General features: G+C 46.1%; 12 protein-coding genes, 1 long non-coding RNA gene, 1 other non-coding gene and 2 pseudogenes across 21 annotated transcripts; 7 read left to right on the plus strand and 9 right to left on the minus strand.

Moving 5' to 3' along the window:
• Positions 1-20125: 20125 nt before the first annotated feature.
• LOC133925321 (peroxidase 66-like) lies at positions 20126-21730 on the minus strand. The gene is made up of 3 exons (XM_062371249.1): positions 21417-21730; positions 21088-21267; positions 20126-20983 (listed from the first exon to the last, which is right to left on the minus strand). The coding sequence occupies exons 1-3, from the start codon at positions 21693-21695 to the stop codon at positions 20384-20386; spliced, it is 1059 nt and encodes a 352-aa protein (XP_062227233.1). The 5' UTR covers positions 21696-21730; the 3' UTR covers positions 20126-20383.
• Positions 21731-30728: 8998 nt separating this feature from the next.
• LOC133925322 (cationic peroxidase SPC4-like) lies at positions 30729-32322 on the minus strand. Its single transcript, XM_062371250.1, has 3 exons — positions 31970-32322; positions 31688-31864; positions 30729-31588 (listed from the first exon to the last, which is right to left on the minus strand). The coding sequence occupies exons 1-3, from the start codon at positions 32198-32200 to the stop codon at positions 31013-31015; spliced, it is 984 nt and encodes a 327-aa protein (XP_062227234.1). The 5' UTR covers positions 32201-32322; the 3' UTR covers positions 30729-31012.
• A 1554-nt stretch (positions 32323-33876) lies between these two features.
• On the minus strand, positions 33877-36019 carry LOC133923722 (PI-PLC X domain-containing protein At5g67130-like). The gene is made up of 6 exons (XM_062369001.1): positions 35703-36019; positions 35480-35617; positions 35273-35371; positions 34857-35157; positions 34535-34758; positions 33877-34453 (listed from the first exon to the last, which is right to left on the minus strand). Exons 1-6 carry the CDS (start codon positions 35913-35915, stop codon positions 33944-33946), a joined length of 1485 nt encoding a protein of 494 aa, XP_062224985.1. The 5' UTR covers positions 35916-36019; the 3' UTR covers positions 33877-33943.
• A 709-nt stretch (positions 36020-36728) lies between these two features.
• On the plus strand, positions 36729-45616 carry LOC133925324 (probable receptor-like protein kinase At1g49730). The gene is made up of 9 exons (XM_062371253.1): positions 36729-37102; positions 37513-38064; positions 38144-38422; positions 38792-39053; positions 39133-39185; positions 39269-39336; positions 43725-43814; positions 43896-43980; positions 44783-45616. Exons 1-9 carry the CDS (start codon positions 36991-36993, stop codon positions 45310-45312), a joined length of 2031 nt encoding a protein of 676 aa, XP_062227237.1. The 5' UTR covers positions 36729-36990; the 3' UTR covers positions 45313-45616.
• Positions 45617-46144: 528 nt separating this feature from the next.
• LOC133925323 (uncharacterized) lies at positions 46145-47836 on the plus strand. The gene is made up of 3 exons (XM_062371251.1): positions 46145-46914; positions 47014-47199; positions 47315-47836. The coding sequence occupies exons 1-3, from the start codon at positions 46435-46437 to the stop codon at positions 47618-47620; spliced, it is 972 nt and encodes a 323-aa protein (XP_062227235.1). The 5' UTR covers positions 46145-46434; the 3' UTR covers positions 47621-47836.
• Positions 47837-59861: 12025 nt separating this feature from the next.
• On the plus strand, positions 59862-63077 carry LOC133925326 (ASI1-immunoprecipitated protein 1-like). Of its 3 annotated transcripts, XM_062371257.1 has the most exons (4): positions 59879-60018; positions 60117-60252; positions 60450-60918; positions 62631-63077. In XM_062371257.1, the coding sequence occupies exons 3-4, from the start codon at positions 60463-60465 to the stop codon at positions 62778-62780; spliced, it is 606 nt and encodes a 201-aa protein (XP_062227241.1). In that variant the 5' UTR covers positions 59879-60018; positions 60117-60252; positions 60450-60462; the 3' UTR covers positions 62781-63077. The 3 variants fall into 3 exon arrangements, with proteins under 3 accessions (XP_062227239.1, XP_062227240.1, XP_062227241.1); XM_062371255.1 differs by lacking the exon at positions 60117-60252 and having other exon boundaries at positions 59862-60018; XM_062371256.1 differs by lacking the exon at positions 60117-60252 and having other exon boundaries at positions 59877-60018; positions 60453-60918.
• Positions 63078-63218: 141 nt separating this feature from the next.
• On the plus strand, positions 63219-65939 carry LOC133925325 (pathogenesis-related thaumatin-like protein 3.5). Its single transcript, XM_062371254.1, has 4 exons — positions 63219-63917; positions 64761-65430; positions 65549-65674; positions 65886-65939. The coding sequence occupies exons 1-4, from the start codon at positions 63794-63796 to the stop codon at positions 65890-65892; spliced, it is 927 nt and encodes a 308-aa protein (XP_062227238.1). The 5' UTR covers positions 63219-63793; the 3' UTR covers positions 65893-65939.
• Positions 65940-67811: 1872 nt separating this feature from the next.
• Positions 67812-70734, plus strand: LOC133925327 (uncharacterized). The gene is made up of 2 exons (XM_062371258.1): positions 67812-68869; positions 69377-70734. Exons 1-2 carry the CDS (start codon positions 68140-68142, stop codon positions 69970-69972), a joined length of 1326 nt encoding a protein of 441 aa, XP_062227242.1. The 5' UTR covers positions 67812-68139; the 3' UTR covers positions 69973-70734.
• A 9389-nt stretch (positions 70735-80123) lies between these two features.
• On the plus strand, positions 80124-81799 carry LOC133923724 (uncharacterized). The gene is made up of 2 exons (XM_062369002.1): positions 80124-80883; positions 81042-81799. Exons 1-2 carry the CDS (start codon positions 80580-80582, stop codon positions 81404-81406), a joined length of 669 nt encoding a protein of 222 aa, XP_062224986.1. The 5' UTR covers positions 80124-80579; the 3' UTR covers positions 81407-81799.
• Positions 81800-83971: 2172 nt separating this feature from the next.
• On the minus strand, positions 83972-87306 carry LOC133925328 (auxin response factor 13-like). The gene is made up of 3 exons (XM_062371259.1): positions 86235-87306; positions 84696-85250; positions 83972-84265 (listed from the first exon to the last, which is right to left on the minus strand). The coding sequence occupies exons 1-2, from the start codon at positions 87204-87206 to the stop codon at positions 84717-84719; spliced, it is 1506 nt and encodes a 501-aa protein (XP_062227243.1). The 5' UTR covers positions 87207-87306; the 3' UTR covers positions 83972-84265; positions 84696-84716.
• An 874-nt stretch (positions 87307-88180) lies between these two features.
• TRNAQ-UUG (transfer RNA glutamine (anticodon UUG)) lies at positions 88181-88252 on the minus strand. The gene has a single exon. It is a non-coding gene; the product is annotated as a tRNA-Gln (tRNA).
• Positions 88253-89284: 1032 nt separating this feature from the next.
• Positions 89285-90878, minus strand: LOC133925659 (uncharacterized; annotated as a pseudogene).
• A 1938-nt stretch (positions 90879-92816) lies between these two features.
• On the plus strand, positions 92817-96087 carry LOC133925332 (serine/threonine-protein kinase SAPK5-like; annotated as a pseudogene).
• Positions 93216-94875, minus strand: LOC133925333 (uncharacterized). Of its 2 annotated transcripts, none has more exons than XR_009910934.1 (2): positions 94470-94875; positions 93216-94127 (listed from the first exon to the last, which is right to left on the minus strand). It is a non-coding gene; the product is annotated as an uncharacterized LOC133925333 (long non-coding RNA). The 2 variants fall into 2 exon arrangements; XR_009910933.1 differs by having other exon boundaries at positions 94459-94875.
• Positions 96088-96457: 370 nt separating the features above from the next.
• On the minus strand, positions 96458-105682 carry LOC133925329 (DDB1- and CUL4-associated factor homolog 1-like). Of its 4 annotated transcripts, none has more exons than XM_062371263.1 (14): positions 105335-105682; positions 104690-104780; positions 104474-104590; positions 104181-104356; positions 103194-104067; positions 102994-103091; positions 102483-102906; positions 101786-102385; positions 101525-101701; positions 100870-101412; positions 100490-100600; positions 100262-100380; positions 98642-100172; positions 96458-97412 (listed from the first exon to the last, which is right to left on the minus strand). In XM_062371263.1, the coding sequence occupies exons 1-14, from the start codon at positions 105493-105495 to the stop codon at positions 96729-96731; spliced, it is 5706 nt and encodes a 1901-aa protein (XP_062227247.1). In that variant the 5' UTR covers positions 105496-105682; the 3' UTR covers positions 96458-96728. The 4 variants fall into 4 exon arrangements, with proteins under 4 accessions (XP_062227247.1, XP_062227245.1, XP_062227246.1 ...); XM_062371261.1 differs by having other exon boundaries at positions 101525-101707; XM_062371262.1 differs by having other exon boundaries at positions 102483-102912.
• Positions 105683-109750: 4068 nt separating this feature from the next.
• Positions 109751-112793, minus strand: LOC133925331 (NAC domain-containing protein 30-like). 2 transcript variants are annotated; one of them, XM_062371264.1, is made up of 4 exons: positions 112629-112793; positions 111253-111472; positions 110875-111152; positions 109751-110593 (listed from the first exon to the last, which is right to left on the minus strand). In XM_062371264.1, the coding sequence occupies exons 2-4, from the start codon at positions 111413-111415 to the stop codon at positions 110162-110164; spliced, it is 873 nt and encodes a 290-aa protein (XP_062227248.1). In that variant the 5' UTR covers positions 111416-111472; positions 112629-112793; the 3' UTR covers positions 109751-110161. The 2 variants fall into 2 exon arrangements, with proteins under 2 accessions (XP_062227248.1, XP_062227250.1); XM_062371266.1 differs by lacking the exon at positions 112629-112793 and adding an exon at positions 111584-111998.
• Positions 112794-117618: the final 4825 nt, after the last annotated feature.

A 117618-nucleotide genomic window follows, 5' to 3' on the forward strand; every position in this document is an offset into this window, starting at 1 on the left:
AGTACCAGTGCACGGATCCTCAAATGGCAGCGTACGTGGCTGCGGTCAGGAAGCTGGAGAGGCGTTTCGATGGCCTGGAGTTACGGCACATCCCTCGCCGCGACAACACTCTGGCCGACGAGCTCTCCCGCCTGGCCTCCTCCCGTGCGCGCGTCCCTGCCGGAGTCTTTGAAGAAAGACTCGCACGGCCTTCCGTCCTGCCTGCCGAACAGGATGAAGGGGAAACCTCGAACTCAATTCAGGGAACCCCGGCGGTGCCCTCAGTGGGAAGCCCCGTCAGGGCGCCACCGCCCGGTGAGTGCGCTGCACTCGCCGAATGTTCTCAAGATGCCTCGTGGATGTCTGACATCCGAGGGTACTTGAAGGAAAAGTTCCTTCCCGGGGATGAGGCGTCTGCCGAAAGAGTTGCTCGGTAGTCCAGACGCTATGCTATAGTAGATGGGGATCTCTACCGGCGTAGCGCAGGAGGTGTCCTCCTGAAATGCATCTCCCGGGCAGAAGGCGGCGATCTTCTCGCTGAGGTCCCTGAGGGCGAGTGCGGTGTCCATTCATCGTTCCGCACGCTGGTCGGGAAGGCCTTCCGGCAAGGTTTCTACTGGCCTACAGCTCTCCAGGATGCTTCCGAGCTGGTTCGGCGCTGCAGGGCGTGCCAGTTCCACGCAAAGCAGATTCACCAGCCAGCTCAGGCTCTTCATACCATCCCCCTGTCATGGCCTTTCTCGGTCTGGGGGTTGGACATTCTGGGTCCATTCCCCCGAGCAATCGGGGGCTATGTATACCTATATGTCGCCATCGACAAATTCACCAAGTGGACGGAGGCGGTCCCAGTCATCAGGGTGACCAAAAACACGGCGCTCCAGTTTATCAGCGGCATCACCAGTCGCTTTGGCGTCCCGAACCGGATCATCACCGACAACGGCACCCAGTTCACGAGTGCCCTGTTCGGGGACTATTGCGAAGATCTCGGCATCAAGCTCTGCTTCGCCTCCGTCGCTCATCCTCGGAGTAACGGGCAAGTCGAGCGCGCCAACGCGGAGATACTGAAGGGCCTCAAAACCCGGACCTATAACGTGCTCGCCAAGCACGGGAAGGGATGGGTGGACGAGCTGCCCGCCGTGCTATGGGCTAATCGGACTACGCCAAGTCGCGCCACCGGGGAGACTCCATTCTTCCTCGTCTACGGCGTCGAGGCGGTCCTCCCCTCCGAGCTCACTCTGGGCTCCCCTCGGGTGCATGCATATTCTGAGGGTGAGCAAGAGCAGCAAAGGCGCGATGACGTTGACTACCTGGAAGAGCGCCGGCGGCGTGCCGCCGTCCGGGCGGCTTGGTACCAGCAGAGTCTACGGCGATATCATCTGCGCCATGTCCGGGCCCGATCTCTCGAGGTGGGGGACCTAGTTCTCCGACGCGTCTAGTCGCGCGAAGGAATAAATAAGCTGTCCCCTATGTGGGAAGGTCCCTTCACCGTGATCGGGGTCCCGTGAGAAGGTTCTTTCAGGTTGGCGACAGAGGATGGACAACCACTCCCAAACCCGTGGAATATCGAGCACCTCCGCAGGTTCTACCCGTAGATGGCCGTGCTCGCGGCTCAGGTCAACCAGGCCGGGGGCTTCCCCCCGCCCAAGCTGACCGAGGGCTCCACCCATTGGGTAAGTCACCATCGCCCAACCTTGTAAACATTGTAAATTCAATATCTCAATAGGCAATCGCTATGTCAAATTCATTTTTCTGGATTCCGTATGTTTAATCTGTTTGGTGAGGTGCTCGGTTGTGCGAGAAAAAGTTCGCTCTCTCATTTTCCCCGCTGATAAAAGAATCCCAATCGGTATGCATGCGGGCAGTTGCCGCTGACTTACGTCCGGCATGGTAGGCTGTGGTGTTCGGTGTCGTGGAAGGCTCCCGGGCACTACCGAGTTCCGGGGCGCTCTGGGTAATCCTATCGCTCGAGCTGCTCGAGTAGTCCGGAGCTCAGGCCCCCTGAGCGGGTTATCGGTGCTCGGTCTGGTCTGTCATACCCGGGCGCCACCGAACCATAGGACCTCTGGGTTATGCCTCTGTCCGCTCTCGTCCGCCGGTTTGGGTATTCAAGATGTCTCGGGTCGAAAACGAGAGCAGTCTATAACAAGTACCGCACTAACAGAGCGCACCAGGCAAAGAAGTTCCCTATTCTCTCTTAAGTCACAGGCCGATAATCAAGAGCAGCTTGACCGCGAGGGCTTCAATGCCCCGGTCTCTGGTCGGCCCCAAGGGTCCTCGGGTGGTCCTACCACTTAGGCATGAGTGGTCGAGATCACCCGACCCCGGGATCCTCATGTGCCTCTGGGCGCTCGAGCACTCGGCTGAAGGAACCAAGTCCCCGGGCACCTCGAGCTCGGAAGCACACCCCTCCTGGATCGGTTGGCCGGAAGGCCGACAGCTGTCCGGTGAGTGGTTACATTCAGACAAGTCTGCGTTCAATAATTTTATGTTCCCGAGTCATCCTCGGGGGCTCTCTCATTTTAATCTGCTCGGCGAGATGATCTCCTCGCGCACAAAACCCTACCGTGTGTCTACTTTTTCCTGGAACGACAGAGCGGTTCGTAGAAAGGAGCACCGCGCGTACGGTAATGTCTGACCGAAGCCCTTCGTGGTGGTCGTGGTGTTCGGTCTGCTTTTAAGGACCCCGAGCACTACCGAGTCCTTGGGTGCCCTGGGTAATCCTATCGCTCGAGCTGCTCGAGTAGTCCGGAGCTCAAGCCTCAGGGGCGGGCTGTCAGTGCTCGGTCCAGTCCGTCTTAAGCCCGGGCACCACCGGACCACGGGGACTCTTGGTCACATTTCCGCCTGCACGCGTCTCCCGTCTACTAACTGAGTGGTCGCGAGGTGAAAAAGTGTTCATCGGTCACGGCGTGTTCCGTGCTGGATCGATCTATCTCCCGAGCAAGGAAGTTCGTGTCTTTGTCTTTCAACTTAGACGATGCGGACTCGCGAGAGCTCAAGGACTGAATGCACCAACCAACAGCAATCGGGACAACTTCGTTCTCGGGGATGGGAAGGTCGGGAACGGTCCGACTGAGTACTCCCCGGGGCTTCAAGGCAAAGTATCAGAAGGAACATCAAGCACTCAAGAAAACTGGAGTTACGAGCCCAAAGAAAAGCTGCCATTATATTCACAAGGCACATACAAGCGTTTCTGAGGGATCACTCCCATATTTACATCCATCAAGACAACAACAAAAGAGAGAAAAACAACTACAAAAAGTCTAGTCGGCAGCGGAGGCGGCAGCTGAGTCTTCTGAGTCGTCCCCAGGGGCTGGCGGCGGCGGCACTTCCCGCCTAAAGCCGACCGCCACTTCGGCAGCGGTGCTCCGAACCGCTTCCCGGGCAGCCTCTCCCTCAGCTTCAACCACTCCTTCCCGCACCGGCTCCAGCGGGAAGTTCGGGTCTCTGCTTCGGTAGCAGGCCAGAACGTGCTCGGCCACTGCGTGGTCCAAGCCGCGTCCCTCCCGGGCGGCGAGTTCTTGGACAGCCCAGGGCAAGGCCTCGAGGCGCTGGCAGACCTGCTGAAGCCCTAACACTTGTCGTGCAGGGCTGTCGCTCTTCTGGTCTTTAACGAGCCGTCCGAGACCGCCCTTCTCCACGGCCCGCCGCATCCACCGGAGTATATCCTCCAACATATGCTGCAGATTGTCCCGCGAGATGAATGCGGTCTCGAGCTTCTCCTTTGCAGCCCGCAGCTGCGCCTCAAGTCCCTGGTCCCCGGCCGGGCCAGAAGAACCGCCAACGGCTGCGGAGCTGGCAGCCTGCTTCGTCTTCGCCACCAGCTCGGACAAGGCGCGCTCACGGGCGGTTAATTCTGCCGCGTGCTTCGCGTTCTCCTCCGCCCTGGTAGCAGCAGCCGCTGCCGCCGCGGTAGCCTCGCCTTCTCGACGACTCAGCTCGCCCTCTCGACGACTCAGCTCGCCCTCCCGCCGGGCCAGCGCGTCCTCCTGTTGGGTCACCGAATCCTCCCAGGCACCAAGGTCCGCCGCTGAGATCTCATAATCCACCTCCCGAAGGGAGATGTCCTCCTCCCAGTGGCGGATGTCTTCTTCAATCTTCCGGAGGTTGTCTTCCCAACGCTGGAGGTCAGCGCACGTCTGATCGGCCTCCCCCTCCTGGCGGGTCAGCTCGGCCCGGAGCTCCTCCACCTCCTTCTCGCGGACTGCGACCGCCGCCTCCTTCTCCTGCGCCTGCCCCATCCTGGCAAGGGCCTCGGCAGCCTGCTGCCTCGACGCCTCAGCCAGGTGGGCGGCGTCTTCTCGCTCTCGCGCGGCTTCCACCCGCGCGGCCTTCAAAATTTCTTGTTCCCGCGCGACCTCCGCGCGGGTATCCTCCAGGAGCTTCTGTTCCCGCGCGGCCGCCGCGCGGGCCTCCTCCTGGGCGCTCGCGAGCTGCGCCCTCTCCGAAGCCAGGCGGGCGCGCTCAGCTTCGAGCTGCTCCTCCTTTGCGCCCAGCCGCCCGACCGCCACCTGGACGCCTTCGATCGCTGCCAGGAAGGGGTCGGCGGGCTGGCCAGGTGCCGGTGGGGCATCGGCCTCCCCGCAGATCGCCTCCGGGGGGTCCGAGGTCTCCACGGGACACCACACCACCATCCCCGGGGGGGCTCGGACTGCGGCCGCATCCCCGCATCAGCCGCCACGTCTGCCGGTCCCGGCAAGGCCTCTGCCTCCACCGTCATCCACCCCGGGCTCTGCACGCCCGGGGTAGGTTCTGCCGGCGCCGAGGACTCGGACGGCTGCTCTGTCCTCCTCTCGGCCGCTGCCTCCGCCGCTCTCCCAGTGGCCGCCACGACTATTGGCGCCTCCGCCGTCCCTGCGTCCGCCTGCGTCGACACGGCCGGCGGACTCGACTCTGGCCTCGGCGCCCGCACCCCTTCAGTCGCGGTGGCGCCCGCGGCCGGCCTGCGAGAGATAGGTGAAGATCAAAATCAAGGCTCAGTTCGGGCAAGGAACGCCCAAGAAAGAGCAAAGAAAGAAACTTACCGGTACTGCCATTTAGCTGCTGGAAGCCTGAAGTCCGGGTCCGGCGGTGCCGGCCCGGAGTCCTCCAGCCGCCTCTTCCGCTGGGGGCTCGGCGGGGCCGCTGTGCGACTCTAAGGCGGCGGCGCAGGCCCCATCCGCACAAGCCGCGGCTCCAGCACCGGGAATGCTGCCGCTGCCGGCGGCGACGGCGGAGAATCCGGCACCAAGATGAGGGCTCGGGGACGCTTTCCCCGGTCCCCCGGCGCCACCACCATGGCGGTATCAGAGACACCCTCCTCTCTGGCGCGGCGGCTGTTGCCTGCAGCGGCCCCGTCGCCAGCCCACGCCGAGCTGTTTGTGGCCTCCTCGCCGAGCAGCTCGTCCAATCCAGGGAGCTCGGAGGCCTCGGGGCTCCGGCTCCTCGGCCGGTCCACGGGCCCCTGGGCGTCAAACTTCGGCAGCCGCGCCATGATTGCCACCCGGTCGGGATTGGCGCAGAGCGCCATCTTCAGCCACGGGATTTCCGCCCGGCCCATGTCTTCTACTCCGGTGATCACCCGCGTCATGCCCCTCAACTCCGCCGGGCCCAGATCTCAGCCTGCACCGATCTGGGTCCGGGTGATGTCCTCCGACCCGGTGTAGAACCAACTCGGCTGGGCCTGCTCCCGCAGAGGCGCCAGGTGACAGCGCAGGAAATCCACCACCACCATGACGGAAGTCAGCCCGGAGTCGCGCAGGAGCCGGATGCGCTCCAACATCGGCTCCAGCCTCGCATCTTCTGGTGGCGGCGCCTCCCACATCGATCTCCGAGGTTCCGCCGCCGCTTCTGGTAGTTCGAGGCGCTCGTGGGGGTCGACGTCGACGAAGAACCAGTCCCGTCGCCACTCCTCCCACTTACTGCGCAGTACCTGGGGGATGTAGTGCTCCCCCAGGCTGTCCCGAAGCCGAAGGTTGCAGCACCCCGCGACATCCACTGTGGAGTGCTCCCTCTTCTTCCCCACCGGCCGAAGGACGAAGAAGTGTCGAAGCAGCGTCGCCGAAGGCGCCACCCCCACGAACATCTCGCAGAGGTGCGCAAATATCGCCAACACCACGACGGAGTTGGGACTCAGGTGCACCAGTTGGATGCCGTAGGTCTCGAGCACTTGAAGGAAGAAAGTGGAGAACGGCGGCACCAACCCCGCCGCCACGAAAGACGTGAAGAGAACGATCCGCCCGGGAACGGTCGTCGCCGACGTCAGGCTCGCCGGCGTCACCACCACAGCTCCCCCCTGCCCCTCGGGCACCAGCAACTTCCTGATCTTGTCCGTCGCCTCTTCGTTCCTCAGACGAGACTCCGGCAGAGTGCTGTCCGGAGCCTTGTCCCGACGTCCTCCTCCGACCCTCGTCATCTCGGCAAGAGTGGAGGTGTTTTGGTGATGGAGAAAGAGAAGGAAAAGTGCTCCGGTCGCCTGAAAATTTCCTAAGGGCTTCGGAGCGCAAAGAAGGCAAGAGTAGGAGTGCAAGAAGGCGTAAAGAGGGGGACGGACCGATCCCCTCCCCCTTTTATATCTCAAAGTTCAAATATTGCCGCCCAACGGTTCGCTCGGCGAAGCGCCGCCTCGATCGACGCAACCGCCAGGCGAATCTCCCGCCGATCGTACGGCGTCAGCGGCTGCCAGGCGTATTTTCCTCGATCTGCGCGGCGGCCGCGCTTGCCGCCCGTACGGTCGTCATACCCTTCGGGAGTTGTGTGGACACGCGTCCACTCGTTTCCCCGCTGGGTCGTACCCGAGGCCCGGGTCCGCAAGGGCCACCTCTCGAAAGCCTGCCGTATGGCGTCCACGCCAGCCTCGGCCTCGGCCGCGACGAAGGGCCCATCCGCAATCTCCGTGCCATCGCCTACCAATGGGCCCGAGGGCTACTGTCGGTGTATCGGGAACCAGGGGTCCCTGAGTCCCGAGACCGGGCCGACCGTCCGCCACGTGTCACCATCCCGCGAGGGGCCAAACAGCCAAGTGCTCGGGAGAGAGTGCTTAGGGTTGCACGTGGCAGCCCCCGAGGACTCGGTTCCCCGAAGGATCTGCTCAAGTGCTCGGGAGAGAGTGCTCGGGGCTGCACGTGGCAGCCCCCGAGGACTCGGTTCCCCGAAGGGTCCTACAGAAGTTCTCGGGAGAGAGTGCTCGGGGCTGCACGTGGCAGCCCCCGAGCACTTGGTTCCCCGAAGGTTCGCGCAAGATCGCCCGACGACCCGAAGGGTCCCGTCGGTGGGGTGTCAGCCAGTCAAAGGTCTAATGCCGCATTTAATAGGCACGCGCGGCCTGAAATCCTGATATCCTGACATTCTCAACTGCCCATGCCATGGTGTCAGTCCCTGCCATGCTTTGGCAGGGGGGGCGTGGGTCCATTAATTGCACGGGTCCCATCCCGTATCATCCGGGGTACCTCGGGATAACGTTGCCAGGATCATAGCGTTCCGCTTGCCACCCTGCCCTGACAGAAGAACAAGACAGGGTGGGCGCACCAGGCGCCTCTGTGGCCGCCCGGTGGGCCCTCTCAACGGCGCCAGAGGACGTCCACAGTGGCGGATGGTCAGATGCGCGCTGCATTTTTCCCACCGCCCCTGTCACTTCGCCCAGGTGGAATGATGACGCCTTTCTCCGTGGGGCCTTGGCACTCGCGCCCCCTCTTTCCCATTCGGGATAAGTCGAGGTTGGCGTGTGTATAAAAGGAAAGGATGGAGAACACATGAAGGTAGCCTAAAAAAAGAAAAGCAGTGTAACGTCCCGAGCCCAGAAATGGCTTAGACCCACTCACACGTTGGGTGGATCACACCTACGTATTAATCACTTTGTGCTTTCGTCCTCGCTTCGCGCAAAAAGGGTTGCAACCCGGATTAATATGCTTCTGAAGATCTGGTATTTAAGTCGGTTCAAACCCCGTTAGACTTCCGATACGGGATAATTCCCGTGAAGCTACAGTGTTTCGCGCCTCACTGCAGCTACAGTAACCGGACTTCTATTTTTCCGAGCTCTCACTTTCATTTGGGCCACACAGCACACACCGACTGCTGCTAGCAGCCCAGCCGGCTCTAGCAGCCCGGTTGCACTTGGGCCCAGCACCCCCACACAAGGCCCAGCCGGCTGCTCCCAGCAAGCCCAGCTGCCACCCTCGACATCGCGCAGCTACAGTAGCCTCCGTGCTACAGTAACTCGCGACATTTTCCATCCTCTTAATTTTTTTTTGGATCTCACAATCTCCCCCCTTAGAACTCAACGTCCCCGTCGAGTGGTTTGAACCGAACTACCCTTGCGGGACAATTATACAGGATCTCCCCTCTTAGCCACGTCCATGTGCCCAGTGCCGGCGCACGTGCACCCTCCGCGAGGCCTACACGCGCATGGACCCCATGCCCGGACCCCTGATCCACACGCGCCCGTGAAACCGCGAGGGTCGGCTCTGATACCAATTGTAACGTCCCGAGCCCAGAAATGGCTTAGACCCACTCACACGTTGGGTGGATCACACCTACGTATTAATCACTTTGTGCTTTCGTCCTCGCTTCGCGCAAAAAGGGTTGCAACCCGGATTAATATGCTTCTGAAGACCTGGTATTTAAGTCGGTTCAAACCCCGTTAGACTTCCGATACGGGATAATTCCCGTGAAGCTACAGTGTTTCGCGCCTCACTGCAGCTACAGTAACAGGACTTCTATTTTTCCGAGCTCTCACTTTCATTTGAGCCACACAGCACACACCGACTGCTGCTAGCAGCCCGGCTGCTCCCAGCAGCCCAGCCGGCTCTAGCAGCCCGGTTGCACTTGGGCCCAGCACCCCCACACAAGGCCCAGCGACCACACAAAGGCCCAGCCGGCTGCTCCTAGCAAGCCCAGCTGCCACCCTCGACATCGCGCAGCTACAGTAGCCTCCGTGCTACAGTAACTCGCGACATTTTCCATCCTCTTAATTTTTTTTTTGGATCTCACAAGCAGCCAAGCCAAACTGAACTAGACCAAACCTAAAAGGGATCATCAAAAACCAAGACACAAGGCTAGAAGAGACCAAGCCCAGATCAAGAGACGAAGAACATCACAAGAAAGCTCGAGCAGAGCTAGAGTACGGGAGCCTCAAGCTCTCTGTTAGGCAATACATCCTTGTAACCAAGCACATCCTTGAAGAATTCCCTTCAAGGAAGGATATTGCACTCACACAAGAGTAGGGTGTTACGCCCCCGTGCGGCCCGAACCTGTCTAAACCCCGGTGCATCTATCTCTTTTTTTGCACTAGGTCGATCATCCCCCACCACCAGCCGTTGCATTTATTTCTGTTTCCATTTATTTCCCCGACGAGCTCATTCAGGATCATCCCCCCGGCCGAATCTTTAAAAAGGGGTCTCTCGGAATCCCTGCGACAGGAGTTTATCCTCCGACACTCCCCAAATCATATGTCCTAACCGTTCGGCGAATGGATGCTTCCCAACTCGACTAAAAGTCTGGTCCAGTCAGCGAGGCAGAATCCGTAGACATGGATGTTGCACTACTCGATGCGAACTGACTTAGATGACTCCGTACTAAGCCTATCTCGAAGGTCGAGATATTCCTGATAATGATGTGTCTGTAGAGAAAATTGCTCATAAGTTGTCATGTCCCAAATTCTTAATCACGCAATTAAGCATAATCATGCTTTTAAGCATTATGTTTAAATTTGCGTAATTATAATTCGGATTACTAATGCAATTCGTTTGAGATCATTTGGATGAGAGGATGAGATCCAGGAGAGAAAAGAATAAAATTCGCAGTTAAAACGGACTATTTCTCTAACATGTGGGCCCCACCGGAGTGGGCCAACCACCCCACTCTCTCTCCCTCTAGAGTGGCAGCTCACTCTCTCTCCTCCTCACTCTCCCTCACGTTCCCCACCCGTGCTCCCCTCCCCTCTCCCTCCTCCCTCTCACTCCCTCTCTCTTTTCTTCCAAAATCCGAGCTCAAGAGAGGGATTTGAGGTGAGTATGTAGTACCATTGCGATCACAAGCTCATGAGCTATCCATCCCCCTAATTTATTTTCTTTTTCCCGAAGGATTTGAGCTGGATTTGGTGTCTTTTGATGTTTAGAGTTGAAATGTGAAGAACACCGGATTTCTTCGCCTCCCGAGCTTTTCCCTCCGTTTCCTCCTTCAATCGGCAGTCCACAATCTCGGTAAAAGCCATTGGGTAAGTCCCCTAAACTCCCATGGCAAGAATCCACCTTTTGGATGGTTGGATTTCGAATTTTGAGCTACGAGTTTGAAGTTCATGAGTTCTTGATGAATTAGAAGCAATAGCCGAGTTTTGGTCGATTTCGGCGTATGCATGTTGTCCTATGCAGTAGAGGAAGTCAATGTGATGCTCTAGATCTAAGTCCTCACTCCAAATGTCACCGGAATCGTCGCCGGTGAGCTCCCAAAGTGCCCCCGGCGAACCCCAGCGGTCTGACCGCCACCCCAAGGTCGGTCAGACCGGTAGTGGTCAAAACCCTCTGCATGGGAGCGGTCTGACCATGACTCTTGGTGGTCTGACCGCCAGTATACCTACGGTCTGACCGCTGTATACCCAGACAACACAGTTACTGCTTACTGAAACTTGTAAAATTCATAATAAATTCTCTGTAGCTCCAAAAATTATGAAATTTTTTTTTGTTGGTTTCATAATATCCTACTCTACCTATTAAAAATATCTTCAGCCATTAAATAATGAATTAAATTTCTGAGATTAATTAATTAGGTTAAAACTTCATTAATTCACTGTTAATTCATCATAAGTCCAAAATTGATGAATCCAATTTTGCTAGTTTCCTTATGACTTTTTCTATCTATAAAAAATGATTTCATATATTATATGCATATTGTGGCATATATTTGCACTTCATTCATACTCATTGCATTCACGCGTTGATCCTTTTTAGAGATCGCCAAACCGACGATCCTGGCGAACGAGGGCGATCTGGAGGCATCCCACCTTTGTGAGCTAGTGCATCAATGCAAGAAACTAACATATTTCACCCATGTCAAATTTGAAAGTCTCAATTGATGAATATGCTTATGTATGTATGCATTTGTCGGGTACTCTTGGGTAGAACCTATGCCGATTGCATCTTTCTACATTGGTCAATTGTTTAAGTAATTTCCTTGTAGCCTAGAGATGGTGTTACGTCTAGGTACGAGTACGATATACATGCTTAGCAATGCTTAGGTCTTTCGGTAGAAGTCGAACGATGATGTTTTCCGTTGTTCGCGAGTATAGGGATTACTATTGATTACAAATACATGCTGATGGCAAGATGGTTGGTGAGTGATGAATATAAGACGAGATGTGGGCGGTGTTAGGGGTGTCATCTGCCTCGGTGGAAAGTCCAGGGGGCAGGTCAGGAGAGGAAACCCGAGCACCATAGACCGCTTCCATCGTTTAAGGTCGTTCGTCGGTACCGTTTGCTTTAGCACTTACCTTACTCACCGCATGCTGATCTAATGGTAAGGCGAGCCGAATACCTTCGCAGCTGTGGCTTTGTGGGCGTGAACATCGACAGTGTGAGCGGGCGGGCTTGTAAGCAGTACTAGTTTATTCCGGGAGTAGTTCTCGTATCGCCGCGTTGAGCGATGCATGCCCCACACGGTTAGGGCTGGTTGGGAAAGGTTGACACGGGTACCCCCTTGTGTGCACTTTAGCGAGTGGCACAAGCCGTATGATCCTCGTGTCGTGTGGGTCCAGGAGTATCCCCCTGTAGGGTGTATAAACAGTTCGAACTGCCACGCTCTCGGTCATGAACATGCTATTGTTTCATCCGTATCGGTCGTAGAGGTTCATTGTGGATTTGTGGTTCGGGTTTGTGGTGGTGGTATGGACATGGTGGTTATGTGAGAGTGGTCAGAGTTGGTACTTGTTATATTTTTGATATATATGTTGATTACAATTACTTATATTCAGTTGGTGATGCAGGGTAGTTTCATATATGTTGGTCAAGTTAGTTGCACACACATATGTCTAGGTTGCTTACCACTTTAATTCACTTAACCTCATGTTTAATCCTTGCTACTAGCTAATGCATGATCCTTGGAGTCGAGCTATGTATATGTGCTCTATATTGTGTAAGACTTGCGAGTACCTTCGTACTTAGGGTGCTGCCCTTAAGTTGATGCAGGTTCACAGGTCAGCGAAGAAGATGCGGTGTTTGGCTACTTTGTGCCTGCCGATCAGGGTGGCGGGCAGGAGTAGCACATTCTACTTCGAACTCAGTGCTCTTGGTATGGAGCCTAAGGACATGTGGCTCCATATCCTTTTGTTGTATAGTTTATTTTCTTCCGCTGCGTAGATCTTTTGTTGGTTAGGAGTTGAGGAGTTTTGTCTCCTCCTAGCTCGCTTTCGTTGTAAATTGTTGAAATCAGTTGCATGATTAATACTTGTAATATAAATGTTTATTACTTGCTCTTTATTAAGCTATGTTGTGATGCACTATGTTGGAGGCATGTGTTTCGATCCTTGGGCCCAAAACACGTGCCGGAACTGACGGAATGGTATTCGGGTTAATCGTCGAGGTTGGATTATAAATAATGATCCGCCTGATGATTAATTTGAATACTGTTTGGATGGGTCCTCACATAAGTCCAGGCTCTAGGCTTTGATAAATGCCATGCTCTATCTAAAGGGGAGTAATGAAACCTTGATGAAGTGTATCATTCTGGAAGAGGGCAATAAAATACTACTCGATATCCATAGAGACATGTGTGGTAATCATGAGCCTTATTGCACCTTGGTCAGAAAAGCTTTTCACCAAGGATTCTATTGGTCGACTGCCCTCCAAGATACTTCTGAGCTGGTCAAAAACTGCGAGAGCTGCCACTTTTTCAGAAGGCAGACCACTCAACTAGCCCAAGCTCTGCAAACAATTTCTCTTCCTTAGATTTTCTTCGTTTGGGGCTTGGATATCCTAGGACTGTTCCCAAGGGCCCAAGGTAGTTATAAGTTCCTATTCATAGCTATTGACACGTTCACTAAGTGGATCGAAGTCAAACTTGTGGGAAAGATAACCGCAGAAGCGGCTAAGAAGTTCATGAGGAGTATAATTACTCGATTCGGTATTCTATATCGGATAATTATGGATAACGGTAGCCAGTTTAGAAGCGGGACCTTAACTGCATTCTGTGAAGAATTTGGCATCAAAACCTGTTTCACTTCAGTAGCTCACCCACAAAGTAACGATCAAATTTAACATGCTAATGGTATTGTCTTGCAGGGCATTAAAACTCGGTTCTTCGATAGGCTAAAGGCTTGCTCGAAATGCTGGGTGAAAGAATTTCCCTTGGTACTATGGGTCGTTCGTACTTCGACTAACAAGGCTACCGGTGAAACTCCGTTCTTCTTAGTTTATGGAGCAGAGGCAATACTCCCAACTAAGTTGTAGTTTGGATCACCGCGAATGGAAAGTTACTCGGAGGAAGGGCAAGAGTAGTTATGAATGGATGACATAAATTTACTCGAAGAGTATTGTGATCGAGCATCTATTCGAGCAGCTAAGTATCAACCAGCGTTGCGTAGGTATCATAGTCAAAAGATTCAGCCCGGGAAACTCACTGCTAGAGATCTTCTGGATGCTACAATTTGTTGGAGATAGTGTCAAGCATCCCCAAATGCAAAATTGCCCAATCGGGAGTTTCCGCCATAAGATCCAAAGTGAAAGATGAAGTCTTTGAGTAGAAGGTGAACAATGGTGGATGAATTTGAAGGGCGAGACTGTAGAGGAGGCAATAAGGCTAAGACAATGACGGTGAAGTTCTCCTTAGATAATTAAATAGGCCTTGCCTCAAGATGAGACTTGGAAACTATTTTCGCTTCGGATAAAAAATGTGGCACTTTGATCGGCATGAAAAGTGAGATGATGGTGCCGTGCGGATCTCTGCACGCCCGTCTGATTGCATTTAATGCGCCTATACCTATTGTTTCAAATTTTAGAAGGTTTTTTAACTCTACTCAGAGACGGATGTCCAGAAGTTGATATTACTAGCCGTTATTGAGTCTCGAGTGCGGATAGTAGCGAGGCACTCGACCCAAAAGTGTTTCTACTCAATACTTGGAACATATCCTCTTCTTATTTGATTCTTTCGACTGTGAGTTCGATCTACCTTACTCGAACAGGCTTGGACTTAGCGGTATTCAAGTACGTGCTTGTGGAAATCCTCCTTGCTGAGTAGAGTTAGGGGGCTATTGTCGAATATCTAACTATAGGGTATATACGTATAAAAAGTATACCATATACAGATAGGGTATATCATGAGTATACTTAACAACTCCAGATATTATGTAACTAAATCTGTGGTACCTGATACGCCCAGAATCTAGAAGATGTATATTAGTAAGGCCTCGATTGCTTACCCAACTTGAGAAGACTAGTACCATGACAAATTCATCTACTTGGATGACAAGGAAAATGACTCCCTATCGACTACGAGTGGATAGGAGACGGTACATCACCCTTATATAAGGTGGGGACCCAGAACACAAGGGGAGGCTCTCTTTCTCTCGGCTATTGGAGACATGCATCGGGACCATAGCGCAGGAGGAACTCAGTGACTTTAGTTATAGGTTAGACTAGATCCGATCTACTTCTTGTAATAGATTAACCACATTGCCTGTACACGAGTCAATACATACACATAACCATCCACACATGATGTAAGGTATTACTCTAACTGGAGGCTCGAACCTGTATACATCGTGTGTGCCTCGCTTCATGTTCGATCTTTGATCCACAAAGGTAACTCCATTATTTACGGACACATTGTCAGGAACAAATCCTTGATAGTTAGCGCGTCAGGTAGGGAGCTTCTGCTTTTTATGATCGACCATAGAGTCAGGGACTACACAATAATACCATACTCTTCGTAAATTTTGTATATGTCTTTTGTAAAAGTTTATCTGGCTTTGCATCGACTCGTTTGGATAAGAGCCAGTAGAGGCATATGATGGGTTGATGACGGACGACTATACCTAATAAAGCATAACGGCACAAGAGATTGTCAGACATCTCACGCCTAACAGCTAAAGAAGGTTCTGAAGTTCTAGTCGATCCCATGTGTGTTCCTTGTTTAATTCATGTCCGTACGGTGGTCAAGCACACAAGTCAGTGAAAGTTTGCAAAAGATCATCATTATTTTCTAAGTCTTTTCCTTATTCTTACGGTTGTCTCGAATGGTTACTCGAGAACCATGCATCTAACAATTTGTCTAGTTGAGTTTTCAGATGTAATTGAATATTCAATCAATAAGTCTTGAAGGTGGTCTACACGCCTACAGATGAATATTGCACCTACTCATGCTAACTCTATTCCATCGATAAGGAAATGGTGATAATAGCATGTTAGATAGACAAAATATCAACAATGTTTCATTGCAACCATCAGACAAAAGTATACCAAAAAGCCTACTACTCGACTAAGAAGAAAGCTTCGATGATATCCATTTACAAGAACGCTACTTGAAATTCCCCTCAAGAGATTTTATGGTCCTGAAAACCTCGTCAGGATAGGAAACTTCAAGCACGTCATAATCGTCTCAGGGGTAAGCTAAGTTCACTCGATGAAAGCTAAGAATTCGACCAGGGTTGGTAACTACGGGTACTGATGGTACGGCTTCGAAGGTCATGCCCAGTAGAATTGATTTTTCTTTCGCCCAAGAAACAACCTCCCATTCTAGTGGCTCCCAAATGTCATCACCGAATGCGTGGAGGGAAACCGACGTCAATGCATTATGCTTGGCTGGATCATCAATTTGTTCGCCAACGTTCAGTAAAAACTCGTGAGACTCGATCAGGAACAGTCGAGAACCACTCAGACCATGTTGCCATATCTCAAACTTGGGCATCAATTGTTCCAATATCGCCATAGTTCCCGATGGATCTCCCGAAGGTACTCCATCCAGAAAATTCAAAATACGCCACCAAAACTTGCTACTAGAGATATGAAACCACCATGGTGGTCCATTAATAAGATAAACATGTACTCCTTTTGTCATCTGAAGATCAAAGCACGACATCTCTAGAACAATGATGATGAATAATTTCCCATTCTTTCGCAGTACAAATCTGTCGGTGACACGGGAACCAGGGGTCCCCAAGTCCCGAGGCATGGACAGCAAAATGCCACGTGGCGCTTTCCCTCGGGGATTACCTCCCCGAGGTTCGAGAAGACCCAGTTCCGGGAGAGGGCGCTTGTGGCCATGAACAGTGGTCCCCGAGTACCCGAGTCCCCCGAGGACCTGAGAAGACACAGTTCCGGGAGAGGGAGCTCAGGGCCATGAACAGTGGTCCCCGAGTACCCGAGTTCCCCGAGGACCCGAGAAGGCAGTTCCGGGAGAGGGCGCTCGGGGCCATGAACAGTGGTCCTCGAGAACCCGAGTTCCCCGAGGACCGAGAAGAGATATATCCGGGAGAGGGCGCTCAGGGCTATGAACAGTAGTCACCGAGCGCCCAGAGTTCCCTGAGGACTTGAGAAGCCCCTTGCCAGTGGACCCTACAAGGGCTCAGCGGTGAGGTGTCAATTGCTGAGAGGCTCTATGCTGCATTTAAGTGGGAGCACGGCCTGTCACTTCCAACCACTCCCCCCACGCCTGTTGTCAGTCCCTGCCAACTCCCGTCAAGGAGGCGTGGGGGCATTTAATGCGACGGGTCCCATCGCCCGTCATCCGGCGCGGCTCGGAGATATCGTCGCTGGGCTTGAGGCTTATCGCCTGCCCCCTGCTGTGTCAGGTGCGCTCTGACCGAACGGGCACGCAGGGTGGTTCGGCGGCTACCCGGTGGGCCCCCCTCCTGCGAACGGCTAAAGCCATGCATAACGGGCGACACGACCGGACGGGGGCGCATTTTCAACCCCCGTAATATCAAGCTGCAGCCCATGATGGTTGCTTTACATTTATGGCGCCTAGGGACTCGTGCCCTCCTTTCTGGGCACGCCAAGCCGCCCCAACGGGGTATAAGAAGGGGTGGGCACCTCGGAGAAGAATAGGTGGAGGTTCAAGTTAAGGTTCAAGTGAAGAGAAAAAGACAAGTTGAAGAAGTTCAATGAACAACAGACACGCTAACGAAGCCGAGCAGAGGCTCACGAAGACCAAAGTTCTAAACTTAGACAGAAATCCTTGTAACACAAGAGATCCAGATAAAGGCATTCCCAGAGCATTTATAGCATACACACAGGAGTAGGGTATTACGCTCCGTGCGGCCCGAACCTGTCTAAAATCCCTCGAGCATTTATTTTCCCTAGCATCCGATCATCTGTTCCGCCTGCATCTCATTTACTCTCATTTAATTCACGTACGAGGTAGATTCAGAACCATCCCCCGGCCGAATCTCAAAGGGAGTCCCTCCGGATCCCCGCTTGAGGAGTTCATCCTCCGACAAAATCCCTCCAGGTTCACCCAGAATGCATCAAAGGAAAGCGATATGAGATTATAGAACCATCCGGTCATTAGGTTAATTACCCTACCTTTGATCTAACACCCTCGTTAGATGACGATCAAGAGCCCGTTCAGGGCCCCAATCATCTCTCATTTGTCATTACTAAACCTCAAAAACGAAGGACAAGAACTACATCACTTTCCTTACGATGTACCTCTACCAAGCCATCCTTGTACACGAACGGTCCCTTCAGGATCTAATGAGCAAATTCGGTTGTCCTGTGCACCCCACGCCATGAGGTGCAGACACAATGGAAGAAGACAATTTTTTTTTTGGATGCTGCAGATTGTGGGAGATAGTGTCGAGCATCCCATAAAGGCAAAGTCACCCAATCGGGAGTTTCTGCCATAAGATCCAAAGTGAGATGAAGTCTTTGAGTAGAAGGCGAATAATGGTGGATGAATTCGAAGGGCGAGACTACAGAGGAGGTAATGAGGCTAAGACAATAACGGTGAAGTTCTCTCCTCAGATAATTAAATAGGTCTTGCCTCAAGATGAGACTTAGAAAATGTTTTTGCTTTGGATAAAAATTGTGATGCTTTGATCGGCGTGAAAAGCGGGATGATGGGACCGTGCGAATCTCTGCACACCTATCTGATCACATTTAAAATGCCTATATCCATTGTTTCAAATTTCATAAGGTTTTTTTTAACTCTACTCAGAGAAGGATGTTGAGAAGTCGATATTATTAGCCCTTATTGAGTCTAGAGTGTGGATAACAGCAGGGCACTCGACCCAAAAGTGTTTCCACTTGATACTCGGAATAGAGCATCTTCTTATTTAATTCTTTCGACTGTGAGTTCGATCTACCTTACTTGACCAGACTTGGACTTAGCAGTACTCGAGTACGTGCTTGTAGAAATCCTCATTGCTAAGTAGAGTTAGATGGCTACTGTTGAATATCTAACTATACAGTATATACGCATAAGGAGTATACCATATACAGACATGGTATGTCATGAGTATACTTAACAACTCTAGATCTTATGGAACCGAATTCACGGTACCTAACACGGCCAAAACCCAGAATGTGCATACTATGAAGTTTTCGATTGCTTACCTAATTCGAGAAGACTAATATCTACGATAAATCTATCTACTTGGACGATAAGAAAAAAAACTCTCTATCAACTACAACTAGATAGGATGCGGTACATCACCTCTATATAAAGAGAGTACCTAGACGCCTCGGGGAGGCTCTCTTTCTCTCGGTTATCGGAGACAGACATCAAGACCTTAGCGTACGAGGAACCCAGCAACTTTAGCCCTATATTAAACTAGATCCAATCTACTTCTCATAATAGATTAACCGCATTACTTATACTCAAGTAAATACAGATATATAATCATCCATTCAGGACGTAGGATATTGCCAATGAAGAATCTAAACCTATATACATCATGTGTACCTGTTTTATGTTCAATCTTGGATCCACGGATTAACCCGTTATTTCTGAACATATTATGAGGAAAAAAAAATACTCGACTGACATTTGTAAAAAAAAAAATCTAACGGAGCTGCACGCTCCACTGGTTGGAAAGTTACTACTGTGAGACAGGGCGGAGATAGACAAGAGGGTCCGGCCCGGCGGCTTTGAAAGGCAGAAGAACAGAGCAATGGCGAATTGTTTTTCTTTTCCCCCCGAAAATTCAGATCGACTGTTTTTTTTTCGGATGATGCGGTGCGATGTCTGCCACTTGCAAGAGAGAGCCCTAAATTTTCGCCGGACACGTGCTATTTATTGTGATCTACAACATGAATCCAGTCAGAAAGCCAGGGCATGGGTTCCTACGGACAAACGTCAATCTAACTCTTCTCTCCACAGAATTATTTTTTCATGCATGCATGTGCATTCCATTGATCCACTGAAACCTAACCTGTACGATTTTTTAGGAAACTACTCCAGTCAACATTCACAGAAATTCTAGACCTCAGAATTGCTATTTTATTACAGAAGCTCGTGGAACGGCTTGTAGAAGCGTGTGCGATTCCTATGTAGCGTACATTACATGCCGACACGACGTGCAACCTACTCCAGTGTACAACAGTGGTCGGCGGCAGAAGCCGGGCGCGGCAAACAGCACGATGCTTTGGATCATGGACTGGGCGCACTGGCCCAAGAACCATCAGTGATTCCCGGCCACGTCGCCCGTGAGCACGCCCTGCTCGTTCTCCAGGTTCACGTTCATCTTGTTGTCGAAGGCGTCCGGGGTGGTCACGTCCAGGTCCTCCCTGAAGCCGGCTGGTTCTCGCCGGCGGAGCCTCCGATCCGGGCCAAGTCGTACATTGTCCTCCCCGAAGCGGTTCGAGGAGGAGCTGCAGTGTACCCGCCGGAGAGCGCGACGAGGTCCAACCGAGTGGCGTCGTGGGTTGCGAGCTGCAGCTTCAGGTTGGGCCCGAGCTGCAACTGAGCGACCGCCATGCGTGCATGCTTCATAGAGCACGTGATCTCGAAATTTGCTCGTTGAGTGATGAAGCGATCGATCGGTGCACGCTAGCTCCAAAGTCAAGACCATGCATATGCATGCATGTCAGATATTGTGATGATTCCGTACTTAGCTTGTACGTACTCCTAACTAAGTACTATAAGTGCGACACGTACGTACAAGATAAAGGGGCAACTTCTTGTTGTAGCTCGTAACACATTTTTTCATTTCTTTTTCCAATGTAAAAAACACCAGGTAGAATGGTAGATTGACAACGGAATCCAAGAAGTAAGTTTTTATTATTAACAAAAAAAGGCGATCTGGATCCGATCTTATATCAAGATATTTTCTTTTAAAAAATAGATCTGATCTTATTTCAAACTAGGACATGTGATGTGGAAAAAAAAAACAGAGTAGGTGCACCTGGACAGAGTAGGTGCACGTGCCGCGCGGGCATTATTACAACACCGAACCTAATTAAAGTAACTGCTCGCAGTCCAACATTTAACGATGTCGAGCTCAAGCAGAGGCGGCAAGGCCCTCGCCGGCGGCGGCACCTGCAGCGGCCGTGTTGGGCCTGAAGCAGTTGCCTCGGACCTCGCCGACGTTTCCTTGCGGCCCCTTCAACTGGCTCATTTTGACCATGGAGGTTGAGAACTGATCGAAGAACCACCAGTGGTTGTCGGCGAAGCCCCTGACGAGCCAGTTGGTGCGGGGGTGGCTGGCCAGCCCCTGGTCGGAGTTGAGCATCACCCCCGGCCCCTTGTTCAGCGTCAGGTCAATGTAGTACATGTTGTCGAACACCTCTGGCGTGAGAAAGTCCAGGTCCCGCAGCCGGTTCGCGTCGCCGGTGGAGCAGAACCCGGCGAGGCACCTGCTGATGTCGTCCTTGGGGGTGATGGTATCGTTGCCGAAGGAGCTGCACCGCGCCTTCCCGACGGTGTGCGCGCCGGAGAGAGCGACGAGGTCGGCGGGGTCAGAGAGGCCCTTTCTGCTGAACGCGTCGAGCAGCGTGTCGACGCTGGCGGTCGGCGGCGGGAGGCTGAAGACATCGCCGTCGGAAGCAGGCGCGAAGCTGTCGAGGCGGCCCAGGGGCACCGTGAAGGCTGGGCCTCCGGCCTGCAAGCATGGACGCGCTTTGTTAATTTCCTAGTCGCGTGCAGTGCAGATCTTGGAAGAAGGCCATGCATGACTAGCTGGTAGCTAGGTAGGTACCACCGTACCAGGTTGACGGCGTCGCGGGTGGCGAGGACGAGGATGTCGGCGCAGGAGACAGTGGGCCCGCACTGGGAGTGCACCTTTGCTCGGATGTCCTCGATGAGCTGCAGCGCCCCTTGCTGCAGCCCCACGTTGGGTGCCAGCAGCCGCTCGCCATTGTCGAGCAGGTTGGACGCGTCGCACCCCTGCAGATCCATGCACAATTAATATACATGCATCGATCAGGTCAGCAGCATATAGAAGACGACGAACACGCAGAAATTAACAGAAATGATGATTAGCTAGTGCTAGATCGAACGATGAGCTGATCAATCTAAGCAGCAAACAAATTCACCTGAGGGAAGCAGTCGTGGAAAAAGATGCGGAGGAGGCCGGCGGTGAGTCGGACATCCTGGCGGATCGCGTTGTCCACGGTGGAGCGCACGATGGTCTCCAGTTGCGGGCACGAGTCCACGTAGAAATAGTGGGACAAACTTGTGTCGTTCTTCATCGCCGAAGGGCGAGGCCGAGACAGAGACCGAGGCAGCGGTGCCGCTGCCGCTGCCGCGCAGACGGCGGCGGCGACGAGCAGGCCGGTGGCCAGCACCACAGTACCCCTGCTGCTTATTGCCATCTGTTCGTTCCCCTTATCTGCTTAGCTCCCGTCCTGACATTTATAGGCAGCCAAGAAGAGCCAAGGCAATCAAGTGAGGAGCCATTCGCAGCGGAGAAAATTTGATTTTTTTTCTACTGTCGAGATTGGACTTCCACGATTTGCCTCCCCAACAAGCAACACCTCAAATTACCACTCGTTTTATTACCACTTTGATTTTTTCTTTCCTACCGTCGAGATTGGACTTCCACAATTTGCCTCCCCCAATATGTAACACTTCAAATTACCACTCCTTTTATTACCGCTTTATTATTTGTCATTATAATCTATTTTAATTAATTTTATTTTCTTTTTAACCGTGGAACCACATGAAAAGACTAAATTACCTCCTCTGGCGATTGTGGGCGGCGGAGCTTGGCTCTGGATGGTGGCGATCCAAATCGGCACTAGGGACAGTAGCCCTTTAACTTACAATAGCGAGCGGTGGTGGCCCAAATCGACGGCATTGGCGTCCGGTACGGCGTAGACAAGGCCGGGATCAGAGGCGTGTGAGCTCGCCGACTATGCGAGGGTGGAGGCCCTCATGCTGCGACTGGATCTTGAATGGGAGCAAATCGGTGTGGGAGGAGGAAAAGACAAAATGAGAAGAGGAGAGGTGGAGCACCATAGCCGATGGTGACGGCTCACTTGCGACCTACCGAAGTACGCCGGAGACGGTGGTGGGTTAGTGATCAAAAGTCACAAGCTTTGTTAGCTTGTTGAACTATGCAACTAAAAGAGAAAGTGAGGTAGAGGTGCCGTTGGGAAGGAGAAGAGTTAATTTGTTCCTTTCACAAGACTATATAGTTGAAAAAATAAAATAAATTAAAATAGGCCATAATAGGAAATAATCAAAGTGACAAAAAAACGAGTGATAATTTAAAGAATTAAATATTAAGCGTGGCAAATTATGGAAATCCAATCTTAACTGTGGCAAGATATTGACGCTGCATCACCTTCACCTTCACGTGGTTGTTTTTTATAGTTGCGCTGGTGGTGCCTTCCTTCCACCTCGTCAGTCGTGTGTGCAGGTTGGACTGTGCAGCAGATGCAAATTCCTACTGTTATCGTGATGAATTAACTCTAAAATGCTCAAAAGAACTAGCACTTATGCATAAAAATGCTTCTACTAAATACATAAATTGCTTCTAATAAATAAAAAAAATGCTTCTATGCACTTGTCCTAGGATTTGCTTAATGATGAAGTATGAGACTCTAACTATCAATCTACTTCTAGTTTAGCACCTGGTAGTTAAAAAAAAAGAAAAAAAATAGTTGTAATAACTCTGTGATGCCAATCCTAAAAGGGGGGAAAACATAAAAGTGGGAAATAAGGCATATGCCGATATTTCATAAAGTTTATCATGTTTGATATGGGAATCATCCTTAGGTTAGAAAATAATCTTTCAGATTATTCAGATATTAAAAAAATACAATTCAAATATGTTACGTTTGGAGTTTTCGAGTATGATAACTATCTCGCCCTAACTATATAAGGAGGAGGAGGATTATATCAGGGGGAGTCAATCCAAGTCGAACAAAACAACACAAATCAAACTAGTCATGTAAGACCAGAGACACCTATTGAGATCTATGATCTGCGTCATACTATGACAGATTCTTCTAATAAAGACTTCATGATCTAGAACACCAGAGAACTTACCGAGAACCTTACGAATAGATATAGACACATTCTAATTGTAATTGTCTTTTATGATAATAATCAAGACAAAAAGATATAGAGCTATTATCCTAATAGCGGTATATATAAATCTATATAAAAACTCATGTATCTATCTTTAATACGTATATTGAGATCAATAAGCATTCATGCTTTATACAAATATTTGTAACATCGACTTAACAATCGTCGACATTATCCATGCTTAGACATCTACACCTCCCTACTTCCAAAGAAAAAGTTGTACTTGTTGGTACTATTTTGTTGTAAATGTCTAATGGCAAAAAATTTGCTTTACGGCTTAAAAAATAATTGCCTCAGGTAACTACCCGAACTGCTAAACATAATGTACATACTTACCTACTTCCTAAGAAAAGTTGTACTTGTTGGTACTATCTTGCTGTGAATGTCTAATGGCAAAAAAAAGTTGCCTTACGGCTTCAAACATAATTGCCTCCGGTAACTATCCGAATTGCTAAACATAATGTACATACTTGCCTACTGACTAAGAGAGAAGTTGTACTATGCTCATGTACAGAAATGACGGTGACTACACAATTTAATTGGAGAATTGTTTGACGCTTGTCACCAATTTGCTCAAAAATACATGTACAGTTTGCACATGATTGCTTGTATGAAGTTAGATAGAATAAATATGTTAAACTGTGAAGAAAAAACATAAGAAAGATGCTACATACCTTACATGATAAGCCTGTAAGTAATGACCTTTGATGAAACAATTCTTTCAATATCCTCCATCTGTCCCAACAACATGTGATGTAAAATTGATTGTTCCACCTGCTTAAACTGAAAACCAAAACAACAGAGAAATTATTGTTAGTGCCAACAAAAGTCATAAGTGTTACAATTCTCTCTCTCACACACACATATATATATACCTAACTACAGAATTACATATCCTGTAGCCATGCCTTTCTGGCTCAATTAACCAACCGCCTAGCCCAGCCCAAAAACCTGACACGCTCCCCACTGCCCCCCGGCTCCTGAATTACTCACGATGGCACTGCCGTCTCCCACTCGAATTTCTCTAGATGGTGCATGGAACATCCCAAATCACAGCTCCCGATAGACCTCCTCCCCCCGGATTTCTCGCCATTCATTTCCTATCATGATGGGCATGTACCATCTACCTTCGCCCAAATCCCCCATGCAGAGATTAGATTCGGGAACGACAGCTTCGGCTTGGCTTGGGAGGAGGAGGAGGAGGGGAAGCTGGGGAAGGGGAAGAAGAAGCAATGCAGGCGGTGTAGTTCCAGACGCTGCTGGTGTAGGACAACGAGTACATACTCCAGCACAACCACTACGAGTGGCCGCTCCTGTAGGTATTGCTCTCTGCCAACTCGATTGTCTTGTTGTTTGGTTGAATTGATGTTATGAAGTTGACCGGCAATAACTTGTTTTTCTTGGGAGGAATCGTAGGTCAATTTCTGATGCTGCTCTTATTGCAATGCTAGGAATTGTTCTAATAGATGAGATGTATAGTCTATTTCTTGTCCGCTTGTGATGTATGCTTTCTTATCTTCAGATTCATTATGAATTGGGGAACATTTGAAATATAGAGCTGTTGAAATGTCAGGATATCCAAAATATCTAGCCATATTTTGTAGTTTTTTAAGTTGTTTTTTCCTTCGCATTTGGGTTGGCTGGACAAAGCATATACTTCACATATGTACAAGCAAATGCATGACTACTCATTATACTTCGTTTTGATTCCTTTTTACAAGATGAGTTCTTCCTGGCAATTGAAAGGGAGGGTCAAATCTTTCTCGGTATAGACCACCCAAGAGGCATGACGCTTCGATGTGAGTTTGATCACGAGGGTCGTACCTACAGTGGCGCATGTCCCAAGCTATGGTCAACCACATATGGATCCTAGACCAGCGCCATGCAATTCTTCACGTGATACATTTGTGTATGTACATGTTCTGAATAAAAAGGGGTGAGCAGCTGCCACTTCTTCAGCCCTTATGGATAGCGAGATGATGACTTCGTTCCTCCAAAGAAGCATCAAGCTTGTACTTGTCCTTGCAGTACTAGTAGTGAGATGCTACGCAAAAAAAAAAAAAAAAAACTTGTCATCGATGTTGTTGTATCTGCCAAGGTATGAGGCCTTAAAAGTTGGTGTCATTACATTTTTATTGATTTTATGGTTTTTTGAACTCTTTAGCTCCCTACTCAATCATGCACGTATTGTCCAATCAATAAACCATGCATCATGTTTACAAGACGTCCACACAAATATAATAGATATTTCACATCATCGTGCACTGTCAAATCAATTAATCATGGTGACGTGGAGAGTGGTGCTAAGCATGCCTCTCGGTCTCTCTCTCCTCTCTCCTAAGATTTTCTTCATCTCTCTCTAAGCATGGTGACGTGGAGAGTGGTGCCAAGCATGCCTCTCGGTCTCTCTCTCTTCTCTCCTAAGCTTTTCTTCGTCTCTCTCTAAGCATGGTGATGTGGAGAGTGGTATTGCTGTCTTTTATCTGTGGCCTCACCGAGTGGGCAATATTATATACGAATAAGTTCGTCTATATAACCCCTTGCATATTATGGTTGACTACTTAACTCTTGACGTACGAAACCCGTTATTTTACTCCATAAACTAGTCAATCCTGTCTATTTAACCCCTTAGAGTGGTTTCACATGGCGGTTCTGCCTCGTTGGCGCGCCACACTGGCTTCTCTGCCCTGATAGCACCTAGACCCACTTGTAAGTAATCTTGTCCTCCCTCACTAACCCTTCGTTATCCTCTGTTCGGCCAAGAGGATGAGCTCACCCATGTTGTTCCTCGTCGTGCAGCCATCCAGATCCAAGCAGCAAATCTCCACTTCTTCCGTCTCTCTAATTCCGTCTCTCCATCTCTATCTCACATTGACTGAGCATCGTAGCGGGGCCACCAATGCCGAGCGTCTAGCCACCGCCTGGAGGTCGTTGAATCGCCTCTGCTCATCCCTTCTGCTCTAAGTACACTGATCCAGCTCGAAGCAGCCGCACCATGAGGGAGGCAAAGAAAGAAATGGCGAGCAAGGCAGTCATTATCGGCAACCTCATCCACCACATCGCCTCCTCTGCCTCTCCAATTGCCTCCCCTGAAACTACACCCTTCGACAAGATGCGTGTGGCGGACGCCGCCATTGTCGCCGATCAATGCCACCTAGCGCGCCTCCGCAATCGCTTCCGCCTCTCCGCCGCCGCAGGCCACATCCCGTGCCCCAACCCCGCGGTGCCCCTGCTCCACGAGGCCATCACGCCCTACGAGGGCAAGACAACCTCCAGCGCCAGCTCCAGGCCAAGCAGACCGAGGTCGACGGGTTCAAGGAGAAGCTTGCCGTTACCACCAGCCACTGCAACGCGTGCCACCACCTATTCAAGTAAAACGGTGTCAGAGGCGCGCCGACAGTGGAGCTGTTCACCTCCTACATCGATGCACCTTTTCCACTAATGCGCATGGCGACCCTCAGCGGCTTCTCCATGTGGGTAGTAGTGGTTCCAGCGATGCTCGAATCTTAGTGGAGGTGGGAGAATGGGCGACGGAGTAGGGGGAGTCATCGTGGCTAGTGAAGGGGCTCAAATCTCGCTGGATCTGGCTGGGGGGCGACGGGCGATGCTCGGATCTAGGTCGAGCGAGGGTGACCAAATGAGGGAGTGAGGATTAGGGAAGGAGAAGTAGGTGAGTCCGGGGAGGGAGACAGAGCCTTACAAGAGGGCCTGGGTGCCACACAAGCACACCAAGCCAACGTCGTGCACCAACGAGGCAAAACCGCTCTGTGAAACCGTCATAAGAGGTTAAATAGATGGGATTGACTAGTTTAGGGGTAGAATACCTGTTTTCCTACATCAGGGGTTAAGTAATCAACCTTTAATAGTTGAGGAGTCATATAGACTTATTTGTATTATATATAGACTCTGTTTGATACAATTTTATATTCAAGGTCTTTTAAAGTCGATCAAATCTAGTTGAAACTCTGTTAAACAAACCATTCTTATCTTTCTTTCGTTTGCCTGCCGGAATTTGTCGTGATGGATCAGATCGATCGTCATGCATGTCATGTCGTCGACGCAATTTAGCATACTTGTTTTGATACACACCACCAGCTATTTCTTCTGGATCGGTGTCTCTCTGGTCGGTCACTCACGAGCTGCTTGCCGGAGGAAACCACTTTAGCATCCATGTTTCTCAGGGAAAACCACTTTGGCCTGATGCATGACCGTACGTACCTACTTGTGTGTCGTCGTCGTCGATGAGCACATGCAGCTCCTCATCATCTACTTGCACTGACTAATCCGTCCCCTTATGGTTTCAATTTTTAAAGCTCGCTCAACTACCCGCACTGACTAATCCGTTCCCTTATGGTTTCAATTTTCAAAGCTCGCTGACTCTTCTATCCGATCGCTTCATATATTATATGCATGGTCCAAAACGAAGTGATAGATGATAGTTAGCGACAAGCTCGCTTTCAGTCTAAAAAAATAGCGCCAGTTACGTCGCATCAGTGGTGTCGGCACTACATCAAGCTTTAATTTCCCAGCGACATGATATCGATGGACACTACCATTTTTTTTTAAACTTACACATTTTATGTTTGCTTTCTTTTGTGCAGAGAGTTTCTAATTGCAATGTTCCGTTAATTGGTGCTCATCTCAACACTACTATAAAACAAGTTAAAATAGCGCCCCATCACTACCTGTTAAACAGTAGCCACAACTAAAAATATATCAGTACCGATTTTTAATCTCCCCACGCGGATAATGATTGAGACATTAATAATCGGTATTGAAATGGACTATCAGTGTCGGTTTTATCGACCAACCGACACTGGTGTTTGCTATAGTATAAAGTCCACCTTGTACCCCAAGCCCAATCAAAACAAAGCCATAGCGTGCCCGAGCATAACAGCATCGACCGCCATTTTTTACCGTCCTTCCGATGGGAGCATTCAAATTTTGAAAGAGTCAAGGTGCTTTAAGGTTAGTAAGATGATATATATTTTATTTTTAGATAGATTTACCCGGTAGATTACTTTAGAGTTGATGGTTGGTGCTTGTTCCATAGTGATGAATTTTGAGATTTAATTTAGAAAAATTTATAATTTTGTCATTGTTAGATGTCTAGAGATGATGTACATTTCATTCTTAATAATTAGATTTAGTTGCTAGATTGCTCTAGGTTTAAATATAGGTGGTTGTTTCTTGGTATTGAATTTTGGAATGAGCAAGAGCTCTAATTGATATAATTTTGAGAAAGATCGTAATTTTGTCATTGTAAATGATTTAAGAGTAGATTAAAGTCACATGTAAATAGATATGGGTGCGTACATTAAAATCTAGCTCTAATTTTCTAGTACGTAGATTACATATATTTTTAAAGTCTTGAATTTAAATACTAATTCAATGAATTTTCTCTATTCATTAATCAACATAGTAGATTTAACACATTTGATAGAATAATATGTTGTAGAGATGGTACATCCACCCACGGGTTGCAATCGGACACGATAGCATTTGAAAGTCGGCTCCCCCGACCCGGCCCAAGTACCGGAAGGAGATGAGCCCTCAAATAGGGACCAACTAAGATGCGGGGTAATTCAACGAATTTATTCTAGATTTTGAAATATTTAGTGATTATAAGTTGTATGAGTTTAACTATAATGATTTGCAGATGAACTGGTCATGGATATACTATTAGATCGAATGTTTTAACTTATTTCTTGTGTAGAATGGAGGTATACAAATGCAGGATGGATGGCATCCACCATGTAGGATTCATTGACCCACATAAAATCAACCCGATAACGGTTTAAAGCATACCAAAAGAAACCGAGAACTATACATTATAGTGTATTCTAGAGCTATAATGAAGAAGTGCATATTTTTACCCTACCACTTTTGGTATGTGTTTTCTTTCATGAATGTTCTATTATTTTTTAGCAATACAACGTTAGAAAATATAACCAACTAATCTATGATGACCTATATGTAGTTTTCACTATATCCTCTGATCATCTAGCCAGACATTAGTAAGATCGTTGTCTTGGACTCACACAATAATTCAAAAAAAACCTACCAATCTATCATTGACTTGCTACAAAGGTAAAATCGATCATTTTGTTATTGCTCTTGTAATCTTTGATTTGATTGAGTATAGGTCTATTTACGATAATAATCACACACATACAGAGTGTACACACGATACATCAAGAAGAGTATTAGACACCGACCATACGCAAAAGAATGGATAGTCCGATACGACTTTCCTTGTAGGAAGCAGAGTTCGGACAACAGTTTATGTGCTTTTTATGTAATAAAATTTATGCACGGATTCACAAAAAACGCGTCGCTCTAGGTGACCGATGTTGAGGTAGGCGACATCCGATGCAGAGATAAGTGACATATATAATCATGATTAATTTTCAGGTTCGATACATATTCATAAGGATTGATTTCTTCAATTCTTGAAATTGCATCTCCTCAAGCTAGCCACAGATCAACTCTTGCCTATTGAAATTTGTCGGATTCATCAATGACCAAGTCATCAATCCAACCAACGGGTACCATAAACTTAGCTGGTCAATCTCGTTACATTCATCTAACAAGAAAAGGCAGAGTTTAGACCTTTCGATTAACAATAAATCTTAAACTTCTTATTCTTGTTGTAATAAAATTTGACATGTATGCGGTGCATATATACTGTGATGAGATTTTATGTTTTATGACTTAAATTTATATGTTCATGTGTATATATGCTACGATAAAATTTAACATCTCGTGAATTAAATTTATATATGCGTTTCTATAAATATACCAAACACTATTAACGGTAACAACCATAATTTGAAAATAGGCACAGTATTAGTGGCAACTGCCGAAATTTGAAAAGGACGGGAAAAAACTATAACCGTCGGTTGGTTTTATTCCATATATCACTGTCGGTTGGATCCATGAACCGATAATGATGCTGATTTTTTCAGTGTCGGCTCTATACCCGTATTGATAGTCACTGACTATTAGTATCGAGTAATCATAGCAATTTAATATATGCTATTGTTAGCGACTTTGTACGTCATTGATGATTAGTGTAAAGCTGATACGTTAGTCCATCCAATATTGCTGAGAAATGCAGCCTGAGCCGCTGCGAGAGACAGAGAAGCTAGCCGTATCAGCACCATGGATCCATGCAGGTGCATCCCTCGATCATCAGACAAGTGTGTTCTTCTTCTTTCTATGTTTTGAACGTACAGAGCGGCTTTTGGACCGGCTGGGCATGCATAATTGCATGCATCAAACTAAAACTAAAATCATGCGAAAGACAGTTAGAGAGACCACCCCTAAATTAATGAAAACCTGCGGGCGACATACAGATACAGTAGATAAACGATCGAGTATTACAAGGCCGGACATATAGATAGAGTAGATAGACGATCGATTATTACAGGGCCGGTGCCGATCGATGGAATTAAGCTAGCTAGTTAATTTAACAGGAAGAGATCGATCGAAAGCAACCTTCATTAGCTAGCTAGAGATAAAGATGCTAGTATACAACAAGTGAAGGAAACAGCAACCATGCATCTCTCGATGGACCGGCCGGGCTTCAGCTTCAAGCAGAGGCTGCAAAGCCATCTTCGCCGGTGCCGGCACCATCAACAGCGGTGACGCGGCCGTTGGGCCTGAAGCAGTTGCGGCGGATCTCGCCTTTGGCCCCCTTGATGCTGCCCAGCTTGATCATGGACTTGCCGAACTGGCCGAAGAAGGAGCCTTGGTCTCTGGCGAAGGAGTTGACGAAACTGCTCGTGCTGGGGTGGCCGGCCAGCCCCTGGTCGGAGGCGAGCACCCCTTGCCTGCTCCTCAGGGCAACGAAGTACCTGTTGTCGAAGGCGTCAGGTGTGATCACGTCCAGGCTCTGCTTCCCGGTTGGGCCGGCGGAGCAGTTGGCGGCGAGCTGCCTGGAGAAGTCGTCGTTCGATCTGATGAAGAAGCAGCTGGCCTTCCCGACGGTGTGGCCGCCGGAGAGCGCGACGAGGTCGGCGGGGTCAGCGAGGCCCTTACGGCTGAATATGCCAAGGAGCGTGTTGACGTCGGTGGAGGGCCCCGGGAGGATGCCTACCTCGTCGTTCGAAGCGGGCCTCAGGCTGTCGGAGCGGCCCTGGGGCATGGCGAACGATGGGCCTCCGGCCTGCATGCCATGGGTAAACAAACAAACGTTGTCGTGTAATTAGCTGGTCGTCTATGTGGCCGGCCGTATGCCAAGGCTAGAGCATGAGCATGCACGCACCAGGCTGACGGCGTCGCGGGTGGCGAGCGCGATGATGTCGGCGCAGGAGACGGTGGGACCGCAGGCGGCGTGCACCTTGGCGCGGATGTCCTCGATGAGCTGCAGCGCCCGGGGCTGCAGCGAACTATTTGGCCCAAAATCCCGCTCGCCGTCCAGAAGAATCGACGCGTCACACCCCTTTTACATATGTATGTATTTATTTAGTATAAATCAGGATAGTGTGTGTGTATATATTATTTTGTTGTGTTACTGATTAATTAATCACGATATAAGTCGATGAACCTGAGGGAGGCAGTCGTGGAAGAAGATGCGGAGGAGGCCGGCGGTTACTTGGACGTCCTGGCCGCGCGCAGCCTGCACGGCAGCGCGCACGATGCCCTCCAGCTGCGGGCACGACGCCGCGTGGAAGTCCAGGGACAGACCAGTGTCGTCCATATCCATCCGCAGAGGCATCGCTGCCGCTGCGGAGACGGCGGCGGCGAGCAGCACGACGACGGTGGCCCTTGCTGCCATCTTCCGGTCCTGCAGCTGTCTATCTATCTACTCTAGCTGCAGCTAGCTAGCGTACTGCTACTACTGAAGTGCAGTGTGTGAGTGTGTCTTCCTCGCGTCAAGAACCTGCTGCTATTTATTGCCAAAAGATGCATGCAATTCCATGTGCAACTGGCTGGGTGGCTGCACACTATATAAAGTACTAGTTGCACCGGTCCCAAATATTCTTTTATTTATTAATATTATAAAATAGGCGGCCACTTCAAAGTTTTACCAGAGTAGACCCCATTGGGCCACAGTAGCCTATCGCCGGGTCCAGTGGGCGACATTTCCAAAAATCAGCAAAATGCATGCGTTCACATGCTTTATACATTCAAAAAACCTTACAAAAAGTTATTTAAAATATGAAAAAAAATCGGTGGTGTAGAGAATGAGAAATAAAAAGAAAAAACTAGGGAATTAGAAAGGACGATGGAACTTGTCATTTTTTCCAATGTCCAAGTAACTTTTTTTATTAAATTTTGTTACCATTTTACAACACAGCATATATAAACAGTGGTCCTATGGAAAACCACAATAAATAGTATCTGGAGCAGGATGACTTTTTTTCGTGGAGTGAAATTCGTACATTTGGAGAAAGAAGCTGGATTATTAAAATTGAGGAAATGAGTGTGCACAGATCTCAAATTGAAATAGGTAGTGGATATGCTAATTAGGGCACACGAGCAGAACAACCGTGTCCAACTCTTATAGAGATTTATTCTACGTGTGTGGCAAAGCGAAGCAGTCAGAGCACGCTGTTAGGTACCCCAATCAGGGCATGTTAATTTGAATAAGAAAGCATCCACGCGGAGGGATAGCAATAAACGGGAACGTATCATCCGTGGGAACAAAACTCTAATAGTAACGGGTTAGGTTATATTCTTTACCGAACGGACAGACATACAGATACAAGGGCATAGGTCAACACAAGACAAGAACATCGAACGGACCGACAGCACCGCATGCGCAACCACTTGGTTTTTCAATTTCAATTTCTCACATGTGAGCAGGAATAGTAAATAAAATGCATGCCCACTAGGTCCACATGCATGAATCAGCCAAGCGTCGACCTCGTGGAAATTTCGCCATGCAACTAGGCCAGTGGCGGAGCTTGCACCAAAATTAAGAGGGACCAATCAAAAGATTACATACTAATCTTTATATAATTAGATGATTTATAAGGGTTTTAAAGTTATGGAGGAGCAAGCCCCCCTTGGCCTTTCCACTAAGCTCCGCCAGTGCATGCAACAGCATACATACACGCACAGGAGTAGCAACGGAGATGGAAAAATCTTACTAGTAATACAGAAGGGATCTCATCTTTGAACCGATATCGATCTTCAATTCCTAGCTTTAATTTAGCACAAGTTGGGATTGCTTAAAGCAAATGGAATCTTAAACCACACAAGTTGGGGCCTAGCTACGACACGAGCGCTTCCCTTTGTTCAAAGGTCGCGCATGCGTGCGTGCATGTGGTCGCCACAAGTGAAGGAAAAAGACGAACTGAACCGGCCAGGTGCATGCATGTCTCAGGCCATGGCCTCGACTCTATCAGATCAAACAATCCACGTCGTCAGCCGCGCAACGTGACGATATAATATAATTCACATGTGCTCAGAAGTGCTGTCCAGCTCAACTAATCCACTGTACCCATTTCCTCGATCGATTTATTTCCTTTCTTTTCTTGGCCACGACGTGAGGATGCTAGAGAATATATGTATATCAAGTTTTGAGTCCTCTTGAAGACAAGAATACTGTACTGGTTAGAAAAAGAGATCCCAGAAGCCCAAAGAAGAAGCTCCACTGTTGATACTGGGAGGGAGCAGCACTACTAGTGCCCGGCGCCCCTGAACTCCACGTCGCGGTGGCTTCATCTACCTCCTCCGCCTCTAGACTCCTGGAAGGCGCCGTCGCTGCAAGAGGAGACGGTAAACTCTTGGGAGGCGCACGCGCAGCCACCGCCGGGCGAGGAGACTGTGAACGACTTTTTTTAGGCGGAGCCGCTGGTGATGGCCCGGGAGAAGGCGAACTCTTTGGAGGCGCATCCGCCATCGGGGCAGGAGACGGTGAACTCTTGGAAGAAGGCGCCGCCGCCACTGGGGAAGGAGACGATGGCATGGAACATGTCCCGAACGGTGCGTTAGCCTTGCAGTACGCTATGTTGTCGCAGCCACAGTGGAGACGGCCGTTTGCCACGTCGGTCGCCAGGGGAGCTCCACCACCGTTGCTCCGCTGCACATTTCACATCTCCGATCCGTGGGAAACTAACTAACAGATATATCGAGCAGCATGAAGGACTGAACCAAGCCAAACCATGTAGAAATCGACGGCAATGAAGTTGGGCCAGCGCTTGGCGGAGGCGTCGTAGCAGGTCTTGAGCCTGGTGACGAGCGGCGATGAGTTGTTCCCGCAGGCCCAGCTCTGGCTGGGGTTGGTGGTGAAGAAGTTGATGAGCACCAGAGACTGCGCCGTGGAGTCCATGGGCCGAGACTCCGCGCGGTTGCGGCACTTACCCTGCACCAATCCCTCGCTCCCATCTGCACATCCAATTAATTAAGCGGGTTATTTTCTTTTGGTTAATTAGTCGCCCTTCACTGCTCGTAGCAGTCAACGCTAATTTTAATTTGGCACCCACATTGGCTTTCCACGACGTAGTTCCACTCGTGCGCGAGCCCTTCGCTCGCCTCCTTCCCCTGCTTGGACGTGAAGACCACGAGGCGCTGGTCCTGGCTGATCATGTCCTTGAGCGGCGGCCAGTCGCCGCCGTTCTTGGGCATCTTGGCCACCGGGAACCAGTACTTGGTCAGGCCGGCGGCGTTGAAGACCTTGCCCAGGGACCCTGGGGCAGTGTAGTCCTCCAGGAAGATGGTGATCACCTCCGACGGGTTTGATTCCAGGAACGCCTGGATCTCCTTGAGCACGTTCAGGGCAGGTTGCTGTTGGAGCCAGGAGTGGGACAATGTTGTATTATATATATATTTTATATTGTTCAGGCAGAAAAAAAAAAGTAGCAATGCAATGCAAGATGCATCATGCATGGGGCTTTCGTACGTAGGCAGTGAAGGTTAAGCATTTGCCGTTGAATGAGTGGCACAGCCAGACGTCGTTATTGAAGTCGTAGGTGTCCAGCATCAGGCCCCGAACGCCATTCTGCACAGCAATCTTGCACATGAGGCACCTCTCGCGGCGCGGAATGGAATCCCGATTCCCACACACGACAGCAGTTGACGACGAGCAGACGAGACAAGATTACTGCACCTTGAGCTGCGCGGTGACGGAGTCCTCCTGGTTGGGCGGCGCTATGATGGCCGACCCGGTGGGGGACTTGGTGCCCACCACGGCGAATGAGTTGTGCGTCGTCAGCCACGAGTAGTTGTTGAAAGGCAGCTCCGTCCCCTGCATCCATCAATGCCAAGTCGCACGCTCAATCACGCATTCTTCCATGGAATGGAACCGACGCATGCACTCGTATCGCACGTACGTGGGTCTTGGGGTCGACGGGCGTGGTCCGCGCGCAGGCGGCGGGTCCCGTCCCCGGCGGAGGGGTACAGCTCGTGCAGCGCAGCCCCGCGCCGCAGCCCGACGATGCGGCGCACGTCTCGCCCACCAGCGCGGCGCCAGAGGCCGCGGCGAATGAGGCTGCAATGGCCGCGCCGAGCAAAAGGAGCCTAAGGCGGCTCGTCGCCACGGCCATGGCGTCCGTTTCGTGTTGCCAAAGGGGGGGAGCACCGGTGTTCTGCCTTTACGGTACGGCGCGTCTAGTTGGGTGGCCGGCCGCGATCCGCGGCATGCATGCGCTGCGTGCCAAGAACAAGAATAGATACATACATACAAGATGAAGTAGCTAGGAATTCTACTGGTCATGTTGGTCAATAATAGACTGCCCAGCTTGCATGAGAATTCCATTCCATGCCTAGACATTTGTATGAGCGAGAGCGAGCTCAAAGCTCTAGCAATTGTATGGGAGAATTGAAGACACTAAAAAATTCCAGTATGAGATCGAGAAGATAAGAAGAAGTAGCGCTAGATTTTAAAACTAAAAGAGCTTTGGTTGGCACATACATCGATTTATGCTCCCAAGATCTCCAACCAAAGAGTGAAGAAGAGCTTTGGTTGGCATTTAATTGGAGGCTGGCATTGGCACTAGTGTGTGGGCACAATAAATTGCGCAGCCCACTCCCTGTCCGCCGTGTTTCTGTGCAAGCCCCGCCCCGTGTTTCTCACTTCGTGCACATTGTTCTTTTCGAACCGTATGGGATATACATAAAACAGCGCACGGCTGCACGCACTGCGATACTTCTTTAATCAACAATTCATCAAACATACTCCAGTAATCTTCTTGTTGTCAAGATCAACTAGTAAATCTGTTTATCGCCACCTCTATGCTTGTTTTGAAGTGGCAGGTGCGGATACATAGTTATTTGGAATTCTAGGTGGTGTAACTTGTAAGATTTTCTTAGAAACTGGACAGGCAGGATAAATCAACATTTATAGGGATATATGAGATTCCCGTGGAGCAATGAGCAAGAAATGCAGCAAAAGCTCGTCTCCTCTCCTCTTGTGACCGAGGCAAGGGAGCAGAGCACTGCAGAAAACCAAACCCAGGGCTTTGTCACGGGGAGGAGAGCCCACGCCGGACCCAATCGCGACCAGCCGCCCCCAACGATCCAAAACCTCTCTCTCTCTCTCTCTCTCTCTCTCTCTTCTTCTCCTTCCTCCACACTCCACCACCCACGCACTCTCACTCCCCTCGACCTGGACCCCTCCAAATGCCGGCGCTGACCCTCCGCCGCTCCTCCCCCATTCCATTGTTGCTTTTATTGCTGTCCTTCTCATCCCCCCTCTTCTTCTCCCCAAGCCCCGCAGCAACCGCCGTCGGAGGTCAGTTCTTTCGCTTCTCCTTTTAATCATATTTACTACTACTACTTATGATCCACCCATGGTTTGTTGATGTTTGGGGATCAAAATGCGATGATTATTGTAGGATGTATGAACTAGAAAGTGATCTGCCCACGCTTTGTGATTTCCATACTAGTGATGCATGCCCGATTTGATCTTTGGGGTACGCTAAGCGCTAAATATGATCCCGTTTGCTCGATGATCAGATAAAAATAGCATCTTTGCATGAAAGACCGCACATTTTATCTCCCCGGTGGGCTGCTACTTGATTCAATGCAGACTCCCCGGTGTAACTAATGGAGCAATAAATATGATTTTACCGAATTTGTGCATATCCTGTAGCTTACCGATTATTAGGCTTTTACTAAAAGTAGTGAATTTTCCCTCTACAGATTGCCCTTTGGATTTTAGTTGGGCAAACTTCACATTAGCTTCGGCTGCCTGCTCTGATCCAACCCAGCGGGCTGCTTGCTGCCGCTACATCAATGCATTTGTTGCCATTTCCATTGCTCGGTATGCCAATGCTACCGGTCGACTGGGGGTCCCGCCTGCCTTTGCTGAGATCTGTCTCAGCGCAGTGTCTGAAACCTTCAAGTTACGGGGAATCCCCACCGATGCTGATGTGTTTTGTGGGTTAGGCCCAAAAATAAGGGTTTCGTATCAGTGCGCTGGGCGGGACACCGTGCTGGAAATGATGCAATCCCCAAATTTCAATGATGTTATTGGGAGCTGCAGGGGCCCTCTATCCCTGGACATTACCTGCAAGACATGCTTGAATTACGGCATCGTTTACCTCCATCATCTCGTTGGGTCAGATGATAATGTTGCCATGAGTGTGTGCCGCAACGCAATTTTTGTAACGCTTGCGACTCAAGAGGGTATTCTTTCCTATGAAGATATTGTCACATGCTTCTTTGGTGTTCAAGGAATCACCACCTTTCCAGGTATTACTATTACTGCATTTTGATTATGTTCAATAGATGACCAGCCAGTATTTTGTATCTAACTCTGGGAGCACACCAGGACCATCGTCTTTCACATCTACTCCGGCATCCTCTCCAAATGTTACTATTGATTCTCAAGCTCCAAAGATCAAAAGTGTTCCACAGAAACATCGCCAGCATTACCGGATTACAGTTATTCCAGGGATAGGGATAGGGGTTATATTGCTTGCCGTGCTTTTGCAACTTATCTTGGTCGTACTGATTCGTAGAAAGACCACGGAATTAAAGAATGCCGACTTTCCTACTCAGAATCCAGAAAACACTTTTCATCAGAGTCAATCTTGGAGATGCCCAGAAGGTTTGTGCACATGCTTCTATTCTACATAAAACATGCTAGTTCACACTGACTAAGGTGCTTTGAGCTATAAACCAAGAAATTTGGCGTTGACCTGTTCATGGTCTCACCTATCATGTATATTGTCTACCTAAAAACTGCTTTGGTTCCTTTTTTCGGTTATTATCTGCATAACACCAACTGATTATGCTTTTGTGCGTCAAGCTTGTTATGGGAAGAACTAACAGATCATAAGGAAAATAGTACGTTATTTTTTTGCAACATTGACCAGATTAACTTCCCTGAAGCTTTAGTATGATAAAAAAAAAAACTAAACAAATCATCTTCTTTTACCTTTATCTTTGATCCAAAGCATCTATTTACCTTGTTCAGGTCAATCACCAATGTTCCAAAGGTATAGCTACAAAGAAACAACGAAAGCAACGGACAATTTCAGCACAGTTATTGGAAAGGGAGGTTTTGGAACAGTCTATAAAGCTCAATTTAGTGATGGCTCTATAGCTGCGGTTAAAAGGATGGACAAGGTTTCAAGACAAGCCGAAGAAGAATTCTGTCGGGAAATGGAACTGTTGGCTAGGTTGCATCATCGCCATCTTGTGACCCTTAAGGGCTTCTGTATTGAAAGGAAAGAAAGGTAGTGTTGTTTCCTTTGCATCCTTGTGTACTACAAGTTATACATAGTGATAGTGGTCATCTTATATTTGAACTTTCAGGTTTCTTGTGTACGAATACATGGCTAACGGAAGCCTAAAGGATCACCTGCACTGTATGATTTCTTATTTCAAATCTTGTCTATGTATAGAACATATATTGTACTGCTTTTAAGTGTTCTGATTTGAATTTCAACAGCGTCTGGAAGGAAGGCATTAAGTTGGCAGACTAGACTACAGATTGCGATGGATGTGGCAAATGCTCTGGTAAGTTCGCTGCTGCAAATGGAACTGCTCCAGTTGCCTTTTTTCGTACTTTAGTCAAAACACTGGGAATGTATAATTCAGTACTCATGCATCAAGTTTTCTATCAACACTGCTTTAATAACTTTAGTATTTGACTATTGTTTTGTCATATTGGATGATCTTTAAGCTTTTTTTTAAAAAAATCTTCTTTTGTTTTATTGTTTTCTCATCATCTTTTTAGTTGGATCTTGTGGGTTTTATCTCTAGCTACCCCAACTTGCTTAGGACAAAGGCTTTGTTGTTGTTGCAGTGCTCATCCTAGGTTAGTAGTGTTGTTTACTTGCTGTTAACTGTACCCATTAAAATCGCTACAGCATCTGGAACAAAAGCATCGAGACTAGAACACAGTTCACGGTGGAATTTCTCATGAGAAGAACATAACTAATTATTCAAGCATGGGCAGTTGCACCCCCTCTAGCTGTGCACCTCTCCTCCCTCCCCCCTCTTTCCCATAGAGCAATGACCTCAGGTCCAGGCCATCCATAAAAATGCCTTTTAGTTCGTTAGATGCCCTTATCAAATTCTAAAGGGAGAGTAGTTTGAGATATTTCTGGGAGATGGCCCATCTCTGAAAGTCCTATTTGAAAATCAATTGAAGAATTCATCTATTGTTGTCTGTAGAATATGAAGCATTTTGCCCCCTTCTGAAAGAGATGGTTCCTGTCTGGAAGTTCTGTTTGAAAGTTGATTCAACAATTATTAGTTTATTACATATAACATGATAATGTTTTGCCCCTTCTTGGTTCGTTTTCTAGTTATGCCTTGCAGTAACACTCAGGAATTAGGATTGGTCATCCTTGTTGGTTTGGGGAAATATTACTGGTACAGTACTGATAGGGGACACGCACATGTTGTATGGCTATACCAATATGAGATTGCTGAATAGATAAACATTTTCTGGCTTATGTGCTTATGTCTGTAGTCCCACTACATATAATTTATTTTCTCGCACTGTTGACTTGTTTTGGACCATTTGCCACTACAGTGATATTTAGCTGCCTACAATTATGGTGCGTTATTCTTCACATTTCCATTAAGCTTTTGCATTTGCCCTAAGATTCTGAATAGGAGTAATAGGTTTGTGGTACTGAAGAAGGACTGCATTGACTAGTGGTACATGTACAACTATATTTGCGTGTGCTGAGGCTTCCGTGGACCAGAGTTCTTGTTTGGCAGTTGTCCCATCATGTTTCCTGCACATGTATACTATCCTGGGGTTTTATGAGCTACCTTTCATCAGTTCCTTTGATACTAGCAATGTGGCCCACGCAAATTGCGCGGCTAGACCTGCTACATTGTCTTTTATAGTACGGGATCCCCTTTGATCGAAAACATACAAGAACTAATATGAAGCATATGGAATAATCACTCACAATTTCCACAGTTAGAATAATCCACAGTCTACTTTGAACCGCACAACGATATATGTACATGAGATTGCTGCAAGAACTACCTTAACCACACTGATAGTGGTAGATGGACTTGTAGCCATGACTGATGTATGGTCGCCAGCCTGTTATCGACAAGGGCAGGAACCGCATCACACAGGGCCTTGCTAGTTGAGAGACTGCCGTAGTTGATGTATATGTTGTTGTACACTCCGTAGGTACGATGCCTCCTTGCTTCTTGGTTGCCCATGAAGCTCAACGTGTGCTTTGGCATCACCTTGGCATCCGAGAAATTGTTGTCATCTCTGTCCTTTTCTATCCTCATCTCGGTCTCTCGAACATCGTCAGTCATCGTGTGATGGTCATCGTCTCCTCACCTGATGATCATAGCCTCCTCACTGCTGCACTTAGTTGGCAGCGTAATCATGATCTCCCCCATCGTGTACTCCTGGTGCAGGCTCGTGGCTCGTTGACAGCTTTAGTGCTGACCTGGCCGTGATGCATTTGCCAGTCAACATCTGTAGGAGATCTACAGCCTCCTCGACTCGCTGCTGCAGTTCACAGGATCCAGTGGCCTGTTCCTCTCCTGCTTACACAGGATCCAACCATTGTTCCCGTAGATGTTTGCGAAACCACCGTGCATCTACATTCCATGCCTAGTTGTCTGCTTCCTCACCTGTTCTCATTGTGCAAGCGTGAGACCAAGCCCTTCAACTCTCTCTTTATGTCGTAGTTTCGTTCATGTGCCTGATCTCGCTCTCCATGACTTCTGCCCTCAGTAAGCCACTGCTCCCCTCTCAACATCGAAGAAAATCACAAAAATCATCACGTGGACAGCCCCATCATCCAATCGGCTGCCTCCATAAGCTTACCATGTCCATCCACATGCAGTTTTTTATTACCTTCACAGTTGAGCAACCAGTAGCTAATCATGTTGTGCATGCTTTTCTTACACTGTTTCTTGCTGCCATCAGTTGACTTAATCTTCCCGACTGAACATTGGACAACAATTAGCTCATCTCATATCTTTTTATCTAAACTCTCCACAATCTGCATATTCTAGATTTTTTTTCTTGAGACAGCTGGTCTCATAAACATTGTCATACCTGTGACATAAACACAGGCATGAAATTAGTCGCGCCCTTCCATGGTACATCTCGCCTCTACAACATTGATCTCATTGTTCCAAGTCCCACATCAGTTCTACTGCCGTTGTAGACCATGCACGCCATATATATTATTCCACGTGGTTGTTTTCACACTAATCGTTGTTCTCACAAGGCTAGCTAATCGCCTAATACATTATACATCATCATTGTCGTGGCACGTTGCCTAGGATCGCCCACCTATCTTAGCTTGACACGTCAGTCGAGTCATCTCCACTGTCATCGTAGTTTCCTAAAGCCCAAAGCCCTCGTGGCTACAACAGAGTTGGATTCATTTGGATAAATGTATTTGTCCACCACACCGTTCGACCCACCGTCATGAATCTTGCGTCTGCTTGAAACCCTAGACAATGGTGAAGTTGGATTGGTCCGTTGTTCAAATTATCGATGAAGTGACCCTCTTCGTTGGTACGGGAGGAGTCGTTGCTTAGTGCACTGCGTCGAGCATCAGCACGCGTCATCGTTCTGCAACATCGTCCGACTCATTGTCTGAAAGCTAGTTAACAATCGCATAGTCGATCATGAGCCACTTGGGATCGACGGGTGCTTGGGAGGGAGATGTGTTGATGTGAACACCCAGACCGTCTTCACGAGGACAGGATCGAAGAACAATCCCCATTGGTTGTAGTTGGAGTCAGTGAGATCAAGTGAGATGGGGACATGCGATTTGATGTTCACCATTTGGATTGTGGATGCGGTTGGTGTACAGACTAGCTGAGGAGCAGCTGGAAGGCCAGCATGCTCAGGGGAAGAGGGTGGGGAAGAGGAAGAGTGGCTGGTAGTGGAATCCATGGCAGCAGAGGACCGAGGATGGAGAAGGCTGTCAATAGCGGATTGAACCCGCTTTGATACCATGAAAGATGTTTAAGCGCAACACACGGAATTGTATTCATGTATTCAAGAATTTATACAAGTTAGAAGAGCAACAGTGCTAACGGATTGAGCTATTCCCCAGGAGCTCGTGCGTTAGAGGAGACCGAGGCGTGCGGGCGGCGAGCTCTGAAGACGGGCACAATGAGGAATCCGCGTGTTCTGTTGTCGGACGAGGTCGCCAGCCAGTGCAGGCTGGATCTGAAGGAGAGCACGACGCTGAATCCATTAACAATCGCCACGGTCCTTGTAGTTGTGTGAAGTCCAAAGCTCTTGTGGTTGCGGCAGAGTTAGATTTATTTGGATAATTTTAGTGGTCCACCGCACTGTTCGACTCGTCGTCACTGACCTCACGGCTACTCGAAACCCTAGCCCTCATGATGGTGGTGAAGTTGGATTTGTCTGCTATCGCTATCGTCGAAGAAGTGATCCTCTTCGGTACGGGAAGAGTCATTGATTCGTGCGTGGCGTCCAACGCTAGCTTATGGCATCGTTGTTTCATGCTCAGTGCCAGACTGATCCACTGTCAAGATCGTCAAAGAGTTGATCCTCATTGTCGGTACTAGAAGAGTCCTTGCTTTTTGTGCGGTGTCTAGTGTTGGCTTGTGAGATATAGAGTTGTAACTTTGTAAAGTCTTTAAACATTAGATTTCCTTTTTCCTTATTGGCTTAGAATTCTATCTATACATGATTAATCTCCACCGTCCTAATCTAGCCCCACGAATTAAACGGTGTAGATTTTTATTTTATTTTATTGTCTAATTAACATGGGAATTTCTAGCTCTTGACATTAAACATGGAAGCTCATTTTTTTTGCCCATTTACTAAGATAAAAGATGTTATTATCATTTTTTTAATGAACAGATTCTTTGATACACATGTTGCTGCATGATGGTGGATTTTTTATGTTGTCTTCTTGTTTTAGGAGTATCTTCATTTCTTTTGTAACCCTCCACTCTGCCATAGAGACATCAAGTCGAGCAACATTCTTTTAGATGAGCATTTTGTTGCCAAGGTATGGTCTTGTGATGCACCGATTAACTTCTATGAGTCATGGTTAGTACTTGCTGTTAATATTCCTCAATTTTATCCTTAGGTTGCTGATTTTGGCCTTGCACATGCATCAAGAACTGGTGCTGTCAGCTTTGAAACTGTGAACACAGATATACGAGGAACCCCAGGTGAATTCTCGCAACATGAATCAGCTCGAGGCTAGAGCAGCTATACAATTGGGCATATTACATTCATCTTGTTCAATGAGTTATCCTCAAAAACTGCATAAGAAATGGGAACAGCTTTGGTAGGCACCGTTAGATTGCAGCTCAGATTTTTAAGTTGGCACTCCTGTTGTTACACATGGCATATTTTAGCAACTTCCCGATTTAATTTGATTCCAACATTTAATCAATAATTATGAAAAGCATTATTGCATCAACTATAATTAACCTGAGCATTTAAACTGCATGTAAGGTAAAACTATGCTACTCATATTAACATTATGGCAATGATACCGTGGGCAAAATAAAACCAGCCACATAGCTGCAAGAATTGTTTCAGAATTTTGCTCTCAGAGTGGGTTGCCGATTTAAGATCCTAGACAGTGTGTGACAAAGCATTCTGATTCTAGGTTCCAGTTTTAACATAAAGCCATGATTACTTACACAAACATCTAGCATGGTCATGAATGACAGTTCTAGTCCAACAATTTAAGAACAGTCCTACAGAGATATGTTGCCAGCTAGGTGCAAAGTAATAGCTATGCAAAAGTAATAGCCCGTTTTTTTCTTTCTGTTTTCAGTTTTGTTTGCTGAAATTTGACTACATTCAAATTTGACTTCATCACGAATTCGAATTTAAGGGAAAACCCTCTAAATTGCAACAACTCCTATTGTTATGACTTTAACAAACACATCCATGAAAGGTTGTAGAGCAGCTATTGCTTATTGATAGGCTTGCTCACGTAACTCTTGAATGAACTTGCAGGGTACATGGATCCTGAATATGTGGTAACGCAGGAATTGACAGAGAAGAGTGATATATACAGCTACGGTGTGCTTCTGCTGGAGCTTGTCACCGGTCGGAGGGCAATCCAAGACAACAAGAACTTGGTTGAGTGGGCACAGATGCAGCTATCATCTGGAGTGATCCCTCCTGAAATAGTAGACCCTGCGATCATGGACATGGTTGACATGGATCAGCTGCATTTGGTGGTTGGTATTGTCCAGTGGTGCACCCAGAGAGAAGGTCAGCAAAGGCCATCCATCAGACAGGTGCTAAGGATGCTCTCGGAGAGGCTGGATCCAGGGAATGGCAGCTTTGGTGAGGGCATGGAAGATGCAGAAGGGGGGTTTTATCGTCGGAGCAGCAAATGTGGTGTCCACCGGAACGAAGTGATCCCCCATAGTGGTGACATGAGGTCTCTTCACTCCTCATCGAGCACAACAAGATCTTACTGCAGCCGCAGCATGTTGCTTGAAAGTGGCCAGACTCAGTCTCCTCCAGAAACTCTCTGATGGCGCCTCCTTTCGGTTTCGATATAGGTGTGAAATTTTGTCCTACTGGTAACCTCAAGGTTTTTGTCAGTTGAGAATGTTCACGCTGAAGCGACTGGTAGTGTGCAAGTTATAACAACAGGCGCTTGCTTGTTGATCAAAATTTCAGTTTTATGAGGCAGCAATTTTTGTCAGAGAAAGTAACTGCTGTAATATATAATTTCTTGTGTGTAGCAGAAAAATACTGCAGTTTGTGTTCAGAAGATGGAAGCATAAACTTACTTTTGGTAGATCCTGGAACCAGAAGCATGCGCGTCTGGTGTTGCAGATTCATTGTTTTATTCTTAGTAGCTCGAGAAGGCTTGGTACATTCCTTATTCAACTGTTGCTGCTGCCTTGCCTATTGGCATGTTGGTGCGTTTTCTTTTCTTTCCCCTGCAACTTGCAGATAGATCTGAAGTTAGTGGCAGTGTGTCGGTGAATGGCTCTCTCTCTAGTGTTTTTGGCCACGTGGGAAGAAGAAAAACAGTCTGGACAGCCTTGAGATTCCATGCATTGCAGGCAAGGACAGGTGAATGCTGATGAGTTTTTTGTTTAATTATTTTGTGTGTGTGTACGGGCAGCGGTTGGTGCAGTATTTCCTCCTTCTCCTTTAGAAAAGCAAAAGCAATTGCGTTCGAGTGCTTAATGGTGGTTGCAACTCTGCAGTGAACACATGTTCCGTGTGGTTGTTGGGCATCTCTCGAGTTGTGAGTTGTGACCTGCAGACTGGACTGGAGTAGTAAAATTTTACTCTAGTCGGCGAAAGAAATCCAAGCTACGGCGGGAGGACGTGAGCTGGAGGACGGGTCGGGTGGGCATCAAGCCAGCCAGCCTCACATGCGCCATCCCGTCCGTGCGCTGCAGAGCAGAGCAGCTTCCTTGTTCCTGCGCTCGCTCACTCCACCGACGATTCGAGCCAACCACAGCAAGGCGCAGCTGTCTGTCTTCTTCCTCTTATTGCTAGCTACTCCAGTTAGTTGACGCTGCTACCCACCCCACCCATTGCTCCAGGACAAGGAGCTTCCTTCTCTTGTTGCTCTGCTTGCTTGTTTCTCTCTTTCGCCACTCAAAGCGACCCAATCAGCAAGCAGCAGAGCCAAGATGCCGCACGCCAAGACGGACTCGGAGGTCACCAGCCTGGCGCCCTCCTCGCCGCCGCGCTCCCCGCCGCGTGGCCGCCCCGTCTACTACGTCCAGAGTCCCTCCCGGGACTCCCACGATGGCGAGAAGACGGCCACCTCCGTACACTCCACGCCCGCGCTCAGCCCCATGGCGTCCCCGCGCCACTCCCACTCCTCCGTCGGCAGGGACTCCTCCTCCAGCCGCTTCTCGGGACACCCCAAGCGCAAGGCCGACAAGGGCTCCGCTGGACGCAAGGGCGCGCCGCCGGGCAAAGGCTGGCAGGAGATCGGGGCCATCCAGGAGGAGGGGCTCCTTGACGACGAGGAGCACACCAGGATACTGCCCAAGCGATGCTACTACTTCCTCGTCTTCGTCCTCGGATTCGCCGCGCTCTTCTCCTTCTTCGCGCTCGTGCTCTGGGGGGCAAGCAGATCCCAGAAGCCGCAGATCGTCATCAAGGTACAATTTTTCCTCTTCTTTTTTTTTCTCTCGTCAAGATCCAGAGTTCCCGACTGAGACAGGACCGTTCCATCTCATCGCTGAATTCAACCTTGGCAGAGCATCACGTTCCAGAGCTTCATCATCCAGGCGGGCACGGACGCGTCGCTGGTGCCCACGGACATGGCCACCACCAACTCCACCGTCAAGTTCACCTACAAAAACAAGGGCACCTTCTTCGGCATCCACGTCACCGCAGACCCCTTCGAGCTCTCCTACAGCCAGCTCACGCTCGCCACCGGAGACGTAAGTAATCGAGCGGCGAGCCTTCTGTTCTGTTCATTGACTGTCGGATCTCGCTCAATGTTCTCAAGGGGGGAAAACAATTTTTTTACATGCATGGTATGGCATTATGTTGCAGCTGAAGAAGTTCTACCAGGCGCGGAGCAGCAGTCGGACGGTGAGCGTGGGCGTGACCGGGAACAAGGTGCCGCTGTACGGCGGGGGGCCCACGCTGACGGCAGCTCCGGGGGGCGGCGGGAAGCAGGCGAGCGGCAGCGTGGCGCCGGTGCCGATGGTGCTGAGGACGACGCTGCACTCGCGGGCCTACGTGCTGGGCGCGCTGGTGAAGCCACAATTCACGCGCGGCATCGAGTGTAAGGTGCTCATGAACCCGGCCAAGCTCAACAAGCCCATCTCCCTCGAGAAGGCCTGCCACTACTCCTAAATTATTCGTCAGCTGAATTGATCGAGAAACTCAGATCATCCCCTCGAAATGTATTTTTTTTTGTCAATTCTTTTGTCTTCTCTTCTTTCTCTGTGTAGTCTCTCTCTCTTTTTTGTGTGTCGATCATACTCATATATGCATGGCTGATGGCTCGGCTGTGAGTATCCCATCCATTACCAAGACAGACAGATTGGTTCTAGTATACCGTCAATCCAATTCTTTGCAGTGTCATTCATTTGACTGATCTGATCGATCAGTGGAATAAATTGATCGCTCGATCCAGTTGTATACGCAGTGCTCCATGTTACAGATTAATTGGGCTTGCAGTGCTGATCAGATCCTTGCTTCTCCTTAATTATACATCATAATCATTGTTGCAGTTGCAGCTCCTCTCATCAAAAGTTTAGGTGATGCATGATCCATGCGGTCCAGTCCAGATGAGGAGATGATGGATCCATCTGCAATCTCCACCGCGCTGCATGTATAGTACCTACCAATTCGCCACTCCTCAAAAACAAAATTATGTTGATCTAGCTAGTACAAAAACAAAATTATGTTCAGAGCCCAAAAAAGTTCAATTTCCGCAAAATATTGCAGTGAAACAAGAAACAAACCGCTCTATTTGCAGGGCTTCCTCGTGGGGATTTACCTATTGAAATTAAAAAAGGATTCTTGACTGCGAAACATGACTTACCGTACTTGGATGCCGTCACGGCAGTAGGAAGGAGTGGATGAATGTGTTTGCTCGCCGGAGACTTGTTCATCTTGGTACCGGCGAACGGTTGCTGGAGAGGAGGCGGCAGCTAATAAATAGTAGGCTGGTGGCGCCGAATCACGATTGTAATTTTTTTAAGTATATTTTATTTTTATTAAAAACACAAGAAATAAGTGCATGCCGGCCCAATGTCCAGCGACATTTAAAGGTCGCCCCACCGGTGGACGATTAATAAAGAAATTATATACGAGTAGGGCGATAAGTACAAATCGCCTTTTGTTTGGGCCAGAGTGACAGATGATGACATGGCTAACCACCATGGCAGTCGCCAGGTGCGCGTAGCACCATTTACTGCCAGCTATGCTTGTCGTCTGAATTTTGTGCGAGATTTAAATAAATCTCTCGACAATTTCGTAACAATGACCTAGCGCGCGATGGTAGGCTTTGTCGCCTGAACGGCGAGCCAGATTTAGATAAATCTCCCGCCCGTTGGATGATAAGATTGGTGCATCCCCTTTCACCCTATATTGGGGGCAACAAGCCCTCACCTATATAAGGCTAAAAAAGATTAAAAATGTAATTTTAATTCTGAAAAAAGAGAAAGAGAGGAGGCGAAGAGAAGAATGAGGGGAGGAGAGTGGAGGAGGTTCCAACACATCGTCTTTATGGTAAGTTTTCAAAATTGTTATTTTTTTATTAAACCTAGTAGGTTAGTCATTTGATCTAGGATTATATGAGTAGCCTAGCGTCTAGAGATGTAGATTAAATATAGATATAGATTAGGTAGATCTGTGATCATAGTAGTGACACATGTGAGGGTTGGGCATAAGACGCTCAAGCCAGGCGTGATAAGGGAGTTCACCCTAAAGCAGAGGAGACATTAAGCTAGATTTTCCTTCATTTTAGTTATTCATGTGTATATATAACTATCACATTGTGTTACTACTTGTATGATATTTTCCTTACGTAAGTCATATATAGGCTTGTAATGCAACCCAAGGATGGTCTGACAACTCAGGGTGTAGTCATTTCAGATCAATGTTACAACTCATGGATAGAGACTTTTCCTTTCAGATATAGTCTGTGCAACTAATGAGACAACCTAATGCTAGGTATCAAAACTTCATATAAGTCCTTTAAAAAAAGAAAGATATAGAGATATGGTATTACACTTTCAATGTTCAATATTATAACTCATAAAAATAAAAAGGACATAGGACATTGTCGCCAGGGCAGTGGGTGACAAATCCTTGTCATCCTTCTTTGGGGCCGATGGGACCTTGTCGCCTAGCCTTTAAGTGACAAAGACCTTGTCGCTCATCCTTTGGGCGACAAGTTCCGATCGTCTAAATGTGGGGTGACTTTTTCCATGTTAGCTCCACCTCAGCCGCAGGCATGCCATCTAGCGTACTTGGGACCCTATCGCCTAACAATTGGGTGACAGTAGCCTAGTCTTATAAATTTTGAAATCAGTCGCTATTTTTTTGTCTTTTTAATAAAAAATCACACAAATGGCACCTTGGGCTTCCGATACACCTAACTCAAGTCGTGATTGTGGGAGAGCACCAGCGACCCTGACAGACGCATTACATTGTATGAGCCTCCACTTCAGGAAAGATACTGACTTGAGAATTAGATGGGCCCAATGGTTTTCGAGTTGGCATCCTTCCTGCTGAGCAGGTAGAGGCAGGCGCTTGCTGCTATCTCCTACCTCGTTGAGTCACCGACGCCGAATCCCGTGGCGGAGGTGGTGTCCTTCCACCCAAGTCTTCTCACATTGAGAGGTCATCACCGTCAGGGCTCGTCCAAATTAAATTTGAATTAATCGTCAAGACGATCATTTGACAAGATAAGTGCTAGCCCACGCATGTCTTTTGACACGCCGCGTGCTAACCTATATCTAATCACAAAGATCAAACCACCAATGATTAAACCAAATTTAATTTCAGCAGTCCTGGTATGTATGCGCTTGAAAGTGCATTTAGCCCCTATGTGTGGTTTTGGTAATTAATGACAATACCTATGGACTAACAATGGTGTCGAGTTTGTTAGTAGGTTGTTCCATAGGTGATGCATGGATGAGAAATATGTATCAGCTCTAGGTAAATGGGGAGATTGAAAATGCATCAAGATGCATGAGCTCTAGGTGATGCTCGGGTAAGTGATGACAATGCCTATGGACTAACAATCATATTGAGAATTGCTATTAGGTTATTCCATAGGAGATGCATAAATGATGAAGCATGGATTCTTTGAGAAATGCCATGAGTTCAAAGAATTACATCAAAAGTCATTAAAATTTTAGTGATGCTCATAAGAAGAAGAAGAAGCTCAATAAGATTAGCAATAAGCTTGAAGGCTAAGTTGCTTGTGAAGATCAAGTAACTAAAGGTATGATTTGTTAATAGAGTTTTATGGACTAACCCGTGTGCTATGTGTTTAAGAATGAGTGGGGTTAGGTTCTATATGAAGATTGACAATATGCATGAAGGCTAATAAGTTACTTGTGGAGATCGAGTAACTTAAGGTATAAATGTTGTCATTTAGGTTTTATGGACTAACCCATGTGTTTTGTGCTTGAGAGCGAGTTGGGGTTAGGATCCATAAGAAGGCATGAGTTGAATTGAAATCATATATGCCAAGAGTGAAGAACAAGAGTGGACTCCATATATGAAAAAGTGAATTCCTTGAAGATGTCGAATACAAAGTGGTTTTCTATGGCAAGACGGTGAAGGGCAAGCAAGACTCGGCTGCGATGGACCATCCGTGGTGAAGGGCAAGCAAATGGCTTGGCGCCGAAGGACCAAGGCGGTGGTGAAGAGCGAGTAAAGGCTTTGCGCCGATAGACCGTGTGAGGCCATAGGAAGCTATGGATGATTCACATCAATCATATGAAGAATCAAGAAAAGATGGAGTGAAGAATATATGAAAGTTGGCAACCCTCAAGGTTTGAAAGAAAGAAGCGGTACTTGAAAGTTTTTCAAAAGCTCAAAGTGGTTCAAACGAGTTTTATCTTTGAAATTGAGTCTAGGTATGCCGCACTATTAAGAGGGATGCAACGTGAGCTAATTGTTGCGTCTCAGTGCTCAAGAGTTCCCAACCAAACCCAAAGAGAGAGTTTGTCGTTAAGAGTCCGGAGCGGGAAGTGCGGAAGTGTCCAAAATGGGTTTTGGAGTGTTCCTAATTTTATCCTATATTTTTTAGGTCATGAATTCAGTTGGGATATGTAGCCCTCTGAATAAGCTTTCCATAGAGTCCAAAATCGTCGAAATCGGACTCCAGGATCAAAAGTTATTGCCGTTTTTCGGAGGTCAGCTGTGTTGTGGCCGGAGATTCCGGTGTAGGCCGGATACTCCGGTACCTGGAAAGGCCGGAGACTCCGGTGAAGTCCGGATACTCTGGTACCTGGAGTGGCCGGAGACTCCGGGAAGTCTCCGGGGCTGTTTTCTGTGTTAAGTGCCGACCGGATACTCCGGTGTAGGCCGGATACTCCGGTAAAAGTCCAGAAAAGAGCATAACGGCTAGTTCTGACACATTCTGTGACCGTTCTGACGCCGTATTTGGATTTAGGGTCGGATACTCCGGTGTTCACCGGATACTCCGGTCAGTTCTGACAAAAACAGTAACGGCTAGTTATTTGGAGTGGGCTATTTATACCCCACTCACCCTATCCTTTGGGGCTGCTGCAAGGGCACGAAAAGAACATCCTCTAGAGCCAAAAGAAACCTCTCCCACTCCATTCTAGTGTGTGATTTGAGAAGAAAAGTGAGTTAGGTTGAGAGATTGGAAGATTGAGTGCAAGTGAGCTAAATCCAATTCTTGAGCACTTGAGTTCTCGGCAAGAAGTTCGATTGCGTTTATTACTCTTGGAGGTGAAGCCTCCTAGCCGGCTAGGTGTCGCCGGTGAGCTCCAGTGCTTGTGGTGAGCCACGGAAAGTTTGTGAAGGTTGATCTCGCCTCCGGAAGGAAAGAGATCAAGTTAGTGGAAACCGAGCTCAAGTGTGACCGAGCTTGGAGAGAAAAGTGGTTGAAAGAGACCCGACTCATTGGAGCTTCCTCAACGGAGACGTAGGATTCACGGTGGTGAATCCGAACTTCGGGAAATAAATTTTTGCATCTCCTCTCTTGTTTCCTTACTTTTAAGTTCTTGCTCAAATCTTTGTGCATATTGCTTGATATACTTGTTTGTGTGTATTTGAGTGTAGGTTCTTTGTGAATCTACTTGGAATCATATCCGGGAACATACGACATCACTTGGTTTGAGCTAGAACTCTATACTCATTAATTTTATTCAGTTTCGGGCTCAGTTCTGTACAGAACCCGGAGAATCCAGCCTTTACCGGAGTTTCCGGACCTGTACACACCGGATACTCCGGATGAACAGTGATTTCAGATATATGAACAGTGTTTTCAGCCTTTTTCAATTTAAGTTTTATTGCATATCTCTTGCTATAATTGAATAATTTTTGTCACCTTAGGATTATAATTTTCACACTTATTTAGGGTGATTGTGCATTAGTTGAGCCTAGCATATTTAGGTTTTTCTCTTGTGAAAAACTCGTTAGTTTATATTCCGCTGCAAGTTTAGGCCAACGATAGAAAAGGTTAAATTTTTGTAAAAACGCCTATTCACCCTCCCTCTTGGCGACATCATTGTCCTTTCAGCGCTGATAACTCCCAAGAAAGCTATTACCCACACATACCTCAATACCATGAATACCACAACATGATGAAGAAACAGAATTACAAGAAAAATAAGTTGATAAAAAAAACAAACGACAAGGCTCATCTAGCGTTAACTTACAATAAACATCGCAGTGGAAAAACAAAACTAAAGAAACAAAATTGGTGGCGTCATTTGCCCACAAGGCAACCAATCGAGGGCTAGAGTAGCTGGCACCTAACTCCACCTGAAAAGAAAATAAGCAGCGTGAGTACGAAGGTACTCGCAAGACTTAATCCATAGTGGGTACATATAAATAACTTAACTCTAAGGGTTATGCATTTTGTTGTTAGTAAGAAAACAACCACAAGGTTAAGTAAATTCATTATAGAAAGCAAATTTGATACAACTGTGTAAGCATCTACACTAGAACATATATATCAATCTATCTTGTAGATATCCACTTGATACATAAATATAACTCGAGCCAAAATAAACATAACTGTAAATGGAAACATCATATTTCACCATAACCAACATACATTCTCAACATACCATCCATCCCGAACATCCCACATTCATGACTCTACGACCGATGCAAATGGACATAAGTGTGCTCGATAACGGAGAGCGCGATAATTTAAATTGATTTTACACCCTGCAGAGGTACTCCTGGACCCACATGACTCGAGGAACATTCGGCTTGCATGACCCGCTAAAGTATGAAAAAGTGCTAAAGCCAACTATACCGACGAATGGTGCTTAAACGATGCAAGCGATCCACGGCATCCGGCTCCTCTCTCGAACTACCTCGAGGAACTCCTCTAGGGTAGATGATACCCCTAGCACCATCCACATCTCGTCTCATTCTCACAACTCATTCAACCAATATCATCAACCCAATATTGTGATCATTGTGAAAGTGATTAACGCCGATGCTCGCGAAAGATGAAATATTTCACCACTCGACTTCTACCGGTGACATGTGCATTGCTAAGCATCACAAGTAACTTTTAAGTTAGACAGTTTCATATTAAACCCAGGTTACAAGAATACACATAATCAACAATTCAAGATGGGAAAAATAATGCATCGAAATGGGCTCTACTCATGGAACCCGACATCGACTCACTAACATGCAAACATACATAAAGCATAATTTATCAATTGAAATGGCACATGATCCAAAATAATAGGTGCAGTATGCTTAGATGCTTGCCTTGCTGCTTTTCTTCAATTCAGGATCAACGACAAACCTCCTCGTGATAACCTGCTACTCTCCGGTTCGATGATCGCTAAAGAAAATAATGCATCACAATAAGCATAATGAAATTCTACAAAATATGCTTTATAATGCATAAAAATATTTTTCCTAGTTAAAACAAGCCATACAAAAACTAGCAAAATTGGTTTCGTCAATTTTGAACTCGAAAAGAAATAACAGTGAATTAATGAAGTCTTAACATAATTAATTTATCTCAGAATTTTAATTAATTATTTTATGTCTAGGGATAATTTTATTAGGTAGATTAGGTTATTATTAAACCAAAAAAATTGGTTTCATAATTTTTGGAGCTACAGAGAATTTATTATGAATTTTACAAGTTTCAGTAAACAGTGAATTGCACTGAAACGGTTCAGTTGACCGCGGTCAGACTGCCAACATGGGTGGTTGGACCGCTGGGATTAGCGGTTGGACCATGGAAAAACGTGATCAGACCACCGATATGCAGAGAGATTTGGGGTCTGGCGGTCAGACCGGACCCTTGGATGGTCTGATTCCTGGAATGGCGGTTAGACCGCTAGAAAATGAGGTCAGTCCGCTATGCTCGGTCGAGAGCACTTGGTGAGCTCACCGACGATGATTCCAGCGATGCCATTAGCCAAGGCCAGCACCTAAATTCTCTATGTGACGAGTAGAACTTATTTTAAGTGGTTTGAGTGATATTCATGAGGCCAAAAGCTAGAACCTCATGGATCGACATCCATGACTATGGAGTTTGGTTCTATGGCTATGGGGAGTGGAAGAACCCGGGTAAAACAAGGGGAAAAGGGGTTAGGGGAGCTTCACCTTGGTGTGGAAAAGCTTGCTTGTGGGTTAACCGGCTTCGGGAAAGCTTCGATGTGTGGATCCACTCCGTGGTGCTCCAACTAGTCTAGAGGTGGAAGAAGCGCTTTGGGCTTGCTCCAGTGAAGGGGTTGCTTGGGGATGAGCTCGGGGACAACGTGGGGGACTCGTGGGCGATCTCCTACTTCGGTCTTCGGCCTCTGTTGAGCTCGGGTGGGGACTTCCTCTTCTCTTCCTCCTTCTCTCTTCTCTCTCTTTTCCCTCTTTGCTTCACTCAACAGGGAGAAATGAAACAGTGGGTGGATGGATATGTGCTGGTCGAGGGCTTAAGTGGTGGTTATGTGTACTAGCGGTCAGACCGCGATGTAGCTCGGTCAGACCGCCCTGGAGCAGAGACTCTAGGAGTTCTGCACGCCACTGGCGGTCAGACCAACGACAGCTTGGTTAGACCGCAAGAGGGGTTTCTTTCTGGCTTCTTTCTAAAAGGTTTGGGGGCTTTTAGGGTTTTGGGTACAATTAGAGTTTTGGGAGGCCCAACATACGTGGTAGAAACACGTATATGCCAAAAAAAAATGTTTTCGAAACATTAAAACATGATTTTAAAACACTATAAGGCTTATGCATGCTTCGTGACCGAATTAAGATTTTTTGGGCCGTGGCAGTCGCCCTCCTCCTCCTCTTCCCCGCCTATTATTACCATTGGGCTTGCGTCGAGTGGAATGGACTGGACTAGAGAGCCATCCATCCGGCCTTGGACTGGTTTTCTCCTCATTTTCTTAGTGAGGTACCCTAACTAACCTAGCTTGATTTCACGGATTTTCTTAGTTTCTCTAAGAGTTGGTTTTCGTCCCAAACAATTCAACATATTTTTCTTTCCAATAAGTTAGTCGTGGATTTCTTTTATGATGCGTGGTACCCGCGGATGTAGGACTAAAATTGATCTATAGCGGAGGAGTTGATCTATGTTACTCTCTTTAGTAAAAAAAATACATGATGTTTAGATATTACATAGTCTATCTTCAAAAATATTATCACAATCTTATAATTTCTTGGATTCTATACACAAATTATTAAAAAATGATAAAAAAATATACACATATAATTTCTATATTTCTCATATAAACATTTTCAATGTTTGACCGAATATTTTCCAAAATATAAAATATTTATGACTGAATAAATATTAAACGCACTAGCTTTTTATATACAAACTAAATATCGCAATCTTCACGCTCTCCTCCACCCCATGTAACCCTGGCCACCATCCTTCTTATAGGCATAAAAAATTTATGAAATGTTTTTCTATTGGAAGAGGCTATGAAATGATTACCACTCGTCAAGCTCCTAGCTATACCTTATTTTTCTTCCACAAGAGTCATTTCCATACTATCTTACAAATATCATGTACCTATAAATTTCCCTACATATATTTATCTACTAGATGATGCCATATTGCCACAACAAAACTATCTCTAGTATATTCCAAGGAAATATAAGATCCAATATATTGTGGGGAGAAGTCTAGCAATTTACATTGTATATATATTATATTTCATATATACTATAAAACACATGCTGGGTAAAGCTATAAGGGAAAGAAAAACTGACATCAGAAAGATCTCTTAGTCGCCAAAAAAAGTCAAATTTGAAACCCATACAGGGAGAGGAAGATGACAATAGTGAGTCAAAATGGATCAACGATGAGAGATCGGTTGGTTCTAAGTGTGTAAAGAATAGTAAAGCCATTATATCACAATGGGTATATGGAATGCGGGATTTTCACTAGCCTTTGTGCACACATGGCTTATTAGAACCTTTCGTTTGCATTGAAATGCATGCTGAAGAGTAGGTGAAAAGAATCATAGGGTAGGTGAGGAAAATCAATGGATTGATGAGTATTAAGTAGGATAGATAGACAGCTAAAACAAGCCACATGTCCACAGATCCATGTGGACTTGCATTGACATGCATACGTGCAGGTCAATGATCCATTGCTTAATTAATGAAATGAAATGAAGTAATTAGTGAAGTTTCTGGTATATAGCAAGTGCTACTTGTGCTTTGCAAGCCGAATGGTAAGTTGCACTAGTTTGTTATTTTTTTTAAATAACTATGAGTATTTAAGGAAAAGAAGAATTACATATATTGTAATTTAAGTTAAATACGTACTATAGTAGGCCACCCCCTACGGAAGGGTGCGATAGCTGCCTAGCTACTTGGGTAGCATTGGAGCTGGACAACAAAATGGGTGTGTTTCAGCGACAGGAACTAGTGCGATACATCGGAGGGCACCGCGCGGGGCCTAAAGTTTTTACTCTAGCTCCATTGGAGACCTGTCACCAATCGGAACAATACCATATCAGAATTGCAACACATGCGTGTGAAGGGTCCTAAATATAATTGATCATTAATTAATACTAATTCTATATCATAGTTTGGTTTGCACGAATGACAATCTTGCTTGCATTTGATTGTCTGCATCCAACCAGCTAGCTAATTTGGGCTTGGTTGATACAGAGATGAGATGTCAGTAGTATCAGTAGCTAGCTTAACGTTGACTTGTCAATATAGTCAACTTAACTAGGTCGTTGACTAAACTATATTGCTGCATGGCCATGGACTATAACTTACAATTACTACATGGCCACGTGGCACTTGACATGTGTTTTTCAATTCCAGGCTAAATGCGTCGTCTCGTTGATCACTGCATATATATTTAATTTAATTGTTTGTAATGACTGCAGGTGGTTTCTTGTTGTCTTAATTACATGGTAATAAATAAATGATCGATCATTATACTTATATTTTTTGTTAAGCATCAGCTATAACCAAAAATACTTTTAAAGTCCATCGAAACTGAACTTGCGCATGAATGCATTGCATTACATTTAGGGATCAGTTAGCTAATGCATTGAAAAACTTGGTCCATGCAATGGCTCCAGAAATGGGCTGGTCCATCACCGATTGTATAATTATGACTATTGAAGCCTTAAATTCAAGTCCCTTGGCTCTTTTCACCTTTCTCACATACAAATTAAGAATTATGTGTTAAAGTTTGGATAAACCATTGCTTTGTCTTGTGTCAACAATACATTTAACTTAGATATTACTAATTTCATTTTTACTAGATCAATTTTTTTATTTATGTTGAAAAGGAAATTTATAGATCCAATGTCATATTTTATTAAAAAAATGTATGGTACTTGTATAGGATGCACTCAATGTGCACGAGCTTGTCCAACAGGTGTATTAGAAATGATATCTTGGGACGGATGTAAAGCCAAGCAAATTGTTTTTGCGTCGGGAACTGAAGATTGTGTGGATTGTAAGAGATGCGAATCCATCTACCTAGCAGCTTTTTTATATATCCGTGTTTATTTAGGGCCTGAAACAACCCACATCATAGCTCTATCTTATTGATACGTTAAAAAAAACTCCGTTTGAATCGTCTGATTTCTCTTTATCTAAAAAACCTATGCTCAAAATAACTGAGCATAGACTTTTCTGATCAAAATGTATCATGTCTTTATTACTTAATCATGAGTTATTTTCCTTGGTTAATAATACTTGTTGTTTTATGATATTTGCAAGTTCATTAATTTTCTTTTTACCTTATACAGGAAATTAAATCGTTAGGTGGTATATTGTATCTATTTGTTTATTAGAATTCCTTCTAATAACACATATTGCTATCATTTTCAATTGGACAGGATTCTAAATGGATATATGTTTTCACTGAAAATTAGTAATCGATGGACTTTTATTAGGATATATTTTTTTGACAGAATTTATTACTACTTTAGCGGCTTGCTCAACCCAGAAGTCATAATTATTCTATTTCCTGATGCTAGCAATGTATAGCGGTTAAATAGGATTATTTTCTTCACAAGACCTCTTACTTTTTATAATCATGTGTGAGGTTAAATTAATTTATATTTACTTACTTTTATCCATGTGAGGGTGGAAGTGTCTGTAGTTAGATACCAAGTTTAATTTGTATATTACAAGTGGTTCTATTTTTTCTTTTTCGAGGTTATGGATATGGGCTTACATGGTTCTAAGGAACCAAGATTAGATTTGGTTTGATTGATTAATCAATCTTCTTACTGAGAAATACGAATTGGAAGTAGTGAAAAAAAATCCTATACTGGTCTCTTTTTTATAAGAAATGCGAAATATAAAAGTGAAATAAGGGTGTCCTATAGATATTTGATCTTGCTTCATGTCCCCATTATTTCAAGAAAAAATTTTATGAAGAAAAAGAACGATGAATTATCCATTCATTGAACCCTAGTTCGGGATTGATAGGACTCGAATCCATACCTTCCACCTTGATAGGATAATGCTCTGACTAATTGAACTGCAATATTGTTGGGTGGATGTCATGCTTATTTTTAAATAGAACCATAATAAGATGATTCTATTCGTATATTGTACTTAAAAAATAGATGAATTATATACTACATACCTACGTAGGATATGTGGGGACAGTGAGACTGGCATAAATAATATATCATGATTTTTTTATCCCTAAAAATAAATGATAACCCATCTTTCAATATGAAAAACTCTTTTTTAAAAAAGAATCAGAGAGATATAAATTTGAAAAAAAAAATCCTTTGTTTATCTCTATTTCTATGGATCAGATATATTTTTATCTGAAACAAAAAAAGTGATTTAGTTCATATTGACGAAGCCCTAGATTTTTAGGCATAATTCTAGGTTATTATTTAATAATTTGCCAGTGAGTGACAATAAATTTACTATGCTGATCCACTGTCAGCGACCTAAATGACTGAGTGAGAGCGAGAATTGCCCGCACAATTACATAGCTCTCGGTCACGGGCTCACGGCTTCTGCCTTCTTCCTACCGCACGCGTCGTCGCCCATTCGACGGCCGGAGCTCTCGGTCTTGGCTTCTGCCTTCCGCACGCGGCCTTCCCATCGCAACGGTATGTCAGCGCTCCCCTTCTATGCCCCCTGATGCTGATCCAGGGAGACTGCGTTCTGATGATTTTCCCACTCACCGTTGCTTCGCTCGGGGTCGTAGAACTGCAATCGGAGGGGGGTGGTTGTTGCTCCGCCGCCGACCGCCTCTGGCGGCCGCCAGGGCTCTCCGGGGTGGTAGATCCGCCCCTGGGTACCCTACCAATCTAATCCATCATCCATGGTTGTCTTTTGATTAGGTTCTTGTTATTTTTCTTTTTTCTTTTTGTTGTAGAAAAATTAGGTTCTTGTTCTTGAGCGCAAGATTATCAATCTCAAATGAGTAACACTACAGGAGTTGGTACCCAATCAAGTCCTAAGATGCTTATGGGTAGTGTTGGTCTTCTGCATACAGCGATCTTTAAGCAATCGTTGCACTTTATTCTTATTCCCGCAGTAGTTGACCTTCCATGGCGACATCCAAGGAACAGGCTGTGAAGGACTATGCTGATTTCGAGGAGAAGGTTAAGAGAACGATATATATCGACCAGCTTTCTCCTCAAGTTACGAGCCCAGTGATTAAAGCAGCTCTTGCCCAATGTGCAAATGTGGTTAATGTGGAGTTCATTGTGAACTACACAATTCCGTATGATATCCCTTGTGCCGTGTTGGTGGAATTGGATGATGAAATGCAAGCCAAGGCGGCTGTAGAACTGATGAATGATTTCCCATTCATAATTGGTGGAATGCCAAGGCCTGTAAGAGCTACCTATGCAAAGCCAGAGATGTTTCGGGATCGCCCTCCTCGCCCTGGCATTAAGAAAGAGTTCTGCTGGGTAAAACAAGGGGATGATGAGCACGAAACAATGAAGAAATTGAAAAACCTTGCAAAGAGGCAAGAAGCAGAGAATATGGCACTCGTAAAGGTAAATAGTTGGGCCCTAACTGCTTTCTAGGAAAATTATGTATGTGCCTTTTTTCTTTTTGTATGTTCTTATATCTGCTATTGAAACAAGCAAATATTCTGTTTAATTCCCACGCCACTTTCCTTAATGTGAAACAATTGATAGGGAGAGGAGGCTCAATTAGACATAAGCAATAGAATACAAAAGATGTCAGCATATATTTGGCAGTCTTTCATGCTTATATTTTGTCACTGCATTAACCATTAAGTCCTGCAAAATTATGCCTATTATGTTGATTCCTTTTTTCCATCATCAAACATCAGGTTTTACTTGCTACTCTGCTTTTATCATGGTCAAACTAAACAAGTAAGAGTGAGGCCCTAGTTTTTCCATTTACTATCAAGAGTGGAGCTATTGGGCAATTATGTACATATGAAAGTAATATCCAGAGTGATGCATAGTTTGTGAACCTGTAGTATTAATGTTTGTTAAAAGGGTGTGCTTAGGGCCTGTTTGTTTTAGCTGGAGATTATGAAAAACAGTTTATAGATTGTGGATTGTAAGAAGCTGAATTGTAAAATCTGGATTGTAAAAACTGGATTGTGGATTGTTATAATCTGGTAGAAGGTGGATTGCTGGATTGTTACAATCTGGGTGTTGGATTGTAACAATCCAGCTTTTACAACCAGCTGTTTGTTTCAGCTTTTGGATTGTGATCACAATCCAGCTTTCACAATCCGAAACAAACATGCTTTTAATCTGTCCATCCCTTCCTCTCATAAACTAGATATTTGAGGCGGATGTGGCAAAGGCAGAGAGGAGATTAGTACTACTCACAAATAATGTGGATCATTTGTATAAGTCATAGTCACCAGAAACGGGGTCGATGCCGCGATCCACGACCCCGGATCGAACGACCGGACCATGGGTCCGGTTTGCCGCCAGGACACCGCCGGGACAAAGCCGCCGGGAGAGGATGGAGTGCACGTTGTTGCCTCTTGCTATCACCTCTGTCACCTCTTGCCGTCGCCCGCCGGGAGAGGAGGATGGAGCGCCTGTCGTTGCCTCTTGCCATCGCCCGCGCGCGCAAGAGAGAGAGGCGGCTGTGAGGACTAGAGGTGCTAGCTGCTTGTGGAGATGATAAGGGTATCGAGTGGGCTGGTGGGCTTTAGTTTGATAATGGGCCGAATAAAGTGTGGCATGGGCCAAATATATTTTCTTTTGTTATTTTTTGGCTGATAGATACATGTGCTGGTTAACATATGTATTTATAGCATATGCCCGTAGTCTTTACAATGAGGCATCAACCCGGGTCATCGACTCGGATGAAACGGGATCGTGTTCCGCATCGTTAATTTGTCGTCCCGAAGAGATATATCCTCTTCGTACCACATTTTTGTTAGATGTCAACTCATGTCCTACGACCCCGTTCCTCGACCCGATCAACCCGAATTTCTGGTGACTATGGTATAAGTATACAAAATTCCTATTGGATAGTTGAGCACACGCTCTGCATTTATCACAACTAACCAGAACTGGAGACCCATCTCTTGTGAATTTAAAGCTATACACACCTGTGAGATTGGTGCTTCTCCAAGTATTGTGCCCGCATCATTTGGGTGAAGCTAAACTACAGTATTGATGCTGTTGGGTTCTTGATGCTGTTCCTTTGATCTTTAGTTGGATGTCATACATGAAATTATTTACATTGAACTGTTCTTTCGACCTCTCAGACTCAATTGGAAGAGGAGAAGGAACTGGCAAAGCAGCAGCAGGAATTACTTGATGGGAACTGCAAGAAATACGACATGCTTGATACTGTTATTCAGAATGGAACCATCAAGAACCTTGCTCATCGTTATGGAGTCAACCTCGATGACTGATCAGAATCCATGAAACAGCTCTGCAGCTTACTGTCTCTTTTCCTGGGGCGTTGATAAATGGTGTGATCATGTAGCAGTCCAATGGGCAATTGGACGAACATATAGTAGCTGTGATCCACTGGCTGGATCATCCATGTAAAAAATTGGCCCACTATGATGAACCAATAATTAGTGTGGCAGCTGTTCCTGCATTACAAACCAATACGGCAGCCTTAGTGTAACCTTTTGTTTCTGTAGTTCCGAACATCACCCTGAGTGTATTCACTGTTGTGTGATATATACCTTTCTTCTGTCCAAGGTTACTTTTGTATGGCATGGTTCTGTCCTGTACTATGTTGGTTCCTAGTTGTCACCTTAGTTTCAGAGACGCAGTTGTTCAGTGCCTAGCCAGGGGGGGTGAGGGGATGCGACTGATTTGAGATTCGAGAATGGGTTGGCCTGTCAGTTTTGCAAAATTCAGCAACGGCCACTGGTCATTCCTTTTGATAAAATTTGTTCAGTCTCTGTTGTTTATTTTCCCTTCCTCTCTTCAAATTCGCATGTAATAAGCTTGTTTGCTGTTCTTGTTGCTTCTTCTGTGATAATATTTTTTTAGGGCATTCTTGTATGATAATAAATATTGATATGTTTTATTAGGATGGATTCACACAGAAGTGGCCAGCTAAGCAATAGAACAGAAAAGGTAGTGAGCTACATTTGTCATATCGAATCTGGTCAGTTGATTGACAAATCGGATTGATTATACGAAACTAAAGCCAAAAATGCCATTTTCCCGAGCTATCAAAGGAGTAGAATAAGGAGGGAAGCAAGGAAGGCCGGTGCAGGAAACTAGGAATCTGAGGAAGGAGGATGATCGGAGGACGAACAAGGAAGCAAGGAATAGAACGGTTTACCGTGTTGCTCTGGCCATGCACGACCTCCGTCTCACGTATTCTGCTCTGCTCTCTCTCTCTCTCTCTCTCTCTCTCTCTACTCCTCCATGCTATTAAACCCTGACCCAAGCATCGGTTTCCATGTGTGTCTTGTTTCTCCTCGAGATTTACCTGTTCGTTGTTGGATTGGATTGGAGGGGAAACATGGCCAGCACCCCAAGAGGTTCTCTGCTCTTCGCTCTGGCTCTCCTATGCTTCTTGTCAGGTACTACTACTACAGTCTAGTACGTGCATCTTGCTCTAGTACATTTGTGGGATGTCTTGACTTTTCAACTAGACTTTTAAGAACTGTCTGAGAGCGTCTTTGTTGCTCTAGTCTATATCTTTGAAAAGAAAAGGAAAAAGAAAAGAAAAGAAAAAAAGAAAAGATGGTCATACTCTTTCACTTTTACTTTGTCCTGCTAAAGGATCGGGAATGTCCCCTTCCTTTTTTCTCATGGCCTTTTCTGTTCGTTTTCTTTCCTCCATTGGATTGTGTGTTACTACAATGCTTCAGGTTTGGTCGCTGGTCATGTCTATTTTACTTGGAGACTGTCACCATTTTGTCCAATCATAGGACGGCCGCATCTCGTGTATGAATTTGTCCTCTTCTATTGATACGTCAGTAGATGCCTTTTTTTCCCTCGTCACATTGAGGATATTCGCACCCGGTCAGAAACAAACTGAAACTGTCACTTTGAGAAGTGCACTCTAACTCCTTACATTTTGCTTCTTTATGTCTTTGTCAAAGTTGAGATCAAGCGTATGATTTTTTTTTTACTGTGCGTAGATTTGTCTCTAATAGCTAGAACTTTGTATGTAATTTTACCTAGATTTTATAAGTAAGTATGCATGCGATTAAAATTAGCCATCAAAATTGTAGTTGGTTTTTTTATTCTTTTAAAAGGGTTTAATTATTTGCCACCGCCCAAGCGTGAGCTAGTTCGCATCAAAATTGTAGTTGAAGATAACACCATTTTGATTTGTGACAAGGGGAAGTAGCCATTTTAAACCTACAAAGTCTAGGTACGTACATACGTGTAAGTAAGGTTCTTTTTCTTTTGGGAAGGTGGGCCGCGTCGTGCGGAGCCAGCCCGAGTTTTCACCATCATCAACCAGTGCAAGACGACCATCTGGCCGGCGGCGTCACCCGGCGATAGCTTCGGCGGCGGCGGTTTCGCGCTCCGGCCTGGGCAGTCGATGGTGTTCACGACGCCGGTGGGGGGGTGGTCGGGCCGCATCTGGGGGCGGACGGGCTGCAACTTCGACGCCAGCGGGAACGGGTCGTGCGAGACGGGCTCGTGCGGGACGAAGCTCAAGTGCGGGGCGTCGGGCGAGCCGCCGGCGAGCCTCGCTGAGTTCACGCTGGCAGCGAGGGACTTCTACGACGTGAGCCTGGTGGACGGGTTCAACCTGCCGATGGTGGTGAAGCCGGTGAACGGGGAGGGCAACTGCAGCGCGGCGGGGTGCGACGGCGACCTGCGGGAGAACTGCCCGTCGGAGCTGGCGGTGAAGGTGAACGGGCGGACGGTGGCGTGCCGGAGCGCGTGCGACGTCTTCGACACGGACCAGTACTGCTGCCGCGGGCAGTTTGGGAACCCGTCGACGTGCCACCCCACCTTCTACTCCAAGAAGTTCAAGGCCGTCTGCCCCACCGCATACAGCTACGCCTACGACGACCCGACAAGCATCTTCACCTGCTCAAACGCGGACTACATCATCACCTTCTGCTCCAACAGGTAGCTTCCGACAAACTCCCCTCTGATGTCGTTGCTGTGTTGATTTTAGGGTGTTTAGGGATTTGGGTTCACTCAACATAAATATAGTTTGACAAATTTCCTTCTTGCTGTGTTTCAGGAATCAGTCGATGTGCTCATACCACAAAAATCGGCTTATTTGCAGCGGCTCCAGCAGATCTTGGCCAATCATGTCGATCCTCATGCTTGTGCTGCTCTTCAGCCTTTCGTCTCTGCAGTTTTCAGTGTAAGGATCAAGGAGCAAGAGCAACCAACCTGATATATACTGTTTTCATTTTCTTTTCTTCCTCTGATTCTGAGAAACAAAAGTACAAGTGATTTTTCAAATTCATGCACTCGATCTCCTATATATGCCTTCTTAACCATGCATGTGGTTCATATATCCTAGCTGTTAGTTGTCTTGCAGACTCAATAACAATGTTGTGTATTGATTTCAGCCTTTGATCGGCGTCACTGATACCGTACCCAGGGGCGGAGACAAGGGAGGGGGGGGGGGGGCAAGGGGCCAGACCCCCTATGCATGTATTAGGCTCCTTATGCATCTTTTAGCAATGTAAAAATTGTATTTGTTTTCCTTGAGAAAATAAATCAATAATCCAACACCTATGTGTTTGATTTCTAACTCATACCATTCTTGGCAGCAACTTTTTAATCGTAGAATCAAACCTACTATTTTAACGTTGGTAGAGCCAACATAAATCCCATATTTTCTAGCCGAACAACATATTGCTAAAGAACTTAAAAGCTCACTGATATATAAACTCATTTTATCTATTATATATGTTCAAGTACTATATGTCTTTTTTAACACAAATTTACTGTCCATGGTTGATGTGAATGCATACAAGGGAGTGTTTTTTCTGGCCAAACTTTACTAAGTTTTAAAAGTTTGCCTTTAATGGTCATGATTCATATTCCATTACTCTACTCTCTATTGATCCGAGCTCTAGTTATTTTCAGCTATAGAGATTTTTTAATAACTTTTATGATAGTCCAATATCGAACTAGCAAAGGCAATATTAGAGCATTGAATAGATATATATCATCAACCACTATATGAAAGATCATACATGTACTACTGCAGGTGAATTTATATATGAACAAAATAAATATATTTTAAGCTAATCATGGAAAATAGATTTATCTTAACACCTATATTTTATTCTTCTAAAATCGATTTAAATTTGTCTCTCTTCACACCCATCGTCCAATCATAGCTCCGTCCCTGACTTTACCTGTCTATTACTCACAGGAATATGCATGCATGGTTTACATATATGCTTAACACTGCACCTATATAATCTCATATGAACCAACTAGTAGCAAAACATAAGTGGACACTATATGTAGAACTTGGTTGTGCCCTGGAAGCTGGAACGAAACTCGATCTATTTGTGTAAGACCAAATAAAGATTTAGAATAACCGTACCCAAAGATTGCAAGAGCATATATAGCTGTTATATATTCTTCGAAGTATGCTTTGCTTGCTACTATTGTTGCGAGGGTCGAAGATATATAAGAAAGAGTGAGAGATGAGAGTCAAAGAGGTGAGGTATTTCCCTGCTCAGCGAAAGCTTGATGACCTCAGTGGGAGATCTTGAGGACAGATTATATGCTTGGTAGCCGCCATGGGCCTGGCCACAACGATGAACGAAGGTACTGGAAGTGAGCGAGGCCATGTCCATGAGCATCATAACATGGCACATGCACTTGAGTGTATTGCATCCATGATTGAGAGCGAGCATGGCCATGATCATGATCCATTCGAACCGGCCGGAGCATCCCGCATGCACGCATCAACACTCGTGGCGACATGAATGCATGATTTGAACATCAACACTCAACAGAGTGGTGATCAAACAGTACTATAATGTAGCTTGCGAGATCACGAGTTATGCTTTGTTTCTTTTGAGAGCGGCAGTGGCCTCGTGGCAGTTGCCGCTGATGGTTTTGATGCTTCCTCTCTCCTCTTCCGTCCTGCAGCTGCAGCTGCAGCCTGCAGGCATGAGTGAGTGTGCAAGTCAGCAAGTGTAACTGTGAGTGCCGTGAGGCGCATGAGAGCCTTTTGCAGTCATCAATCAGTCTTGGGAAATCAGGACCATGGTCTCTTGTTGAATTGCAGGCATGGGACCATTCCTGCATAGCATCTCTCTCTTTTCTCTTTGCAGATCCATAGACATGACGCTGTAGCTGCCCCTACCATGGCCACTACCGCAGTGCAGAATGAGGTGGTGCCTGGCACGGGCATGATAATCGTGCAACAGCCAAGAAATCGGCTCCAATGCCAATCTATCGTGTGGCGTCCTGATTCTGTCAGAGATGCATGGAATTACACAGAGGGAAAGACTTGTGCTAGTTGTCACAATTACTGGTTCCTCTGCAATCAGATCTCGTAACGGACCGAGAAATATATGCATGCATGCCCTGGCAAGGCCCCTTGTTAGTTGTTGTTAATCCCTCCCTCACTCCCCAAAAGCGTATGAGAGAGCATATGCATAAATAAAGCAGCAAGCAAGCGAGGAGGAAATAGCTAGGAATAGGCTCACAAGAGAGTTGAAGCATAATAGTACTATCATTCATTGAAACATATATACCTCTCAACTAGTCGGTCCCAGCACCAACGAAGAATAAAAATCGAAGCAAATCTAAAGGGAAGGCACACCACACATCGAGCTAGCTTAGAGCTTCACAATGGTGGAACCAGGCAGATCGGCAGCTGCAAGGGAGAGCAAGAAGCAGACAACCTCCACCGCCGCTGCCATGAAGAAGAGACTCACCAAGAGGCCGGAGAAAGACCAAGATAAGGGGAAGGAGAAAGACCAAGATCAGGGGAAGGAGGAGAAAGAGAGCTTCAGGAAGCAGAGCAGCTACTACACAGAGCCGGAGAGCCCGTCCTACAGGTTAGCTCTCAAGAGCCTCTTCTCCTGCAGAAACAGCCACGGCCATTCGACGGCGCCGGACAGCAGCAGCGGCAGGAGCAAGAAGCTCGGCTGCTCCGCCTCCGCTCCGTCCATATGCAAGCTCAAGGACAACGACAGCAGCCACAGGGTGATGCAGAAGCTGCCGGATCAGCTGGACGCTGCTTCCACGGAGGCGGCGGAGGGCGAGCCCTGCAAGCGGCGCGCGTCGGTGAGCGGCAGCAGCGAGCGGTGCGTGAAGAAGCCCCTGAGCGAGGTCAATGTGGCGGTGTCGTCCAAGCTGCAGGGCGGGAGTGGGTCGTCGTCGGTCGGTGGGTCGTTCAGGGGCATGCAGCTGAGGAGGCTGACGGGGTGCTACGAGTGCCACATGGTGGTGGACCCCATCAGCGGCGTCTTTAGGGACAGCTCCTCCGTGAGAGCCGCCATCTGCCCCTGCCCCGACTGCGGCGAGATCTTCGTCAGGCCGGAGAGCCTCCAGCTCCACCAGTCCACCAGGCATGCTGGTAATTAATTACCTAACCTACTCCCCAGTGAATTAACCATGCAACAAGAGCTCTTCTGTTCTGCATAATTCTCCAGCTGCTAGCAATGCAGGAACAGATTGCTTTTACTTGTTATGATCAGTGTGCTAATTTTCTTTAATCTTGTAAGGGAAGTCGAGTCCTCCGGTTCATCCGAGCATAGCCAAAGGTTATGGCTGTACTGGCTAGCTCATCTGTTTTCTGCTCTTGTGTGAAAGTGAGAGTTGTGCTTTATTCCTGCTGCTTTTGATGTTGTCTAGTCCCACGACTACTGCAGTTGCAGTGCAGAGAGCATGCATCAAAGTGATTGTAGCGTAGGATTTCTATATATATTTCGCAGAAGAGAGAAGATTGTTCGTTTCAAGTCTGGCATAGTACTCCAGGAAATACGGCAACGTTCTTTCAGTAGCATATAGTATATCTTATCCTAATTTGCAGCAGCACAAGCTGTAGACATTTTGACCAGAGCACACGAGCTGTCATGTGCAGTGTCGGAGCTTGGCGCGGAGGACACGAGCCGGAACATCATCGAGATCATCTTCCAGTCGAGCTGGCTGAAGAAGCAGAGCCCCGTGTGCAAGATCGACCGCATCCTCAAGGTGCGCAACACGCCCAGGACCCTCGCCCGCTTCGAGGAGTACCGCGACGCCGTCAAGGCGAAAGCTGGCGGCGCCAAGAAGCACCCGCGCTGCACCGCCGACGGCAACGAGCTATTGCGATTCCACTGCGCCACCCTCGGCTGCTCCCTCGGTCTCCGCGGCGCCACGCACCTGTGCGACACCGGGTGCGCCGCCTGCGGTATCATCCGCGACGGCTTCAAGACGAGCGCAGACGGCATCCGGACCATGGCGACGAGCGGGCGCGCGCACGACGCCGTCGCCGAGGCCGCCGAGGAGAGCAGGGCGATGCTGGTGTGCCGGGTCATCGCGGGGCGGGTGAAGCGGGCGCAGCAGGAGGAGGAGGAGGAGGAGGAGGAGTACGACTCGGTGGCGGGGTCGGCGGGGGTGTACTCGAACCTGGAGGAGCTCCAGGTGTTGAACCCCAGTGCCATCCTGCCCTGCTTTGTTGTCGTCTACGAGGCTTAATCAATCAATCAATCAATGGTTGGAGCTAGATACCCATTACAGTAATATTCCTCGCTTTGTTCTACTCTAGCTAGTCATTTCAATTTGTTGTCGTCTATATGCAGTAATCACTTGTGCTGTCCTGTCCTGTCCTGTATGACATTGTGTTGGAAGTGGTCTACTACTACTACGGAGTATGTAGTAGTATACCATCATCTTGTTTATAGTAGAACACACCCAAGGTTTGCTGGCCAGACAAGTAGTGGTGTTCCTTTCAATTTATTGCCACCGGGAAGTTCTCCAACTCCTGAACTCTTTGCCAACTTCATCAATCGTGGATCTGATCTTGGTCAACATCCATCAGAACATTCGATAAATATAAATTTGAACGACATTTTTGGTCATGCAAATGTCAATGTGAGTGGTCAAGGACCGAGTCAAACAGAGAATTCAAATAAGCATACTCCATCTGCTTCTTTCCCGGCTGGTGGTGCAGTTCCTCCCGCCTTTGCCTTCTCGGGCTCAGGTAATGAAGGAAATTGGGCAGACCAAGCTTGCAGTGGACATGAAGGGGAACATGGTGAACCAGGCTTAGGCAGGAATGATGGCATCCATATAAACTTGGCAGGACCTGAGCAGGCTGCAGAGGCACTGAGAGCTGTGATGCAGATGTTTGGGCCGCAGATGGGTCCACATGAAGGCGCACCTGGAGGTTTCTTATTAATTCAGTTCATATAAGAGTTGTTTCTTAAAAATAACTATGTTTACCATTTATCTTATTATTTGCGGACCACTATCTTATAATTGGTTTTGAACAGTCGAAAGACTTAAAGACCAATCTGTACTCTGCCATGTCTATTGTGCAGGACCAGGTTAAGACGTGGGCAGCGGGAAAATGTGTTCAATTATTTCCTACAGAAGTCTCATTTGGCATGTTCTCTTGTCCTTTCATTCCGAGTTAACATGGAAATTCTTGGGCACCTTATCGCGTTATGCTCAGTTTACCTGCTTTCTTCATCTCAGCATGAATGTATCATTTAGTTGTGGTGAATCTTGTTTGCTGAAGTTGTGCCTTCATATTTGTTTTATTAGTCGGTCCGTTATGTGATCTGAATGTTTTGTTTACTTACTGGTCGGTTGCCAATTCATAGTCTACGAAATATAACTACTATTTGGAAAAGTTTCTGTAGGCTGGTAGTGACAAGTAATTCCAACAGGGATGAAGCTTGGAATCGTCATAGCTATTTATCTGATGTGCGATCATTGATTTGAACTTTGTAGTGTGGACACACATATGGGTGTTGCCATTGGCAGTTATGTGATGACACTTGCCACAGGGATGTGCATAGCAGAAAGAAAGAAAGAGAGTAGAATGGCTGGCTGGCTGGAATCGGGCGAGGACTTTTGGACATGAACCTACTGTTGACTGAGTCTTTTGGGCCGTGGAAAGCTGAAAAGCCCAGCAACAAAACACGGAAGACGTGGCATGGCAGTGGGCGTCAGGAGAGGAGGATGTAAGGCTGACATGGCATGCAAGGGAGAGCGCTCTCACTTTCGAAATCTACTAGTATCTCTCTCCTCCTCTCCTCTTATTTCGTTAGTCTCATTTTACTAATAAAAATAAATAAATAAATTAGGAAGAAAATTATTAGATAATTTTTTCTTATTTTTCTGATTTCATTTAAAATTAAACTATGGTATCATTTTTAATGCTCATGTTGTATCCACATCTTCATATTCTATGTTTATGTTTGATATTACTATATTTAATATCTTATTATCGGATAATATTATTCTTATTTTTCTAATTTTATCTAAAATTAAATTAAGTTTTTAACATATTTATTTATCAACTCTCTCGTATCGTATCCACGTCTCTGTATTTTACGTTATTGATATTATCACGTAGTAGTACTTAACGAGTACTCCAGTAAATTACTAGTACGTAATAAGAAGATGGTCTCTTACCTGTCAAAGCCCCCATCTCCCTCCCTCCCACTGGCAGAGCAGAGCAGAGAGGCTCAGGGACCCCAAACCCGCCGCCGGGGATAAACAACGAACGCGCCACCAGATCACGAATCAACGATCAGGAATTCGGTAATACAGTACTGCTACAAACTGGCAGCTCTTGTTCTTCCCTGTTAAAATCACCAGCACCAGCCTCAACTTCACTCTGTGGAGCCTCCATTTCAAAGATTTCTGGTGATCGTCCTGCAGCTCATGTTTGTGATTTTGTGTCTGATTTAGTTGGCCAGATGAGCCAACAAACGAACTATGCTGGTTCAGGAATTCAAGGTCCAGATGGCATGGAGGGGCTACTTGCCTGTTGGAGGACGGGCATGATTTAAGCAAGTACAATCTGAACAATGAGGCTGATGAATATGCAACAGGATGATACTTCAGAAACTCAAGGTCAAGATGAGCATGCAGGGGATAATCACCCGTTGGAGGAGTGGTTTGATTTGAATAGGTATGATCTGAACAATGAGGGTGAGGAACATGCACAGGATAATCACCTGTTGAGCAATGAGGAAATACTTCTAAATCGTGGCATGGCTGTGCATGGTTCGGATAATTGCTCTCTGAGCAATGAGCAAATGCTTCTAAAGCAGAATGCAGATGAACAGGAACATGATAATCAACAGATGGAGAATGAGCAAAACGGTGAGCAAATTTTGGACACTTGCCATGTGAACAATAAACAGTTGATGCTAAGACATGGTGCGAATGAACATCCAGTCGATAAGCACCAGATGGAGCCAGAGTCCACACTTGTACCTATGGGTGTGCATGATTTGGATAGCTACAATCTGAACAGTGAGCAAATGCTTCTAAATAATGGTGCAGACAAACATCCAGCGAATAGTTGCCATGAATGATAGGCAAATGCTTTTAGATCAGGCTGTAAATGGACAAGCTGGAGTTCACAATATGGGCAATGGGGGAAAGATTCCTGTAATTAATCTGGAAGATGACATAACAACATTCTGATACCAGGGAATCTTATATTTACTAATTGGAGACTCCTTTTGGTGTCTCCACATTAATCTTAAGAAAATCCTAGAAATTCTCATAAAAAAGCAAAACATCTAACCATCAAATTAATTGATTGACTAACTATAACCATATATCAACAACCAGACGAAACAACATAGAAAATTAAAAAACAAATCATAGAATCCAGCCCCAAAACTACTTCTTACTTTGCCTTTTCTTCCCTTTTTGTTGTAGATAACATTTGTCCAACAAGTTTATGTTAGCAAACTCCAACTTAGTTATGTTAGCAATCAATACACTTTTTCAAATCAATTATAATCAAATATTACACAATTAAAACAACAGAACGCAAACATATTACGGATTATCACACAAAAATAATATCAAAGAATTTATAATGTATTTTCAAAAAAATAATATGAGATACGGTGATGACATTAAAAATAATAATAATTTCAAAAAATCAGAAACAAATAAAAATCAATTTGCATAACACATAAAATGAAAATTATAAATTAGATCTATTCACAAATAATAAACATGATTCCAATATTATGTACAAAAATTACATTTATATTTTACATTCTAATATTTAAATATAAATAGTTGATGTATCTTAGTATACAACTATTATTAACACAAATATCTACAATTCAGCTGTAAGCTAAATTTCTAGCCTCGCACGGATTGATACGCTAGTTTCTAGAATCCAATTAAGCACTCTTTTTATCGTAGTCTCAAGGGGGAGAGGGAAATCCTTCACACTTGAACATGTTCATTATACAGAAGTGACATCTTACATAAATACATGGATAACGTTCTGCGAGAATATATGAGTTCTCAAGACCAGCAAACCTCAAGTTTTCCTGACAATCGTCAGACGAACATACAGGCAGCTTCTTCATCTGTTACACCAAATTTTGAAATAGGTGTACTGGAAGGGGTGCTGTGAATGCACAGGTATGATGGCTATTTTGATACTTGTCCTTCTTGCATGAAGTAAAGCATCATGCTTGATGAGTAAATTGTTAGGGTTCACTTACTGACTAATGTTAGGAGTTGACTTCTCATCAGTGAGCTCTTCATACGCTGATAGGGGAATTTATTCATGTCCAAGCTGTATTGCCGTTTGTTATAACTTGCATTGGCTGTCGCTATTCTCCTTTGGTTACAGTCAGTAGCATTGCATTAATCTATTGTAATCATAATCTCGATATTGAAACCAGATTTTCCATTTCTGCAGGGAATTCCCAAAGATGACAATGATGTGCTGTATGGTGTTTTGACAAACTGCCATTAGGTGTGCTCTCTGGCTTGTGGAAATGTGCAGGCTTCCTTTCTCACATATGTACTTATGACTCGGCGTTTTTTTTTTTTTTTTGTACTTCTTGTATCACATATTTGCTTGTATTTCACCTGGAGGATGACATAGACACCACCATTTAATCTATTCCTGCAAATTAGGTATACCAATTATGCATGTCCAATGTAACAATTGGAGATGAGCCTCACTGTAGATAGACATTCAGCAAAGCCAAGTATATGCATCTGTAACATTGGAATGGAGCATAGAGTAGCCATCATTCTTTTTATTTCTCCAAATAATAATGATGCAAGGAATATCTAGACATTCCAGTTATAGCTACAACTTAGTGACTCTTCATGTGAGTTGAGGATCCTTTTTGGGCTAAAGGGGTTGAGCTTCTGCATTAAAATCTTACATATAACGTTTCTATACATATTGCAAATGCATGTTCTCTGTTATACAGTAAACTTCATTACCAGCCTCTCTAATGAGTAACTTGACACTTTATTGGACTCAACACAATGGTTATCATAACATTTATTGGCACTTAGGGGATGCCTTTGAGTCCTTGACAGTCGCTACACATGTTAGGTTTTGTGCTATGCTGATATTAATTTATTTGGCATGCACTTGTAGTAATAGCAGAAACATGGGATGTTTTGCTCTTCAAGATTAGCTTCGAGTTTAATTGAAAGTGGAAAACAATGTATGCATGCATAATTGTTGACTTAATATTCATCCACTTTCAGGCAGCAATTCCTGGGTTCAAGCTCTGCATGGCCACATGATACATGGCATGCCAATACTGTGAACCCTGGGTTGGACATTTTAACGATGAAAAGTATCAGTTATGCCTTGAAACCGGTTGCTTTCCAGTAGTTCCTGTTAATTATTACTGATATAACATGTTTGCTTTGTGCTATGGAGAGAAAGTACTATCTTACTTTATACTAATCATCTTTCGAATTCAAACACAGATTGCAATATATTCAGGCTGCCTTTTCTGCTTATGTAGTACAGTTTTCAATACTACTTACATGAATGAAACCACAATGACTAGTTCGTCAGTGATCGGTCAGGCTGTGTCTTTGCGACAACTGTTGGGATGCTAGAACCACATTTTCTCCTATTTTTCTTCTGTGATCCTCACCACTTAACTTATTGCCTTTTTTTCGGTTTCCTCAGAAGTTATGAATGTCTGGGACCTGCCGTCCTCTGAGCTTGGGAGCCCTGTTGTTTGTGCACTCAGATCCTACATAATGCATCAGATTACTGTTATCCTGGACCATGGGAAGCTTGCACCAGACTGGGTACTGGAGTTAGTTGATTGGTCATTATTTTGTATGTTGTGCAGTAGTTAGTACTCTTTTAGATTCCTAGAGGTCACATTCGTGTGCAACTCATCAAGCAGAATTTTGCACGGGAACCTAACAAAAGTATACGGTGTGCATCGCATGGCCAACAGGCCAAGCACAAGCTTTATGTTCTACAAGAGGTTTCTTCACCATCTGTCTTGTATAGTTTTTGATATATGTTTTTTATCCCTTGGCTTGACAATTGCAAGTTGTTGAGAGATGGAATTCACGTCGATTGCAGAGGTTCCTGATATCAGATCACCTGAGGTGTGGCAGCAGGAACCTGATCAGTAGTGCTTGGATTGGATTGTAATGACACGAGCTTGTGCAATACATTTCCCATGAAGTGGTAAATGATTGAATGATTCTCTTGGGTGTCCCAATTCTGTGATGCATCATCACACCGTAATAGATTCTTGCTTGGATAACAGTATGTGATGCTACTACTCCAATGTATTTGATACTCCCTCTCCATCTATTAAAGCGTATTTTTATTTGGAAAAGTCAAACTTTATAAACTTTAACTAATAATTAGTCAAATTATATGTATATTTAGTTTATAAAAGTTGTATCGATAGATTCATATTTCAACGTGTTTGACAATATATTGTAAAAGAAATTAAATATCAAAATCTATTTGTGAAGACTTCTTTATTTTAAAATAGACGGAGAGAGTATTTGGTAGGACACCGACTGGTGCTGATGGGGGAGTCTGAAATTTGTGACGTGGTGGACTCGACACGACATTATTTCTGTCGGTCCACAACCAAGCTACTATGTATGACTCTGATATGTATATAATATAGCTCTGTCGAGATGTGTTTGACCCTGCATGCTTTTGTGCAGTGAGAAGAGAAGATCCCCCTACTGTCTTCAACAGTTCCAAGGCCCCCAGCTGAGCTAGCTGGGTTTGGTTTGGTGCATTGCATGATCGATTCGATTGGATTTGTTCTGCACAGGTCTAGTCTTTGTCTTGCAGCCAACAGAGATCCAATTCCTGATTTTTCTTTTTCTTTTTTTAATTTGATTTGAAAGAGAGATACTACTGTACATCTTCTCGTTTCAGTGAAATCTGACAGGCTGCTGCAGCACCGGGTACGGGTAGGGTAACCGGCTGGTGACGATGAAGCTGAAGCAGCCAAGCAGGCATTGCCATGGCTACTAGATCTCTCTGAAGGTGAAGCTGAAGATGAAGAGCAGTCTGGGAGAGGAGGCCCAAGGAAGCATGTGTGAGAAATAGATCGAGGGGAGACAAAAATGCTGGAGCAACTCGATCGTGAATCTATTGTCTGTCTCTGTTAGTACTGGGAGCCGACGCACATGCATCCATGCTTCTGCGTGTCTTTTGGGAAAGTTGTTTGCCCTCCTTCGTCGTCGTCGTCGTCTTTTTTTCACATGCAATGCTATGCAACGCATGCGCAAGTAGAAGATGGATGGATGTGCATGGCCTCCCACAGCCCATGTGGATGCATGTTGCATTCATCCCATTCGCCTTTTGCTCATGCCGCATGCCCATCTTTCATCTCTACTCCCGGTTCCTATTCATTACATTCAATTTGAACAAGCCAGCAAGAAGAAACAAACGTTTTGGGTTGGCATATGACTGTGTTGCTCCATCCATGTCCTTCCGTTGTGATATACTAGTATATAACTGGGTTATCTTTGAGACAAGAAAACACGACAAAACAATACATAATTACATAAAAAAAAACATTAACCTAGGTAGGTAACCATCCAATTGATGTGTGACGCATCTAAATTTCGGGCTGCGAATACAAATTCCGATTATATCGGATGTTGGAAATGGTACGGAATCAGGCCAAAAATATTTTTTTCACTTTTGAAAAGGGGAATTGTATTAAAATAAGTAGCGCAATACATCCCAAACTTCGTAGTCGATCTCATTCCTCATCTCTGATTTCTTCTGCCATCGATGAATGTTGAAACCGAAGCAGATCCTCAACTCTAGCTAAGATGCATCTAAATCCAATGAAATAGCATCGACTATCTCCTCACCGATCACCGCTGATTACTATGAAGGCGGCGGCCCTCTCCCTATCGCCACCGGAGACGGAGAGGGACTGGACGAGTCACCTGTTTTTTTCATAGGTGCAAAGAAACACGCAGTTAGGTAGGCGGTGCATCGATTAGGAATGTCAACGAGGAATTACTCATCGATGAATGATTCCCATCCATGTCCCCAAATGAAGGAAAATTTCATATCTCTGTTCCTGTCCCTGCTCGCGGAGACTATTTTCTCCCAATCCCCATCCCCATGTGGGGAAAAGGACCCGATAAGAAACTCGTCCCTGCTAATGATTGAAGAGTCAACCTCCACCTGAATCTCTCCCGCATTGGTCAAGCCCACCTAGTCGCTGGGCCGCAGCACCCCGCCCAGGGCCACTGTCGGTGATATGTGAACCGGGGGTTCCCGAGTCCTGAGGCCAGGGCAGCACAGTGCCGCGTGGCGCCATCCCTCGGGGGTCATCTCCCCAAGGGCCCAAGAGAAGCCAGACCTAGGAGGGGTGCTCGGAACCAAGAACAGTTAATCCCCGAGTACCCAGAGTTTCCCGAGGATCCGAGAAGATCCAAGTCCGGAAGGGGGTGCTCGGGGCCAAGAACAGTTGGTCCCCGAGTACCCAGAGTTCCCCGAGGATCTGAGAAGAAATGGATCCGAGAGGGGGTGCTCGGGGCCAAGAACAGTTGGTCCCCGATTACCCAGAGTTCCCTGAGGACCTAAGAAGCCCCTTACCGGTGGACCCCGCAAGGGCTCCACGGTGAGGTGTTAATCAGTGGGAAGCCCGATGCTACATTTAAGAGGGAGCGTGGCCGGTCACATCCAACCACTCCCCCCCCCCCCTCCACGCTTGTCGTACCGAGTACGTTAGTCCCTACCACCACCTGGCAGGAAGACGTGGGGACAATTAATGCGATAGGTCCCATCGTACGTCACCCTGTGGGGCCCATAAAGGAAGACGGATTGAAGATATCGACGATAGGCTCGAGGCGTATCGCCTGTCGCCCTGTCACGACATACCGTGTCAGATCTGCTCTGACCGGACGGGCATGCGGGGATATTCAGCGGCTGGTCGGTGGGCCCCCTGCACCTGCTAAAGTTGGGGCATAATGACCAACGGGACCGACCGAAGGGCGCATTTTCAACCTCTATAACATCAAACTGTAGACCCATAATGGTTGCTTTCCATTTATGGCTTATGGGAACTCGTGCCCCCGTTCTGGGCATGCCGAGCCTCCCCTGATAGGATAAAAGGGGGGAGCACTTCGTAGAAGAACAAGCTCAGAGAGATCGGCACTCAAAGACCGAAACCCGAGACTTAATAGATAGACCAAAAAATCTTGTAACAGACAGATCCAGAGAAAGGCATTCTAAAAGCATTAATAGCACATCAGATATACAGGAGTAGGGTATTACGCTCCGTGCGGTCCGAACCTGTCTAAATCCCTTGTGCATTTACTCCTACTAGCCGACGATCATCTGTCCCGCCTAGATCTCATACATTCGCATTAACCCCACGTATGAGGTAGATCCAGAATCAGCCCCTGGCCGAATCTCAAAGGGGGTCCCTCAGGATCCCCGCTTGCGGTGTTCATCTACCGACAATTACCCTTCTAGGCTCCCTCATGCACGCCCACCTGGACTAAGACAGCCTATTAGGTCGACCCGCGCCACGCCAAGTTACGCCTAGCTGGACCACGCACGCTGTGCTACTGCCTGCCAGACCGTGGAGGCTACTATCTGTCGGGCCAAAACGGGTCCCCACAGAAAGAACGAGATGGGGATGCTTTCCCGTATCCGTCCCCACTAGATCTTACGAAAATACGTTTTCTACTATTTATATGTTTGTGGGGATAAAATCTCAAGTCCCATCCCCTAGTAAAGAAATTTGCATGGGGTATCAGAGATCGGGTCTCATTGAGATCCCAGTATCCAACTTGTGCATATATACATATGCATTGACCAAACACAGGATGCAGGCGTACGTGTTGGTTGGCGGTGGTGGGCTGGTCGCATCGCGTAAGCGCGTGTTTGGTTCAGACATGGGCGTACCACGTGCGCCTGCTTGTCGTCGACAGCCGGCCATTGAAAAGGATCGATCGGAACGGCATGCATGCATGCATATATACTCGATCCATAGATGTCGCACGCACGCACGGATCGGATCGGAAGTGCTTATTACGGAGTTGATTAATTAAGAACTCGATCTAATGAATCAATAATCCATAACGGATGGATGGATGGATCGATCGATCAATCAATATGTTGGTAGCTGCTAGCTAGTCCTTTTCTCCATCAAAGTTGGACCACCCATCATGCATCTCCATCTCGATCTCGATCCATCCCATTATTCAATTATCCTTCTAGATCTATCACGGTAGAAAAATACTCCATATAAATAGGATCGGAATCGCCCCTTTCCTGGATGGATTTCTCAATGCTACTCCTGCGTACAAGCTAGCTAGGTAACTGAAGCTCAATTATTAACCAAGCATGCAGACTTGAGACTTGTTTGTCAGCTCAGCTGTTTAATTTCCTTTACAATCTATCTAATACTATAAAGACATCCAATTGGCTGCCAGTTTAGAAAGAGAAAGCTAAATGCTGCTTCAATGACAAGGGAAGGAGGCGGGCAACCCAATCCAAACGCGCGCACACACTCTGTCTGTCTGTCTATCTGATTAAAGAAAGAAAGAAAGAAAGAAAGAATAGAACAAGTGAAGCTTGTTCCTTCCTTTATCTCTCCAATCCAATCCAGTCCATGAGTCCAGTCCAGTGAAAGCACAAAGCGCGCGCACACAAGCTCAAGCTGAGGCAGTCTCACAGCTCGCTGCATGCAACACTCCTCTCCGTCGCCTACCTTGCTTGCTTGCTGCTACTCAGGTAGCTGGAGGTGGTGGATTGGATCATATATATCGGAGTAACAACAATTAGCATACGATTGAGGAGAGCCATGAACAAGGCGTACGGCCAGGGCGACAGCCCCTACTGCTGCTTCCACCCAAGGGAGCTCGTCGTCGGCGTCTGCGCCCACTGCCTCAAGGACCGCCTCCTCCTCCTCCTCGCCACCGCCACTCACGCCGACGCCTCCTCGCGCTCCTACATCTACACGCCCGCCCTCCGCCGCAAGACCAGCAGCCTCACCCTCCCCAAGGTCTTCGCGCTCGGCTCCTCCTTCCTCCAACGCCTCGACTCCCGCCATCACCGCCCCGATCACGCCAACTACTCCGACGACACCTCCGTCGCAAGCCTCGATGGTACGAATTACGCACGGTCACAAACATATATGTGGCGGGCCTCGATTGATCGTTCGTTCGTTCGTTCGTTGTACTCCATATACATTAATATTTCGGTGCTTAACTGCTGTTCTTTGTTTGGCAAAACCACCACGCCAACAAAACAAAACAAAAAAAAGATTCCTTCATCTCGATCAAGTTCGAGGACAACGGCAAGGCGACATGGGACAACCACAAGACCAGCGTCGCCACGAAGCCGGTGGAGTCTGCGGTGAGATCGTCGTCGTCCTCGACGGTGGTGGTGGCGGAGCACGTGAAGCGGGGCAGCGTGACGCGGTGGCGCAAGCAGGTGGTGGGGCGACTGCTACAGCTGGCGCGCTGGAAGAGGTCCGCGGCCAAGGCGGGCGGCGGCGCCGCGTGCCACGTCGGGCTGGACGGAAAGAAGGCGGCAGCGGAGCGGTCCAAAGCGAGGGGGAGAGGCTGGATCCGGAGCCTCACCCGGCGACGCGCCGCCGCGGCGCACGGTGAGCGGGCATGGTCGTGAGCTCAGCTCTATCCATCGATGAATCCATCTGCAGAAAGCTGTTTGGACTTGGAGCAACTATTAACGTGTGTGAGTGAGTGCTTCCGATCTGTTCTTTCTGTTTTGTTTGTGCGTAGCGATCACATATATATACCAACCATATACATATATCGATATATATATAGTAGCAAAGAGCTGAGAGTATAATAATGGCAGCATTCTGCATGATGCTGATCAGAGATCATGATTCTTGAGATCTTAGCTTGTTTCATGTGTGCTGAAAAAGAGAGAAGAAGACGAGGGGAGGGACTACTTCTGCTTGTACTCATCCATATGTGCTGCTTGTTCATGAACTGTTTTCTTACTCTGAATTGCCTGTAAAAATTGAATGAACAAGCTGAAGGTGCTTTTCTTTGCCACTGAAGTTACAGTTAATTATGGTTAGATTTAGTAGATAAAATTATGGTTATAATTGAGATATAATTCAGCTGCCTGATCTGTTGATGGGGTGTGAGCTGTGCAAAAAGTGTTGGGATGTTTGTGTAACATCCCGAGTACAGAAAATGGTTTAGATCCATTCACACGTTGAGTGAATTATACCTACATAATAATCTGTTTACGTTTTTATTCTCATTTCACATAAAAGATTTGAACCGGAGTTATTATACTTTTAGTGGCTGGCTATTTAAGTTGATTCGATTCTCCTTTAACTCACGATACGAGACTAAAGTCCCGATGCTACAATACTCATGCACGCACACACATAGGCCCACTTGCCCATTTTTTGTTAGACTAAGATATCACACACTCCTCATTTCAGAACTCATGTCCTCATCGAGCGATAAACTAACCTACCATTGTGGGACAGATATATAGGATCACCCCTCTTGGCCACGTCCGTGTATCTAATGCTAGCACATGTGCCATGTCGTATGACCGCTCAAGGCCCACACGTCCATGGGCCACATGTCCGCGCCCTTGGCCCACACGCGTCTGTGAAACTGCGATGGTTAGCTCTAATACAATTTGTAACATACTGAGTCTAGAAAACGGCTTAGACTCACTCGCATGTTGAGTGAACCAAACCTACATAATAACATGTTTACCCTTTCATTCTCGTTTCGCGTAAAATATTCGAATTCGAGTTATTGTGTTTCTAGTGGCCAGCTATTTAAGTTGGTTCAATTCTCCTTCAACTCACCAAACTGGCTAAAATTCTGATGCTACAGTACTCTCACACACAGGTCCACTCTCTATTGGGCTGGGATATCACACCCCCCCCCCCCCCTCAGAACTCGACGTCCACATCGAGCGCAACCTTCCCTTGTGGGACAAATATACATGATCGTCCCTCTTGGTCACATCTGTGTGTCCAATGCTAGCATATGTGCGATGCCGTGTGATCGCTCAGAGCCCACACGCCCATGTGCCACATGTCCACACCCCTGACCCACATGGGCCCGTGAAACCGCGAGGGTCGGCTCTGATATCATTTGTAACATTTTGGTCCAGAAAATAGCTTAGACCTACTCACACGTTGAGTGAACTACACCTACATAATAACCTGTTTACGTTTTCATCGTCGCTTCACGTAAAAAATTCGAACCGGAGTTATTATGTTCTAATGACCGACTATTTAAATTGGCTCAATTCTCCTTCAGCTTACAATACGAGATTAAAGTCTGGTACTACAGTACTCTGACACACACCGGCTCACCGGACCACTCTCGGTTGGACTAGGATATCACAGTATGTTTGGTCCGCCTCAAGTGTCTTGCGGGGACATCTGCAGCAACTAACGATTTCTTTCAGCTGTGATAGAAAATGAGGTGGCAAGAAGAATCTTTGGACAAGGATGGATACACACAGATGGATCGACAGTACGAGCACGTTGACTTGACGTAGTAGTAGAAGTATATGTGCATGTCGGCTCAAGTAGTAAGCTTTTGATTTTCTTCATCTGCTGCTACTAGCCTTTTCTGTTTTCTCCCAATGAGATGAGAGAAACAGAAAGATCTCTAGCTATATCCCCTTTCAAGGAAAAAGGGAAACTATCTTAAAAAGGAAGATCGTTTTGACTGCTTTTCGACGAAAGCTGCCACCAACTCGTGAATGAAAAGATGGATTGCGAAAACAACCTTTCTGCTTGTTCGTTTCTTTTCACAAGGAACAAGGCATCAGGATTCAGGACTGTCAAGGAATTGAATTGAATTGAGGCAATGTCCAGGATATCAAATCAATCTGCCCATGCTTTGCTTTCCTCTGCTCGTTTCCGTGAACTGAGCAAGCTATTCGATTCGATTCTTTTCTTTTCTTGGTGCAATGCAATTACTGATACCAAATTCTTTTCTTTTCTCCTTTAAAAAAAATCGTGTGATGCATTCCATATGCGAGTTATTGATGATACGTAGCATCACTTTCAACTTGGTTGAGGTGGGTGGTGAGTTGCACATCATATTTGCTTTGCTTTGCTTCCCAACAAAAATAGACTAGTGATCGCCATGCATCTATCTCGACATGAGCTGAGCACAATGGGCAATGTCGCGCAAGATTAAAGGATCAATGACAAGCAAATAACAGGAATAATAGTTCCAAAATGGAGAGATTAGACCAGACCAATTACGAGTCTCCCAGAATCAACATTAGTCTAACAAACTATTCGCAGATGAGATGGAAAAACAGCTATCAAGTTAAGCAGGGCCTACTAAACCTACAGATAGACTGCAAGCTTCAGAAACACACAATTCCCATGAGATCTATGGCGCAGAGGCTCAACCAAATTGCATCGAAACGCTGTGACATAAACCAGACGCTTGCTAGGGTCCTGCAGTAGAAAGGCAGACGCACGCGCTAGTATCAGTCCCAGTCTGACCCCATCATCTGCAAAGCATTGCAAACGAAAATCAGTAACCAAGAGCCCATGGCACAATTTTGGTTGATCCATCAAAACATAGTAGCACCCGAGTGAGAAGCCAATAAAGCGACATGTACGGCAGCAATGGGTCTGTATGATACCAGGTAGACTCTACGAACAATGAATTACAAGCTGCACGAATTGCAGCAAAGGCAGGCTAATTAAAACTTAAAAACAATGCATACTCTAAGCTATAGCGCTTTATTAGCTGATTTAGGTCATCACTGATACTCGAGTAACAGTTACCCTAGGTGACTGGTTTTAAGGAAAGGCGACTTGCACTTGGCCTAACAAGCATCATATTGCTGACTCTGACAACAAGATCCGGAAGTTTATCTAAAGCTCTTCGAGCAGTTTCATTCCAAATATAACCAGGTGGTGTTAACTAGATCATACCTTCGAGTACAGCTGCAAGGTTTATACATCTCCTTCAACATTTTCATCAACCACACCATTAGGAACTTCATTCACTTCTTCAGAAGCACCATCGGTAGCACTTTGCTCAACATGGGGTGTGATCGTGGTGCCAAAAAGTTGTATGCTCTTGGCTTCCACAGGAAGGTTAGATGGATGCATGTTTACTGAGTTGTTGGGAGGAGAGCCAATTTCAGGATCCAAAATCTCAGAGGAGCCACCGCTTAGACTCGGTGGCATCTGAGGATCCATGGGGAATAGTTGCTGAGTTGTGATCATTGCAGAGGATGAAGAGGGTACATCAGTAGGGCCGCTGTGCCTGGCTCCCTGCATGCTAGCAGGAATTGGTGCGCCCAGTAGTATCGCCATCTCCTGGCTTTCCGGTCCGATCAGTGGAGCAGCCATGGGGTCATCTCCAATTGTGTCAGAAAACCTGAGTCTCTTCATAAGAGGAGGGTAACCAACTAATTGGACTTGCCAAACGTTTACGTATCTACTCTTTGTTGATGAAGACGGTGTGGGGTCATCCCACTCGATCTGCAGAATCGTCAAGTAGTAATATCATAATGTCGGGTAAGAATAGGCAATCCGAAACCATGGGAAACAAATAAGGGCAACTGCTTCGCTCTCGAACGGAGAAGCAAATAGCCTTACCATACTAATATAAAGAATGAAATCTTATCCTGGGAATATAAAGAAGGAACTACTAGAAAGAAAAGGTATACCAGACCAATTGGACTATTTACCGCTGAAAATTCAATATGAACAGATGGAAGCAACAACATAAAAATAGGGAAGATAGCTTCTGTTCGCAGATTTGTCAGTATTATTATTATTATTTTGGTTATTATCAACTTAGGAGTTAGGACCAAGGTGCCGTGATGTGGAAGAACACAGCTAAAACAGATTGGGCTTCCCTAACTATGAAGAATCAATATTATCGGTGATTTCGCCAAGAGTACGGTGCATTAGAGGCTTACAACACATGACAAAAGCTGACATGATTTCTTCTATCAAAATCACAACAATCAAAAAGGGAGGAGGACGCATTCAGAAATCAGAAGTCCGAGACAAACTCGAAGTGGCGCAGACAACATGAGGAGATTCATCCTACTGGACAGTGGAGTACGTACGATATGAGCACAGGCAGAGGCAGTCCTATTGGACAGTGGAAACGGGCATGTGAAGCCATCCGATCCGACAGAAGAACCGCCACCAGACCCACATCATAATCAAAATTAAAAAGACGACCACACCGAATAATCAACCGATCCAACGATCGAAAACAACAATGCATGCACATACAGCAGAAAATTTAATTTAGAGCATAAAGTAAGAGTGACTTGAAAGATATTAGGCAAGACTATTTCTATTTGTTGTAATAATGGAGTAACCTCCTAATTAAACAAGGTGAGGTGAGGTGAGGTGAGGTGAAGGTGAAGGCATGGGCATGCCATGGCAGTACGTAGCCGTAGGTGGAGGCACAACATGGAGGCAGAGGAATGGAAGGGATGCAGATACCTCAAGCGCGCGCCAGATGGATGGGTGGAGGGCCTTGACGGTGCCGTTGGCCCAGTCGGTGCGGCGCGCGTCCTCGGCCTCCATGACCTGCATGCGCACCTGCATCCCGGGCTCCCAGCGGGTGGCCAGCGCGTCCTCCACCTCCTTGCGCGGCACGACGAACTCCCCCGCGCCCTGCCGCGGGTAGTAGGCGACCGTGAACGGGCTCCCCTCCGCGGCGAGGCGCGCCGCCTCCACGACATCCTCGGGCGGCACCCGCGCGCGCGCGTTGCGCGGCGGCGGCGCTTGGGCCTGGGCCGCTGAGGCAACGGGGTACCTGGGCACGCGGCGCAGGCCGATGACGAGGTCTCCGTTGGGGCGGCGCATGAAGACGACGGTGTCGCCCGCGACGAGCAGCTTGGCGTTGACGAACTTGCTCCATCCGGTGGTGAGAAGGTGGCGGCGCGGCGTGCCGCGGTAGATGTGGCGGAACTGCCACGTCTTGCCCTTGGGGTCCCGCATGAGGAGGTTCTGCACGGGTGGGTCGGCCTCGAAGTCGAGCACGGGGAAGATGTGGTCGGCGCAGTAGCGCGGCACGGAGAAGCCGCCGCCGTTGTTGGCGTCGCTCTGGGTGAGCTGCTTGGCGAAGTAGCCGAATGGCCGCTGCTGCTGCTGCTGCGGCTGAGGGTCGAGGTCGGGGTCGGAAGGCGGAGCGGGGGTGCCGCGGTGGGGGCCCGGCTGGAGGGAGATGGCGGCGAAGACCTCGTTGGTCTTGACGTCGGCGCCGAAGCGGATGGCGGTGACGGTGCAGGGGAAGAGGTGGGGTCCGGGGAGCGGGTCCGGAAGATGCGCGGGGCACTGCTCGGCGTGGCCGTGGGGGAAGTAGTAGACCTGGGAGCCGACGGCGGGGAGGCGGGAGAGTGGGACGGCGCAGGCGAGCCAGACGTGGCGGTCGACGATCGGGTCGGGGTCGGCGGCGGGAGGTTGCGCCATTCTTGTTGGCCTCGGGATCCCTGCTGCGGCTGCGGCTGCGGTGGGAGAGATTAATTCAGGACGACGGCTCCCCTGCACTTCTTACTTCTTAGAAGAAGGATTTGAAGGGGTTTTTCTTTTTTTCGAATTCCCGCAAGATAAAATAGGTAGGATAAACGGTTTTTCACGTTCTAAGATAAGATTTGGTGACCTTCCCTATTAATATTATATTAATGTGTTTTCTACTATAAAAGTGAAGATATTTCATGTTGTAAAATAAAGTGAAGATTGACAAGACTACATAAGTATATCTTTTTATTTATTTTCATATCTATTTTTTTCAAATTGATATCATGTGTTTGTGTTTGAATAGATTACCTGATGAGAGTCAACAAGTTGTGTTTCTATATATGAATGAATAAAGTACTGTAGTAGTAAGTCTATTTAGATTACGATTTCAGATTTGGACGCCTGCAATTCCGGGATTCGTTCCCAACTTGAACGGAAATATTAGCTCCGGGAATGATTTCCCTCTATGTAAAATAGCAGCAGCAGCCTGGAGGTCGTTTAATATCGGGACGCATCCATATCTTTGTCTCAACAGCCAAAGGTCCATTGAAGATACTACAGTACAGTAATCTCTTTGTCCCATTTCAGGAGGAAGCATCCATATCTTGCAAAGACTGGAGAAGCCTACCAGGGGAGACGCAGTTGCGGCCATTGCGGAGGAGGAGAAGCGTCTGCTCCTCTCCTTGCACAGGCGGGGCCATTGTGCGGGAGAGGGAGATGGTCTGTCTCCGCGCGGACGCGGGACTCCGGCGAGCTCGTCGTGGCTCCTCCTAACTCTTAAAAAAAGGTAATGGATTTCAATTTGATGGTCATGGAAATTTTATACTACATTTTTGTCTAGTATAATAGTGTGACGACACCTTGCAATTCATGATAATTGAATTGAAGAAGGGAAAAAAAACAAAACAAAGAAGAAAAATAAATTAAGGTCCCACCGGGATTCGAACCCAGGTCGCCAGATTCAAAGTCTGGAGTGCTAACCACTACACCATGGAACCAGACTTGCTTCATTTCAAGGTAATAACAACTATATAGTTGTATCATAGGAGGGGAAAAGGCAAGAAAGGCAAACCGTTCTTGCACCATGCATATAGATGCACACGGCAATCAACAAATCCGCCTCGTTCAAGTAGTCGCAGCAGCAGCACGAGACATAGGCAAGTTCAGCATCTACATGTTTCGGTTTTTTTAGTTTCTTCACGGTACAAAGGGTCACCATTATTTCGGTTTTTCAGTTTTAGAGGCTGTTGCAAACCGTTTTTTACGATGCATATGGATCGGTTTCTCCATAGTACAAAGGGTCACCACTATTAAGAATCATGTGAGTATTTGTTACTGTGATTACACATTAGAGACGGACGAAATGAGAGCAACCTAAATTATAAAAATGAGGCTATGAGAGAGCAATATAAGCGTTGTGCTGCTAGGCGAAGCGATTGAGTACAGCACTCTAGATGCCAATTTTGCAGGATGCGGTGGTCGTAATTTGGTTTACCGACCCCGACCCTATCAGGCCTCTATTCCACGATGACAACGCTGCTGCACTGCGATGCATGCATTGCCTAATAAGTGCTTCTGGACACCCGTTCCAAGCTCTCAACCTCTGATAGTGCCCTTGTTGATGATCCCCATCAGCGAGATCGAGCCGCTCCTCCTCCTCTTCTTCTTCTTCGCGGCCATCAACCCGGGCACGGGCACGTTCGTCACCGACGACCAAGACCTGGACTAGCTAGCTAGTGTGTTGTTCCTAGCTCTCATTTCTCTCTATCTACTCTCTACTCTAGTGTATGTATGTATCACTATCAGGAATTCAGGATCAGAGTCGGAGTATAAAAAATCCTTGCTCAGTTGAGTGATCAATATAATGTAACAGAGTAGGCTGCATTGCATGCAACTGATTAAGCCATTTCGATAAATGGGAATTCAGCTGGTGTTACAGTTTGGAAAAGTGGGACATTGGACTCCCTTGGTCTAATGGTTCTAGTTCCACAGAGACAGAGTTGCCCTTATCATGTTAGTACAGATGATAATCATGCTGTAAAATCATCATCAGATAAAATACAACGACGGAAAGAGCATAGCATTTGCAGGCAACCCATGCAACTGGGTGTACCGACATCAAGTTCTGAGCAAGTTAGAGCTAGCACAAACTGAAGCGATCTGCATGTAATCAGATCACGGGCACCATCTGAGTCATTGCTTTTCGTGAAGTAAAGCTGAGCCAAGAGGGATGCCTTGCCTCTTATGCATATCGAGTCTTTCTGACGGTTGCATGACATCCTCCAGGCTCCAATCAACAGAATGATTCATGTCAATGGACGTGACAAGTTCCGCTCTTGCCACAAGGTACCTTGCAAATTCCACCTCTCCTCCCGTACCACAGTATGAGATGCATCTTTAGACAGATAATAATTGTCTCAGCTGCTGGTTCCCACTCTGCAAAACCACCTTCATTCATTGAACCAAAGTCCAAGCACTGCGATAAACACAAATTGTATAATCAATCCAATTGTTAATGTTATTACAATACATTGACTCAATCTTGACTCTCTCCGAGGAATTTGCTAAAAGAACTTTTTTGTCAATTGATTTTGATACCCGGTTGTTTTACAATACTATAAATGCTAAGGTTGAAAATTCATAGGGACAAAGCCACAATTTTCAGTAGTTATTATTTGATGATACCATCGGGATTTTAGCTGATCGCGCTAGTTCTTTAGTGAAGATTTTGTCTAACAGGGAAGGAAGGGAGGGTTATACATTTTCAATCACGAAAAACATAGCTGGAATCAAAGCAAATTAATCTACATATACTGATCAATAATTCCATTTGAAAGTATTTCAAAGAAGGGCAATCTGGCTACTAAAAACATGAAACGAATCAAGAAGAAGAAGTGCTTAATTACAGAAATATCTTGCAAACAGGGGAACAAGCTTAACAGGTGGGTAGCCTTGCTCAGTTCCCTGCCATCACACAACTTGATGCCGAGAACGAGCCAAGTTACGGAGGGTAATGGTGTCTGCGTCAAGCAAGCACACATAAATATTATGATTGAAAAATCTGAGTTCCAAAGCATATGCATTACAGTCAACCGTAATTTAACATTAATTAAACACCATTACATGTGAATACCCAGGGACTAATTGTGATCACAAAGCAATCTCTCAGCTCTGCAGCACAGACGGAGTTACTATTGTTAAGCCAATCAAAGTATACTACTGGGTAGTGCATGCCATATTAGGAAGAAGGATGTTCTTAAGGCCAAGCTCTCGGAGCTGTTTAGCAACGTCGATGGTGAAGGCCACAGATGGACATATGAGAAGGTTACGCTTTGAAGATTAGGCGTGTTTTTGAGGGACAAGAGGCTTACTGAAACGCCGCATTGTCTAAGTTAAACTGATTGAACCCCATCTTCAGAGTACGGACTCTCCTCCAGTGCATGTGCTGATGTGCAGACAGCAGATAGTAAAAAAGAGAAGAAGGGAAGAAGAAGAATCTGATACGGTTGAGTTCAGGTAGCGATGACTGATGAGCAAGTGAAGCAGTAGGGCACATGAAAGCAGGCAGGGATACTGCAAGCAGGTCCAGGCAGAGGCACGCATGCAGCAGATGGAGCTAGCCATGGCTAGGAGTAGGACGAATTGTCGGGTCGGGTGCGTGCTGTCTGAATCAAACCCCACCCTTGAGCCTGATGATCCGTCGTATCGTGTCGGCCTCATGCGTGTGCATGTAGCAGCTAACTAGCTGGCTCTGGATCGATTAGTTTTCAGTTTCATCCAGCGACGGATACAACAGATAAAAATTAGCATGCATCGCCGTTTTCAGTGACTGGGAATGAGATGGACATGGACCGGTAAGAAAAGGAAAAGGTGATCCAGACTCCAGAGCTAGTCCACGTTGCACAAGCCAATCGGCTAGTAAGGTTCAATTAGTTTGGTGTATACACTCGCGCGAGGTTATAATTATATTAGGTTAGGGACGCCGTATAATCTAATCAGCACAGCTCTCTCTGCTGGCCTGCTGTATAATCTGTCTAATCTAATTATCCAATCTCTCTTCCATTTGCCTGAATTTGCCGACTTTGCAGCTGCTATTCAGTTGAACGCGCGCGTCACTACTTGTAGATATTTCTTCTTTCTATTCCTGTCCCACAGGAGTAACAGTACCGGTAAACTGTTGAGAATACTGAAACCATCTTTTAGAAACTGTTGCAAACTTTCATCTTCAGAAAATGACAGGTTACTTGCTTCACACATGTTTTGGGCATGATGTTGTTGGCATAACCTAGTTAATTAATCTCTCCTGGGAGCAGGTAATCAGCCCTTGGTGTTCCTTTCAGGCCTTGTGCTCCCTTCACTGCTGGAGCAGGGAAGGGACAGGGGCAGGGGTGCCATCATGTCACAATTCTTAACCATTAGGTGTTGGTGCCCTTTGTCATAGGCAACAGTTTAGTTTTGATTGGGGAATGAGTCAGAACCGATGGCTTTTCGGTCTATCCTTGAAGGATTTGGCATCAGCCTTGCTTTTTTTTGTGCCGAAGAGGGTGGTTATGGAGTTCGTTCTCGCGAGATAGGCTTGGTTCAAAACGCTGCGACGAGTTGGGCTAAAGGAGTTGGCACCGGGAGGACTCAACATTGACTTCCACGGCTAGTGGCGGCGTGCTAGGCGCAGAGTCTCCAGGGAGTGCCGCAAGGGTTTCAACTCTTTACTGATCCTGCTAGTCTGGTTCATTTGGAAGCTTCGTAACCAGTGCGTCTTCGAGAGTGCTCGGCCGAGTATTAGAGCTCTACTATGGGAAATCATCTAGGAGGCTAGACTTTGGTATTTGGGTGGAGCTGTGGGGTTGTGTTTCTTGATGGGGTGGTATTTTCCTTTTTCCCTGGCGCGTGGTCATAATCAAAAGTCTGTGGCACGTATATAAATTAAAAACTAACCTGACCGTTCGGCGCGACGTTGTATTCAAACTCTTGTTTTTTTTAATATAATAATACGTAGCTCTACTAAACAATCACTACTGGAGTAGGTAGTTGGAATTAGAAGATCCTGTTAGATAGAGGTCCCTTGAGTCAGTCAGTGCCTGACAAAGTGGCAGCAAGGATAAACGGGGAGTGGCCGGATGCATCGATCGTCGTCAACATAGAGATTACTAGAAGAAGAAGCTAACCCACCTGCTCCGATTCAGCTCCACCCACATCCTCTGTCTGTCTCCGCCTCATCTTGTTGCTTCTCCCCAGATAAGGTAACTGGCTAATCGCAGAGATACACAGGCGAATTAGCAAGAAAAGGAGAGGGGAGGGATTCAGCGAGGACAAGGAGCAGATTGAGTATCTAACTAACTATCTATCTCTCTAGTGAGGAACAGGAACAGGAAGGAGCAGGTAATTAAGAAGAGAGTATGGACAGGTACGAGCCAGTTGGGGAGATCGGGGCGGGCAACTTCGGGGTAGCGAAGCTGATGAGGAACAAGGACACGCGAGAGATCGAGGAAACAGGGTGGGTGCCCAATTCTTTTCTGTGTAGACTAGTCTTCCCTGCAAATTAGCTAGCCAAAAGACTAGTCTTCCCTGCAGATCGACGAGAATGTGTTCCGCGAGATCGTGAACCACCGGTCGCTGCGGCACCCCAACATCATCCGTTTCAAGGAAGTGGTGCTGACGCCGACGCACCTCGCGATCGTGATGGAGTACGCGGCCGGCGGGGAGCTGTTCGAACGCATCTGCGAAGCCGGCCGGTTCCACGAGGACGAGGCACGCTACTTCTTCCAGCAGCTGGTGTGCGGGGTCAGCTACTGCCACGCCATGCAGATCTGCCACCGCGACCTCAAGCTCGAGAACACGCTGCTCGACGGAAGCCCGGCGCCGCGCCTTAAGATCTGTGTAACACCCTATTTTACAAGCAGTATTTTCTATGTAGTTACGGTATAACTGATCACACACTTCACAGGCAGACAAAATATGATATAAATAACGTAACCACCATATATATTGATCTACACCATATGCAAGATTACTTCTTCAAGTACAAAACTTATTACAGCACAAACGACATACTACCCAAAAACATGGTTTTCAAACACAAATTTAGATTATCGATATTGTGATGAGGTGGTGCGTGCAATTACCAAGTTACATCCCCAAAAATGCACGTCGACAATCTAAACGTACCTGTAAAAGATTTAACAGGGGTGAGACAAACTCAGCAAGTAACAGCTATGAATAAATACATATCTTACCTGGTTAAGAGTATTTTAGAAACAACCATTTTTCTCACAATAGAAAGCCAAAACTCATGAGTTTAAAGATAAAATCTTTTCACTTGACGAAGTATTTGTCAAGAGAACAACAACGATAATCTCCAACACAGTGTCTCACAAAATCATAGCATTTAACTTTCAGGATTCTGCATTCTTTAAATATCATATAAATGTAAGAATGCTATGATGCAACTCTATTGGAGAGTTTTGCGTTGGACGATGCCAACCTCTCATGCAAATCCATGTACCGGTACGAGTCACGCACGATGACAGTGACCGACCTTTATCACCAAATAAAATGCATAAATGCATTTGTATGCATGCGAATTGACGTCAATTCTTATATTCTTATTTTGATGACTCATGTTGAATAACATTACAAATGATTCAGGTCGCCACAACATATTCAAAAATCGATATATAAGACTGAATTTAACTTCGACAGAATGTAATATCATCCATGCTCGGAATATATTAGAGATTATTGAATACTTCAATTTTACTTGCAAAGAAGTAAGATATGAATATAAATATAACACCGAAATCACCTCCACGTTACTTGCCTTTTACCGAAGGCGATGAAGGAATTTTGCTTAGGTACGCTCGGAAGCACTACCACCTGCACAGGTACATTTTAGTACTAAAGCACATCTGAAACACATATAACGAGAAGTGTCAAATCTACACCTGAAAACGTCGCATACACGTTATTATTTCAAAACACGTCTAACAGATATTCAAATAGCATGATTCGATGTGACATCTCCATTTCATAACCGAATTAGATCTCCCTCTAATTAAACTTTGCTTAAATGAAGGAAATGAATATTCCAATTCAAATGTCACATCTATACCTCAAACGACGGTTATTGTAAACGAATTAGATTATCGATTACATGTTCGATGAAAATTGATTCGATTCAATCCAACCACAAATGTTTAGAAATTACCGAGAAATCACCTTCAATGGAATCGACGAGGAATCTAACAAAATTACAAAATTTTCAACTTTCTCCTCTTTTCCCCTTTTCTCTTTTTTTCTTTTCTTTTCTTTTCTCCTTTTCTTTTCTCTTTCTTTTCTTTTCTTTCCCTCTTTCTCTTTTCCTTTCTTCCTTCCTCGCTTCTTCTTCCTTGCTTCTAGCTGCTGCTTGCTTCTCACAGCGACCGGCACAGAACACGGCTGTGACCACACGGCAGCGCGACGGCGGCGGCTCGTAGGGGCACGGCAGCACGGCGGCGCGCGGCAGCACGCGGCACGGCGGCGCGACGGCGAGCAGCAGCGTCGCAGCGGCGGCGACGTGCAGGCCGGCGATGGCAAGTGCAGGCTGGCTCGGGCGGTGGATGTGCGGCGAGCTCGGCACAACAACGCACGGTGACAGGGAGAGAGAGAGAAAGAGAGATAAGCACGAGAGGTTCTGGATGGATCCGGTTGAGGACCGATCCATTTATCTTTTTTTTATTTTTTTTAAATAACTAACGGTCTAGAATTATTGGACTTGCTACGGGTCATAAAGTGTTTGGAACGGACGTGTGAATAGCAAAATGGATTCGTCTCGACGAGATGAACGCAACCACAGTCTCCGATCGTTCATATGAGTAACGGATCAAAAAGTCTACTATTTGGTCAAATCTCTTCTTTTTTTTCTCTCTCTCTCAATTATTCGGTATTACAATCTGCGACTTCGGATACTCTAAGGTCCCGACTCTTCTTCGATCCATCTTGAATTGCCCTCGATCTCACCAGCTGATTCGCATGGCAGTCGTCTGTGCTGCACTCGCGTCCCAAGTCAACGGTGGGCACGCCCGCCTACATCGCGCCGGAGGTGCTGTCCAGGCGGGAGTACGACGGCAAGCACGTCGACGTGTGGTCGTGCGGCGTGACGCTGTACGTGATGCTGGTGGGCGCCTACCCCTTCCAAGATCCCAAGGACCCCAAGAACTTCCGCAAGACCATCTCGGTCAGTCCAACCCAATGTCGGTCAGAGGTGCAACCAACTGAGCTGGATGCCTATAAAAATCCAATCTTTTTTGGTTGCAATGCAGAGGATCGTGTCAGTGCAGTACAAGATACCAGAGTACGTGCACGTCTCGCAAAACTGCCGCCACCTCCTCTCCCGCATCTTCGTCGCAAACCCTTACAAGGTAAGCTTCTTCCCCATTTTTTTCTTCTTTCAGATACACTTCTCTTTTCATTGACTAATGCAGCAATAAAATTTTGCATGCGGTTTGTCATGGCAGAGGGTCACCATGAGCGAGACCAAGAGCCACCCGTGGTTCCTCGAGAACCTGCCGCGGGAGCTCAAGGAGGAGGCCCAGGCCGCCTACTACAGCCGCCGGGGAGGGGCAGACCACTCCTCCAGGCCGGCGCCGTCGCCGGCAGTAATGCCAATGGCGTGGCGTACTCGGCGCAGAGCGTGGAGGAGATCATGAGGATCGTGCAGGAGGCGCAGACGGTGCCCAGGCCCGTCTCCGGCTACGGTTGGGGCATCGACGACGACAACGAGCAGCAGGAGCAACACGACGACGACAGGACGGTGCACGCCAGCGGGGAGTCGGGCATGAGCAAGCTCCAAATCTGACCCTCGCTCCCTTAGTACCAACATCATTAGTAGCAAGCAGTTCGCTCCAAACTTCTCTGTTGTCATATTCTTTTCTGACCCTCGCAATGGTTTTGAACATTAACTTCTGTTGTCATATTCTCTTTCTTCCTAGTGTACTCGGTCAACATCTTTTTTTTTCAGTGTACTGTCAACACTTTTTTTTCTCCCATCATAAAAAATAGCGCTTCCGTTTCAAAGCCTGGCATCTTTTTTTTTTTCCTTAAACTGCACTTGACAGTATGTAAAAAGCACTGCACTTTGAAACTTGAGAAAATTTGGTCTTAACAGTGAGCCTCATTACATGACCTCTTCGCAATTTCATCGACTGAAAGCAAGTCGAGAGGAAAAATTTGCACCAAAAATAAATTTGAATTGATGAGCCTGGCTTGTCTTAGACGAAAAAACAAAACTCACAAGCTTTGCCAGCTTTACTTACAACATCTAACGCCTCAATTTATGTTTGACACTAACTACCCCCATGTATCCCAACAAGAACAATAATTATAATCATAATGTAAGCGTAAAAAATGGGAGTTGTGCACTGGGGGCCCAAAGAAGTTCTTCAAAGGGTTCATGCCCCATGCTCTTGCACCCAATATTTTTCCTCAGAAAACCCATACTCACATGATCCAACCTTCGTCCTCACTGCTAAAGGACCCCATCATGTCACTCTCATCGCCATCCCCTTCACCATCACCCATAATCTCCAGCAAGCCCCCTCCTTCAAGGTCACCTTCGTCAATGAACTCAGGATCATCGTCGTTTTCGTCCGAACTGGCAATTTCATCGTTGTCACCATCATTGCTGCTGTTACTTAGATCATCAGAATCTGTCTCCCCTTCCAGCACAGGCGCCAGCATCATATCATCATCGGAATCATCATTGTCATCATCTTCATCCTCTGTATCACCTGCATCCTCCGGATCTGAGTCATCATCAGTTATTCGCTTCCTGCCAACTTCAAATAAGCGAGCAGAAGAGAACATCTCCTCATGATCATCCATCGCAACAACCCCAATAAGAGAATCATTGGGCTCAGTAGCAAGATCGAGGACACAGCGGTCAAGTTGGACGGTTGCAATATCTGAGTAAGTCACAGCATCAATTGTGCGGAACGCAGGAAAAAGAGGATGTCTGACCCTACGAGCATTGATGGATGATTGTAAGTCGTCACGATTACGCCTGAGGATGGCATAGATAACATCACCCGTGCCATTGAATTTTATTACTGTCTGGTCCAGGGAAGGGACGCTCCTCAGAAGCTTAAATTTCCTCAGATCCCACACCTCCGAATTTAGGATCACCTGTAAACGGAGATGACGGAGATGAGAAGACTAATACACTGGCATGCACAATGAATAAAGTCCCCTCAAAATATTGGCATGTACAATGAATGATTTTGGAAGAAAAAACAGAAAGATATAGTTCGCTCACACCATTGTTCAGTACAACCAATACCCATGTGCTCTCCTAAGTTCACACCCACATCTCCAGCAGATACTCTAAAAATTCATCCACTATAACACTATTATAACATCTCATATCACTATTACAGTACTCCCTATTTTTTTATCTCCAGCAGCTAATCTATTTCCTAACTTCTATTACTCTCCATCTCTCTTCGGACCTACATGTCATTCTATATGAACAGTGATAAGGTGAGGAGGGAGAGTACCTCAGATTTGAGTACCTCTCTCCTCCCCCATCCCTGTAGCAGTAGGAAACGGGTGCTGCTGGAGAGCTTTGCTGGTTGCCCCGATCGGCAAAACAAGCACAGTGATGGTGGCACAGTGATTTGAGGACTTTGCTGGAGATGGCCGGAAACTTTTCTTAATGGCGCGTGACATTTGTCAGTGCAATGTAATCACTTGATGGTCTGCAACGTTCTTATATTTGTTACTACCGTGCACTTCTCATATTCTACTCAGACAAGCTTTTGCGCATAATTTTTTATTGAGACACTTATGTGGACAGAAGATACGATTAAGTTCAATCCCAGAAAATCAGGTTGCTGAGTAAAAATGGTACAATGGCTGAGTGATGCAATGACTAACATAGCCCTGCAGGTTCAATATGAATTAAACTTAAAAGTGGGCCTTGCTGTCTAAAGAAATTGAACAAGGGCATGTACATAAAACAAGCTCACAGCCCCAGCTTTAACATGTCAAGTCCATAATAGCATAAGCATACACAGTGCATCCATAAAAAATATACACTAAAGTCATAACTTTTTCTGTACAATATGACTTACAATCCCATTGCAAACTACAAGGGTTTTGACTACTCACAACAGTCGAGAGGTGATAGGGGAAATGGAACAAGAAAAATAAACAGTTATCTGCCTTAAACTGCTTGAACGAGTGGAGACAGAGGATGGTTCAAAACAAGCTTGAAGAACTTATACACCTCATATTTTGCAATTGAGGGATTAAGTCTCTTGGTCATGCTATGAAATGTATAGAACTAAAGTACAATTCAAAACATGCAAGTAGACAAAAATAATCTCAGTGTGGTTCGAGAAAAAAAAACGAACCTCATTTCCAGCTGGATGGAAGCCACCACCACAATAGTCTGTGAACTGGTCAAACTGATGAACAGGATTTGGGCTTCGTCTATCCCACAGAACTCCATTCCACAACAACATTGTGTCAGATGGACTGAAATGTATAATGGGTTGTATGTAACCCCGGCCTGAACCTGAATTGCTAGAGTTATCAGGAAGCCGCAAATCAAGATTATATGTCTGTACATCGTACAATTGAACCTCGCGTTGAGTTGCATCAGTAGAAAGGGCAGCAAATAAAGTTCCGGAGTGGCTAAACCTAGCAGCTTTGCAACCCTCAAATGTGTGCAAAGGCCCCCCAGATATCGAGGAAGCATCCCAGATCTTAACCTCATTTAAGCTGGACGTGAGAATCAGCTCATTTCCACCAGAATATGTTGACTCCATCATTGTAACACGAAGTTGGTGGCATGTTTGGGTGTCTAAGAGATTTGCAGTGTTGCAGTCAAATATTCTCAGTTCACCGTTGTGGTTCCCAGCCGCAACTCGAGATGCATCTCCAAGAAATGTCATGCAAGTCAAAAGTGACGCCTCATCACGGCAAACACGGCATTGCTTGAACCTGCTGTATATAAAATGACGATCCCTACGAGGTACTTGGATCCCACTAAACTGCCTACTTATCTCACGGCTTCCCATACGAGCAGCTATGTTTGCTGGTGCACTAAGGCTGCGACTAAGCTCAGGGCAAACATGAGGGTGCAACAGAGAGAGTGGTGGCAAAGTTGTAATTGGAGCAGGGCACTGGCGGTGTTGGTGTTTCAAGTATTGTACAACCATTGAGTCGAGTGTCATAGGCTCCAAATTTCCTGATTGTTGATCATTCACACCTGGATAAGCTGTGGTTGCTACCACTCCTGGTGTGCCTTGAGAATTGTCCAAGTTTTCAGCAGAAATGTTGTTGAAGTTTGTCCGACCAGAGTGAAATGCAGTAGGAGAATCCACTACTACCGACAGACCCCTGCGAGTAGGAGCAGGAGTTTGGAATACAGAAGATTGGCATGATTGATCTGTTGTTGCAGGCCGCTTTGCTACTGATGCAGAATTAAGATCCTTCATATCCACCAGCTTCCTCTTGAGTGGCAATGACAGTGGTGTTTTATGCAATATTTCAGCATCTCCAGCATCGGCAACAATAGGTACAGGACTTTTTGGGGTGTTGCTTGCTCTATTACCAGACAAGGGGTGTGGAGATTGTGTTCTTTGTGAGAAACTGGATGAGAAGGTCAGTGCCTTCTTCTTAGAGGAAGGCAGGACAGAATCAGATCTCTGGCCAGCCTGATCTGTGGTTATATTTGTTTTATGTGGGAGAAATCCCTGGACGCGACCAGAAGGCCACTGTTGCTGAACAGATGATGCTTCCAGGGCAGGAACCTGGTGGACAGGAAGCACCGCAGCTATCAATGGCAAAGGTGCAAGGCCAGCCTCCTTCTGCAGCATGGCAGCAGTGGCAGTGAAACCGGACCCAAGGAGATGTTCATGTATCAGCTGCATCAGTTCCCTACACACACACACCAAAAAAAGAAAAAGAAAAGTAAGAACTCAAAGCTGGCAAGGTAACACAATACGGCAAAAATACAGCAATCAAACCTAGAATGATAGGAGATAGGAGTAGCAGCAGCTATTCCAGCTCGCTCAATGCGCCTCAATGCTGGAGCAGCAGCATCAGTTGCTGCTAATGTTGTTTCTTTTCCAGAATTTGTCAGAACCTGCCAAAAGAAATGAGAGATCATATTACTCATTTAGCACAACTTCCCTCTTCAGAGGTTCAAATCTGCAAAGTTATTATCTACAATCACACAACACGTAAGCTCTTACCCCAATCAGTTCAATTGCCACTTGGGTCAGCTCAGTTTGCCATCTTCCACTATCACCTCCAGATGTCTGGGCACTGGTATCGCGGATCAGTTCAGATAATTTCTTCCCCACCTGAAAAAATGAGTTCATTGTTATCTACAAGGTGCACATTCCAGATTTATGTAATTAAGCTAATCATCTTCAGCTATATGTAAAGAAAGGGTCCAAGAAGGACATCACAGAGGGGCAAGCTGTATTATCGCAGTCACAATAACGAACAAGCCTGCTTAGCATGCAGTGGAATTTATAGTTAAGAACAGCTAAACAGAAGTGTTACACTATGGGTCTAAAAACTGGAGGGAGAGAAAACAGGGAGACAAGTGTTCTGCAGCCCACAATACCTGGAGCTTTGTCAGTATATGTGCGATCGCATCGTCTCTGGCCAGCCCAAGCAGGACGCGGCAGGCAAGGGCTCGAATAGAATCAATAGCCACAGGATGTGTAACCATCCGAGAACTGAGAAGCTGTAAAAGAATTTTTATGCCATTATTGGCTCTTACTACTTCTCGAGCTTGACGATAAGCTTGTTCCAACTGAGCAGCAAGACCAGGACCCCCAGCTCCAACTCCTAATGATATTCTCCGATCACCGACTACTCCGGATGGCACAACAGGTGTGCTAATCTGCGTAGTATTTCCTTGATGTGATGTATTAGTCCTTTCCACAGGGTTGCCATCACCAGATCGATCCCGAGATTCACCCTGATTCCCTATTAAATTCCTATCTGAAGTACTTTTTTCAAAGTTCCTGTCTCTGCTTTCTGAAGTCCCAACAAACGCTTGTGTGGCTGTAGGTTGCTGATTGGCAGTTGAGGATGGCTTGTTGCTGATAGCAGGCGGGGGGCATACAAGATTGACGAGAACATTCAATGCAGGACAGATCACCTGATTCACAAATAAACTATGATAATAAGAGTTGCTATTTGAAAGAACTTTGACAACCACCTTTAGAATCGTGAAGCTTATTTAATTCATATTTTGAGAAGTAAAATCAAACCTCATGATCAATATAGTCAAAACTTTTCACCGCATCTAATAGGACAGCCATACCAACACGATTGTTGCTTAATGTTGCATGCACTATCCATTTGCGGCTGTACGGCATAAGTGTTACAATGTGAAGAACTCCGATTGCATATTGAGTTAAGTCACGCAAATAGCGATCACCATGTGCCTGAAACTATGGGTCAAATCAGGTTAGCAACAAACTTTGTATAACACAAAAGCACGTGCGTGCGCACATAAAAGTAGTGTTTACCTTACACAACTCTAGCATAGTTATATGACCACTAGAGGCCAAAAATTTGTCCAACGCAGGCCAACGAGCCTTCACAAAAGCAGGGCCTAACTTTCTGTCTCGCTGGATTTGACGAAAAACAGCATCCATAGCCTCATTGCTAATGTCAAAAGGTTTGTAACCAGCTCTTGCACTAGACGTGTTCCGAGCAATACTGCGGATGCTTTTGCCTGGTCGAATGGAATCAACAAGCTGAAGGAGATGGGCTCTAAAATACTGCCGTAGTGCAACACACGTATGGTATGCAACCTGCTTTTCTGATGCAGTCAGACCTTCAGCAGGTGATCGGTCATTCCCTTGACTTACATTGGAGGATCCTAATCCTCCAGAGTTACCACCAGACCTTACAGACGCACAGCCATATAGGATATCAAGAAGCTTTTGCATCCCATCCCGTGCATCAAATAGATCCAGAACAGCTTTGAACACAAAAGCAGCAGCGAAGAAAATGGCTGCACTTTTTCTAGCTAAGTCTTGTGGGCACTCAAGAAGTTGAAGTGCTAGTTCAACAACATTGTCAAGTGTGTAAGATGAGAGCGCGCAAACACGTTCCATGGTAGACTGCAAGCACAGTCAGAAGATTAACATGGTAGAAAAAAAAGTAACAGCAATCCACATTAGGATTGCATAAACAAGCAATTTATGGTTCTGTGTTTACCTGAAGAGACCCGAAAGTAAATAAGCATGCAGAAAGACCAGTATATGTCTGAGTAATTCTAGGAACTGATAGTATCTTCTGAATACCACCACGATCAACAAAGAGTGCAGCAAATTTTCGGTGGGCGGCCAGTGCACAAATTAATTTAAGGACATCAGGAAGTAGCGCAAAGTGGCCACATCCCTCCTGGTCTTTTATGCTCCTTTGCAATAATGAAAGGCAAACATCAACACCCTTTTCATGGAGAACAGGACCCAAAGCTTCAACGTACTCTCCCAAAACCTGTAAGCACTGAATGCTATATTTTTCTCTAACTTGCAAGAGCTGCTCATGGTCACTGATAACAAAATCTTCCAACTCCTGGTCTTCGCTGGTTTGCACAGCTTCTTCCACTGCACACTCTTCACTAACTTGGTTTGAGCTTCTGTAACTTCAAAGTAAACTCTCGCGTAAATAACACAAAAGTGAAAGACACATGAGAAACAGAGTGTGTTTGCATTTCTCCCCTTACCGCGAGACGCTAGTTGACATTGCAGCCTCTACTACAGTAGCTGCAGCTTTATCGGCAGCTAACACAGCCGCGTCACCATTATTTTCACTTTTCCAAACCTGCAAAAGTGTAGTGCTTCAATAACAAAGCAAAGTCACTATGAAACAGATGCTGAGAAGCTATCTCTGCTATACAAGTTCAAAGATGTCTTTTCCCCATACCTCCAAAGCAGCAGATTTCACAAGCTCGGCAGCAGCATCGCCTGCTGCTTTCAAAGCTTCATCCGGTGCATTTGCAGATCTGGCCTCAGCTTCAGCAGCTCTTACTGCCTTCAAAACAATGCCAGATATATCATTTAAGCCAATGATGCAATCCCTGAACCGGTCTTCGTATTCTTCTCTGGAAATAGCGCTAAACGACTCGAGACCTGCAGAGCTACTGTTCGCATCAGTTGCCTTCTTTTGGTCTCCAACCATCACCACATTCCTATGTCTGGTAGCCTGGCCTCCTATTCTCAATCCTGATGTTGGCGATAAAGGTGTTACTTCACATTCAGGCAAGCTTTCACCTGCCTTTCCCTTCACTCTAAGTCGAGCAGGAGCTCGACTCAACTTTCTCTTCAACAGTTCACCGTTTTCGCTGATATCTTCATCTTTAACAAGCCTCATCACAGAAGGCCTTTCCCCATATTTTGACTTTGTGTCGTAAATACTTGAGCTATAAGATCGATCATTGGTCCTATCAGCCTCAGGAATATCGAAATTATCGAACGATGCATCGGCATGAGAGATAGTGTCATCCACCCCCTTTTCTCCATGTGCTTGCCTCATTCCAACACAAGGTTCATTGTCCTTTTCCACAGTAGGGTCAGTTAACATTCCATATCCAACCTTTGTTCCATCCAATCGAGCACCGTCTTGAGCCAGGCGTGATTTGCCCCTACCATCATCTCTGCCCCGAGGATGCTTGGTGTCTAGTGGATGATTAGAATCTTTCTGTGAGGATGAGGCATCCACAAGAACTCTTATACGCAAAAAGTGCATGAGCTTCGCTGATACCCCCACAGTCAAGACATCTTCTACCAACTGCCCACCGCTGAGGTGAAAATTAAAAAATGTAAGAATTAGATGAATATCAGAAACGTAGTTGTTGGTAATAAGAGGACGATATGCATTATGCAATATCATCTGATAAATCAATGACAGTACCTACACAACGCCATAGCAAGCAACCCGATGGCATAAGTTCTCAGCATCTCAGCATCTGTGGGTTTATTCCTTCGTAAATACTTCCATTCACACTCGTTAGATGCACCAGCATCTTCAGTTACCCAGCTTTTGATATTCTCTATGATAGAATCTTCGAAAGCATGAGGATACTGAGGCTGAGGAAAGAAAACCAAAATGAAAAGGCTAGTACCATTCGAAGGAAGAAAAAAAAAGATCAAGTGTAGACAATAGATAGTGTGTCGACAACACAAAAGGAGAAGGCAGAAGCTAACCATCCAGGCAGAATGGCAGCTTAGGAGAAGCCTAGCAGCAGCAGCACGTACGGCAACAGAGTAGGATTTATCCGACAAGAACTTACAAAACACTAACTCATAAAAATCGTCATTATCCTGTTGATATGGTTGAAGTAGCAATGCTTAGTTATAGCAATAAAAGGGTAAAAATGAAATTATGTTGACGCATACAGAATTCCAAGGTAGGTTACACACCCGGAGCAAATTTGCCAGCTTTCCTATCGTATAGGTGCCCCTTGTGTTTGTGTTATTAAGCATTGGGTTAGTTGCACATAACTGAAGATACCTGCAGAGGAAAGGAAATGGTTAAGAAGCAATTGAAAAAGAAATGTGATTCGACAATCACGGTGAACTTTATCCCAGTCAAACAGGAATATCTCTATCGCTATTGGCTGGTTCCTCAAAGGTTTGCAAGTGGCTTACAGATTCTAGTTGAAAAGTTGGAACAAAAGTGAGTAAAGTCTAGCATGCACTTTGATGTGATGAAATCAGATAGTAAAATGAAGGGTGAAGGACAGTTTTCTCAGCCTAAACGGTTAACTTGAACTAGTTGTGCGCATGAAGCTGGCAAGGAAGGTTTGGTTGGCGGTTTGCTCTTAGTTTGTTTTTTTTTTTTTTTTTTTGAATCCACTCACTGCACTTAAGTTGCCTAGACAGGAGGAGCCCTAATAGCAGTTGAAATCTGTGAGTCCGCCTGGAAATGAAGCAAGGCAACAAGCTGGTCGGTCACCAATCCTACCGAGCGGGGGGAAGGCCGACAGAAGTAGAGAAGATGTGCGATGGAGGTAGAAGTGGAAGAAGAGGGGAAGGGCGGAGGAGGGGTGGTGGTGAGCTACTGACCTGGCCTCGTGGAGCTCGCAGATGGTGGCGAGGGTGTGGAGGAGGCGGGGATTGGGGTCTTGGTCGCGGTGGAGGACCCTGGAGATGACGCTGTGGACGCGGGCGAGCAGCGCCTCGTCGTCCTCGTGCGGGGGGGCGGACCCAGGTTCTGTGGCAGCCATTGGGGGAAGGGAGCGGGTGGGGTGCAGGTGGGGGATAGATTAGGGTTAGGGTTTGGCGCGGCTTAGGCTAGGGTAGAGATTAATGGCGAATCGAGTCCGAGTGGGGGAGAGAATCTCTCTTGAAGAAGAGGGAAAGACGGAGACGGAAGGGAAGATGAATGCGTTGGCGGCGCAAGCAGGAAACAGGGGAGACGCACGCACGAACCTACTCACCTTGTCGGCTTGTCCTACAAAGAAACACAGGCCCATGGGCTTCGGCCCATATACAATGGCTGCCCAAGCTATCTATCTATCCATCTAATCCGGAACCGGAAGCGTACAGCTGCTGCCCAAGCCTTGTTTCCGACCGGAGTATTTTAGAAACACTGCTCCGATTTCGGACCAATTCAATATATATAGCAATTCGAAAAAATATGATAGACAAATAATATAGCAATCCGAAATGATATACATAATAAATCAATTCAATATATATAGCAATCCGAAAGGTACGAAAGACAAAGAATAAAAGATTTATTATATTTTTAAGAACGTATGGAAGATAAATAGTAGACGTCAAAGTATAGAAGATAAATAACAAGATATTAAATGTAGTTTTAAAAGGAGAAATTGAGTTGTAGCGAAAATAAATATATTAAATTATAATTGTGATTTTGGTGATTAATGATAACATAGTTACTGGGACTAACATATTTGTTAAAAATATATATGTTAGTAGATCTTATATATTTAATACATGAAGAAGCCACTAAAGACGGAAAAAATTATGGTTGAATTGGAAAAGTCACAGAAAAAATAATTTCACCGGATGGTCTGGTGTTTACATAGTTGAACACACCGAAACATTGTGCCCAGAAGCATTTGACCTCACCGGATAGTTCGATACTCGTACGAGGATACACACCGGAGCATTTCCACCAGAGAATGTTGCAGCTGTTGAAGATCGAAAGTCAACACACCGCAAGGTCCAGTGATGAAGACAAGTACACTGGACAATGAACAGTGCAATGACGAAGAAAAAGCAGAAGATCCCACCGGATAGTCCGGTGATTTATTCGAACACACAGGAAGAAAGCACCGGAGTATTGTTGACAAATAGGATAATGCAGTGACCTCACTGGAAGGTCCAACGCTCTGAAGATGTGTACACCGAAGTATATTTGGCTCGGCTGACTGAGGATAACGCACCGGATGATCTGGTGATGAAGTGACGTGCACCGGAGAATACACCGGAGCAATTTACATAGAAAAGATGTTGGCTTGGATGACTAAAGTATACTTACCAGAATGAAAATGGAATATACACCAGAGTGTCCGGTGTTCATAGAGGTTTGAGTGGGGTTCTAACGGCTAGTTTGTGAAAGTATAATCACTGGATGATCCGATGTTAGTACTATTGTTCTCACCGGACCATCCGGTGTTAACAACTTTTCAGATGCGTTGGGTTAACGACTAGTGCGCAAGTTTGAGACTATAAATACCCATCCACTCAGTTATTTGAGGGTGCTGAAGTCTATAGAAGTTAATATACACATAAGAAGACATACAAGCCATAAAAATACTTAAAATAATCATCCAACACAATTAAGCACAAGATTAGAGAGATTGTTGCTTCTAGGTTTAGATAGTGTGTTGCTAGGTAATTGTTGCCTAGAGAGTGGATTAAGGAGTGATACAAGCATGTACCTCTTAGTACGTCAGCACCTTGGAGTCTTGTGACTCACCAGTAAACTTGTTGACTCTCCTCCTCCCGGAGGTTAGGGTTTTTACTGCCCCTAAATTCCTTTCGGTGGCAGTGGCTATAGGACCCACTCAAGCTGGTGGCGGCTATAGAGAAAACGAGCCACTAGCATAGGCTTTAAGGCCACGAAACGGCGGTAGCATACACTTAAGCGGGGCTAGCCCGCACTTCCAATCTAGGGCGATAGTGACGACAGGAGCTTGGCCAGCAATAGGGTTGCACACCTCCCTACCTGCGCTCTAGCATGGCGGCGGCATCAGCAGGGACTCCCACAAGGCTGGCACAACGAGCTATGCAGACGGCGCAGGGCACAGCACGAGACGGGAGCGTGGAGGGTGGCGGCCTGGCAGCTTACGTGCGGTGCGGGCGGTGGCATGCTGCAGGCGACCGACGCGGCACGTGGTGGTGCCGCTTCAGGCGGCGCAAAGTCGGTGGTTCCGTTGACAAGGTGGCTAGTGCTGCGCTTCCGGCGTAGTGGGCTTGTGGCGCACGAAGCTAAAGGGTCGTGGAAGGCCGCTAGTGAGCACTACGGGGTCGTTGTGGTCATGGGTATGCATGTGTGAATCGTGGCGATAGAGAAGAGTCGCATGACAGTCGACGACGTGGTGGCCGGCTCCAAGTGTTGGTGCCCTCGGATGCGCATAGAGGCGGAGCAGCGTGGAGGCCAACGGGTGGCGCGGTACAGCCACGTGCGGTCATCAATCACATATAAATCGCAATCAAGCAAACAGATCTATTCCATAAAAGATTTATTTGCTTAACGTCCACATACCGTAGGGATGGATGCCGGTAGATCGTGTGGTGCGAGATGAATTCGATGCACTGTAGTTAAGTCGCAGGCAGATTTGTTCCACTAGCTTGGTCTCTGGCAGAACTTCGCGTTGATAACGTGTTGAGGAACTACTGCTACCGAGTGTAGTTTAGAGATCTCTCAAGAAAATAATTGCAGAAAAAAGACACAATGTAAAGGAAAATCTATTTATTATTTATTCATTTCTGCTTACAATAAAGGGTTATGTCCAGTGTGTGTATATATGTATATATATATAGTGTCAAAAACCGAAAATCTGTACCCTTGCAGTTCTGTGTATGGCCCACCTACCAAAGGCCCACACGTCCATGTTCTGTTGCTGTCGCTTAGCTTAGCCGAGCTGTGACCATAGTGAGATGTTGCGGTTGACGGGCTGATGCCGAGCTGTGACCGTGGTGATGAATTTGGTGCAGTCAAAGCTGGTTAGCTGCCGACCGATTTCTATAAAAAATTGTTAGATAATGCAGTAAGGGCTAAAGTGTTACATGCTTCTAATTTTTATCCAAATTTAAAGCAAACATTTTTCCTCAAAACTTTTGTGTAGAACTTTTCTTCAAAACTTTTCCTAAAAACTTTCATTCAAAAAAAATTTCTCAAAAACTTTTTGCTCCAAGCTTTTGCTCAAAACTTTTGCTCCAAACTTTTACTCAAAACATTTTCTCAAAACTTTTGCTCTAAAACTAATGCTTCAAACTTTTTTCTCAAAACTTTTTGCTCCAAATTTTTTTCTTATAACTTATTCTGCTTTTTTACAAAAAAATTTCTGGTTGAGGACCTGGTTGCCAGCCTCCTTGCACATGGGCTGCGCACCACCAAGTACTGGATTGGCCGAGCCACAACGCCTCTCAGGTGGCACCGCGCTTGCCTCTCTGCGCGCTAGCTCGACCGTGTTGCATTTGTCACTTGATGTTCGAAATCGTTCGCGAGCGATGTGCTAACGTGCGCGTTGCGCGTGCGAATTAGAATCGTCTGTCAAAGATTTCAAAGAGATAGAATCAATATTTAAAAGATAAAGACCTATTCTAATAAGATCAAATCTTTAGAGATACAGATGAATCCAAATTCTAGGTTTCCCAACAGAACCATCGACGACGGATGGATCGATTTATCCTAGGCTTACTTGTTGGTAGCACGCAACTAATTCCTTTTCCCTCCCGACAAGGGCGCCGGCAACGCAACGCATGCACCACCGCCCGGAGAGCTAGGACATCGATCGTCGATGGATCCGATGATCTTCCGATGGATGGTGGTGCGTGCACTAGCTGCTAGTACGTAGTGCCGCCGCCGCCGCCGATTATTCGCGCCGGCCTGCCTGCCAAGAGGAATGCAAGCATGTCGATCGTGCATGCTCTTCTCCCCTCCCTTGGCCGGCTACCAGGGCGTCGCTGTCGGAGACTAATATAATTACCACCATATGTCCCTCCGGTCATCATGTCAGAATCCATTCAATTTGCGCTTCTCTTTAATAACCGAAATTGAATTGTATCAGGCCACCCCATTAATCAACAAATCGGTGGTGGATTATATCTATGGATGATGGCGATCGCAGAGCAAATCAAGACCAGATCGACAAAGGAGCCAAGGGTCGCATATTCACATCCGATCCAGCGAATGCGATGGAGCCTGTGCTATGCTACCTGCCGAGGCCATGATCATAGTGCAAGTCCCTGTCAACTATATATATATATATATATCCAAAGAAAGAACCGAAAAATGTCGTACATATATATAAATACTAGTGGAGTAGTACTCAGTATTTTTACAGAGCTAGCTGTGGTTCATATGGAAAGAAATTAAGGGAATAATGCTCGCTACCTACCAGCTACTGAATACATGCATGATGACCTCACTCAGTCTAACGAGTGAGCTGGAGGGAGGCCAACAGGAGACCAAAGAGACTGAACGATCAGTCAATTCCCAGGGTTCAGTAAATGAAATTAACAGTCTATATATAAACTACATGTAGGTACGTACATACACCGTACCAAATAACAATGGAACATATGTGAATTATTAGCAAACGATGACGCGATCGATGAATGTTTCTCAGCTAGCCCTGAGCCCCTGACTGATACGATCGCCGCGCACAGCCGCCGATTGATCCAAGAGCGAGGTTACTGCAGAGAGGAAGAGGGCTCGTGGTCGCGGAGCTGCGATGTCGTCGACAGCAAAGTATCAAGGAAGTTCCAGTCGATGGCGCCGACAGCCTGTCCTCCCTGGACCAGCTCGTGCTCAGTTGGACTATCATTGCTTCTCTGCACGACATAGTCATCGGCTACACAACTGACGGCGGTCGGACTCTCGAGCTGCGGGATGCTCAAGAGGTGCTTCTTGGCGTCAAATAAGTCGTCTGCGTATAGCTGGGGGAAGCTGTTGCCTCCGGATGCAGCTGCTGAACCGAAGAAATGGTGGTCACCGTCCACGTGCAGCCGTGCGTTTGGGAGGTGATGGTCGTAGTAGCCGCCGGGTGCGGCGTAGCTGGGGTACAAGGACCTTTGGCTCGGAATAGGCTTTTGAAATGCACGGCACACCACCCAGCCTTCCTCCTGATCAATTTTCATATATATAGATTATGCAGGTATATATGAGACGTCAGAGATGCAGATCATTAATCTGAATCTGAATCTGAACAGGTAAAAAGAGAGAGCAGTGCACCACCAACTGACACTAACTAATTTTTAGAGCATACGCAAAGTAAAAGAGCTAGCTAGCTGCAAACGAAATCGATCTCGATCTCGATCTCGATCTCGTTATTAATTGTTTATGGGAAGATTAAGGTTGGTTACCATATATATATGATCGAACGAAGTTTGATGAGAAGACTTGCCTGCGCGAGCGCGTGCTCGTTGGATTGGAGGCGATACTCGTGCATGATCCAGTCGGTCTTCCTGCCGTTGGGGGCGCGTCCCTTGTAGAAGACGAGCGTCTTTCTCATCCCGATGACCCTCGACCTGGACAGCACCGGCTTGTCCCTCCCCGTCGCCTTCCAGAACCCCGCCGCCGTCGCGCGGTTCGTCCGCGTCCCGCTGGGATACTTGCGATCCTTGTAGCTAAAGAAGTAGCACTCCGTCTGCTCGTCGTGCCCACCGCCGTACTTGCACCTCTCTGATGATCCCGTCCGATCCAATAATCCAGTCCAACACGTACGGTTGGTTAGCACTAGCTGTAGCCTAGAGATTATATTAAGTTATTAGTACGTACGTACCTTGTAGATCCCATGGCTCGATCCTGTAGAGATCAACCTCCCGGATGATCTCCAGGTCAGTCTTCTGAGATGCAACCTTCCTTGCAAGGTAGTAGCCTACCAGTTCTTCCTCTGTGGGGTGGAACCGAAAGCCTGGGGGCACACAGCAGGACTCCTCCTCCATTGCTGCTGCCTAGCTACAGCTGCTTCGGCGTGCCTCCTCGATCTCCTCCTCTGAATACTAGCATGAACAAACAAGCAGCATTTTTAATGAGTATATATATATCAAGGCAGGGAGGAATTAATATTATATTGAAGAGAGAACAATATATATATAATGCATCTATGCTACCTGTGCATGCATCGCCGCAAGTAGCACTCGTGCAATGAGACCTAACAGCTAGCAGCACACGTATGACCATCTGGCCTGGTATTTATATGGCAAAATCTAATCTAATATATGTACTCTATAGCTAGATCGATCAGGCCGGAGAAGAAGAAGTACACTGCTGATATGATTTGATTTTATTACAAGGCTAGCTAGAGCTTTGTAAAGCAGTAGGAAGAAGAAAGGGGGAGAGAGAGAGATTAAAGGGACCGGAGTGGAAAATTAAAGGAACAAGTACTGCTGCTGCTATTTTGTGAGGATGAAGCTTTTGAGGTATGCGTGTTTCTTTGAGTGCACTTCAGGATTTGGAGTGTTCCTCTCAGGTCCATTCATCCACCATCACACCTGCACCTGCACCTGCACCAGCACCTGCAGTACTACACCTCTCTAAAGAGAGAGCCATCCCCTCGTGGCCATTAACCATGCGTGGCAAACGGCCTGTATTTTTCTCTTCTGAGACTACGTACGTACGTATCACATCCTCTATCAATTTTGTGCGTGGTAGACTGATTAGCAGATGAGGGTACAATAATATATACTGCTATGTACGTAGAGACTGAGGTCCAAACTAATCAACTACTAATACGGAATGGAATTAGCTAGCTGTACCTCTGATCGACCCTTCCACCTGTGACGGTAAGTACTTAAGCTAGTACATCAGAAAAACTCAACACGTACTAGCAGGTAGCTAGCTAATAGGGTATCGGTCGCTAGCTAGCTAGAGTATTCAACCTCAAGTTCCAAATTAACAAACAATAAGCCGCATCATATCTATGAGTAACAAATAAATCAATATGGTCAGAGTTCCACTTCAGGCCAGTTTGCAAGTGCATATATGTCCTAGCCTGCTGGTATACTATATGGTAGAGGAATGCATGCTGTGCTCAACTGCTATATAGCACCATACTTTGTAGGCATCAAGCTCTTGTCACATACTCACAGTACTGCAGGACTAGCTAGCAGCATGCATAGCAATCGACCAAACAAATCAAACAAGCATATCACTCACCAATTGCAAGCCGATTGGGAATGGATCGAGGAGTTGTTTTAAATTTAGCAGTGCTGTAGCTAGCTCCACATGAGAAGAAGATGAGGCAAATGATAATATGTTGGTAGGGAAGCAACAGCGGCTTAACCGGGGTCCTATTTATATATTCCAAAAAGCATTGGATTGGAAGCTCGTCACTTAAATATATATATAATGTCACGTAATGCTAGCTACTATTACTTGAGAGCGAGAGAGAGAGAGAGGGGGGGGGGGGGGGGGGAAGGCCGTCCAAGGATTGCGCATGGAGGTGGGGTGGCTGTCTTAGGCCTTAGGCAGAGAAAAATTAAGCGCAAGAGGTAGACGGTGGTGGTAGATTTGGTCGGCTAAGAACAAGTCTCCCGAGCGGCCACCACCACTCACCATATTCTTCAGTCAGTCCTCCATTGCTACCTGTTCTCACAAACTTTACCGCCGGTACATTGGTTTGCAAGACTTTGGTAGTACTTAATTAGAACAGACATTTAGAGATGACAATGAGTACCCGTTGTCCGCTACCATATGAATAATTATTCTATTAAGGGTCGGGTATGGAGTGTTTTTCGTACCCACAGTCTATTAGTTGATAAAAATCTTGCCCATCGGGTGTTGGGTCTCGACGACCCGCAGGATCACGCACACGACCACCTCGTATCCGACCACGATCTCTCCGACCACGACCAGTACGAGGGCAATCAATACGTGTCCGAGCACGACCAGTCCAGAGATTCGCGACTACAAGCGAGCAACCAGTCCTCCAACCACATAAGCGACCAGTAGTACCCGAGCGATTACATGAGTGACCAGTCGTGATATACTCGACAACGTGTCCGCCGCGTACAAACTCGATCACGCGATCATGTAGCTATAAGTGAGTCTCGAAATTCCCGGCGTGGATACATGGACGAATACTCGACGAGAACAGAGAAGCAAGATTAAAAAACTCTCTGAAGGAAATTTTATGACTCTATTCAACTTATCTCAACTTGAGATTTTTTTTTACTTATCTTAGCATACAATCTAAGGATTACAACTTTATATTTATAGCGACCTGCTAACTCCGAATCCTAACACGAATCGTGGCATCACATGATTCTTGATTGTTGACTCTAATTCTGACTCAAAACTAGAACCATGTACACCGCATGTTACGAAGTCCTAAACACATTCGAACTAAGACTCTGACTCGAATACGGCTCTGAGACGCGTAAAACGAATCTCCGAGGCCCACGACCAGGATTAAGTCCAACATACCCCCCCTAATCCTGATGTTGGCCATGATCACGAACTCCCAATAGATGTCGTATGACCGCCAGCTTCATAGCCGACAATGCCTTCGTCAGAGCGTCAGCTCGCTGCTCCTCCGTGCAGATGAAATCCACCTCAATCTGGCCTCCTTCAACGCGCTTACGAATGAAATAAAACTTGGTGTCAATGTGTTTACTGCGGCCATAAAACACTGGATTCTTCATCAAATCAATCGCTGATTTGTTATCAATAAACAATTTGACTGTTTTGGGCTATTCTCCTGTCAGCTCCCCCAACAGACTTCTAAGCCATAGTGCTTGGCATGCCGCCATCGTTGCCACTATGAACTCAACCTCACAAGAAGTCAAAGTCATTGTTTTCTGCTTCTGCGAGTTCCATGACACCAAGCTATCATTAAATGTAGAAAGCCATACCTTCTGTATTCTTCCTGGCATCCAAGTCACCAGCGAGATCACTATACGTGTAGCCGGTGATCACCTCTATTTCTCCTCATCTAGTATACACAAGACCATAATACATGGTGCCCTTCAAATATTGAAGAATTTGCTTAACTGCCTTGCGATGTATCACCGTGGGCTTCTCCATAAATCTGCTTACCACTCCGACAACAAAAGAAAGATTAGGTCTTGTATGGAGTAAATACCTCAAGCAACCGATGATGAGTCGATACTCAGTTGCATCAACCGGCTGTCCATCTGGATCCTTATGTAGTTGCGCCCTTTGTTCCACAGGTAATTTTGTGGGATTGCAATCCAGCATACCGAATTGACCAAGGACCTTTTTCGCATACGCTGTTTGCTTGATTGTAATTCGTCCATCTTCTTGCGCTACCTCAATCCCGAGATATTAATTAAGCAATCCAAGATCGATCAGCTGGAACTCACTCATCATCTGTTGCTTGAATCCCATGATCTCTTCTAGACATTTTCCTGTCACAATGAGATCATCAACATATATTTCGACAATGATTCCAGCCCGACCTGTCCCTCTTGTGTATACGGCATGATCCTGTGTACATTTGCTGAAACCAATCTATTTCAAGCTCTTGTCAAGCCGTATGTTCCATGCTCGTGGCGCCTGTCGAAATCCATACAGCGTCTTGTTGAGTTTGAGCACAAAATGCTATTTATTCTTCACTACAAATCCCTCCGGCTGAGCCACATATACTTCTTCTTCGAGCTCACCAGTTAATAATGCCGACTTGACATTCAAGTGATGAACCTGCCAATCTCGATTGGCTGCTACAGCAAGGATGACACGCACGGTGTCCAGCCTAGTCACTAGCACAAACACTTCTTTAAAATCGATTCCTTGCCGCTGCACATATCCCTTCGCGAGCAATCTTGCCTTGTATTTGATCACATCTCCATCTGAGTTCTTTCTTAGTTTATAAACCCATTTGAGCCCGATCGGCTTGTGATCAGCTGACAACGCTGTAAGAGTCCATGTGTTAATCTTCTCTATGGACTCATCTTCTTGGCCATGGTGTCCTCCCAGATCTGCTGTCCAGCAGCCTCATGGTAGGAGGACGGCTTCTCCACTTCCACGAGCATGCCCTCTGCTTCTAGGTCATCATCAAGATCCACCCTTAGAGCATCTCTCATGATATCGTCAATATGCCTGGAATGAACAGGTCCTTCATCTATGCTGTTGCTCGTGCTCAGTAGCGGTGTGACCCGATCATCCACCAGCAATTCAGATGACGACAGAACCACTAGAGTGGTGGGGGTTGTTGGAGAGGTGGTTGTCATGCATGCGGCAGCACGTTTTTTTTTAGAAATTTAGTTTAAATTTTACACATGTTTTTTATGAATACAATTAAAATAAATTACACATGCATTATAGTACACGTAATTTTTTTAAAAACTTTTAAAGTAATAAAAACCCACTACTTTGAACATAGGTAAATTGAAACTTCTGAGATTATGACTCGTCCTGGAGGGCATATAGTGCAACCGATTTTGACATACCAACGGTTGATTCAGGATAAGAGAAAAATATGCATGGAATCTATAATACTAAACGATGGGAGATTCAAAATCCAAACGCGCTTACCAGCCCTCATACTGCATTGATCTCATCTTGATCTATCCTAGTACGTCCAACCAAATGGACCTAAGTTCTTGATTAGACATGTTAGCCTAGCTACGTAAGTAGTAAGGGTCTGTTTGTTTCAGTTAAAGATTGTGAAAAATACTTTATAGATTGTGAATTGTAAGAAGCTGATTTGTAAAAGTTGGATTGCAGATTGTTATAATCTGATGGAAGTGGATTGCTGGATTGTTACAATCTGTTTGTTGAGTTGTAACAATTCAACTTTTACAATTAGTTGTTTGTTTCAGCTTTTAGATTATGATTAAAAATCAGTTTTTAATTATGATTAAAAATCAGCTTTTACGATTTAAGTTGTTTAACAATCCAGCTTTTAAAATTTGAAAATTAACACGTGGCCGTACGGCTGTCACTTGATTTTAGGAGTCGTGGTCCCAGACCCAGTGATCTTGTGTATCGTTGTGACAGTTGCAGGTCTTGACTGGACTCACATTACCTGGCCTGACTCAAGGAGAAGGAAGATGCTGCATGGAGAAAAGAGGATCGGAGGAGAGGTCAGGACTGACGATAGATAGCTCCATCCATCCAATTAATCTATCCATCGCAGACGGATCAATCAATCTAGGAGAAATATATGCTCCAATGCTGTCTGTTTCCCGATATGCTTGCACAGCTACATTTTATTTACAAACCCATCTCCAGCTTTCAATTGAACTTAGTCTCGGCCATTTGCATGCAATTGTCATGTTCAAATGGGAATACACCACAGTAGGCAAAAGGGACAAGCTGCACAATTTCAACACGGTACGCGTGCTGGTACGATCGCAACACCTCTAGAAGGAGTCTCCTCCTTGCATAGTATGAAATGAGACTTACATTCGTAGACAACGGCACTACTATAGAATTAGTAAAAGTAAACAGAGTATTACAGATATTTTTTAAGATCTATCATTGACTCTCAGACGATTAATAAGATAGATATGTCTGTAACAAAATCATTGTTTGTACGTGTTTAAACTCACATATAGTTTTTATAAATTCGTATATTTTTATCATACAAACACAGACGACGTTTAAAAAGCAAATCTATAATATTGTTACAGATGATTTCTTATAAAATCTATCTGGCCGTATATCTAATTATATTAAAACTCTCAACCGTCATTGTTTGTATATGTTTAAACTTATAGATAGTTTTTACAAATTCGTATATTTTTATCATATAAACACAGACGATATTTAAAAAATAAATCTATAATATTGTGTCTAGTTTTTTTTAAGATTTTGTTTTGAATTGTTTTGAATTTTCTTTCTTTTTGATTTTTTTGAATTCAAATTCGGTTACCGTTTGGTTTTTGAAACCAAACCGGACCGAGATGACCGGTTATCGTGATTTTTACCGGGTAACAGTCAAATTTTCGAGAACTGCTTGAAAGCAGTAGCACATGTAGTTCCTTAAAAAGAAAAGAAAAAACCCCAAGATTTTGAAAGGCATAAATTTCCGAATGCAATGATGGGAATTTCCGTGTCCGCCATTTCGGGGACTGATGGAGTCACCGAACAAGACAGGAGGAGAAGTAATAATGTTGACACGATATATATCGACCTGTCGTCACCTTCCATCTCTTGCACGCTAGCTAGCTGCCTTCCGTCC

The sequence above is a fragment of the Phragmites australis genome, chromosome 7 (genome assembly GCF_958298935.1).
Source record: "Phragmites australis chromosome 7, lpPhrAust1.1, whole genome shotgun sequence".
Classification (NCBI taxonomy): Eukaryota; Viridiplantae; Streptophyta; class Magnoliopsida; order Poales; family Poaceae; genus Phragmites; species Phragmites australis.

Excerpts from the sequence above, each read along its gene's own strand:
- LOC133925324 (XM_062371253.1), top strand. The coding sequence starts at position 36,991 with ATGCCGGCGCTGACCCTCCGCCGCTCCTCCCCCATTCCATTGTTGCTT. Across the intron at positions 37,103-37,512 it reads CGCAGCAACCGCCGTCGGAG|ATTGCCCTTTGGATTTTAGT; the intron begins GTCAGTTCTTTC and ends TTCCCTCTACAG. Across the intron at positions 43,981-44,782 it reads AGATATACGAGGAACCCCAG|GGTACATGGATCCTGAATAT; the intron begins GTGAATTCTCGC and ends ATGAACTTGCAG.
- LOC133925323 (XM_062371251.1), top strand. The coding sequence starts at position 46,435 with ATGCCGCACGCCAAGACGGACTCGGAGGTCACCAGCCTGGCGCCCTCC. Across the intron at positions 46,915-47,013 it reads AGCCGCAGATCGTCATCAAG|AGCATCACGTTCCAGAGCTT; the intron begins GTACAATTTTTC and ends CAACCTTGGCAG. Across the intron at positions 47,200-47,314 it reads TCACGCTCGCCACCGGAGAC|CTGAAGAAGTTCTACCAGGC; the intron begins GTAAGTAATCGA and ends ATTATGTTGCAG.
- LOC133925331 (XM_062371264.1), bottom strand. The coding sequence starts at position 111,415 with ATGGAGGAGGAGTCCTGCTGTGTGCCCCCAGGCTTTCGGTTCCACCCC. Across the intron at positions 111,153-111,252 it reads CGAGCCATGGGATCTACAAG|AGAGGTGCAAGTACGGCGGT; the intron begins GTACGTACGTAC and ends CGGGATCATCAG. Across the intron at positions 110,594-110,874 it reads ACGAGCACGCGCTCGCGCAG|GAGGAAGGCTGGGTGGTGTG; the intron begins GCAAGTCTTCTC and ends AAAATTGATCAG.
- LOC133923722 (XM_062369001.1), bottom strand. The coding sequence starts at position 35,915 with ATGGCCGTGGCGACGAGCCGCCTTAGGCTCCTTTTGCTCGGCGCGGCC. Across the intron at positions 35,618-35,702 it reads CCGTCGACCCCAAGACCCAC|GGGACGGAGCTGCCTTTCAA; the intron begins GTACGTGCGATA and ends TGATGGATGCAG. Across the intron at positions 35,372-35,479 it reads CCGTCACCGCGCAGCTCAAG|AATGGCGTTCGGGGCCTGAT; the intron begins GTGCAGTAATCT and ends ATTGCTGTGCAG.
- LOC133925321 (XM_062371249.1), bottom strand. The coding sequence starts at position 21,695 with ATGGCAATAAGCAGCAGGGGTACTGTGGTGCTGGCCACCGGCCTGCTC. Across the intron at positions 21,268-21,416 it reads TCCACGACTGCTTCCCTCAG|GGGTGCGACGCGTCCAACCT; the intron begins GTGAATTTGTTT and ends ATGGATCTGCAG. Across the intron at positions 20,984-21,087 it reads CCCGCGACGCCGTCAACCTG|GCCGGAGGCCCAGCCTTCAC; the intron begins GTACGGTGGTAC and ends CCATGCTTGCAG.
- LOC133925322 (XM_062371250.1), bottom strand. The coding sequence starts at position 32,200 with ATGGCAGCAAGGGCCACCGTCGTCGTGCTGCTCGCCGCCGCCGTCTCC. Across the intron at positions 31,865-31,969 it reads TCCACGACTGCCTCCCTCAG|GGGTGTGACGCGTCGATTCT; the intron begins GTTCATCGACTT and ends CATATGTAAAAG. Across the intron at positions 31,589-31,687 it reads CCCGCGACGCCGTCAGCCTG|GCCGGAGGCCCATCGTTCGC; the intron begins GTGCGTGCATGC and ends CATGGCATGCAG.
- LOC133925325 (XM_062371254.1), top strand. The coding sequence starts at position 63,794 with ATGTGTGTCTTGTTTCTCCTCGAGATTTACCTGTTCGTTGTTGGATTG. Across the intron at positions 63,918-64,760 it reads TCTCCTATGCTTCTTGTCAG|GTGGGCCGCGTCGTGCGGAG; the intron begins GTACTACTACTA and ends TCTTTTGGGAAG. Across the intron at positions 65,431-65,548 it reads ATCACCTTCTGCTCCAACAG|GAATCAGTCGATGTGCTCAT; the intron begins GTAGCTTCCGAC and ends GCTGTGTTTCAG.
- LOC133925326 (XM_062371255.1), top strand. The coding sequence starts at position 60,463 with ATGGCGACATCCAAGGAACAGGCTGTGAAGGACTATGCTGATTTCGAG. Across the intron at positions 60,919-62,630 it reads AGAATATGGCACTCGTAAAG|ACTCAATTGGAAGAGGAGAA; the intron begins GTAAATAGTTGG and ends TCGACCTCTCAG.
- LOC133925327 (XM_062371258.1), top strand. The coding sequence starts at position 68,140 with ATGGTGGAACCAGGCAGATCGGCAGCTGCAAGGGAGAGCAAGAAGCAG. Across the intron at positions 68,870-69,376 it reads CCAGTCCACCAGGCATGCTG|TGTCGGAGCTTGGCGCGGAG; the intron begins GTAATTAATTAC and ends TGTCATGTGCAG.
- LOC133923724 (XM_062369002.1), top strand. The coding sequence starts at position 80,580 with ATGAACAAGGCGTACGGCCAGGGCGACAGCCCCTACTGCTGCTTCCAC. Across the intron at positions 80,884-81,041 it reads CTCCGTCGCAAGCCTCGATG|ATTCCTTCATCTCGATCAAG; the intron begins GTACGAATTACG and ends AACAAAAAAAAG.
- LOC133925329 (XM_062371260.1), bottom strand. The coding sequence starts at position 105,495 with ATGGCTGCCACAGAACCTGGGTCCGCCCCCCCGCACGAGGACGACGAG. Across the intron at positions 104,357-104,473 it reads GCTGCCATTCTGCCTGGATG|CCTCAGTATCCTCATGCTTT; the intron begins GTTAGCTTCTGC and ends TTCTTTCCTCAG. Across the intron at positions 100,381-100,489 it reads TGGCAATTGAACTGATTGGG|GTTCTGACAAATTCTGGAAA; the intron begins GTAAGAGCTTAC and ends TTCTTTTGGCAG.
- LOC133925328 (XM_062371259.1), bottom strand. The coding sequence starts at position 87,206 with ATGGCGCAACCTCCCGCCGCCGACCCCGACCCGATCGTCGACCGCCAC. Across the intron at positions 85,251-86,234 it reads CCATCTGGCGCGCGCTTGAG|ATCGAGTGGGATGACCCCAC; the intron begins GTATCTGCATCC and ends ACGATTCTGCAG.